The sequence below is a fragment of the Alosa sapidissima genome, chromosome 2 (assembly GCF_018492685.1).
Source record: "Alosa sapidissima isolate fAloSap1 chromosome 2, fAloSap1.pri, whole genome shotgun sequence".
NCBI classification, from domain to species: domain Eukaryota; kingdom Metazoa; phylum Chordata; class Actinopteri; order Clupeiformes; family Clupeidae; genus Alosa; species Alosa sapidissima.
In genome coordinates, this window is record NC_055958.1 from 39403651 (window position 1) to 39547829 (window position 144179).

A 144179-nucleotide genomic window follows, 5' to 3' on the forward strand; every position below is an offset into this window, starting at 1 on the left:
GCTCTTATGCATCAACAGGCATGTCAAAACTCCATGTCCAAAACTCCTCTAGACATGTGCATTGTCAGACGAGGGCAGTCTTGCACTATGACTCTCTCACTGCATAAAAAGTTGTCTCTGAATATTCCATAGATTTCATGCTTTTCTGTTGAAATGACTGAGCAGCTCTCAAGATTAATGCAATAGGGCCACCTGATCTTTATTTGCCGAGTAACTGTGTGTTCTGTTCCTTTACTCGGTTGGCCATTTCCTCTTGGCATCTTGCCACTGCTCTCTCATGTGCTCTCACAGCAACATTACTCCAGGGCGCCCCCTTCTGATCGCCACCGGTACTTACTTAGATGATCAATGTCATGATAACAGTCACATACAGTGGAGTCGCACAAGTATTTAACCCCTTGAAATCACCATTTTCACATTTAAAAAAGTAAGCACACAAGCGTAAACATATTTGCCCAATTAGTATCATTATTATGAACAATAATATTTGTTTACATACAGGACAAAAATATATATTTAATAACAGAAAAAAATTAAGACTAAAGAGACAGAGTGATTCAACGTATAGTGGCATTATTATATGGGACATCAAGCCTGATGGATAATGTATCAAGCCTGATGGATAATGTGGCATTATTATATGGGTCATCAAGCCTGATGGATAATGTGGCATTATTATATGGGACATCAAGCCTGATGGATAATGTGGCATTATTATATGGGACATCAAGCCTGATGGATAATGTGGCATTATTATATGGGACATCAAGCCTGATGGATAATGTGGCATTATTATATGGGTCATCAAGCCTGATGGATAATGTGGCATTATTATATGGGACATCAAGCCTGATGGATAATGTGGCATTATTATATGGGACATCAAGCCTGATGGATAATGTGGCATTATTATATGGGACATCAAGCCTGATGGATAATGTGGCATTATTATATGGGTCATCAAGCCTGATGGATAATGTGGCATTATTATATGGGACATCAAGCCTGATGGACAATGACTCCCTAAAAGGGAGCAATAGGCTAACTGGAACCCACCACCAAGAAATTCTGCTAAACTTGACTAACAGTGTCAGACTGGGTTATTGCACACACATGCAAGAGAAGACACTCTGCAGAGAACGGTATGTATCCTCTTATATAACACTTTTGGTAGCAAGTAACCTAATTTACCAAAGTATTTGCATGTTCCTTTAAGGTTTTGACAGCAGTTCACTGACACCATTCTCATCTTCACCTCTTAGTATATTGTCTGTATATACGTAATGTACATTTTTGTCATATGCATTTCATACACAGGGGAATTTCAATGTGATTTACATAAACAAAAGCAAAAGTAATGGAAAATAAATTGCTAAAATGGCAATAGTTTAAAATAGTTTATTAAACTATTTTTTTCATTCTCTCTATCTCTCTGTCCTTTATTTACTAAAGTACATACAATAGAATAATTTCAGAAAAAAACATAAAAGACTTGAGGCAGAATAATTAAAAGCCAGATTCAAAATGTGGAACTCAGTGGTAACAGGAAGTGCAATTGATCAGTTAACAGAAAGCCTCTAAGTCTAGATTTAAAATGTGGGCCTTTTAGGGCCTTTTTGTTGTCATCTGAAAGTTGGCTCTAGAGCTGAACCGTATACAGTAGCAACCAAAAGCTGCCTCACCATGTTTAGTTGTAACATGCACAGCTTAATCCAACTGGATTTATTATGACCGCCGCGCAGCGAAGCGGCAGTCATATAGGTTTAGTCAGATTTTTTTCTTTTTCTTTTTCGTATGGCCAATTTTCCGTCAAGGATTCCTGTGACACTGAAAGACCGGGGTACACAAAACTTGGTGGGCATGTAGCCCCACATGGATAGCATGGAACTATCGTTTTGATCTGTAGCCCCACCGCTGGACTGGACCCCCCGAAAGGAGGGTAGGGCAGACACAGTTTTCTGTGAATATCTCGAGAACCGTAGGGTTTAGGAGGACCACCTTTTTTCTGTATGTTGATCTCAAGGGGCCATGTCAACCCATTCCATAACCACTCATTTCATGTATAGCGCCACCTAGTTAAACACAAAAAAGTAAAAATGACGCGCACACACATACATTCACAGTAATCATACGTATGACACATACTCACACAGTAGACATATGTACGCATGCATGCACATGCACACACACAGGCACATACGCAGGCACACACACAAGCACGCACACACACACACACACCCACACACATAAACATAAACATGTACACGCACACATGCACACAATTCAAGAATTTCTCAGAATTATGAACAGGCAAGATGGTGGACAGGCATACAGACTGTGAATGTATGTGTGTGTGTGTGTATCTGTTTATGCACATGTGTGCATATGGAATGGGTTAACATGACCCCTGGAGGCAAACATACGCATACCCTTTCGGGGGGTCCAGTCCAGTGGGGGGACTACAGATCAAAACGAAAAACAATGGTTCCATGCTATCCATGTGGGGTTACATGCCCACCAAGTTTTGTGGACCCCGGTCTTTCAGTGTCCCGGGAATCCTTGACGGAAATTTGGCCATGTGAAAAAGAAAAGAAAAAATAAATAAATAAATAAATAAATCTGACTAAACCTATATGACCGCCGCTTTGCCGCGCGGCGGTCATAATAAAACACCAGCAATACATTGCACATGTATCTTAAAATATATGCTGAAACATCAATTCCAGTTATCCAATATTACAGCAAGAAATGAACAGACTATAATCCTATCTAACGTGGGATCCATCTATTTCACTAAAACAAAATGTAAAAAAAGGAAAATATGAATATCAAAAGAAACCTTGCCTTGCCTTACATATATACAGGCACAATACATACTGTACGTTATATGCAGACAGAGGTGCTGACACTGTCAAGGGAAAATAAACAAGCTTTCATCACTGCATGTCTGAAATATGTTATGATTTCAGTTTGAACAAAAGAATAATCTACCCATACAATTCTCTCATCTTCTGCTTTATCGTTCATTATTGTACATGTCTTTCAGCAGAGAGTGTGTGTGTCACTATTGTACATGTCTTCCAGCAGAGAGTGTGTGTGTCACTATTGTACATGTCCCTCCAGCAGAGAGTGTGTGTCACTATTGTACATGTCTTTCAGCAGAGTGTGTGTGTCACTATTGTACATGTCCCTCCAGCAGAGAGTGTGTGTCACTATTGTACATGTCCCTCCAGCAGAGAGTGTGTGTGTCACTATTGTACATGTCTTTCAGCAGAGTGTGTGTGTCACTATTGTACATGTCCCTCCAGCAGAGAGTGTGTGTCACTATTGTACATGTCTTTCAGCAGAGTGTGTGTGTCACTATTGTACATGTCCCTCCAGCAGAGAGTGTGTGTCACTATTGTACATGTCCCTCCAGCAGAGAGTGTGTGTGTCACTATTGTACATGTCTTTCAGCAGAGAGTGTGTGTGTCACTATTGTACATGTCCCTCCAGCAGAGAGTGTGTGTCACTATTGTACATGTCTTTCAGCAGAGTGTGTGTCACTATTGTACATGTCCCTCCAGCAGAGAGTGTGTGTCACTATTGTACATGTACTCCAGCAGAGAGTGTGTGTGTCACTATTGTACATGTACTCCAGCAGAGAGTGTATGTCATTGAAACTACTGACCGCTGCCCTCAACGCATCTGTCTCCCTGTTCATCTTCACTGTGACCTGTTTCAGATGGTCATGAAAGGAGGTCAAATCAACACACAAAGCACGCTCCTCACAAAGGAGGAGTTGCGTTGGCCGCTCACCTTTTCACGTGTATGAACAATGGACAAATAGGGTGAAGAGTTAATTGGTAATGTTATTACGAGAAAAAAACACGTTTTTAATCTGACTCCATTATTAGGGCCCGAGCACCGACGGTGCCGGCCTCGCGCACCGAGAGGTGCGAAGCCCTATTGTTTTTGAAAGGATTATTATTATTATTATTATTTGTTCACCTTTTTGCTACTTTTGAGGTGGTTAGCATGGATGAAAAGTCTTGGAATTTGGCACACACATCTGGTATCACAATGGCTACACAGGCATAAAGGCTTGGCCCCGGGCGTGGCCCAGGGATTCAGTAGCGCCCCCTTAGGTGATTGATCCAGTGGTTGGCACATACTTTCAGCTAGACACACCAAATTTGGTAGGTGTGTGTGTATCTCCCCAAGATGAACAACTTTCGTATTTACAATGCATTAGCCATGCCCAACAGGAAGTGAAGTATTTGGGATTTTGTGTGGACTAAAATGTGATGAATTGTGATGACAAAAGAGGTGCTTCCCATCGGTGAAAACGCATGAAATTTGGCATACAGGTCAAGAGGTACCGTGAATATACAGGGGAAAAGCCTTGGCACCGGGCGTTGCCCAGGAACTCCATAGCGCCCCCTTATGTCACTGTGACTTGTGGTTGGCATATAGTTTTAGATACACACACCAAATTTGGTGGGTGTATCTAAAACCCAAAAACAAACAACTTTTGTATTAACATGCCATTAGCCACGCCCACAGGAAGTGAGGTAATTGAGATTGTGTGTGTTGTGGACATGATCAATTTTAACGTACTCCTCCTAGACGGTTGATCCGATTCATGTCAAAGTTGGTATACATGACGCCGAGATGTTCCTGATTATAAATTGTGAAGCTTTTTTTTTATATGTTGTAATTTGACGAAATGGCGAAATTATTAATTTTAATACCCTTCCACATAAACAATAAATGTGTCATAATTCACCATGCATGGCTTGAAATGTTTTATATTTCACAGGTCATTGAAGACCATAATGCATAATGCATAATGAAGTTAATAATGATATTCACATGCCCATAATGCATGTTTGGCATAGCGCCACCAACTGGCAACAGAAAGAATGACAATTACACTGATGTCACATGATCAATTTTAACATACTGCTCCTAGACGGTTTGTCAGATTCATGTGAAATTTGGCAAACATTATGCCAAGATGTCGCTGATGTTAAATTGTGAAGGGATTTTTGATATGTTGTAATATGTCATGATTTTAATATCTCACCATATAAACAGGAAATGTGTCATAAACTCACAGTGCATTAAATGAATGGTCTGAAACTTCTCAGGTTAATAGATATTATGATTATGATGATATCCAGACACCCAATTGGCCTGCCTGGCATAGCGCCACCACCTGGCCAAGCAGGAAATGTGCCAGAAATGGACAATGCCTTAAGTGATTGATCTGAAACTTCATAAAATATTGGATATCATTATGGTGATGATATTCACACATATAATTCACATGCCTAGCATAGCGCCACCATCTGGCCAAACAGGAAACATGCCAGAAATGCTCTATGTTTTGAATGAATGGTCTGAAACTTCTCAGGTTAATAGATATTCTAATTATGATGATATCCAGACACCCTATGGGCCTGCCTGGCATAGCGCCACCACCTGGCCAAGCAGGAAAATGTGCCAGAAATTGGTAATGCCTATATTGGTTGATCTGAAACTTTGCAAAATATTGGATATCATTAGTGTGATCATGTTCACATGTGTAATTCAAATGCTTAATATACTGCCCCCATATGGCCAAAAAGTGTTTCAGAAATGTTCTTTGCTTTAAATGAATAATCTGAAATTTCTCAGGTTAATTTATATTATGATTATGATGACACACAATGGGCCTGCCTTGCATTGCGCCCCCACCTGGCCAAGCAAGTAAATGTGCCAGAAAATAACATGCAAAAACAAATAGCACACACATCAAATATGTACATTTTACAAATGCACCACGTCGGTGCTTTGTTGGATTCTGAAATGTCACGGGTTGCGGCCCGCAGGTGCTCGGGCCCGCCATTGCCGCTTGCGGCTATATTATTAACAACTTGTATATCGAATCAATTACCAAGTAAGTTTATCAGCTATGGCAGAACATGGCATGGCATACAAGGAGTTTGAGATGTACGACTGGTGGTTAAGTGAACAATTTATTTGGCATTGGGCCTTAACGGTACAGTAAGTGTAACCAATATCACTTCAATTCAATGTAAAAGTAACTCAGGTAGGTAAAACATAACAACAATGTCACAAAAAGAAGCTTAACCAATACCACAAACTTAAACTTAATGAATTAACAAGTTCTCAGATCTCAGATACACCAGATAAAACAGTATATCAAATCATAAGATTGACACAATCCCAAAATAAAGGATAGAAAGAGAGGGAAAGAGAGGGAGAGAGAAAACAGACAGAGAGAGAAAGAAGAGCCAGCGAGGCTGAGGGCCAGAGAAAGGAAAAGAGTCAAGAGAGCCCGAGCTGAGAAGCATCTCCTCTTTTATCATTCATCCAAGCAAACCCCGAATCAACAGGACCTTTGTTATCTGAGAGCTGTGGGTGTGGTGTAGGTGTGATACCTGCGAATCTCCCTCCCAAAGACTATAGTGTAGTTCTCAGTCCACAACTATGCACAGATACTGTACATTGCATTGTAATGAAACCATGATCAGACTATTACCCACATTACAAGTATTAATTTAAGACCAAACATGAATGTGTTATATTCACAACATACTGTACATTTTCAGAGGTGATCAGAGGAGATTTCAGAGGTGATCATCACTGTATGATAATTAGTTCGGCCTGGCACCCTGGGCAGTTAAGAATGCCCTTTGTTTGCAATGGGGGTAGCCATGTGGCAGGCTTCTGCCCAAATATTGGTCTTGCAGTCATTCTGTCAAGTAATTTTGCTCAAGTCTCTTCCTGTCTCTCTCTCTCATTCAGTATCTGTCTCATCCTCTCCATCTCTCTGTCTTTCTCATTCAGCATCTCTTTCATTCTCTCTATCTCTCTGTCCTTGTCTATTCGGTCTTGCAGGAGTATCGCTACCTCCATACGTTTGTCTCCATCACACTGCCTGAGTGTCAGTTCATCAATGGCCTTCCCTTTGTCTCTTAGTTCCTGAAGAATTATTCCAAACTCTCGACTCTTCTCCTCCATCTGTTGTTTTGTCTCCTCTAGCTCTCTCTTCTTCTCCGCAATCCCTCTATTCTTCTCCTCCATCTGTCTGTTGAGCTCTCCCTCCATCATCTCCTTGTTGAAGCTGATGTTTCTCTGTAGTTCAGAGAAGATGATCTTCATGAGCTTTCTCTCTGCTTCAGTCCTGGCCTCTCTCTCATAGCTCTCTCTTATCTCCTCCATCTCTCTCAACTCCTTCTCCTTTTTTTCCTTCATTTGATTCAGATTTGTCTCCATCTCCTCCTTCTGTGCAATCTCTTTCTGCAATTCACACTGCATCATTGCTCTTTGCTTCTCATCATTTGCTTCATTTATTTTTTTCTCTAGTTCAGTTGTTTTATCATGTACCGTTCTAATTTGTCTTTTATGCTTCTGAATCTCCCTGTCCATCTTCTTCAGATACTTCTGAACAATTTTATCAAGTTCAACTTTTCTCTCTCTCTCCTCTCTATCTTTCCTCTCCTCCACCTCTCGTTCTTTCTGCATCCTTCTCTCTATCTCTCTGAGCTGTCTCTCTGCCTCCTGGTAGGTCTCACTGCTGTAGAATCTCTCTCTGTTTCCTGACACCATCTCTTCTATCTTCTCGAGCAGCTGTGTGATCTTAGTATCATCAGGCCTGTCCTTAACGTTGAGAAGGTGACACCTGTTGCCACATTTCTCTACCAGCTGCTGGAGCTCCTGGCTCCCTGTCTGGAGCAACTCCTCCACACTCCTCTCTCTCAGCCCCTCAGCATGGGTGAAGAGGATCAGTGTGTGTCCCCAACAGCCCTCCCCAAAAATATCCTCCATTTTCTCCAGCATCCTCCTCTCCTCCCCTTCAGATGGCTTCATTGGCATCAGCAGGAGGAAGGCGTGAGGTCCTGGGGCAGACAGACGGACACAAAGCCCCACGTCCTTTCTCATGTCCTTCTCAGAGAGTCCACTACAGAACCAGTCCGGAGTTTCTACAGTGGTAACCCGTCTCCCAGCCACCTCCCCCTGTCTGCTCTTGCTGTGCTGGGTCTCCGTGAGTGTGTTTGTGCCCAGGATGGTGTTTCCTGCTGCCCTCTTCCCAGCTGTGCTCCCCCCCAGCAGCACCAGCCTCAGCTCAGACACAGCAGGAGACACTGGGGGGGCTGGACCAGGACTCTCTCCTCCCACTGCAAACATAAACAAAACTTACGGTCAGGCAATTAATGACTGGAAAAACAATGGGCCCTAAATTGAAAGACGGGCAATGCTTAGAGATATTAAGGTTGTCTTGAATGTGCTATTACATATTTATTTAATATTTATTTATATTTGCTATGGCACTCTCCCATTGACTTGCTTTGTATGTGATTCAGTGTTTCCAGGGGTGAAGTTAGCAGGTTTACATACTAGCCTACAGATTGTTAGTGAATATCTTTTCTCTGCAGGAGGAACACTGCGAACATATTCCACAACATCTAGAAAATGTTTTTGTCAGTAAAACAGGCAGCAATAAGCTTAGCTACTCAACAATAAGCTACAATAATGCTGTGTACAGACAGAGGCCGTAAAAACCTACGTATGCCACTTGCCACATAACTCAACCAGTTAGTCTATAAGTACCCATGCATGCACTGTGTGTGTGTGTGTGTGTGTGTGTGTGTGTGTGTGTGTGTGTGTGTGAGTGTGAGAGAGAGAGAGAGACTGGTTAACATGCCCTGTTCGTGTAACTCTTTTAAGATGCCATGTATGTGTGTAACTGTGTGTGTAACTGTATGTGTGTGTTTCCTGTGTGTGTAACTCTGTTAACGTGTCCTGTGTGTGACCTCACACTTACCATTCAGATGTTCTCTCCTCTCCCTCTGTTTGTGTCTCTCCACTTGATTATGTCTGTCTCCTCTCTCCTTGTCCTGCAGTTGGGTCCTCAGCTCCTGCACTTCGCTATTCCTCATCTGTAGTTCAGTTTCCAGAGAGAGCACCTGTCGTAAGAGGCTGGTTACGTTGTCCTGTCGATTCTCTCTCTGCGTCTCTCCCACTTCCTCCTGTTGTTTCGAGTTTGTCGATTTTCTCTCTGCCTCTCTCCGTCTTCCCTCCTCATAGTCACACCTCAGCATCTCTTTACTGTTCGGCTGTTTCCCCCTTCCCTCAGCTCTCTGGTATGCTTGAAAAGACAAACATCTCAGTATGCTTATTTTTGGTGTGTGTGTTTCTTTGAGAGCAGTATTTATCATTTTTAATCTGTGAGTGTCTCCTTGTGGTAAGTCATAGACATCACTGATTGTTTGGTCTTGTTTTATATGGTCATGTTTATGGTTATGGTATTTAGCAGACCCTTTTGTCCAAAGTCCAAAGTTAAAATTGTCCAAAGTTAAATTTAACAGTAAACAATTACTGTTGGTAACAATATATGGAGAATAGCAATAATAAACAACAATGTCAATTCATAGCCTAAAGTAAATAAATAAATACTATACTATACAAACCATAACGGATGAGAAACGCTTAATGACCTAAGTGCATGTTGAACATACTGTATATGCCTTTAGACCCCTCTTGAAAGACCCAAACTATCACAGGAACGGAGAGCACTGGGCAACTCATTCCACCAACATGGAACCACTGAGGAAAATACTCTTTTGACCTAGCCTTTATGGCTGGTCGCCGACACAACAGACGCTTATCAGAAGACTGCAGTGGGCGGTTGTGGATATATATCTTGATCATCGAATAGAGCAGATCCAGTCAGTGCTCTATAGGCCAAAGTGAGAGATTTACATATGTCCCCTTTGGCTGATTGAAGACCAGGCGTGCTGCAGCATTCTGAATCAGTTGTAACTACAAAAGCAGGTAGGCCAGCTAAGTGTGAATCACAATAGTCCAGCTTGAAGATAGCGATGGCCTGTAGGCTACAAGACGTTGTGTGGAATCTTGTGCCATATAAGGTGTGATCTTCCTAATGTTGTGGTAAAGCGACATGATTTTGCAATTGAGGCTTCATGCTCAGAGAAGTGAAGTCGGTCATCAATTATGATTTTCAAGCAGTATATTACTGTAACTGCAATGTCAGTGATGGGTCTATGCTGGTACCCTGCTCCAATACAACAAAAGGATGTGACCTTACTTACCAAGAGCTTTTGCCATCTTCTTGTTCAGCTTGGCCCCGTGGGCCAGTTTGTAAGCCTTCTGTGTCTCCTGGATCAACTGTGCTTCGTGCTTCTTCCTCTCCTCACGCAGTTGTCTACTCACTTCCTCTGCATGTACAATTGAAAAATTCCTTTTTTTTAAACTGACATACTCCATTTTAATGGATTTTCAAAAAAAATGGTTTTATTGTGAATTTCAAGCAATATGAAACTGTTGGATTGTTTTGTTAAGATTTGTCTCAAGTCATCACGTAAACAATAGAAAGACATGACAGAGTTCCTCATTAATAGTTTAGAATATTGTATGACAATGTGATTAAAAGACTGATCTAGTACTACATGTGTTCAACGTAATTGATTTACTGTTATTTTGAATAGCTGTCTATCTGCTCGGGTGAGACCTCCTATTGGTGCTCTGATCAGAATAGTACCAGCATTATCTTGTATTATTACACGGCTCTTCATAATGCTGCAGAATGCCTTCCCAACGTTCGGTGGTCTGATATTTCTCGATAACAGACCGTTGCTAAGTATAACAGACCGCTGGCAAGGACCGCAGACCGCTGTCACATCTTTCATATCACTCCGCAATTAATCCCGTCACTTCTTGCATACATGGAACTTCATTCAAAAGTGAAAGCAGACATTTGATCAGCTGTGTTCTAAAGAACGTTTGATTCAAAGTCAGCGTGTGTTGCTAACTATTTGTTTCTCAGCAAAAGCAACTATGAAACGGTAAGAAATAAATGCAAAGAGTCATATCATGTGGAGTAGGCTAGGTCTATATTTAGAAGCACTGACTGCGATAGCTTTGCACTGAGCAAATAGATGCCAAACACAAGCACTGACTGCGATAGCTTTGCACTGAGCAAATAGATGCCAAACACAGCCACTGACTGCGATAGCTTTGCACTGAGCAAATAGACGCCAAACACAAGCACTGACTGCGATATCTTTGCACTGAGCAAATAGACGCCAAACACAACACTGACTGTGATATCTTTGCACTGGACAAATAGACAAAGAAGAGCTGCGTGTGACTACCACCAGCACAGAATTATGTGAGAAACGACTTTTGTTTGGTAATGTACCTGAATGTGTTTGGGTATTTTGCAGTGTCCCTGAATGTGTTTGGGTATTTTGCAGTGTCCCTGAATGTGTTTGGGTGTTTGGTAGTGTCCCCCTGTGTCTAACCCCCTCCTCATTCCCCTCCACTCACCAATCGCTCGGACAGATTCCTCCATTTGCTTCTCGTGTCTATCAGTTATCTTCCGAAAGTCTGGAGAAACAGGAAGATACAACACACAAATAGTCATTTGGAAAACAAATAATTATTGGATGTGTGTGTGTGTGTGTGCAGTGTTGGGAAGGATACTTTTGAAAATGTATTCCCACTACAGATTACTGAATATATGCACTAAAATGTATTTTGTAACATATTCCAATAGATTACTCAAAGTGAGTTAAGTATTTTGAATACTTTGGATTACATCAGGATTGTATTATATTTTGTCAGCAGTGGATGAAACAGTTATGTGAGGTTATGTGAAGTTGTAAGACCCACAGTGTCAACAACAACCTGCTTTACAGTGGGGATGGATTGTATAAGCCTTAGCCCATGTGCTATGAAACGCTGTTAAAGTCATTGTGTCAAAGAACTCTGGTGGAAAAAAACTACCCATTCACTCCAAGACCAATTGGCACTCTGGAAAGCCTCTATCCAAGGAGACATACTAAACCAACAAACTTTTTCCGTCATTCCCCTCTTCGGAGGTGGGGAATTTTCAAGGCCCACCCCGACAAACACAGGACGTCCCCCGGACCTTATGCCGACATTCACGACGTCCCCGATTGGTCCTGAACGTCATGTTCTCTAGCGGACGTTCCGGTGACCTTATTGACGTCCGGAGCAAGTTATCGTCTGGTTATTGCGTGATGTCCGGTGCAGGACTTTCTGGGGACGTCAACGTCAGGTCCCTCGGATGACATTTGCATTTGGTCATTTCAAATACCTCCTAAGGACCCGACAATAACGTTATATCGGGGACATGGGGGGGACGTTTGTTTATTCACACATGGAATCGGAGCCACGTTAACCTATGGAGACTGACGGCCTGTGGGTCATGAAGGACACTTATTTGGATGTGTGGTGGCTTTAACCACGTAAAAACAGAGTGAAATAACATTTTGTACTATAGAAACATTATATAATTCGAAACATGCATTATTCTAGCTATATTAATGGCATAGTGCATGCTATTTCCATAACCGCGAGATAAGCGCTTTGCCATGACGTCAATGAGTTGTTAACAGACATGAACCAAGACATATAGCCCAGCAGCAATCTATCTAAAATAACACCTACTTGAAGTACTATTCATGATATGTTGTCAAATATTGAAATTGTGGGAAGTTTACATAATTTAAGCTGTATGTTTCATTCGTCCCTCACGCACGTTCGACTTCTCCTTAAATAACTCTTTAACGGTTTTGTTCAGAGCTGTAGATGCAACTGTATTTGACAGAGGATAGATGTAGGTTGCTAGAGACAAAATATTAACTTTCAGTGTTTTACGATGTCTTTGTAAATTACATTTAATTAAGAAGTGTTTCATTCGTCCCGGTTCTCCCCCATTTGTTTAGGGTTGTCTAGCAACAGAAGTGACTACTTAATTTGTAAAGCAAAACGATCTAGCTCTACATTGCAGAAGAATTAAGGATACTGCTTCTTCATGACTTGTTTAAATGTCATTGTAATTTATTTGACGCATGCTCGTGTTTAAGTGTCACGCATAGCTGTCCCCGATGTTACAGCAGCTCCTTGTGGAAACAGCAAAGAATGCACATATCCGATGAGATTTCTGATGAGGAGCAAGCTCTCTGCCTCACCAGAGCCTTACTGTTTATTAATAAAACAATGATATAGAATAGAAACATCTGGAATCTATTTATTTCATCTTAAAGTTGGCTACAAAGAGCATTCATAGCCTAGAGAAAACGACCCAGACAGCATTTACATCTGTGCCAGATCCGTTTTTGAATCAGCAGATTCGCGCAGCAGTCGCACTCACTATGCAGATCTGCACCAACTTTGCGCCAGACTTGTCTGTAGCTTCTGACTGTGACAGTCCATCCAGCGGGTGCGGCGCCTATCCGGGGCAGCTTCGCAGACCAGACGCGCCACAACTGAATTGAGTCCGCCCGGCCGGTGTGGGCCAGATCCGCAGGAGCTGTGCAGACCTGACGCGCCACAACTAACGGAACACTTTTCCCCCACATAAACCTGCAACTCTGCGTTATGTGATTATGCAGAGTGGAAGACTACAGGCTGCACCGTCTTTGTGATTATTGGCAAGTACATTATACAAGTATCATTTTAAATGTAAACTGGTGTTGATGTCATTTTAGTCTGCTAAATATTTAGGCCTGTATTAAACATGAAAGTTTACAAACTTAGTTTACTCTGAAATTCTGACAACCTGAAACGTGCCAGACAAGCTGGGTAGTAGCTACGGTTAGCTTGTAGTCTAGGTTCTTTTAAACATGCAGCCACAACCATGTGAACATGAGCTTTAAGGCTAAATTGGTGAGCTTTGCTTATTATTCACCAAAATCGCTTAATATCGTGTCCTTTGTGTGTTAGCTGCAAATTCGTAGCCATTAGCGCTAACGTTACCCACTTTGTCTGTAGCTAGCCTTGCTGCTAGTAGCACTGCAGGTATTGCATAGACGGCCAGCGTTTTTTAAGCCTGTTTAAAATGGATTTAGAGTGGAAAAACTTGGCTGTAAACACTAGGCTTTATATCGAAGATCCACAAGAATTGTCGCTGTCCTCCAGTTTATCCGGTTTGGGATGCAATGCGTTGTTGGCATACTATACTGTTATAAAATAAATAATCTTTGGATGTTGAATCTAATATTTACTCTTTGTTTCTTTGCTTTGTGTGCTTTTTGTACGTCTCACAGGAGCAGTGAGGAAGAATCGCAGGTTGATGCCTAACTTTAACGTTAGTCCATTGGGCTAGTTTTTGCCCTGGTCCTCTGACATCCATCCGTGAACGGCACTGCTATTCACCGTCTCCTCGAAAATATTTCTCAGGACAGCTACTAGCCTCTGTGAGAGATCTGCCGCTGCCGCGACCAAGGAACTGCTGCTGACCTGCGAGCTGCCGTGATAGCAGCCTGCCCTGCAGTCTGGATTGAGTAGCCTAGCTAACGTCGAAGAACTCTCACGAAACAACAAACTGTCGCTGTCAAAGTCCACCGACCTGCTGATCTGCAGGATCGCCCAACTGTTCTGTGCTTTCAGTGCTCCCCAGACTGCCAGTAATCTTCCTCCGACACAGCTGAGCGCCGTCGTCATCATCATCGGGACATCAGCCGGTTAGATGCAACGGACTATGTTAACATGACATTTTCTTTCAGTGCGTTTAGCGGAGTTTGTTTATCAAAATAAGCCTTATATTTTACATATTGGTTTGTGTTATGTTGTAGGCCTAGGCCTAAGCTTAGGCTAGCGGACACAGTGTTCTCTTTTGCCTTTTTAAAATAAAAAACTATTTTGAAAATTACAAATTGTGTGGGTCTTAATTCTCTGATAGCTTAAATATGAATCACAGACCAGGGCCAGATGAGCCCCAGATGTAGAATATGAGTCTGGGCCAGATCCGCACCAAATGCCATGGCAATATTAACTGTACTGGGCCAGATCTGTCTCTGATCCGTAATTCCAACCTGTTCCGGTATTGGCCCGTTGGAAGAAATGACCCCGGGGCAGGTCCGTTTAGTGGATCTGCGCCAAATGCTAATGCAGATCTGGACCAAATCTGGCCCAAATATATTTTGCTGTCTGGGGATATATTTTTCTTTATCTGCAATGTTCCAGGAAGATAGGCTTACATTTATAGGCTGTCCCTGTTTGATCACAGGTCCAAGAAAACGAGTGGATATAACGTCAATGCATTCTAGTTATGTTTCATGTAGCCTACTTTATTTCATGTTGAGTTTTGCTTCCCAGCATGCATTGCGATTCATTTAGTATTTTTGGCTATTATTAGTTTTTAATATTTTGAAACAATATGGTTTGAACAATTTATCTTATAGCCTAGGCCTACTCTGATAATGTTTTGAACAATATGCTACGGGATATGCCCATTAAAACGTCGTATTAGTTTATTAAGAAAATGACACCGTAGATGTGAAAGTAGCCCGGTATAAATTTCCATGTCTACTCTTCAGTAGTGTAATGCATTCGGTGGACGTGATTTCATACATGCGTGAAAATATGAGGTGAGTGAAGTTGATTGTGTAGGCTAGCTGTAGAACAAGTCATTAATGCGTGTTCATGTTCCGTCTACCTCTCTCCTAGCAACTGAGACTTACAGGATGTAATACCATACCATATCGCGCTTCATGATTTTTTTTTTCTTACCATATCGCGGAAATATAAACGTTGCGCGCATAACGTCGTGGTGACCATTACAGGACGTCCTCTCAAAGTCTCGTGGACGTCTTTTAGACCTCCCGAACAGAGGTCCGCGGGACGTAAAGGGAACCCTACACAATGTCGAGGAGGTGACGTTCGCCAGGGGACCTTTAGGGGACGTCGCCAGGACTTCATTTTGTTTAGTGGGACCTCATCACCCCAGCAAAATGGTAACTAAAACATTATTTTCACATGTTGGTTCCATGTTACATTTCTCGTCCCCTGATTCTGATGTTGTTGAAAGGTCCCATATAATACTTTGTGTGTGTGTGTGTGTGTGTGTGTGTGTGTGTGTGTGTATGTGTGTGTGTGTGTATGTGTGTGTGTGAGCTTCACTTTGTGTCAGTCATATTTACAAGATTTTTGGAACCGGCTAGATATAGCCTCCATGCAGCCGGCTGTCCCATTATTTCATTGACAAGTGATGGCGGGATGTCAAGGCCTCTGGCAAAGAAACAAATTTGAACACGGCAATCACCCGCAACCAGTATTGAGATGTGATTTATCGGTCGGTGTGAAATTAAATGTGTAAATAAATGTAAAGATTCCTTTTTAGTGACAATGGAACTAATAGGCCTGGGCGGGAGGAGTGCACATTTTCACCACCAGGAGGCAGCGCTGCCAAGCTGGCAGCCAAAGTCTGTTTTATCCAAGATTGTATTATGTTTACAAAGAAACAACCTGTGTCAATATGTGTCAACTTTGTGTCATTCGTGTTTACTTACTCCGAAACTTCCATCCGTCCTCATCATTTTAGGAGTTCTTTATTTGACATAATTATAAAACATGTATAGAAAATATGGACATGGTGTGCAATGGATGGCAGTTAGACTGCTGTTATTAACCTGTCACTTACCAGGGCATATGACTCCTGTCTCTCCTAAAAAGAAACCAGAAGCAGAGATGTAATCAGTAAAATATTAATTACAGAGGAACACACAGCTCTTTATACTATAGTAAATCATTGTGGCATTAGAAATACAATCACATGATCATTCACAATCATTCAACACATTTTAGGGACCGTTCGTTATTTATAAACGGGGTCACCGGAGGGATTTTGAGTGCTTCAATCAAAAGCTGCATGACCCTCCCCTGCCTGCAAGAACAATTTCAACGACCCTCCAGCAGTCTTTTCAAAAAGGACATGACCCTCCCCGGCCAGTCGTCAATACCTTCCGCCCACGCTATAGAGCGCTATGAAAACACATCGACTTTAGCAATAGTTCTAAACTCACCCTCTGCTTTCTGATCTTACACATCACACTTCACCAAGATGGTGGCCATTTCAGTAGATTTACTCACTAACATTGTTGTGGAAACACAATAAGCATGGAAACTAAATGCACACTTCCTGCAACTGCATTAGCCTACTTGAAATAATTTACTCCTCTAGTAAGTATTCACATGAAATAAAACAATAAAACATTGAGACCATTCAACAAAGCACACTGGGTAATAACAAATTCAACACATGAACTTGTTGCTATGGACTCGTCTCTAGGCTTCCTCAGTCATTGTAAAGCTGCCGAAGCTGAACATTATCCAAAACTCAATTTCTCAGACAAGTGTCAATTGTAGACCATAAACTGGCTATTTATATGACCAATGTATTTGTATTCTGTATTCTGCTTTATGAAGCAGAATTACGCACTGCTACTTGGAACGTAACACATTTTTGTTGGCAGGAGAGAGAATGACAGCGACAAATTGCACTTGTTGCTGGTTACCAATAAATAGGGCCTACTATATATTTTTTTGCAAACAACAAAAACAGAAAGGATGGAGACAGCAAAGCTAGAGATGGGCAGGAACAAGGTCAATTGGTAGAAATGCTTGTCAAAACGTTAGGAGCTGGATGTGTGGATGAATGAAGCACAAGTATGCTTTATAAGCATGCACACTGTTTAAAGTTAGGCTAGGCTACACCGTAAACTACAAGTAAACCAAAGTTAGCTTTTTTAGGGCTGGATAAAGTTGACCAAATGGATATAGGCTGTTAAGCGTGAATAAAGTAGGCTACTTTGTTGCTCCAACCCTTCCAACATTAATGGGGACGGATGTTTTCCGTATTTTGCATGAGAAATCTCCCTTATTTTCATTGTTCAATGTTGACAGAGCAATGGAACGAAAGAGAACATTATATGGCGACAGAAATCAACAATCAAACAAGCCACTTTGATTTTTTGCTGTTTTCATTAATACAAAAGATGGGTGACCCCCCCTCCTAGACAAAAAAAAATTAGGTGACCCTCCCCTCAACAAAGAATAAAAAGACATGACCCTCCCCTATTTTCCTCCGGTGACCCCGTTTATAAATAACGAACGGTCCCTTACTTCTTTATTTGTGTCCACAATTCAGAATAAATATTAGAACCAGAGACAAAGTTGACAGGTGCAATAATTGTTCTGACAAGATTCAGTCATGTGACCCTGTTGACAATGACAAAACTGCAGCACAACTAATGTTATGGATGCACACAACACCTTCTGCTTCAAATGTGTCAATGTCCAATACTGGATGAAATTGATGAGTAATAAGCAAGTTGTTTTGCTTCCACTTTTGTGATTCCAACTGTCATGAGACCCCTAATGACCAGCCTGTATGACGTATACATGTGAACCCCCCCCCCACACACACACATACACACACACATTTCAACCCATTATTTAACCCACATTACATAAAAGCTAATGCTACGTTGTAATAATTGGTCTGGCAGAGCATAACATTTTCAAACCTGAAAGTGAAGCAGTTGTTAACAAGGACAATGCGTAGTACTGTATGTTATATAACACTGACTAGCTGCTTGGCAACTTCGCCTCAACATCTAAATTCTAAATCAATCACTGGGATGTGACCAGTCTTTCAGTGTTCACTTTATCTGTTGGGACGTGTGAACTCACATTTCCATTAAAGTGACCAGAGGTACAACATAGTCCGGTGATTTGTGAAGTTAGTAGTTCTAGTGGGATTGTTGATTTGCAATATTCAGCGCCATGGTTAAAAGCAAGAGAAGTTAATAGTTCTAGTGGGATTGTTGATTTGCAATATTCAGCACCATCATTGAAAGCAAGAGAAGTAACACCTTGATCATCAAACTGCAGTGCTACAGTCTGTTCCTCCTTCTCTTCTCCATGGATGACCTGCAAGGCAAGGCTAGTTTATTTACTGTACATGGCACATTTCATACACAGCACTATTTAAATGTGCTTTAAATAAACAAAAGCAAAGAATAACAGCAAATAAAAGCAAAAAAAGGTCAATAGCTACAAAGTAGTTGAAAAGGTACGGTATATAAAATAGAGTAATTAAAAAATAAAATACAAAGATGTTTACTGGACCCGGAAGGAGCCTTCCCGACAGTTGGTGGCAGTGGTAGGATGGCCAACCGCAAAGCCCGAACAAAGGCCACTAACAAGGCCAAGAGAAGCCTCAGATCACAGACCGATCCAGAGCAAGAGAAAGCAATGGATACCACGGACGCAGATGAGGACAAGGGGAAAAGTAGAGAGGAAAGTAGTGAAAGAAAGACAGAAAGTAGAATAGTGAGTGTGTCTTATTTAGAGTGCAGGATGACCTGGCATGTGTACTGCCCCGCGTCTCCCCATGTGCTCTTCTTCATCGTCAGAGACACGTCTCCTTTCTTCAGCGTCTTGGTGGCCAGTCTGCCCTTGAAGCTCGTCTGCACGTGCACATATGGTTTCCTATACAGGTAGATGCAGTCTGTCCCCTTAAACCACCTGATCTCCATGGCAACAGCACTGGCCTCAGGAGAGAGGTGACAGGGCAGTGTGATGTCATCACCAGGGTGGATCTGCACCTCTCTGCTGATGGAGACCAATGTGAATTCTGTGGATGAGAAAGATTAGTTTTAATGGCTTAAACATCACTGGTACACATAGTCATATGTACACATGCACTCCCCCCCCACACACACACACACTCACATAAACTCTCTCTCTCTCTCACACACACGCACACGCACACGCGCGCACCCAGGCACACTCACATACTGTAGATGCACACATGTGATTCCTGAAGAGTTTCTTGATATGAAGTGCTTAACTACACTCCCTAAACATCACCAACATGGGTGATGGATGGTGCTATTAAGTGCACACCATCTTGTGGTGGAATTGAGGGAGTTAGGATTTTTCTGGGGCAGCCGTGGCCTACTGGTTAGGGCTTCGGACTTGTAACCGGAGGGTTGCCGGTTCGAACCCTGACCAGTAGGAACTGCTGAAGTGCCCTTGAGCAAGGCATCTAACCCCTCACTGCTCCCCGAGCGCCGCTGTAGCAGGCAGCTCACTGCGTCGGGATTAGTGTGTGCTTCACCTCACTGTGTGTTCACTGTGTGCTGAGTGTGTTTCACTAATTCACGGATTGGGATAAATGCAGAGAGCAAATTTTCCTCACGGGATCAAAAGAGTATATACTTATACTATACTTACTTATATTTCATAAAAAAGGTTGTTTTTTTTCTGCATGAAACATTGGTTTAAATATGTTCTATGTATTTACAGTTTTTAAGTATATATATATTTATACTTATACTCACTTATACTCTTACTCTTATGTTTTGATGCAGTTGCCATTGTTGTTCTCCAGAAACAGACTGAATGCAAATGTGTGTATCTGTGAACAGATGCAGACACGTTTGACCTTGTTATTTCAAGAAGGAAAACCAAATAACAACCCTTCAGCCTGCTGCACTGTGCCTTGGCACTGGGCCTGCACAGACCGGTTAGAGTAAGCATAGCATGCCAACCACCTAGGCTAACTGGTTAGACATGCCCAACAGCTGAGAGCTCCACTAGGCCTGAATCTGCTGGCACTGACCTCAGATACAGGCCTATCAGAGCTCTGAGAGTGGGCGGTGACCTCAGATACAGGCCTATCAGAGCTCTGAGAGTGGGCGGTGACCTCAGATATAGGCCTATCAGAGCTCTGAGAGTGGGCGGTGACCTCAGATATAGGCCTATCAGAGCTCTGAGAGTGGGTGGTGACTACAGGCCCATCAGAGCTCTGAGAGCGAGTGGTTAGTGAGTATGACGATGGGAAAGGACAGGAGACATTACATTACATTACATTTAGCAGACACTTTTTGACCAAAGTGACTTACATATGTCAGCTATATTACAAGGGATCACATTGTCCCCAGAGCAACTTGGGGTTAAGTGCCTTGCTCAAGGCGAGATAATGGAGACAATGTGGAGGTAGTGTGTTTCTCTGTCTATGGAATCTGAGTGATTATTAACAATTATTTAATGTTGTTTCTCTCAAAAGTAATTTGTGTAAAGGGTAAAACAAGGTCTTACCTGTTATTTGTTTCTACAGCTGAGTTGGTTTTAAGAGAAAGCAGTTCTCATTCCACTGTGTCTTATTGAGCCTCAGCGCCAAAACCACATGCTGGACATTGCCGTTGTAGACAGATTTTACACACACTGTGATGCCATGACAGCACAACAGGATCCAGCTTAAACAGGAGAACAGGATAAGGCCTGTAATGCCCAGTAAGTCTCTTAGAAGTGCAGGACAGCAGACAGGACACCTGTTGTTTAAGGTATTGGCTGTCCTAGGTTGTAAACAAACATTAAACAATTTATTCTGCATATTAAAGATAATTTATGCAGGTCACTTATTGGTCACTCAAAACCGAGGTAAATGAAGACAACACTGTTCTCTGTGCACATATCTTTTGATTGATTTGATTTCTCCAGAAAGAAACTGTAAATCTCACTGTCCATGTCACATGATGACTATCACTTGACAGCAGCTCTATTTGCAAACCATGCACAAAGGAGTTGTTTCACAGATCAAATGATAAAGGAAAGTCACAGCCTCACCTCCACCGCACCCACAAACAAACAACTTCACTTTGTGTCATTCACGTTTACAGACTCTGAAACTTCCATCCGTCATTACATTTTTTGAAGCATGTTAGAGGTTTACTAATGCAGAGTTCTTTATTTGAATTATAAAACATGCATAGAAAATATGGACATGGTGTGCAATGGATGGCAGTTAGACGGCTGTTATTAACATGTCACTTACCAGAGCACATGACTCCTGTCTCTCCTAAAAGAAACCAGAAGCAGAGATGTAATCAGCAAAGGATCAATTATAGAGAAACAAATAGCTCTTTATATTATAATAAACCATTATGGCATTACAATATATCTGTATACTGCCCACCTGTGGTGTAATTTTAGTGAGTCAAAAATGAAAAAACTTCAAGAGGCTTATAATGATGCACTGAGAATTGTGCTTCAAATCCCTAGGTGGAGTAGTGCCAGTGAAATGTTTGTGTCTAACAATGTGCCCACTTTTAACGCTGTTTTAAGAAATTTTATGTATAGATTCATGTGCAGACTGACAGGGTCTAAGAATATGATTATTGTGTCCATAGCTGATGTCTCTAAGAGTGACACAAGGTACACATCTTGCTTTTGGAAACATTGGACCCAAAGCCTGTATATGTTTTGTAAATGATGCCTCATCTGCATCATTCTTAAATGTTTTGTATTGTTTTATATTTATATATTTGTACTGTGTTGTCTCTATGGACCTTTGTGTCTTGAATAAAGTTGAAAATAAATAAATAACATAAAATAACAATCACATGATCATTCACAATCATTCAACACATTTTACTTATATCAATCTCATAAGCAAGATAAGACAGGATAGCCTACATACATTCTCGTTACTAACCAAAACATCATAGTAACTCAAGATTCTTTTATGGCTATAGTAACCTTTAGCATTTTAAACATTATACACTCCAGATTAGCCTAACATGCCAATAATACACTTAACAGACATATTTCTCTGTCTTTACATGTACTTACTGTATAACCAGACACCGCAGGTATTCACACAACCGGGCAATGTAGGCAACAAACTTGCTAACTAGTACTATTACCTGTAGCCTACGAACTTCACCCAAGTAACGTTACCACTATCAAAACAGAAACTTAACAGAGACAACAGATAAACGTCTGTCTGTGGAGTGCAAGCTGAGGACAAGGCAGGAAGTGGAACATGTCGGGGGGTGGAGTTTGTAGCAGGAGGCATGTGTTGTACCAGAGAATGACGAGCTCAGGGTGTATGTATCACTTTTGTCAAAAACAATGTACATTATATTTTAACCAAGAACACCTGCTGTTGTTTAAAGTACAGTATCTCCTTCCTTTGGCTGTCCTAGGTTGTAAACAAACATCACACAACAAGCAAGGTCACTGGCAATGCCCTGTTCTCAGAGCACAGCTCTATTTGCAAACCACAACGGAGTGTCACATTTCCGCCTGATGTGGTCTCTCTATCCCCACTGCAGCTCATCGCTAATGTTTCCCAATGTATTAAACTCAAGACAATGGGAGGGCAAACACACCTGCTCCCTGCTGGTAATTACAGTTTTTGTCAGTTTCTTTTATTTCTTCTATCAACTCTGACATTATGTGAGAGAAACACATAGCACATTCCTGTGCATGCTGGTGTCATGCAGTACGTTTGCTCTCCTTAAATGACTGAGTTTGAACTACACAAGCAAAAATTTGCTTTAGCCACCCCAAATGTACAACAATTTAGCGCTGAACTTGAGTCCTTTCTTGAAATTGTTAAAAGATTGGATAACAAAAAAGCTACAAAATTGCTTAAACATTACAATAATGTGCTTGTTAATTCCCCTTGTTAATTGTCTTTTTCCTTTTCCTGTTTTTCTTTTCTCTTTTATTTTTACTTATTAATTGTTGTCTTTGTTTTGTGCATCTTGTAATTTTATTTTGTATAATTGTAACCGTACTGTTTCACTTTTGTATTATCTTCAGTTGTATATTTGTATTATGTCTTTAATAAAATAAAAAAAAATAACAAAAAAAAAAAATGACAGTTTTAACACACACTCAGTAATATTCCTCATATGCCGAATCCAACACTGATCAGCTCAGGAGCTTTGCCACTAGGGGGCACCAGGAACATGAGATAAAACAAACAGAAATGGAGAAGCTGTCAGAAATACCCAATATATTGTTTGAAGCATGACACTGGCACAGGTTTAAGTTGGCAATTCCCAATAATGTTAGAGATGTAAAACATTCGAAAAAATATATAATGTCCGCAACACTGCTTTTGACTCCCATATATTTAATGCACAAAAGGCAACGTTTCGACCCTGCTGGGTCTTCTTCAGGCAAAAACATTTATGTAAATCTTTTATGTAAAACATTAACCATATTTTTTTGTAATTTAAAACAAATTATCTATAGATGACGACCCTTTTAACAAATAAAACAAGCAGACTGTGTGTATTTGTTTCCACCCAGAAGAACTTTCAGGCAATAAGAATTTGGCTGTACGCTCCAAATATAGTCTTTGAAATACAGTGCAAGTTAACCTGGGGGAGGATTTTGAGATCCTGGCCTAACCATTAGTTATTGATTGTTGATTTGTTGTTATTTTAATTTGTTTTAATATTACTCTTCTCCTTCACCACCTTGGAGCCGTTCCTCAGAGCTCTTTACACTGCGGAGAGATGTGTCCAGTCTCTGAGAGGCCTGATACATAATCTTACCCTGAGACTCTCGTCTTATCATCCGTCTCATTCTCTCCATCTCCATAGTCTTCTCCTCCATCTGTCTGTTGAACTCTGCCTCCATATTCACTTTAAAAACATTGATGTTTGTCATTAGATCTGTCTGGATGACCTTCATGAGGTTACTCACTTTTTTGTGTCTCACATTTCTCACATGTCTGGTCTCTCTCATAGCTCTGTCTCATCTCCTCCATCTCCTCCATGTGTCTCTCCTCCATCTCTCTCTTCTCTTTCTGAAACTCCTCTTGCAGTCTCTCCATCTCCACCTCTTTTCTTTTCTCCCTCTCTTCCTTCAACTGTCTCCAGCTCTCACCTGTTCTCTCCATTCTTTTCCTCCTCTAGTTCTTTCTGCAGCTCTGCTATTCTTCCCTCTAGATACAAAAATATATTCTTCTTTCTCTTGAATTTCTCCCTTCAATTTGTTCAAAAGGTTTTTCATTTCCTTCTCATGCTTACTCTTCATCTGTCTTCCTCTTGTCTTTCCTTTCTCTTCATTCATTCAATTCCTCCTTCATTCTTCTCTCTATCTTTGTTGTCTCAGCCTCTCAGGTCTCACTGCTGTAGATTCTGTCTCTGTTTCCTGACACCATCTCTTCTATCTTCTCTAGCAGCTGTGTGATGTTAGTGTCATCAGGCCTGTCCTTAACGTTGAGAAGGTGACACCTGTTGCCACATTTCTCTACCAGCTGCTGGAGCTCCTGGCTCCCTGTCTGGAGCAACTCCTCCACACTCCTCTCTCTCAGCCCCTCAACATGGGTGAAGAGGATCAGTGTGTGTCCCCAACAGCCCTCCCCAAAAATATCCTCCATTTTCTCCAGCATCCTCCTCTCCTCCCCTTCAGACGGCTCCACTGGAATCAGCAGGAGGAAGGCGTGAGGTCCTGGGGCAGACAGACGGACACAAAGCCCCACGTCCTGCCTCATGTCCTTCTCAGAGAGTCCACTGCAGAACCAGTCTGGAGTGTCCACCATGGTCACCCGTCTCCCAGCCACCTCCCCCTGTCTGCTCTCACTGTGCTGGGTCTCTGTGGATGTGTGTGTGAGTGTGTGTGTGCCCAGGATGGTGTTTCCTGCTGCCCTCTTCCCAGCTGTGCTCCCCCCCAGCAGCACCAGCCTCAGCTCAGACGCAGCAGGAGACACTGGGAGAAAAACATGTCAGAGACTGAGAAGGAGAAGGTCTGCAGACTGTATAGGCTCCAAAAATAGATTTTATTTATTGTTTTAATTAACAGCATTCACTGTAATCAACTATTTGGACCTAGTGCCTTGTATGTTTGCACTAATTGTGCTGTTCATCACTTATGTGTGTGACTGAAATGTTGCCTTTTCCCCTTCTCCCTTTTAACCAGATTGCTGCCACATCTACAAACTACTTTTCCTTCCATTGGCAGTAATATGGAATTAAATTGAATCATATGTTTTGTATGTGTGTATCACATTTTGAAACTGTAGAAATAATATGTAACTGTTAAAATGATTCATACAAGTAATTGTCAATATTACAAATATGCATTACACTTACAAATCTATTTTATGGGTATGGATTGGTTTTACAACTACAAATCATCCTACAGTTACATATTTTCTGCAGGTACACAGACTTTGGCACATCCTTGGGGATCAAAAGTGTCTCATATGTATCGTAAGTTGTGTGTGTCAGGACTTAATTGTAAAACTAGTTTGTGACTTTATAAAGAAAATGACACAAACAATTTTCAGTATTACCCAATTTATATACTGAATTGAATATATTCTACCGGTACAAACTGTTTCAATTTTCATCTTTTAATTTTGTGGATGGATTTGAGGGTACAAAAAGTTATTTGACAAAAAGGTACCACATATATCTATATAGACTTCTGTAGGGTAGACAGCTAAATCATGTGTAGGGTAGACAGCTAAACATGCTAATCATGGAACTCATTCACCCATCTGATGTTGTACTACTTCCAGCTGCTTGTCTCTCCTCCAGCTGTTTATCTCTCTTCTCCAGCTGCTCGTCTCTCCTCCAGCTGTTTATCTCTCTCCTCCAGCTGTTTATCTCTCTCCTCCAGCCGCTTGTTTCTCTCCTCCAGCCGCTTGTCTCTCTCTTCTAACCGTTTATCTCTCTCTTCCAGTTGTTTCTCTCTCTCCTCCAGCCGTCTGTCTCTCTGTTCCAACCGTTTGTTTCTTTCCTCCAGTTGTTTATCTCTCTCCTCCAGCTGTTTATCTCTCTCCTCCAGCTGTTTATTTATCTCCTCCAGCTGTTTATCTCTCTCCTCCAGCTGTTTATCTCTCTCCTCCAGCTGTTTATCTCTCTCCTCCAGCTGTTTATCTCTCTCCTCCTTCAGTTTCTCTCTCTCCTCCTCCAGCTGTTTGTTTTTCTCCTCTAGCTGTTTATCTCTCTCCTCCAGCTGTTTGTTTTTCTCCTCCAGCTGTTTATCTCTTTCCTCCAGCTGTTTATCTCTCTCCTCCAGCTGTTTATCTCTCTCCTCCAGCTGTTTATCTCTCTCCTCCTCCATCTGTTTGTTTTTCTCCTCTAGCTGTTTATCTCTCTCCTCCAGCTGTTTGTTTTTCTCCTCCAGCTGTTTCTCTCTCTCTAGTTTCATCTCTTTTTTCAGTGATGGGGTTGCCAGCTCCTGTGGTTTCTTTTCCAGTGACCCCCGTAGCTTTTCTTTCACCTTTACTGTCTTGTCTTTCTCTTTTGCCAATTCAGTGACTTGACGAGAACCAGTGTAGCCTAATGAAATGTTGAAATTCAGTAGTTCCCTCACCAATGTGCAAACGTAAAATAACAATTTGTGTAGAAGTAACATGGAAACAGCAATGGCATACAGTAGTAGTGATATGAAATGCAAACTGACAATCCATTGGTTTGCTTAACTTTTTGTATTTGATGTATAATTCCATTAAGTGTCATTTAAAGACACACACGCACACACACAGTATATAATAATGGCAATAAAAATGTAAAAATGATCTGCTATGACATTTATATTTTTGGTACATACATACAGCTACAGACACCAACGACCGGATCATATTCCTTATGATAGTAAGCAATAAAACGTTTAATTCTGATTCTAAGGACAGTAAGCTAATTGAAACCACAAGGATATACAGTCAGACCTTATAGTGCTTAAAGGCAAATATATTATAGACAGCTGCCAGTCATATAGAGCCAAACATAAAGGGATCCATACTGACCTAAAGTTTGAACAGAGTTTTTCATTGCATACCTCTCTTCACGAGTTTCCTCCCTGATAACTGTTATAGCAGAATAGAGACATGCAGGAGATTAACAGTTAACATGGAAACAAAACCCATTCAGTTGTCTGTGATTATGTTCTGATGCACATACAGTATGTAGTGTGTGTGGGTGAATGTGTAGACACAAATACACATACTTATATTAGCAATCAAAATAAAGGCTCCAGTGAAATCGGAAATGCTTTCCCAACTCTTAGCTGCCTTTCACAGTTTCTTCTGCTGAGAAAGTGAGGAGACTGTGAGAGTCAGATCAAGGGTCTGTGCCTTGTCTTTCTGTGCATATGTTGTGGAGCTGTAGTCTGGAAGCCAACCTAAATTCACTGTCAGGGAATTTAACCCCAACACATAGATACAAGAACCACAACACATAGTATGGCTTTGCCCACAAACTCTGGTACCAAGAGGAGAGCGTGCTAGTGTAAGGAAGGATTCCTTTCACCATCAGTCTCTGACTCTGCAGCCCAAAGCTGTGTCTTTTATTGTACAGATGCACACAGAAAATAGGCAGTGGTGGAATGTAACGAAGTACAAATACTTCGTTACTGTACTTTTAGTAAGTAAGTAAATTTTCCACGTATTTGTACTTTACTTAAGTAAAATGTATAGTGCATACTTTTGACTTTTACTTCGTTACATTTTACAGCAATTATCTGTACTTTTACTCCGCTACATTTCTACAACACCATCGTTCCTTTTTACGATACATTTTATGATCAGTTTTTTTTTCTCTCTGACAAACACGTTTGTTTTACCAGGCGGCGGGGTTGCTACCAAAGATTCTGGAGCGCTACGTGAATTCTTAGAAACATAAGCTTCTAGTCTAGACCAGGCAAAGCGTGAGCTTGTAGCCATCTGCATTCGGTAGGCTGCTTTCACCAGACCCATGGCTACACTGTACATGCAACTGTGTTCTGTGCCTTTCTCTGTCTGTTATCTGCAGCGTTAGGGCCTCCTCTCCGATGAGATTGCTAAGACACCTTTCTCAGCAACTTTTCTGTTCAATCAGCATAATTGGCATTACGATCCACCCGACGTTTCCCTTGTCTACCCCGTTAAACTTCAGGCTCTCGTGTTTTGCTGAATGATATTACTCAGCAGATTACCCTAGTAACCAGAATTACAGTCTTGTAGGTCAGAATGTAAACTGGGCCACAGGTGGCAAGCACAATTGCATTAGCTTAAAACTATCTAGTCGAGTATAACCTAAAACTAGCTTAATTAAAATGCCACAGCCCATACTGATTTTTCCTTTTAGAATATAGATATTAAGAGAATAAATCATTATGCAAATACTTTTACTTTTAATACTTAAAGTACATTTAAAAGCAGGTACTTTTTACTTTTACTTAAGTAGGGTTGTCATTGTGGTACTTTTACTTTTACTTTTACTAAAGTAAATATTTCTCTGTGTATTTGTACTTTTACTTAAGTACTGAGTTTCAGTACTTCCTCCACCACTGGCGATAAACGATAGTCACAAGTTTACTTCATTAGAGATTAAAAGAGTGTTTTTCATTTAAAGGTTTGACTTCATGCTTATTCAGTAGAGCATTTAGTGCTCTTCCCAATCCCAGACGTTCACATTGCATGTTTGTTTGTAATGGATGCAACCGCGAGATATGCTACGTGTTTGACGGCAATGAGTTGTTAACAGACATGAACCAAGACATATAGCCCAGCAGCAATCTAGGGACTGTTCGTTATTTATTGAAGGGGCCACCGGAGGAATTTTGAGTGCAAAAGTCAAAAGTTGCATGACCCTCCCTTGCCTGCTAGAAATTGTTCAATGACCCTCCGACAGAACGCTACCAGTCCTTCCTTTTCAAATGTGTTGCGCCTGTTTACACAATTTCACAAATAATCATTTACATTACATTACATTTAGCAGACACTTCTTGACCAAAGTGACTTACATATGTCAGCTATATTACAAGGCAGTGGTCCCCAAACTACGGGTGGCCCCCCAAAACATGTCCGCGGTATATAGCATCTGGCCCGCATGGGAGTACGACATCGTCAAACTATAACTTCCGTAATTTCCCCCATTCATTCTCTATGGCGAGTCTTAACAGTACACATGTAATACTCTTTTTGTCCACTGGTGGTTGTTTTGGCGCTGTTTTGCGTTTGCCATTGAAAACGGAATGAAACGTAGGCCTACCTGCAAACAATGCAAGAGGTTGCATTAGTGCTCAAAGTATTCTAGAAGTGTATCAATTGATTTTTAATAACTAACTAACTAACTTCTATTCAAGTCATATTTCTGGGACTTTCTGGGATAATTATTTCTATTTTTTATTCACTCATTCAAATGTTCACACAAATTCACAAGTTCTCATCAGGTGAGTGAAAGTGGTCATTTCAGATGTTTTTGCCTGCACTTCATAAAACTCTCATAGTTTGAGAACTTCAAATTATTTGTAGGATATTGCTTGTTCACAACTTGAGCTGTGTATGCAAATACACAGAGTTCAGAGTTCACACATTTTGGATAAAATACACTTTTGGGACTCCCTGCTAATACTTTTGGGAATGTTAAAGTCTTTTTATTAGTATTGTTTCATTTGAGCTACATTTTACACTGATATGTAAATGATGGCAATATAAACACAGCTAATAATGGTATTAAATTGCAGTAGCCTATGATTAAATGTAATGGAATATTCAACTAAGGTAGACTGCTGTTGTTCACAGCACTAAGCTATTTATGTTTACTAATATACTCCGAATCTCTGGCCCTCTCTTAGAGCCAGGCATAGTGAGCTGGCCCTCGGAAGAAAACATTTGGGGACCACTGTTACAAGGGATTACATTGTCCCCGGGGCAACTTGGGGTTAAGTGCCTTGCTCAACGGTGGAAGCCGGGATTTGAACTGACAACTTTCAGGCTACTGCACGCTAGCCCAGCTCCTTAACCACTACACTACCACCGCCCCTGTCATATGTGATTAATAATATGACAAATAATCCCTGTGCACAGGGACCGAAACAATGCATGCCAACTTTTTCAGTGTTTCTCACGTATTTTAACTTTCCCCTGCTGTCTTGCCGTTTTAATGTTTTCCCGTAGAATATCCCATATTTTAATACTCTCATAACAGCCCTGCCATCGGGCCTGTCTCTGTGTTGCCCTGTTGCTACCCCTTGCCCTTCCAACGAAACAGATGTCTTCAAATCACCGTTTTCCTTGCTTGAAGGCGAACTTAGAGTGATGTTAACCTATTTAAGTTTAACGGCATGATTGTCGTGAGAGCACGATTCATTGGCGCTTGCATGTTCGGCCTTATGTCTACGTGCGCACCTGAGGCTACTCAGCTACTAGAGAAAGAATTTCCCCTGTTTGTATGTTCACTCCAAGTTGGCCTACCAACTCTGCACTGTAGACCTTAACTGGCTATTTATATTTTTCTGTGAAATAAGCAAATGTATTTGTTCAACTTTATGAAGCAGAATTACGCAATAGGCTACGTGGAACATAACACATTTGACAAAGGACAGATGTATGTTATAGTGACAAAATATTAACTTTCAGTGTTTTACGATGTCTTTGTCATGGGGAAGTGTTTTCCCCCATGCATTTATTCTAGGCTACTGTCAGTGACTGCCGTGAGAGAAGCGGGTTCTGTGTTTCGTTCATGTCAGTGACTGACGCGAGAGAAGCGGGGTCTGTGTTGTGTTGCATTGCGTTCATTTATTTTCAATTTGGCATGCCGTGTCGTCCACAGCTTAGTTCTGACAAAGCCGAAATTACTCCTTTTGAAACAATGAGTGTGCGCGTTTGTATGGTTATATTGCTTGACAGGGGGGGATCCCAAGCAGCTTTCAGCCATAAGGCTACTTTGAGAACATTTCCTAATTCACCCGACACTAATATTCAAAATGTTGAAAACTATTTCGGCATAGCCTATAAAGCAGTTTAATTAAATGGAAACAAACGGGCTACTTGGTGAGGCTTGGCCTCACAGATGCGCTCGTGCCTTAGATGGCAGGAAAAATCTTCACGATAGGCCTATTAACTAACCACCCGATTCACATTGACTGGGGGGGCAGGGGGGGCCATCAGACATTTGTGCCCAGTTAATCCGGCCCTGTCCCCAACAAATCACACCTTCCCACCAGCTGTGACAGCTTAAAAGAAGTCGAGAGGACTCCTAACTCACAGACCTATTCACAAACCGGTTTTGTGGCATTTCGCCTGTTTTGAAATCCTATGCGGCTACAGGAGCTTCCAATCGTGAGGAAGCCATTTTGCATTGTAGGCATAACTAACATGCAATAACGCCACCAACAACAACCAAAACTAGGCTACTCATTGTCAACATGTAAATTAAATGTAACATTATTGTGAATCAAATTAAAATGTTCTCTTTTGCAAACGTAGGCATAGGCATAGTAACAGATTAATTAAATTATGTTACAAAGATACTACATCAATCCGTATGTTTCATTAGGCTACTAGGCTATTTGTTTTGCATTTAGGCTAGGCCTTTTTATTCAGTTATTCATCATCTTCCGTCCTTGTGTAGCGCACACATTCTCAGACCAGTCACCTGCCACTCATCGTAAGGGAGGTGTTTGGAATTATTCCCGCATTACAATCATCAGCCAATCAAGGTGGTCACTTCAGTCAAGCTCGTGCATGAGTAATAACTTCATCCATAGCAACGAAGACTCATTCACTCTTAGACTGTTAGTCAAAGATTCTAGAGCGCTCAGCTCCAGAATCTGTTCAGGAGTTGTCATTTTCCCTTACTAAGAGTAGGTCTGAAAGGCTTTGTGAATAACTTAATAAGAGAAACTCCTATAGCTAAAATATTTTACTGCTATTTAGGAGTACCCTACTCCTAGTGGTAAGATAAAAGACTTTGTGAATATGGCCCCTGGTGTCTAACCCAATGCATAGCCCATTTACACAAAATAATGGTCAAATATTAGGCTACTGATGATCATTGTTATTTAAGAACATGCAGGGCACCAAGAACATCTTGCTCGTAAAAAATCATCATACCGCACATTATGGTGGGTCTGTTATTTAACCTACTTACTGTAGGCTGCGCAAACCACAGGCCTTTATTTTGGGCAAGCCAGCATTCGAGGCAGGCCTTCTGTTGAAGAATTTTATATAAAGCCTGCGCTAACAGTAATCCTGCTGCCCCCGATACACAGCTGTGGATAGTGGGGAATGTTCAAGTAATAACACAATCCAATGTGTGTCTCAATTGTCCCCCGCTGCCCACCTCACACATTTCTAGATTTTGCAAGGACCTTACATGACACAATGCCATAAAATGCCAGTTTTTAGGACACAGAATAATGTTTGTAATGATACCAGTTAGGCCTACGTTCAACAGTAACATAAGTGTAATGAGCTATTCATTGTCGAAGGTGCATGGTGAAGTGAAATTCTTACTTTGGATAACAAACATTTGCCGATATCATTGGATAGGGAATAGGCCTACTTACTACTTTTTACGTAGCCTACAATGGCCAGTTCAGACAAAGCCGAAATTACTCATTTTGAAACATTTGTATGGTTATATTGCTTGACTTAAATCCCAGAGAGTAGGCTAGGCTACTGCACCCCACAGTGATGGGCCTAACGGTCTTACGCGTTCAGTATGGGGTTGAAGCTGATAATTTAGCGGTGTCACGTCTGCCTGTCACAGACGTGGGGAGCTGAAGCTTGTGTAACAGGGTGGTACATAGGAAGGGCCAAGGGGCCAATCACAGTAGCCTGACTACGCCACCCTGAGGCCTAGTGCATCAGGGAATCTAAGAGATTGTACCGCTTTCAGGTTCGTAACTACACAGTGGACATGAATTACAGGATTACAATTACAATTACAGGTGCTATGGGGGGAAAATAGCAGGCAGAGAAGGTCTACCTGCTACACTTGGGATACAGTTACTACAGTAACAGTATTTTATTTTACTTCTTATAGAATAAATTTTTTTCACTTTTATAAAGGCGTTGTTTGAATGCTGTTGGAACAAATAGTAGTTGATTATAAAGGCAACTTTCTGTTGCAATATTCTGTGTGTTCTGGACTGCAGGTAACTTGTGTAGCCCAGGGTTACTTCACAACCCTCTAGCTACTAGCTAACTGATTTTTCACAAAAGGCATTTTATAGTGGCATTACACTAGGCATTATTGTCTAACCTGCACGGTATAGCTAGTTATTCTCCCAAATGGACTGTTGTCATTTTGCTACTTTGTTTACTTTGTGGTTTGTGTGAGATGAACTGTAGTTTTCATGGTGGGGAAAACCTAGCTTGATAACAGAGACAAGGAATATCATAGGACCAGTTAAATGTCAGCTACCACTCTCCGCCTATCAGATTGCTCAGTGGGTGGGATCTGGTGGGGGGAGAGGGGTGGAACACACACACGCACACAGAAGAAGGAGAGGGAGAGAATGAGAAATGACGAGACGCAAGAAGTTTGGGTTCCGACTATATAAGTAACTACCAAAAATAGTAAGTTACAGTGAAAGTAGGTAGTTAACCCCGTCTCAAGAAGCGAGTGGGGTATATGCCGGCACAGGTGTCTACCTTTTAGTTACGACGTTAACGTTATTCATTTTCAGCCCCTCAGTTTGGGGAGATTAATCTAGCATATTGCTGCTAGTTTCTAGCTAAGAGTGACGTTAGGCTAGCAGTCAGTTGCTCTGAGGTAAACATAACGTGTAATAAGAAACGTCTCGCTGAGATTTCTTTAGTTTAACTGCTGCTCAGTTAGCGCCACAGGATTCCAGGCATGCCTGTGGTTCCACTGAGTAGCTGTCGAGGGAGCACTGCCACCCGGATAGCGCCACTGGTGACCAGGAGAAAGCCAGTGGTTCCTCCGGCTACGAGGGAGATAAGCTACCGAATCCACTTGTTGATCGCGCGGCCCTATTGTGTGGGAAACACAAGGAGAGCCACACTCTGCTGCACGGTTTGTGACTAAAGGGACCGTGAGTACAACACGTCACCTGTCAACACGAACTGAAACAGGCCTGCAACGGGGGTTTTATTTTATTTTGCCGGCTTTTATATGTAATGTCTATTTGTTTACTGTATGTTGAGTGACCGGTCATCTCAGGGTAACATTATTGCTATCCGTTTGCAAACGGAGAGTAGAGATTGTGAATCACTACTGTTTATTGTATAGTTTTACACGCACTTCCACACAGGGCTCTATCGTCAAATCTATTTACCTTTTGAATCATACTGTTTAGTGTATCGTTTTACACGTACTTCCACACCGGGCTTTATCGACTAATCTATATTTACCTTTTGAATCATACTGTTTAGTGCATGGTTTTATAGTACATGTACTTCCACACAGGGCTTTATTGACTAATCTATACTTACCGTGTTAATCGCTACTTTTTGGTGTACAGTTTTAAAAACTTCTATCCACACAGAGAATTATATATATATATATATTTGAATCGTTACTTTTGATATCCTGTTTAAATATTTTCCGCAGAGACTGACCCTTAAGGTGGTCCAGTCTATTTGACTTTGGCCTAGTAGCTGGGCATACATAGTTGGATATTTTGTACATATAGTCTTATTAATTTGCATTGTCATAGTGTGATTTTATTGTGTTTTATAATACATTCTTGTTTGTTATACTGACTCCGTCTCCACTCACTGGTTAAATAGAGCAAAGTATAACCTTTATACCGTAGGGGTGCTTAAGCTACTCTGGTTAAAGGTGAGAACCATACCCTAGGACCCAGGTTACACTAGCACACCCCTCTGAGGCAAAAGAGGGTTACACTTGTTAAGCCAGTGGTTCTCAAACTTTTTCTTTCATTCCCCACTTTGATCAAGGAGGCATTGACTGATGATAGTGGAGATAACGTGTTATCCCGAGGCCTTTGCAAGTCAGCATCTCCAACGGTAGTCTACCCTATTAAAAATATAAGTTTTCGATGTCCCAAACGGAGAGTCATACTTTATTGTTTTAATGATCTCTATGCTACTCACCAAAATGTAGGCATGGGAACATGATGAAGTATCCAACTGTCGTGTGTTAAATTATTGTGATTACGAGCCAGTGGTTTTCAAACATTATGCGTGCCTCGGACATCTATGCAACAGACTCATATCGTCCTCGCATTCGCAAAATGAGGACATACAGACTGCTCAGATAACAGGTGTACCTCCAGTTATGCACGGTTTTGGTCAAGTCATTTAAATGTGCTGGTGAAACAGTTGTGTACTCTTGTTATTTATCCCTATTCACCCACGCCGTCAATTCTGTGGCGCAGTGCGTTAAGGCCGGCTGATGACAGTCGCTGTTACTCAGCAGTTATCAGTCCCCTGTTCAAGAGTTTGAATCTGGGTTAAGCCCATATTTTGAGAAATGCTGAATAGACCACAACCAATTTCAATTCTTCAACACGGTCACCGTTAGACTAGAGGGGAGAAAGAAATGATCTGGGCACAGTTCGTCCAGAGCTTCGTGCCAAGTAATAAGCATTGAGTCGAGATGTTTGTGTGAATGAAACGAAGCGTATAGGCCATAGTGTGACATGCGTAAACCAATGGTGTAGAGATTTATTTAAGAGAGCCTACGTTTGTATGTAGGCAATTTATATTCACAATACTTAGGCCTACTAAAATAAATAGTATTTTATTTGTATTGATGGTTTAGAGTAAAAAAAAAAAAAAAATCGGTCGATCTTAACGCAAATTTACAACCGGCAAGTCGGTCGGACTAAAAGGGGAAAAAAAGAAATATTTGGGACGGTTCTAAATTGACAGGGTCGGTCGGGTTACGGCAAACGAAAATATTTTTAAGGATGGCCTGGCAGTGTTTTTTTGCGTGTCTGCAGAAGTCAGCTAAATATGAATGTAATTCTGCGGCATAAAGCAGATGTATTTGTTTATTGTACAGAAAAATAAAAATGACATGTCAAGCAGTCAATTGACTACATTGCAGTCAAGAAGTAGGGCAAATTAATTTACGAAACCAAAACGTGGGTCATAGTTGTCTAAGCCTCTATTGAGAACGTCGCCAGATAGTATTAAATTGGCAACAACATTGTTTTCTGCAGAAGCCTACCCAAGGCTACAGATTAATTCTGAACAGTTCTTTCTCTACTGGCTTAATTATCACACCACTGTTTTAATTTGTGTAGTTGCGTTACCCCCAACACTGACAATAATGTAGACAGCAAATTTCGATTTCGATTTTCGTTACCACCGTGTAGTCAAGCCTTAAGCCATACCCAAGTAGCCTAAATCGAGGTAATGTTTAATTATGCATGATTTATTTTGTTATTGAATTCGTAGGCTGGGATTACTCTTGGCAAGTCTCCTGCTTTTTCAGAAGGGGCGGCAGGCAGAGCGATGTACAGTGGCTGTCAGACACCAAACAGGACGAGGACCACAAAAGCGTCACGTTAAAGTTTATTTAAGGGTTGGGGGTTAAGGGGGTTTCAGGGGTTCCGGGGGGGGTACAGGAGTTCCAAGAGTCTGCGTGTGTGTGTTCCCCCAGTAGCCGAACAGCGATGGCAGGAGCTGGATGATCCGGGAAGTCCTGGGGGAAACACACACACAACAGCAATTGAAACGAAGCAGCAGTACAGTCAAGGACTAGGCGGTAATCGTAGAAGAGGGACGGAAGGCAGGTCAAGATTACCGGGGCTGGAGAACACAGAAGTAGTCGAGCGGGTCCGGAATCACAGGCAAAGAGTCAGAGGCGTTTTCAAAAACAGGCAGGTAACTGGTGCTGGTTGCAGACGATCTGACAAGTGTGGACTGAAAAGCAAGGCTTTATATAGAGGGCATGATGAGTGGTGAATGCCGTGCAGCTGGTAGGTAACGAGGGTGAGGCAGAGCAGAGCAGGAACAGGTGGAGGTCATCAGACTTCAATCAGCACGTGTTACCAGGCAGAGAGAGAGCTCATGACAGTGGCAGAGCGACGCACAGTGGCTGAAAGTGGTACTAAAGCTTCACGCAGCTTCACGCCTCGTAATGCGCGACTGAAGTGGTCATTTGAAAGCGATGCCCACTGTATCTGATTAAAAATGTATGACAAAATAACTGCGCATGTTAAGGTGACTCTTATTAAAATAACTATGCATGTTAAGGTGTACTCTTATTTCACCCACACACACACACACACACAGGGTGCAGCTCCCGTCTGTCTGGGTGCACACTTAACTTGAACTTCTCTGTTCTTAAAACTCAGCACAACAATATTTCTGCTTACACAAATGGTTATACAATGATAATAATAATGTCCTTACATTCACCCTGTCCACAAGTTTATATGCCCAGTCATGGTGCGTTTGGGCCAATCAAATCGTTTTGGGCGGACTTTATATAAGGACAGACATAATTAGCAACAGTGACATAAGCATCCACCACAACCTGAAGCTTAGTTGATTTGTTTTTAAGGCATTGTTTCCCTGTATCGGTTGAAACACCAGTGTTTCCCACAGAATTGAATTCTATTTGTGGTGGTAGGTTTGCAAAATTATGCAACAGTTTTTAACAAATTAGCGCAGCGTGGTTATGATGCTAACCAGATTTAAGTACAATTTAGTACAACCTGGAAAAATCATTGTGTGGTGGTCAATGTTGATATTGTGGTGGGTCGCCACAAATAAGTCAATGTATGGGAAACACTGAACACAATCAAATCAACTACTGTATCAAATCCAAAATCCAAGTTAAGACATCCAAGGCTACACCACATATATGATACTCACAGGGGTTGATGAACATCTCGGAAGAATTCCCTAGAGAAACCAGAGTCAGATATAAAAACTTGTGATACATTTGCGTAACAAAGAAAACTGTTTGAGGGGCAGATATTTGGACATTAAAGGTGCAATCAGGGATTTTAGACGATTTCAAGCCCATAACATTTGTTTGTTACATTTACCAACCACCTCCTCACGATCGCTAGCTGGCGGCTCCATGAGTACACTGTAGGCAGCCTAGGCTACAAAAACTGTAAAGTGCAGCCTGTCCCCCAAACAAGAACGAAACCCTGTGTGGATCTTCTCTGTGAATTCTGAAGGTAGGGGTGAGCTACCTCTGGTGTTCTTCATTTGGTCCTTCGTTAAAATACAATGCAAGTATTTTTTGCACAAAAGCGTCTCGTTATAAATTTAAATATAACATGAACATAAACACAACGTAATGTGACTTCATGTGTCATCCCTGTCTGCACCTTTAATAATACATAATGTAATTGATTGAATATGGTACATATTTTGCTCATACAGCAAACATGGAACTCTCCTCATTAAAATATCCTATGCAACCTAAATTAATTACAGCACAGAGACAGACACTTACGGTAAACCAACTGTACTCTTGCCGAGGCCTTGTGTTCTCCGCTGATGACCTGGCATGTGTATGGTCCCATATCAGTCTCTCGTGTCCTTTTCATCTTGAGAGACACGTCTCCTACCAGCAGCGCCTTGGTGTTCACGCTCACTTTGCCCTTATAGCCTGGCCCCTCTGTCTCCTGACCATTTCTGCTCAGGAAAATACATTGTGTCCCTTTAAACCACCTGATCTCCATGTGGAGAGCATTGGCCTTAGGAGAGAGGTGACAGGGCAGTGTGGCAACATCACCAGGAGACAAGGTGATAATTTCATCTGTGCTCTTTAGTTCAAAACCTGTGAGAGGAAAGACCATGGTCTTAATGTTTTGAACACACATTCACATGCACACACGCACACACACACATACACATTCATGCATGCACACACGTAGAGCACACACATACAGACTTGCATACAAACACACACACATGCAAAGAAACATATATGCAATTAAACACACACACACACACACACATAAACAATCATGCACGCACACACGTAGAGCACACACATATACACACACTTACATACACACACACGCACATAAACAATCATGCACGCACACGTAGAGCACACACATATACACACACTTACATACACACACACGCAAAGAAACATTATGCAATTAAACACCCACACACACACATAAACAATCATGCACGCACACACGTAGAGCACACACATATACACACACTTGCATACACACACACACACACACACACACACACACATAAAAACATACCATTGTTCACACCTTCATGTGTGTTCCCAGATGCCATTTTGCACTCTGAGCGAACAGAAACAGAGCACGCTATAGTGATCGTCAAGACAACCACAGATTTCCTCCACACACTTCCTCTCTCTTTTTTCTCTTCACTTCCTTTTGCTTGCTTGCAATTATATGCAACACCGTTTGGTAAATGTTGTCTATATATATGTGCAATGTAGTAGCAGTGACAATATATAGTAATAGTCGTGTATTAACAGAATATATTAAGAGAAAAACAGAATAAATATGGATATTCAGTATGAACCATATAGACAGATATGTGCAGTTTGTACAGCTATGTGCAGTGTGGTAACAGTGCCATTGTAGTGCAGATACACTAACATTATAAGAGTAGTAAGAATATGTATATTTGCAGGATGGATAGCAGTAGAAGCCCATAGCAGTGAAGAGCAGTAGAATATGGCTATATATAAGTGTAATTACTGTATGTACATTTCTTTTAAATATATATATTTATAATTTGTAAATAATTCCAAAACTGATAGTTCCAGTCCTTGATTGTGATTGGCTGAATCACGTTAGATGCCGTTGTCTCGACGTGGCTTGGCAACCATTCAGATAGAGGAAATATATTTCTTGGTGGAAGAATGACCATGAATGAATGACTATGAATAAATCTTTACATTTCTCGTTACTTTGCCTTTACTTTATGAAACTTTGCCAGGTATTTATAGCAGCAGTTTTAGAAAAGCAATAAGCCACTTGAAGCCTGTTGGTACGGATGCAGATAGACCTGTAATGAGTGGGGTGAACAGTCTGTGGATGGGGTGAGAACAGTCTTTGATGATGCCTTACGCAAGCATCACTTGCCCTGGATGGCCTCGATGGAGGGGAGTGAGAAAGCGGTGATGCGTTGGGCAGTTTTCACCACCCTCTGCAGTGCTTTTCGGTCATGTACCTCCTCCCTATAGGCCGTCTCATCATTGTTGCTAATGAGACCAATGGCCACAGTGTCGTTTGCAAACTTGACAATGGTGTTAGAGCCTCAGTCTAAGTAGCCCCTTAAATAAATAACGAACAGTCCCTTAGTTTAGGCTATACAATGGCCTATATGTGATGGCAAGTGACACAACTGGCATTTACAAGCATTGCTACTTACCCATATCCTCTTCATCACATTTTAAGATCAATAATGGTTGCCAGTAAAGAAAAAATATTATCAGGATTTTGTGTCAGGCAGGTAGTAGACTCTAGCATGACATACTGGAATGTAGTCATGTTTTTGGCCTCATCAGTGTAAAATAAACTACTGTATGATCCCTTATCCCATATGTTTTAATTGACTAACTTTGCTGGACTCCCTCTTATGAGGTCATCATTGTGTCTGGAATGTTTCCTGGAATGTTCATAAATGCAGCTATTAAAATAACTGTAAATTTGTCCTATTGTATTTAAAGTTGACATTTTCAAGATAAATCAGTACTCACTACTTTCTTGCTTCATTTCCCTTCATTTATCTGAAAAGTTGGTTAACCTGCAATTTACACTTTAACTCTCACAAAAAAACATTTTTAGTACATCAGGTGATGTTGGTCTATGAGCCAAATTCATGGAGGAAATAAATCTGTAGGTGTCCAGGCAACAGTGAATCTGCATGCGCCCTCTGCTGGTAACGGTAAATAATGACTGTTTTTGTTTTCACTGCATATAGGCTCTTAATAAGGTTACTGTAAATCAAGAGTGCTTTATTTACATGACATTAAACAACATTTTTTTTTTTGTCTAAATTCAAATCAATAACTAGATGTACCGCAGAGCGGTACAAAATATGACCGCCGCCCAGTCCAGCACATTTTTTCCACAAAAAGAAATCACGCTGAAAGGCCTATATGATTCTAACTGTCTCACTAAATTGCATTATCCACACTCAATTCTTACTGGTATCTGCTAGACAACAAGTACCAAAACATGATTAGTTCATAGATTTCACATGTAAAATTCATTTTATACAACCCCACCTCCATCTTGCCTGTTAATAATTCTGAGAAATGAACCCCTGGAGGCAAACATACGGAAAAAAATGGTCATCCTAGGCCCTACAGTTCTCAAGATATTCACAGAGAACTGTGTCTGCCCTACCCTCCTTTCGGGGGGTCCAGTCCAGCGGGGGGGCTACAGATCAAAACGAAAAATGACGGTTCCATGCTATCCATGTGGGGGTACATGCCCACCAAGTTTCGTGTACCCCGGTCTTTCAGTGTCCCGGGAATCCTTGTTGGTGTACATCACTAAATGTACACATAAATTATTTTATTGTAAGGCCCCCCATGAACGAAAGTACACAAAACTTGGCATGCATTCGGAGGGTGTCATAATGATCCTACACTTTTAATTTCGTGCAGTTTTGACCTTGTCAGCCAGAGATATTGTGATGAAAACACCACATTTTTTGCTTTTTAATTTTTAACTAGGTGGCGCTATACATGAAATAAGTGGTAATGGGATGGGTTGACATGCCCCCTTCAGACCATCATACATAAAAAAGATGGACCTCCTAGGCCCTACGGTTCTCGAGATATTCACAGAAAACTGTCTCCGGCCACCTACAGGCCAGTTGGTGTATAGTAACATAAATTAATTTATTGTGTGGCCCCCCATGAACGGAATTCCACAAAACTTGGCGTGCATACAGAGGGTGTCATAATGATCATACACTTCCAATTTTGTGCAGTTTTGACTATGTTAGGTCACAGATACCTTCAATTACAACACCTCATTTTTACTTTTTTGTGTTTAACTAGGTGGCGCTATACATGAAATGAGTGGTTATGGAATGGGTTGACATGGCCCCTTGAGATCAACATACAAAAAAAAATGGTCCTCCTAAACCCCACGGTTTTCGAGATATTCACAGAAAACTGTGTCTGCCCTACCCTCCTTTCGGGGGGTCCAGTCAAGCGGGGGGGTTACAGATCAAAACGAAAAACGATGGTTCCATGCTATCCATGTGGGGTTACATGCCCACCAAGTTTCGTGTACCCCGGTCTTTCAGTGTCCTGGGACTCATTGACGGAAATTTGGGCATGCGAAAAAGAAAAAAAAAATCTGACTAAACCTATATGACTGCCGCTTCGCTGCGCGGCGGTCATAATAATACATTGGACAAAAATATATAAATGGAAAGACATAATACAACAAATAATAATAATAAAACAATACGCTGAATAAGGTATTAAATAGGAAAATATCCGTATCCAGCCCGCAGGCCACAGTTAGGGGACCACTGCATTAGGCAATAAATTGATCATACATGTAGCGCCTCTCTAGCGTGTTTGGTTATAGTGAGAGGTGGCTATCCTGAATTCTTTAACTATACTATCAATCAAATAAGTGGGGTTTCACTAATAAACGTCATCAGTGTGCAATCGGTGTTTAACTTGTGTGTGTGTAATTACTAACTTATTATATGAATTACTCTTTCCCTTTAAATCACTATTTAAGCCTTAATATGTACACTTTAACATACAATTAAATGTCTTGGACTTACCTTTATCCTTTAAACACTTTCACTTTTTAACCAAAATTACTCTTTTTCTTAATTAACTTAAAATATCAAAATAGTCATTCACCACAACTGTTTTATAAAAAGTATAAAAGATTTACTTAGAAAAAGTAGGTAAGTATTTAAATGTGTCTTTTCAAAATCACTTTTCAAATCATAAATGCAAACACTTTCACATTGAAAACCTAAGGGCCCAAGAAAATAAAATAGCCGGCAATAACCTAGTCTAATTGTAAATACCCTTCAAATGTTCAAGTGATGCAGGCCTGAATGCAGCTCGGGTGCGTTGTAGCCTTAAACAAAATGGCTGCTTCACCACGAAGGCAAAAACAAAAGAAAAATGGTACCTTTACTCAATGGGAATGTAGCCTCACGCGCGCAGGATCAGCAGTAGCAGCAGGAGATATGACGAGAAGATTCACAATGAAGATGAGACAGTTGAAGAGAAGATTCATGCAGCTGACGACCTCGCAAAGTCCACCACTCGGCAACGCTATCCGGCTCCGTCGGGTCTTTGTCGTTTTTCTTGCAGTTTCACACAGGCTTTACTAGTCAAGGTCACTGGTTGCTAGCTTGTTAGCAAAGTCCATGCAAAGCACTAGCCACTAAGTCAGCAGCTAGCTTAAACTTCTTTCTGTCTGTGTGTGCTGAGTCGTCCACTCAACCGGACATAAACTATCACCATTTACGCTTTGTATAAGAGTTCTGGTTGAACACTTACTAAACTGGTGCATTACATAAACAGTTCTCTATCCACAAACATGCTTCTCGACTCGTACTCTCTCGTGCTTTCTCCCAACTCCATTTCACGTTGTCTTCACGTTTCTCTCCCGCACCACTCACTTCCTTGTCCTTTGAACTTGAATGTGATTGGCTCATTCACAAAACTTTCAGAAATAAAATAAATTCACAAAACATTTGTGTAACTCTCTTTCTATTCTTACAGGCATTTTTAAAGCATTTTAACATATTATTAAACAACAAATATGTAACATTTTAAATGCTATTTTCAGTAAACATGAACATTACCCAATATGCATTTCTCTTAATGAGCAAACTCATAACATCATTGCTGGTCAATGAATCTTAACTTTCCAACCTTACATACTATTTATTAACTATGAAATTATGTATTTAAATCTTATATTAATGTATACATTTTCAACAGGGTTACATACACATGCATGTATTAGCAAAGTTACACCCATGAATAGAACAGAGACTATTGTGTGGAGGCTCATCTCTACTATCCCAGGTAAAAAAAAAAACTATTAAAAGTATACTTTTTGAAAGTGTACTAAGTGCAGTTTGTACTTTTTTCGTAAAATCCAAGTTTAGTTAAGTGTATTGAATTATGTATTAAGTTCAACTTTACTACACTTTCAGTGTAATTAGTGTGCTAAAATGGAACAACTTTCTCACACTTCAAGGGCACTAAAGTACACTAATGAAAATCCAGATGCATGAGCAATTAAGCACACTTACAGTACAATGACATTGTATTACCATTCTAATAGAAATACACTTTTAAGGGCATTGTGGCACAACTTACAGTTGAGTTTAAGTGAACTATGCACATACTGTTATTATACTTTTAATGACTATAAACTATTTAACTTTAGTATGCTTCTTTTACATTTCAGGTAATCTAAAAATGCACTTCCTTACTGTATTTAGTGCTTTTAAAGTGTCACACTATGGCAATGATAATGCAATTAAAGTGAAGTTCAATTACAAGCTAAACATCATAGACACATACTTTTAGTGCACTGTTAGTATGTTATTCTCTATAAAATAAATGTGTTTGAAGTACATTTCATCTGTACTTTTATTCTCATTTTGTTCTACTTAGGCATACATGTTGCTATTATACTTGAAGTGTATTATATTACAATTAATTTCACGTGTATTACATCAACACATTACAAATTTCATTTCAGAAAGGGAACTTTATTACACAAACATGACAAAGATACATAATTCAAACAAAGGACGATGATAATCATGATCTCATGAATGATAATACAATACACAACAATAACAGACACATAATTACACACCACTCTGTGCTATAGATCACAAAATTGACAACTCACAAGAAAAATTAAGCCTGGCATTCAAATCATAAACCATCCTCTAAAGTGAAAGACAGATCGAGAGAGAAAGAAACAGAGAAAGAGAGAGAAAGACAGAAATAAAGAAAGACAGAGAGAGAGAGGATTTGCATGTGTCTAAACCATAGGCAATGTGAACCGAGTTTGTGGGAAGTGAAAGCAATTACTCCAGAGCTCGGGTTTCTGCTTCCACCTATACAAAAGCACCTCTAACTAAACAACATCTAACTCTGATTATTACAGGTGGATACGGCCTTGTGGCTTTCATTGCTACACTTCCTCTGTAGAAGGGCACGAATTTCAGGCACCTCTGTGTTGGGGAATCGCTCCCTCACTGCATCTGTGAAAACAGTAAAGAGACATGGGCATGAATTAATGAAATAATATGGAAATACAATCCTTGATAATAATGGAGTTGTCAATTAGTCATGACCAGTGTTAGGAGTAACGGCTTTTAAGTGTAACAGCGTTACTTTTTTCAGTAACGAGTAATCTAATTGATTACTCTTCCCATCTTAATAACGCCGTTACCGTTACTGGCAAAAAATGAGGCACGTTACTATTATTGAAACTATATATCTCTGAGTTAGGACTTTGAAGTTGCAGTTGGCAAGATTTGTTTCATCATATACCTGAAACAGACACTATACTCTGACAGAACATAAAACAGCCGGTTTAAAAAAAAAAAAATATTCTACCTCCACCTAGATATTTGTTATTTGTTTTGCAAAAATCCACAGCTCCCGGTTCTTCTGGTCCAATCAGAGCAGGGCTGTGTGAGATCTGACTGTCAATCACAGTCTGGTGCGCACTGACGAGCACAAACTTGATGAGAGGGTGCTCGTGGTAGTGGGGGAGGGGCATGAGAGTTGTAAACATTCAACATTTTGGCTAAGTCCCCTCAATCTGTCAGACTTGCCAACTGCAGCTTTAACTGTTATTCCTTGGTTCGTGGGCAGTAGTGTCTATGAGTGCACGAGACAAGTATATAAATGCTGACAATTGGCTGAGGTTGAGTAAAATGTCATGGTAAGCCAATCAGTGGTAGAGTTGGGCGGGTGTTCGAAAGCACGCATATTTGGACACACAACGAGCTAGGCTATGGCGAGCTCAAATAATCCAAAAGTAGACTTCTCTAAATTAAAGTCTAGCCATCAGCCTACTTTCCTCTCCAAGAAATGAAAAGGAACAAATGTAATCGTGAAATGCACATTATGCCCTAGGCAAAAGTACCTATCCATGTCGGTGTAAAGTAGCATAATTCAAACATACTCAAAAATCTTTCTACGTTGCATGAATCCACAAAATTAGTGGCCAAGACCACCGATGGAGGAGACAGTGCCACAAAACCTAAGCATCTGAAGCTTGATTTTAAGGCCCCACCACCCGTTTTGTCTCAGACCGAACTGAACAAACTAGTAGCCAGGTAGGCTATGTAGTGGAGGATATGCCATTAGGCTATCTGGTTGCGTCGGACTCAGGGCACTATTGCCAAAATACTGGCCAGAGGGAGAGAAGGTCAGAGGACAGAGGAAGGGTAGCCCTACCGTGTAGAAAGACGTTTTCGAACTAGACGCCCAATATACTTGAGGGGCAATAAATATTAAAAGTTCCAAAAAATGTATTGTGTTATAGTATCGATACACTATAAACATAATATCTACATACATGGAATTTGATTGAAGGCTATTTGTCCCACATTAACAGTTTTGTGTACATTGTTTCTGTCAATAATATATTGTATTAAGTGTCTTTTTCATTATAATATTCAGATTTATCATAAATACTTCAACATGCACAATGCACGTGTATTTTAAGTTCCGTTAAAGAGGGGTGGAGGTGGGGTCACATTTGAGCATGTAAAAATTTACTTGAAAGTAACGCAAACGTTACTTTCGGAAGTAACTAGTTACTTTTCTAATTTGTAACTGAGTATCTAATTTTGTTACTTTTTGGAAGAAGAAGTAGTAGTAGTAGTAGTAGTAGTAACTGTAGTAGTAGTAGTAGTAGAAGTAGTAACTGTAACTACCTTTTTAAAGTAACTTGCCCAACACTAATCATGACTATGGATTTGCATTCATAATTATGACATTACTGTACCTATAATTGCGTTGGTTTTTTCTGGGTCAAGCTGCTCCTTCAGCTCGCCCTTTTTCCCTTTGCCTGTGAGGGTTGCCTTAGCCAAAGTTTCCCTCCCAAACACCAATGTGGCCAGTTCCTGTGTGAAGAGGGACATCCTCCTCCCACTCAGCCTCTGATACAGACGTTTTGCCACTTGCACTGACGAGGTGCCCAATGATATCTGTGAAAACCCACAAGCAGATTAAGAAAAAAGGTACATTACAAACACTTATCTATAGGGCAAGTTGGCACCTGTCTTGGCTTCAAGTGTTTTAACACAATCAGTAATACCAGCATCTTGTATGATTTGTAGGTCATTGAACCCAATCATAAGAAAGAATTGGCAAATAAGTCAGAAATTCTACACAGCAGATAATAAAAAGCTAGTTGGTATTGTTTTCACTATAAACACACTTACGTCGTCCTTTTTCGTAATATCATTTTGACTTTTAAGAATTGTACTGATTTCTGCCAGCCAAATTTGCTTAGCACACTGGTAGGCAAATTTGCTTTTTTGCATAACGATAATCAAACTCCTATTGAAATAAGTCAAATGATTTTACAATAAAGCCCTCGGTTAGTCTTTTATACTGAAAACAATACCTAACTACATACATACATATTCAAGATACATAACTACATTGTTTTTACTTTTGAAAATGAATAACACTTGGTTAGATAAGCCGTTTCTGCAGTGTAAGATTTCACATTTATTTAATATTACAACCCTCAAATAATAGCTGCCAGGAGGCATAAAGGGCAGTAAGTAAGTAACAACCCGCAAATGCAGCAAAATCCCTGAATTTGCATGAATTGGTGAACATACAAGATCACCAAATCCTGGAGGGCCTGCACAATGCTGATGAGGGATCGGTTTAAGGACATACCATGTCGTCACTGCCAGTGTCACTGCTAGTGCGTGGTGAGTCACTTTGGCTGGAGGAAATAGATGAATCTGCCATTTTGTTTATGACTGCTTTCAGTGATGACACCAGTTCTGGCAGCTCTAAAACAAGGATGCAGTATAAAAAGGGTCAGTATCACATTATGACACAAAGAATAAGTATCACATTGTGTCGGAAAATAGCACATATATGAACGTCATTTCACAACAGCTAGATCTGATTTGACTTAATTTCTTTTCTGATTGGATGAGGACCATTACTCATCCTTTCCACCGCTAGCATGCATGTCTGACTTCAATGTTCCTCCAGGGTTCCCACTATAAGTCAAATGTGAAATTCCATTACTTTTCCATGACTTTACCTGACAGTAAAAAAATAATAATTCCATGATGTACAATATCATGAATGAAATGGTACAATATACTACCCTGGAAATCCACAGTTCACGCGAGAGCACAATGGAATTGTCTCTGCGAGACACTCTGACAATGATTGCTCATTGTCAGAGTGTCTCGCAGAGACAATTCCATTGTGCTCTCGCGTGAACTGTGGATTTCCATGATTTTGAAAATTTCCACACAAACCACCAGGCTTTGAAGGGGAAATCTGGCGAGATTTCAGAAAGATCCCCGTTTCTCGAAGTCACCAAGTACTGTTAGTTCGAAACACAACGAAAACAACTGTTTGTAAGCTGCTGGTTGTAATAACTTGAGCTAGGCAAAACAGGTTGTTTTCATTTTGTTTTGTACCAACAGTACTGGGTGACCTCGATAAACAGAGATCAGAAAACTTACGGAATTTTTAAAGAGCTTTAATAGTGCAGTTCTTTATATAGCGTCTACACCACACTTTCCAAGAATCCACCTCCATCCATCCATCCATCACTCTGATAGTATTTGTAACAGGAGACTGAATCTTGACTTAACATGCCTGGAATTACAAAAAAGCTAACTTGACTTGTTTCACTGTCTTCTAAGTAATATTTAGAATTTTACATTTATATTTGCTGGCTTAACCTGCTAAACATTTGTGCACCCAGCTTGGAAAATCTGTAAAAATTCACAATGTAACTCTCATTGGCAAACACATTATATGATGCCACAGCATTATTATCTGTGAACTAGATTCCCAATGCTCCATTACTGTTATAAATCAAGCTTACGGTCATTCCTTGCTTCATCACCCTCTTCTCCTGGCAAATCGTTTTGCTGGACTCACCAAAGGAAGACCATAAATCCTCTCCCTGGAGGAAAGCAATACGCTTCTCGACTAAGTCGTTGTAGTTTCCTGTGAAGACCAATTATTTACTTTTAATTACTTCATACACAGAGTTCATTGTAAATGCAAGAACATTCAATTACATTCAGAATTACAAACATTACGGTTCACAATTAACCTAACAGGAAACAAATAACATATAAATTCAGTGTGACCTTTTATTAATTTCAAGATAGGAATGTCACTGTTATTTACTTCATTTGTATTTTATTAATTTTATCAGTATTGGCCATTTAATGTCCACATTTCACAGTCATTTCTAAATAACACATTATGGCCTTAGGTATGAGCTACACCAGGCGCGTAACTGAAGCGTTCCGTTTCCAACGCGTAAAATCCATTTTAAAGACCGGTCTATTCATGGGTTCAGGTCCCTTTCCACAGGTTTATTAATGAAGCACCATGCAGTCTGCATTGATAATTAAGGTGCTTGATTCTATACATCTGTGGAAAGGGACCTGAAGAAACCCATGACTTTTTTTCCAACGTATGCGCCACTATCACGTCTGGTGTAGCTACTTACATTGATTAAAGTGGCAGCTAATTGTTGCAGCAGACGCTACGCGAACGGAACGCTTCAGTTACGACGTACCATATGGCAGGAGTCAATCCCTCTCTACATTGCACATTTCTCCTTTGACTTAACCAATTATCCGAATTTTCAATAAACGGACATGCTCCACAGCGAGGACAAATTCCACAATACCACTAAACTTTCACTAGAACTGATAGGCAAGGAGATAAGCCATCTCTAACAGTATGGGTCTGTAAAAGCTGATGTTGGAGTGTTCTCTACAGGAGGACTTGTTAATAATCACACTAAAGTACTTGAAGCCCAGCTTATCCTAATGTAACTGCCTCATATATCCTATCAATGCGTCAGATATCAGAACTGTATTTGAAGAGATCATTTTGCATCATGACAAGCCTAATGTTACATCAACTTCCACTATTTTCATAGTTAGCAATCTGGCATTAGCTAACGTTAACATTGCCGGCTAGCAACTTTCAACCCATACACTGAATGAACTTTATATACTGTCTATGTTTCAACCAGTTATGTTAATTTACATGACAGTAGCCGGTAAATTACTGTTACAACGACTGTTTCAGAATATTTCCAGAATATTTGTGTTTTAGAACTTACCTGACAAGAAGAGCAGTTTGGCTGCAACCGGCTTTGGATCTTGCCTGCGTCTAGCAGGCAAAATCACCTCTATCCAGCCATGCTTGGACTGGAGGTCCTCCTTGCGTTTGACTGTAATGTCTACATTTCTATATGCATCCTGAATAATAGATGTATTATCTACAATAACGGACCCGTCTACGAAATAAAACAACCCATACATTGTGCTAACTGAAGTTAACCTTAATCTGTTCCCGTCTGACTGATGAATTTCAAATATTAATCGTCAATGTATTTAGCTACATGGTGTGGCCGCCCAAACTTCTACAAACTGATTGGATGCAGCTGCGCACACTGATTGGTTGTGGGTCCTTGGGTCCGTGGGTCCATTCATATTAGTCTTGATCCTTGAATCTTGATCTGTGCACTGGTCAACAATATTTGCTCAAATATGCCACCTTTACGATCAAAGTACAAATCCTACTTATTGGATAAGGAGAAGAAAATACCAAGACAACAGCATACAGACACAAGAAGGTAAGCGGTATCATTTGTTTAAATTATTGATGTTTTTGTTAGCTTATTATTATTAATATTGATATTATTATTAGTAGTAGTAGTAGTAGTAGTATTACAGTGCATGCAAATGCACCGCATTGTTATTCCATTGGCTTCTTCCGACTTCGATCATTATATTTTGTTATTATTCTTCCAGGCCCTAATTTGGCTTGAACCGCTTAGTATAGAAACTTGGTTCAAACTGTGACATGTTGCTCTTGAACAAAATGTTCATATGTCTACAACTTTTACTTTTTGAGATATTGAATAAAAACCAAAGATTCTAGAACAGAGCCCGCTCAAGAATCTTTGATAAAAACTAAACTTAAAAATCTCCATAGACTTAACATTGGCCTTATTACATCATAATAGCCTATTAAGGAATTAGAATGTAATCGACTGCACCTGTGCTCTCTCACTGACTGCCTGCAGAAACTTCAATGGAACCTCTTTTCTGTGTCTCTCTCCATTCAACTGGATAGCTCACTTCTCATCCCAACTTTCTTTCCCTTCACTTTCTCTCTCTCTCTCTATTTCTCCCAATGTCAATAACGTTCAGCTACTTTCCCTATTTACACTTTTTATAGCATAGCAACCACTTTCATTACCCTAGGAACAGCCTAGCAACCATCTTAAGTACCATAGCAACAACCTAGCAACCACCTGAAGTACCCTAGCAACATTCTAGCAACCGCTTTCTATAGCATAATAACAACTATAATTACCCTAGCAACACCATAGCAACCACTGTTATAGCATAGTAATCACTATAGTTTCCCTAGCAACACCTTAGCAACCACCTCAACTGCCCTAGCTACAGCTTCCAAAATGTGAACTTACCAACCAACTTAGCAACCAGCATGATTACCCTAGCAACCAACCTAGCGACAACTTTGCATGCACTGTATTTCCTTCAGGGAAAGCTTTTCTAGTTATTATTATTATTACTATTATTATATAATCGATAACAATAACATGCCTATTATTATTATTATTATTAGTAGTAGTAGTAGTACTAGTAGTAGTAGTATCCTAGCCTAGTAGTTGTCCTACTACTTCTACCATAATAATAATAATAATAATAATAATAATACGAAGAAGAAGAAAAAGAAAAAGAAAAAAAAAAAGAACATTAGTAGTAGTAGTAGTAGTAATGATATTAATACAAAATAGTAGGCATGATATATAGGATAATAGCAAGTACCAGGCCAAGCAATGGAGAAAGCTACCAGAAATGCTTGATAACTAGTAGGCAAGTTAAGTGTGGGCTATCTGCGCCATCTTATAAGCTCTATCTATACTGAAATTGTCTTTTGTTTCAGGGAAAAGGCAGAAGAGGATACAAGCACTACCTTTACAGCACTGGTGTTGAAGTCCCTGACAGAAATTTAGAACATCATGACAGAGAAGTAAGCTAGCCTTTATGATGATAAGTATTTCTTTTTGTGCTTATGATATTGTTTATTGCATGGATCACAAGGTGGTCATGGTCATGGTGATGGTGGTGATGGACATTTCAGCCAAATTGATTTGACACACTACTTATAGAATAATAATAATAATAATAATAATATATATATATATATATATATATATATATATATATATAAATAGCAAAAATTTAGATAGTTCTACCGAACAACGCGTTTCGCATACAGCGTCCTCAGGATAGCACTAGATTCAGTGACTAACTTCTACACACTTTTTTACTAACTTCAGAATGGATCAGCTGCTGAGGACGATGTGGTTGATATAGGAGAGCACCAGACCATGCAAGGGCCAGGGGCTGAGAGACCCAACCCAAATCCATCCCAGGTAAGATAACAGTTACTTACAGGCCAGCGTGCATCTTTGTGAGATTAGCCTTCCCTTACAGAAGTGATTTGCTATGTTGACTTCATGCACACATTATCAAAAAAAATCATTCCTCTCCCATAGAATAGAGTAGAATAACATAGACTTTATTATCATGTCTGCCACTTCCATGTTGCCTAACAGGTTACGAGAAAACGGAATTGAGATCTCTGGGTGACATACTGTAAAGCCATGTCCAAAGAGTGCATCATGGTACAAGTTTCTCAGAAATCTTCATCATATACTGATAACTAAGCATTTTACTACATTTTACTATATTAACGAAGCATTTTACTATATGGTCTGATGTTTGAACCCAAAATCATTGAAATATTGTGTTGGATGCCCCAAAACTAACTGTACATACAAGGAATCCCTCAAATATCTCTAAATTAAAGTTCTGTGATTCAGTGATGACAATTTATCAAAACCCATCAGAGTACAGAGACTAATACTCAACCCAGGAAAGATCCAAAAATTGTTCCAAGGGCTCCCAAACTAATGCATAGAAGGGCTGTTCATATTGAATCATATAATATTCATATAATCATAATCATATTTAGCAAAAACATATTACAAATAATTCTTTAATCATGTCTTAGATTTTGCTCGGGTAGTAGAGCAAAAGTAATGCGTACTGTGTCATTCAGATAGGGCATTTGTAAATGATTTGAAACTTGACAAGATATGACAAAGTTCAATATGTACTGTTGAGAATCTTTTGTCCATTGTACTGAATGTTTTACTCATCTCAATGTGTCATTTTTGTAGGATGGAAATGGTGGAGATGACCTTTTGTACCCTGGAGCACCAATTACCAAAGGTCAAAGTTTGCTCCTTCTAATGGCCTACGTCCTGAGGCATAACCTGACCGGGATTGCTCTGGACCATCTTTTACAGATTTTCCATGAACTTTTCCCTGCACTGATACCAACAACCTCTTATCTCTTCTATAAATCCTATGGCCAATATGGCGAGTATGTGCCCCATTTCTACTGCCATCAGTGTTCAAATTATATTGGAACAAAAGAATGTGGTTTGACACAGTGTGTTCTGTGTGAGGCAGAATTTGACATGGCTGACGTAGTCTAGAAAAGGGTTCATATTTTTTGGTGATCAGTTTGTCTTTGCAAATTAAAGAGATTCTTGAAAATCCCAACATCAGATTCCAAAGACATACATCAACTCCAGGTTCAATTTGTGATGTGCAATGTGGAGGGGAGTATAGGAGGCTAAAAGACAGTGGAGAAATAGCTGATGATGATATCAGTCTCATCTGGAACAGTGATGGTATCCCTGTTTTTAAAAGCTCTAGATGCCAAATATGGCCTATTCAGTGTCAAATCATAGAGCTAAACCCTACAGACAGGAAGAACAACATATGCGTGCCTTGTCTTTGGTTTGGAGAGAGCAAGCCCAACATTCAGACTCTCTTAGTTCCATTTGTTAAACAGCTTCAGGAACTTGAAAGTGATGGGATCACCTGGGGAGATGGTTGCACTTCAAAAGTGCATGCACTTGTTTGTAGTGCAGATTCAGTTGCAAGGCCACTTCTTCAAAATAAGAAGCAATTTAATGGTATTTATGGATGTGACTTCTGTTACCATAGAGGTGGAGGCTCATATCCTTATCTAAGTCCTGAACCCCGTCTGCGCACAGAAGTTGAGCATTTAAAAAATGCTATGAATGCTACACCCCAACAGCCTATCATGGGAGTAAAAGGCCCAAGTCAGCTGATGAAATTAGACAAATTTCAAATGGTGCGAGGCTTTGTCCCAGAATATCAGCATAGTGTATGCCTTGGAGTCACAAGACAGCTGACTCTCTCAGTGGTTAGTGGTTAGGTTTCTCTGTGGTTATATTCCACAAACCACCAGCATGGTTGGTACATAGGCACCCAAACTGAGCAGATTGACGAAGTGCTCACAAAAATTTCACCACCAACTGAGATCACGAGAGTACCACGATCTTTGCGAGACAGAAAGTTCTGGAAGGCGTCTGAGTGTAGGTCATTTCTTTTGTTTTATGCTTTGCCTGTTTTAAATGGCATCCTCCCCAGAAAATACTGGAATCATCTTTTCCTTTTGGTTTTTGCAGTGTATCATCTCCTGCAAGAAAGGATCAGAGAGGCCGAGGTGGTGATAGCTGAGCAGGCATTGAAAAAATTCAGCAGGGAGTTTCAGGGGTTATATGGCACAGCTAATATGTCTTTTAATGTGCACCTCATGACACACTTGGCTGCAAGTGTGAGGAACTGGGGACCACTGTGGGCCACATCCACATTTTCCTTTGAATCTTTTAATGGCACCCTGTTGACATATTTCAATGGCACAACTCATGTCCCTGTCCAAATAATGAAAAGGTACCTTAGGGTGAAGAGTCTCACAGAGAAAGCAGGAACAGTAATGCAAAATGCTAATGAAGATGTGAAAGATCTTTTCTCTGAACTACAGGGCAGAAAGTGTTCTACTGACAAATCTATTGAAATCAGTGCTCATGTCAGAGTTTATGGAAAATCTGTACAGACAGATGTCTCGGTTTTACACATGCTTGCAATAGATGACCTACTCGGTGTCAGAGTGAAACAAGCCTCTTACTACAACCGTTTCATTGTGAATGGAATACTGTATCACTCTGAAACAAACAGCCGCCTTCAGAAAAGAATCAACTCTGTTGTAGAGTTGCAGAATGGGACATTAGTCACAATTGTGAGTTTGGTCGTTTCTGGTGCAACACACTGTGTTTTGGTCAAGGAGCTTGTTAAGTCTGCAAGGAAGCTGTGCAGAGACACAACACTTAATATTACATCAAGCTTTGTGTATGAAGTGTCTGAGTGCAATATAGTGTATGCCATCCATCCAGAGTCATTGGCACGCAAATGTGTCATGGTTGAATCCAAGGAGAAGGTATATGTTATCCCTCTACCAAATAACATTGAACGAGACTAATGTGGATGGGCATCAATGAAATTGAGTACTGCCAATAAGTCCCGAGATTCTGATACCTATTGACTTGACATACTGTAAATACAATGTCTGTACAAAGACGTACTGTTCTTTACCTGTTACATAAAGTGACCCTTCTGTCAATCAAGTGTTTGTGCATTAATACATGATGGTAATAGTATAGACGTGTATAGGCCTACTTGTTCGTAGGCTACACTACTTCCTGCGGAAAAAAGGCTGTCCGACTAGGTCCTTTGCCAAACAATTAACTAGCCATGATTGGAATCTTAATCAAAATAACAACAATTGCTGTATTGAAACAATGTGTCTATTTCAGTCAGGTGATGGAAATAATAAACTCCATCCTCAGCACAGACGATGAACTATCAGCAAGAAAAGAGAAAGAGCTCTTCTCAAATCTGTCAAATCACAAAATAATGGTCGAATATCACTGATGATATTTCATTGTTATTTAAGCACATGCAGTGCACGTAGGGCACCAAAAACATCTTGCTCGTAAAAAATCATCATAGGCTACTGCATATTGTGGCGGGTCTGTTATTAAGCCTAGCCTACTTACTGTAGGCTGCGCAAACCACAGGGCTTTATTTTGGGCAAGCCTGCATCGAGGCAGGCCTTTATTTCATAAGCCTTCTGTTGAAGAATTTTATATAAAGCCTGCACTATCAGTTGTCCTCCTGCCGCCGCTACCACAGCTATATGAGCACGTCCCTGGATAGTGTGGCATGCTCACGCGTTATGTCTCCTTCTTGCAAACTTCACTATAGCAAAACCATTAATGAAAGCAAAGCAACCAGTAACGTCTTCATACAATAACAACTTGCCAGATATGCCTTCATGGACAATAACGTAGCAAATTAAGATATTTTTTCGTTTTGTGCAGCGCCACCGGTATCAAAAGCAGATTCCGATTTTCGTTAACCACTGTGTAGCCAAGCCTTATTCCATACCCAAGTAGCCTCAATTGAGGTTGAGGATTTGTAATTATGCGTGAGTTATTTTGTTATTTAATTCATAGGCTGGGATTACTCTCGGCAACAATTCTGTGTAAAGGTAGCCTCCTGCTTTTTCAGAAAGGGAGGCAGGCTACTGACAGAGCGACGTACAGCGGCAGAGCGACGCACAGTGGCTGATATTGGTACTGAAGTTTCACGCTGCTTCACACGTGACGTAATGCGCGAATTAAGTGGCCATTTCAAAGTAATGAATCAGCCTAACAATGTTAACACACTTTCCATTAGTAGGCTACAGTAAATGAATACATTTCTACTAAGAGCATTTGCATTTCACCATGTTTTCTGAAAGTGCTTTCATATGCTAATACAAGTTCACTTATATTGTAGTGCACTTTGTTTACAGCGTACTAAGATCACACTACCAATTAGGTGAAATCAGTATACTGTACACTTTCAAAAATTATACTAACTCTGTATTGCAAATAAATGTACTTACTAAACCTACACTAAATGACCAATATATTTTTTTGTATTTTCACATTTTTTATGAAAGTGCTCTTATATACCCCTAAAAACATACTATTTTTAGAGTGTACTGTAAGAAGTGTACAGAAGTAACACTTCTAATAAAGTGAGATGATAGTACACTTTCAAAAAGTATATTAACAATTGATTTCCAAAAATGAGACTTTCCATAAGTACACTGCATTGCCACTCTAAGTATGTCAAATGTAATATACTTTAAAAAACAAGACTTCTATACAATTGAAAATAGACTCACAACAAAGTACACTTTCAAAAAGTACAATTGAAAAGCAATTAGATTATTATAAAATTAGTGTACTTACTTTTTGGACTCTGAAGTTTAACTTAATTACATATATTCTAAAGTGTACTTCATAAAGTACACATTAAGTAGACTTCAAATAAAGCACAAAAACCAATAAGCATACTTGTTCTATACTTCATGTACTTTCTGCATATTACTAATACACTTAAGTATACTACTTTTTCACCTGGGTAGATAGACAATGAATCAGTAACTACAGCAGTGTTTCTCAACCGGGTGCGGAGTTCCGTCTGGCATCCTCAGGGGTACCGCAGAAACGTGGCTGACACTAGGTTAACAAAATTAAATTGAAATAAATGTATGCATCATCTTGGAATCTTTCTTCTGGCTTTATCACACAGTTAAGTAAATGGAGGCCACACATCATAGAAAATAGTTCAGATGAAGCTGCAATCAGTGTTTTGTACGTAGCATGTATAACGTCTCCAAATAGCGTGCAATATTGGAGGAGTTGCCGAGAATGTCTATGTTGTCTCACGGTTAATTAGCCAGCAACATGGACACCCAGATAGCAAACATACACTGGGACGGAACTGGGCCACACCTACCACAACGCCCGGCACGGATCTGCATAATGGACCTGATCCGGCATCCAAACGCACATCGGTCCAAAATTGGTCTGGATCCGTTTGACGGATCTGGTGCCAATAAGGGCTAAGACTGTCCCAGTTCCGTATGATAGTCTGTGTTACTGACGTGTTCCAGATCTGCTTATCATATGCAATACGGGTCCGCTTATTGTGTGTGGTATGGACCCGTTTATCATATATCAGCCGGCTTTATTTGACATGTGAAATGTGATTGGTAATTAATTATCCTGAAAAAGCTGTTTGCTACACATTTGCTAACAGGCTCGTTATAGGTTCACCCAGGCTAAAGTTCGTAACATTTTCCCAACAGCTCAACTGATAAACATAAGCTAGGCTACAAACACAATAGGGGGGTAAAAAAACTTTACACATAAGTGCCTTATTATTTTTTTATTCAACAACCTGGCTGTAGAAGTGCAATCTCAGACAAAGTTTAAGTTGTGTTAATTCCACTGTTCACATCGATATTCAGGCTGATCTTCCTCAGTCATCTCCATGGTCAATCTGAAACAACACATAAAATAAACATTAGCCATTTATTTTGAAAATAGTGTGGTGATTTTATCTAGACATAATAACTTGTGTGTGTGCATACTGGTTTATTAGAAACATTCCATCTTATATAAGGATATTGTTTATGCAACTGTTATGCAACATTTACTGGAAGTCATGAGACTGAGCGGTCAGAGACTAAGAGTGAAACTGAGGAGGAATGGCAGTGAAAGTAAAACCACAAACAGGGCTGAGAAGAAGTGGAGGGGTTTACAAGAAAAGGAGGCAGAAGTGAAAGTAAAACCAAACAGGGCTGAGAAGAAGTGGAGGGGTTTACAAGAAAAGGAGGCAGAAGTGAAAGTAAAACCAAACAGGGCTGAGAAGAAGTGGAGGGGTTTACAAGAAAAGGAGGCAGAACCAAAAGTGAAAGTACACATAGAACCAAAACAAACGCATACTCTGCCTGGCAACAGATTACACATAGGACCTGGTCACATGCAGTGGTGGAGGAAGTACTGAAACTCAGTACTTAAGTAAAAGTACAAATACACAGAGAAATATTTACTTTAGTAAAAGTAAAAGTACCACAATGACAACCCTACTTAAGTAAAAGTAAAAAGTACCTGCTTTTAAATGTACTTTAAGTATTAAAAGTAAAAGTATTTGCATAATGATTTATTCTCTTAATATCTAGCCTATTCTAAAAGGAAAAATCAGTATGGGCTGTGGCATTTTAATTAAGCTAGTTTTAGGTTATACTCGACTAGATAGTTTTAAGTTAATGCAATTGTGCTTACCATCTGTGGCCCAGTTTACATTCTGACCTACAATTCTAGAGACTGTAATTCTGGTTATCTACTAGGGTGATCTGCTGAGTAATATCATTCAGCAAAACACGAGAGCCTGAAGTTTAACGGGGTAGACAAGGGAAACGTCGGGTGGATCGTAATGCCAATTATGCTGATTGAACAGAAAAGTTGCTGAGAAAGGTGTCTTTATGATTAAGTTCAGTTTCACTTGCGCAGACGCATAGACATTGAATGAGCGCTCACGTTACTACCCCCCAATTGTAGGCTATGCATTTTTATTTAATCACACACAATTAAGGAATATTTCCTAATCTGGAAAATGTTACGTTTTTTCCGGCCACCGGTTCATCATTCACCGGTTCGCAAATGATCAGACGTGTGACAGAAGCATGGGCAGCCTGTAACTTCGCTGATCCGCGGATAGCAATCTCATCGGAGAGGAGGCCCTAACGCTGCAGATAACAGACAGAGAAAGGAACAGCACACAGTTGCATGTACAGTGTAGCCATGGGTCTGGTGAATATAGCCTACCGAATGCAGATGGCTACAAGCTCACGCTTTGCCTGGTCTAGACTAGTAGCTTATGTTTCTAAGAATGCACGTAGCGCTCCAGAACCCCCGGTAAAACAAACGTGTTTGTCAGAGAGAGAGAAAAAAACTGATCATAAAATGTATCGTAAAAAGGAACGATGGTGTTGTAGAAATGTAGCGGAGTAAAAGTACAGATAATTGCTGTAAAATGTAACGAAGTAAAAGTCAAAAGTATGCACTATAAATTTTACTTAAGTAAAGTACAAATACGTGGAAAATTTACTTAAGTACAGTAACGAAGTATTTGTACTTCGTTACATTCCACCACTGGTCACATGTATTCTGCCTAGTAACACACATTTTTTAATGTTTAGATGAGAAGGGTTTTCCACCAATATCTCAAGTCCCAAAACGTTCTGATTGGCTAAAAAGGGCCTGGGGACGTTCCTGAGGATAGGAACGCCTCCCAGGCCCCTGAGAGCATAAAAGAAAGAGCTCAGGCACACTCAGATCAGATCTCATCGGGGTAGCAGCTGCCACTCATCACTCTATTGCCTGACGGTTCAGTCCTGACGCTGTTTGGATTGTATTATCACTGCAATACGGTGAATAAAGGATCAACAGTCTTCAGCTTCTCTCGTCTTGGTGTTCTCCTTCGGGTCTTTGACATCAGAGTCCTAGTTGGATTGGAGGTTCGGGAAAGTGGATAGTTTTTCCACGACAATAGGTTAAGTCACAATTACACTCGTTTTTTATAATCAGTGATCCTGTTAGCGCTATCACTGTTTTTTCCAAAATAGTTATTGTGATGGCTGTTTTGCTCAAGCTAAGCTAGTAGCCCATATTGCTGGAAAATAATAGTATAACCTTACAGTAAAGTTATCAATCGCTCGGCTGCTCTCTGAATAAACCAACAGAGATAAAAAGCAGATAGCCTACCTTGAAAAGTTGGGCTGTCCTAGTCCAACCCCAGGCTGGCAAATAATGTCAAAAGATTGATAGTGAGCAAACCAAAGATCCTTGATTAAAGTTACTGCTTGAACTTCTGCATGCGTGGCAAAAATATGGGGTTGTCTCATAGCACTTTTAGATCTGACACAAACAACAATTGACTACTTTTACCACTGCTAGGTAATAATGAAAATAATGAAACAAACATATGATCAATATTGAGCCAACTATATCTTCTTTTCCAGCCTTACTGTAGAAATGAAGTGGCCATGGGAACATAGTGCACCCCCATGGTTTCTAAATTTGTGCCATTCCAAAATACCTTTTTTTTCTTTAGCAGCCAGTTGACAATTAAGTAGGGAAAGGACAGTCAATTTAGCAGAATCAGCACCTTAATTAATATCATTACATACTGTACCACCTGGGTCTGCTGTGAAAAAATGGTCCTTCGGCTCATATCTCTATCACAGGTTTGGGCCAAATCAGTGTTTTGTATTTTAAACGCAACTCCTGACTTCCAGTTGAGTTGTGGAAATTGGACCTGGGACAAATCTGTAAACCGGTGATAAAACAGCATTGCTAGCAGAGCTGAAACCTGTATCAGGAGCAGACCTGGCCCACAGTCAGATACCGTATGTCCGCTACAGGCGGATCTAAAGGCTTTTATGCGGATCCGGCCTAAAGGAAATTGCTATCTGGGCATGGTTTTTGAAAAGAAAAGCTGTATGTATCTGATGATACATCTGAATCTGAGCTCTCAACATCATCATCTTCATCCTGTGGTCATTCAGTTCAGGTAGAGACCTCCAGCAAGATTAAGAAAAGACAGTATGATGACAAGTACCTCACGTTCGGATTCATCTTCACTGGCGAGCCGTCAGGCCCTCTCCCCCTGAGCCTGTAATGTGGTATGCAATTGTCCAGGCAATGGTACCCAGCAAGTTGAAAAGACATCTGACAACCAATGGTACCCAGCAAGTTGAAAAGACATCTGACAACCAATCACCCATCACATGCCAACCGGATCAGTCATAGTGCCAGCCTGTATGACTGTTAGGCCCACAAGCAGCTAAAGAGATCGCAAAGGTACCACTTTCGAACTCTGCGCGCGCGTGTGTGTGTGTGTGTGTGTGGGGGGGGGGGGGGTGCTCCTGTGTATGTGTGTATGTTCATTTGCTGTAGTTCTGTGAAATACAGGACAGAAATTATGCGTATTAATGACATGTCGGCAGACATAGAAGAAGTGGTCTTAGAGAATATCAGGCTATGTGGGACATTCTCTTTGCAATTTCACGAATCAACCGACGTGAGTGGCTACGCACAACTTTTGGGATTTGTGCGATTTATCGATGGAGGAGAAATTTGAGAGAATTTTTTATTTTGCCGCACAAAACATCGGAAGAGTACCGTGTAACAACAGAGTACCTTGAAAAGGGAGGTCTAAGTTGGAAAAGTGGTATCAGTGTCTGCACCGATGGCGCTGATGCGATGACCGGCAATGCCAAATGTTTCATCAGCAGGATCAGAGCGCAAAACCAAAATGTTCGCACAACGCATTGTTCCCTTCACAGAGAGGCACTAGTTGCCAAGACTTTGCCAAACGATCTTTCAGATGTACTGGACGTGGCTTTCCAACGAGACTACGCACTTGTCTGTATGATCAAGTATGAAAATTACAAAAAATTATGAAATTAAATCAAATTGCATCATATTTACAGTCTATACTTCTCTGCGTTCACCTGCGCACCCATTAGGCCTACTCTCGTTTGAATTACTCTCAAACCCATGATCGCATAGATATGGCAAGCATATCAGATGAAAGAGGCTGTCCATTGGTGCCAAGTATTTTGATCCTTCTGGTTTATAAAAACAGACGAAGTGACTGCAAAATAATAACGTCATGTACAAAAACCAACGCTGCACATCCATTACTCTTGTTACAAATATCGCCTAGATATCGGTAAATATTAAAATCAGATGAGAGCTGACTAAGAGTTTGTTGCTGTGAGTAGGCTAAATACAACTTTGAATATTTTTAATAGCCGACTACTGTATGGTTAACTTTGGCCTTAGTGCCCTAACATGTGGCCTTTGTGGCCCCACCAAATATGCCCAACTGAAGGCCATGTGGTGAATGGTGAAATTCCAATCGTGCGTGAACCTGATTTTTTTTCTCTCGCAGACACGTCGGTACACCGGAAATCCGGCGTGGCGCCGGAACGCTATCAGGCCTGCAGTCATTTACACATATTCCGTCCCTTCGGCCGCCAAAAGTTGACATGTGCATACATTGTGCCAATCATGTGGTATATCGTGAATACATCGTGCCAATCGTGTTGTGATCTCGCAGCTGGAGCGAGGTTGGTGTGTCGTGATTTGTGCATGAGCAGTTCTGCCCGAAATAGAAGCCCGATAAGTGCCAAAAAAGTGTTGCAATATGGCCACCGAGTGGAGGGACTTGCCTAAAAGGACTTTGAGGAGGTTGCCAGTGACAGCAAAAAAATTCACCATTTCGGTGAATAAAATGCAGTGGAACAGTATATATGTGGTTGTAAATTAAGGCAACCATGGACCCACATGTATGAAAGTTATCAAAAGAAGAATCCCTGCTGTACTCTGGCTTTCAAAAGCCAGCATGTTAAACGGGCTCACAGCAGGGGGGAAAACAGCCCATATTTAAAGGTAACAACAAGATGTACATTTCCCTCATGCCATGTGAGGTACGTATTTAAATGGAAAGAGGAGCCAGTAAAAGGCAGTGCAGTGAGGATAACAGTTCAACAGATTGAGTAAATAACACACAAAATAAGTGAAAGAAAATTCAGGACAGCTAGCAATACAAGAAGAGGGAAAATAGCAAGGGCTGTATACAGAAGTAAGCCAACTCTAATACAGAACACAGAAAAATCCCTTTGGCAGAAATGATGGCAGGATATATCACCAGGTGTCTCAACAGAAATGTCCTCAAAACGATCAAATCAGAGATAGGCAAAGGAAAGCGATTACATGATGGTATGTTTATGGAAATGTACCTCACACAAAACATCATGAAAGAAAGCGATGTCAGATTTCATAAGATGCCAGGATACATTCAACATTTCCAAGTGGGGGGACCAGAGTTAACATTCTTGTCCTGCACCTAAGAAGAAAGGCACCTCTGACATTACACCTTGATCCCCCAGGGAGTGTTTGTTGTAATGTACCAGGTCAGAATAAAAGAGTCCTCTACTATGTTCTGACTCTACCTGGTGGTGAAAATGCACCCCCACTGCCAGTGTGCAAAATGCTGCCAAATGAGCATTCTATTCCACCAGTAACCTTTTGCCTTTTGGTTGATGCAATTTGTTCGAAACGTGTCCAAATTGAGGGTGCACCAAATAGACAGAGTACACCTGGGCTCTTCTCCAGAGTGTTCTGATGGCCTTTAACAGAGAAAGTATTGTCAGCTACCTTGACAGTGTTTTCTCTATCTGCCGGAATCAGAAGACCTGGAGAGAAATTGGAAACACCACTGTTCTCCACATATGTGCTGCACAAATCCTGAAGGCTATCAGACAGCTAATTGGTAAAAAAAAAAAAATCTGACCAAGGGTTAAAGGATTTTGCAACTTATGCCTTTGCAAGGTTGCAAAACACAACCACAATGGCAACTGCACTGGGTTTCTTCTAGTTCTTCTGTATAATGCTGACTGGCAAATATAATTCCAGCCTGGTCAAGGAAAACCTGAAGGCCTTGCATGAGGAAGACAGGGCCAAAGAACCAAGGGATGCAGAGGACGACAGAAGAAATGGGAAAACAATTATTCAGAGATCTCCCTTCTCGGCCAAATTTCTTAAGGTGTTCGAGAACAACTGGCAGAAAACGATGCCGATTCCGAGACCTCAGAAGAGAATCCCTATCATTGCCCAGCAATAATGAGGCCAGGAATGATTGTTAGGAAAATGTATGCCTCTTTCCAGGGCCATTAGAGAGAGTATGTGCCATAACTTGTCTAATGAGGTACTATTTGAACCAATAAAAGAAGACATCTGCCTATAGTGGTTAGGAGTTATAGCAACCAACATCTCAAGCGCTGCCTCGTTTAGAACTACGGTAGCCGTCACACATCAAAACTGGCACTAGTTCCGGACTCCAAGGCGCGTCAAAACATAAACTTCTCTCTGAATAAGCAATAACAACATATTGATATAATTTTGTGTACTATTTTATTGCCATTGCTTGTGTGTGATGCCAATGAATAGGGTTGGGTATCGTTTGGGTTTTATCCGATACCGGTGCTAAATCGATACTTTTAAAACGGTTCCGGTGCCGAAACGGTGCCTGAACCGGTACTTTGTTTTTAAATTAAAATGGTCTAAAGCATGAATTGCTTTTTTGTATTGATAAGACAAATTTGAACATGAAATTGAACTGTTATATTCAATTTACTATCAATATCTCATTGCTCCTACGCATAATACATTTAAATGTTAAAACAGCTTGCCATGGATGCACACAATGGTAAGCTCTGCTTTGAAGTTTACCCAGTGTAGGCGGTTTGCCATAAGGTATGTTAAAACCGCTTGCCATAGAACTGACAGGTCATGGACAATGGCATTTGCAAGCAAGCTAATCTAACAAAGACTGCTTTCCAGTTAATTCATTTCAGTGTGTTCCCAAATGCTTAAAGAAATTTCATGTCTTCCCCCATAACACACAATAGTTTTGAACATGTAAGGCTACATTATGTCGGTGTTGAAGTGTTTAGATTCCCAGCGCTAGTAGGCCTAGGCATTTCAACAGCAACTATGGCTATGCGCTAACACCAGCTGAGTTAATTAGCGATAACATACGGAGAATCTCGGAGATGGTTCCAGTAGCCTCTTTGACAGCTCAGTGACATCAGGTATGTAACCTACATATTTATGTTTTTGCCAGCTAACTTTTAACATGATCTTCATATTCATTGTGATGCTATATGCACAAGAAAGATCAATATCATGCCATTATGTTGTTTAGAACACAATGTGAAAACTCCAACTATTTCACCTTACAACTTTGCCGAACATTTCAAATAAATGCCAGTTAGCGCATTAGCAAGGATATTGTGTAAGGTATACTGTTGATGTTGTTTCATAGCCTTTTGCTTGTGTGTAGTTAGGCCCAATATGCTAGATTTTGACAGAAGCTCGTGATATGGGCTCATGCAAGCTGTCAAATACTGTCCACTCGCCTATGTGATGCACCCCTCTGGTTTATACATCCAGTGTTTGTTAGCTAACTGTAGCCTATCTGGGTGTGTTGCTATCAGAGCAAGACGTTAGAGATGGCGCATGGCATGCAGTGGTGCCTCCTATAAAAAAATTAATTAAAAAAAACAACGCGATTTAAGCACCAAAATGGGGCACCGAAATCCACGTTGTTATTTGATGCAGTTACTACCGTTTGCGTCGGCACCGGTGCCATATTAGAACCGTGTTTCGGTGCCCAACCCTACCAATGAAACACTCGGACACAGAATAAATAGTTTTCCCTGTTAAGCTAGCTAGCAGCTAAGGACTCCCCAGTAAACAAAATAACGTCCCCCCCGAACATCCCCTCCTCGACAATGTGTAGGGTTCCCGTTACAACCCGCAAACATTTAAGACTTTGAGGGAACGTACTTCTAGTTGTCACCGTGACGTTATGCGCGGGACGTTTATATTCCAGCAAAAAAAAAAACATGAGATGTGACTACCCGTTTCACGTCCTCCTTTATAATATGAAGTTATGTAGTCATGGAACTTTATACCGGATTAGATGTGATACTTTCACATCTACAGTGTCTTTTTCATAATAAACTAATAAGATTTTTTTTAATGGCCATATTCCATAATTGTAGCCTAATGTAGTAAATGAATTGCAATACATGCTGGAAAATGAAATAAAGGGCCAATCTCAATTCTCTATTTTACCCCTTCCCCTTAGTTTTGCGCGTGCACGTGAGACGAAGGGCTATCTCAATTCTCATTTTGATCGAGACAACAAACAAACAAACAACAAACAAAAATACAAAGTATGTGATGTTCCATTAAAGAAAAAAACCTTACATCTTCAATGTAAATGCAAGGCAATGAATACATAATGTATTTGTTATTATTTACTTTTGTGTGTGCTGTGTCTCCTTCCAGGAGCTAAGAACTCCTAAAACAGTGGCAGGTACTGACAGGGGGGAAGTGACCGCTGCGACCTGGCAGTATTATGAGGAGATGCATGAGGTGTGACATATATATATATATATATATATATATATATATATATATATATATATAGCAACAGATTTGTGACAAGATATCTTGTTCCTTTAAGAGATTGAGCCCTCATCTGCTGCCAGCACCTCAGTCTCAACCCTCTACCTCTGCAGCCATGCCTCAAACCTCTACCTCTGCCATGGAAAGCCCCCCAAAAAGAGAAGATACAACCCTATCCTGGATTACCTCATTGAGGAGTTGCATAAAGAGTAGGGCTGTCACGATTCTCCAAATCCTCGATTCGATGTAATTTTCGATTTTAAAGTCACGTTTCGATTTTCAATCTTTTTTTTAAAAATATTACTATTAATGCATTCCTTATATGTTATTTACTATTTTTGGCCTTTTCCTTTTCTGTTTCGGGGGGCTTTTATTTTGAAACCGCTTATTATTTTGAAACCGTTCCAATCGCAAGGTTGTAATGTAAACAGAACTAACATTAGGCTAAAACAGAGACGTGAACATAGTGAAATGAAACAACACAGAATGATAATTTGATTGTTTCAGCACACTCCGAAGAGACCCAAGGTTAGTGTTCATGGAATATGTACATGTGCATTTTAAGCTTTAAAGTAACTTTGGACTGTAACTACAGTAGATCACCTTTTCACTTGCTAAGTTGAGTAGGCTAACTTAGTTTTAATTGACGTGAATGAATGAATACTTCCACACCAGTGATTTCAAAGTAGCAAGAGGGGCTTCGATTTCGGTAGGTTGATGTGTATTTTTTAACTGGCTGCAGCCTAAAATTAGAGGAGTGTTGATGCTGCAGTTCAGCACATGCGTGTTTGTGCGTTTTGGCATACATGCTGGACGTGACATTGAGGGTGGGACTGCATCGGCGATTCTACTTTTAAGTTCGAGATTGAGATGTAATTTCGATTGATTTCGATATAAAATCGAAATCGTGACACCCTTAATAAAGAGCAGAGGCGCCATGAGGAGAGTGAGGCCCAAACCAAGAGTTTCTAGAACCTCTTTGAGAAAATGGTCAATAAACTGTATTTTTTGTTTATGTTTGCTATTTGCACTTTCTCAGTTTTATACATTTCAGTGCCTTTTTTATATATGTGTTTTTTTTTGTAATGGTTCTGTGTTATAATATATTTTTTATATAATGTGTTTGTCCGTTATGTTTATTTTATTGGGCAATAAAGAGAAATGTTGGTTAACAAAGACATTGTTTCTGAACATCAATGAAATTCAAAATAGTAATAACTGAAAAAGATATACAAAACACCATGCAATGTGTATGAAAAATATAGTACGCAGATTAGAACATCTGCATTCATATCCACCACCACCACCATCAAAGAGAACATAAAACAACTACAACATATTTACATGCATATAAAACCTGTCATGTTCACGGGGCTTGCACATTGCCTGAAACTAGAGCAGCTAGTCTGTTTCTTGTGTTTTTCCAGAGGTTTCATTGTATGCAATTGGTTCACGGGGAGGGTGGGGGTCATACCTATCCCTTTAAATGTCTTCATCTGGAATCAGTGTCACCATTGTTCATACACACATTGTGCAAAAAGGCACAGGAAGCAATTACCTGTGGTGCAAATGTGGGCTTCACCTCCAAAGCTCTGAAAACCTGGTCCACCTGGTCTTCATCATGCCAAACGCCCTTTCAAATTATGCTGTACCCTTTGAGTGATGGTGGTTAAAGGACAAATTCGGTATTTTACACTTACACACACTTACACACTCGTTTACAAACACGTGAAACTCACCGAGTGGTCAGGGGTGTTCACTGATATGCTCACACAAAAATCACTGCAAAAGATGCTTTCCAACAGGTTTTATCGTAGTTTTTGTGCAACTCCATTGACTTGTATTGGATGTGCTGTGAGGTACGGTATTACTCCACCGCAGGAAACGGAAATGGGGTTGTTTGTAATCTTTCTGTAGTCTTATGCAGTCGCGGTATCGTATAGGCTATGCTATCCAAACATTTTTAAAAGATCAAAGTTAGCGCTACGATGTATGTACAAAGCATATGCTATTCTGGGCTAACACATCAGATCTGACTTCATATGACATAATAGAGTATGGCAATTCCTTAGTCACGTCCATGGCTAATGCTAAAATGTCTTGGAACTTACACGATGTGAATGATAGCAGAAGACAAATGTGTGTTGCATTTCAGACTTTTTAATTCCCGCGAGGGTCTAACAGGTGCGATAATTCAAAATCCCCATGTTATTTTCCCATTGGAAAAATCGCCAGATACCGGATGTCAAAGATGGCAGCTTTTTTGTAGGCGAACTTCAGAGGTCTATGCCAGTGGTTTGCTTGTAATTGGCAAGTGTACGCAAAGCTGCATTATCGCCACCAACTGGTCTGGAGTGTCTATTATTCAAGCTCTCAACGGAAGAATGTACGGTTGTGAGGCATTTAGAAAAATAGCTCCACAGTTTTACAACGAATGGTAAAACACCTGTTGGACAGCATCTTTTGCAGCGATTTTTGTGTGAGCATGTTAGTGAACACCCCTGACCACTCAGTGAGTTTCACGTCTTTGTAAACAATAGTTTAATGCATTTTAGGAAGGATTGTTCGGGCACTATGACAGAAACCGAACATTCTCAGACCAGGAGCATATGTCCAAATTTTAACCGCTCTATTGGGGTTCACCCGTTATTACGACAACCCTCTATTACGACATACCGTTATTACGACATGCCTCTATTTAGACATGCCCCTACTATTTTTTTTAGTACCGCTATTGCGACATGACCTATCCTCATTTTCAATTTATCTCTGCAGTTTCTGTATCCTATCAAATTCCAACATCCTAGATGCATGGATGAGCTGTAGTCATGTCATCTGCACCTGCAGCTACATCAACAATCCGCCCGATCCATCCGATGTTAATCCACTCCAAACAATGTTTTTCCTAATAATTGATATCGGCACACATTTCAGTCAAAACCTGGTGTGATTTTTAGGTGATTTTGAACTGGCCATGTGAATAAATGTTACACATGATGTAAAACACAGGTAGCTCTCCTCACTTTATTCTCTAAGCTCTCAGGGGAAAACGGTCGGAAACTCCATGCATCAAACAAACTCTATGCGTGCAGGCCAGTAGTCCTATATTAATTGATTAGGCTAATTAATGACCTTCAATCAATAGCCAATTGCATGCACGCATGCATCATCATGGCCCTATAATGGGGCAAAGACAGGCGGGATATCCGACGCTCCTTTTGCAGTAAACCACTTCACAACGAACGTTCAAATAACCCCCAGAGAGTCGCAGTAGTGGCCCGCTTGAAAATTAATGTTAATGCCGCCACTTCGACAATTAGATGCCAATGTCTAAGTAGCGGCATGTCGGAATAGCAGCATGTAACCGTTCTTTCATCAGAAACAAGAATGATGTAGCCCGTTGGAGGATACCGTCTCGCGGTATAAAAACTGCTGTTTTTCATAATGTCCAGAAACCTGCCATTCACATATTGCCTGCATGTTGACGGAGTAAAAACCTTTATAATTCAAATAATCTAATCTGTGAGGCTGTGGGGGTTTTATCCGTATGTGGCTGCCATCAATTGCTCCAACCACATTGTGGAATGCAGGGGTTTGTGAAATGTCTGCAAATCCCTGACCAACTGCAGGCAGGTCCACTGTTGCAGGGAAGCGGATTGCTCTACCCAGATTGTCCCATATGTTCTGGGCCACTTTGTGGATGAGGCGACGAACTGTAGGCTTTGGAACATTAGACACGGCACACCACCCTATAAGAGAGTCCATGTCCCAGCCAAAAGGTGTATATGAGCACTTCCATCTCATTACCCCAGCCATAGTCCTGTTCCCTTTGCAAAAGCCTGAGGCGGAAATGCTGTCCTTTTCCATGTAATCTCCAACGGTCCCCTATTTCTCAAAAAGTATAAACTTTTTAAAAAATCTGAATAATAGCTCTATTGCCCCACTCCAGACCTTCAGAACGGTTATTTCAACATGTCTGTACGTTAAGCGGTTAGAGTCGCATTCATTCTTGAAAAGGTAAAAAGAAAAGGTGGAAAAAGAAAGCCAGGGGCCTCATGTACAAAGACTTGCGTGGATTTCATACCAAAACATTGCGTACGCGTAAACCTGAAAAGTAGCGTACGCACAAAAAAATCCTGATGTATAAAACTGTGCGTACGCAGCACTCCACGCAGCTTTTCTTTGTACATCCCAATTAACGTGAAAGCGCACATGCACGAGCATTACACTCCACCCTCTCTCCTCCCTCAATCACACTCATTTTAATATGCTAACTAGGACATTCCAGAGCGCAGACCTCTGTGAAGACAAAATGGCCTATCCCGCAATATTAATAACAATGAAAACTCATCTGTGGATCCATTCATACTCAAACCTGTTGCAAAGTTTAATAATTGAAATCATCAAATGAATAAAAAAGTTTATTTCCAGCGAATGCGAGGTAGAAGTGCTTATCTGACGAAATGGCAAAAATCTTACGTCTTTATCATCTGTAATTAATAACAAAACAAAAACAGTAGTGGCAGAGCATGGCAGCGGTTAGGCTGAGACCGTGGCAGAATTATTGGTCAGTCTGCAAGTAGGTGACAGGGTTCGCATAACTGGGTTTGAATGCATTTGGACCATGACAACATAACTGCATTTATTAAAAAATCATTCAATCAATTGTGTCCAAGTACCACGCATCGTGCACCCGAATGGAATAAACTCAGTTGATCCAGGCCACCTCGCCACAACATTACGATTTCTGGATCATATCCCTATATTTGCACACAAGTGTGACAATAATGCGAATGCTTACTCGAGGAAAGTCAAAGTAGCCATGCAGTCAATCAGGGAAATATCTTATATTCGCACGTATTAGCCATCCTATCTATTCACATGCATGATCCTGTCCCATATGTATTTCTCAACCTGGTCTCATTAGGGAAACGTTCCCCTGGGACCGTTTTGGCAAACCCAGCCAAACGTTCCACCAGATACGTTTCTGAGGTGCAAACTAGCCAGCGGGGGTGCTAAAGAGAGACGTTTAGACGTTGTTTACTACACTTAGGTCTGGTCAAACTAAATTGTAGCTTACACAAGCTCAGCAGTATTCTTTGGTTACCAAACCAAAGTTTTGGATTAATAGTGCCTATATATACGTTTTACAAAATATAAGGGCACAAACCCCGAACTGCTGTCTATGCCACATCTTGGTGGGTTTTTTTCTTTGCGAGCAACCCGGGGGATTTTAGCTCAATTGTCAACACGCTCGACTTCCGCTCCAAGGTGCAGCTGTTCGCCGGTTCAAATCCGGCTGTGTGCAGGGCCGAGCTGTGCAATTCAAGCCAACGCACGAGAACTAGACTCAGCACACAGCCGGATTCAAACCTGCGAACAGCTGCACCTCGGAGCGGAAGTTGAGCAAAGTAACAAATCGATTGCTATGAGTGAGAAAACGATTGGAAACAATGTTTTGCAGTTATGTTCTATCTCCAGCACGTCAAGCCCATAGAAATCCATTTGTTTTCACTGACATCCTTTTTCATTAATTTTAGCAAACATTATAGCATTGCTGGTTAAAAGCATGCATTTCCTTTCCTTAGTAACCATTGTCATGGTACAAAAATCTGCTAGCGCGATATAGCTGAACTACCTGGTATTTGGTTGATTCCAACGTCCATTTAAAGGTACCATGTGTAATGTCCGCCAAAAAATCAATTCATACTCCACATTCCATAAAAGATGTGGGCAGTACACCTCCAGAAAGTGAGTTGGTCTACCCTAGAGTAACAACCGAGACACGTGTATTGCAGTTTGATATGAAAACTCTTGTGCAGCCAGGCTCATGACAAGTGAGCCTTTCCTTGTCAGCGGATTGTGCCCTTGCTGCATTGGTGATATTAGATGACAGTTCAGTAATGTCTGTAGACATTACAAACTTGTCGATGACCTCTGCCACGGTGTCATGGACACAGGATAGCTCTAATACATGTATGAGAAACAGGCCCAGTTGATCCCAAAGCAATTGTACATATCGTCTGATATTTACTCCTTTTGAAGCTGCTGGAGAACGTCCACTTAGTCACCAGTTTGATTCTCATTTTTGAAGAGAAGTCCCAGTGGGTGCTGTATTTGTAGAAATGAAATACATTAGCAAAAAAATCTAAGAAAAACGTGAAGCATATCACTACGAATTCCATGTCAAACTTGCATTATGATATTAAAAATCGTTTATTAACAGCAACTTACATGAGTTGAGGGCTGGGCAGAGTATTGGTGGGGGATGTGGTGAACAACCACACTTGAATGTTCGGTGCTGGAAGTGACTTCCCAAGATCATAATTGGACAAGCAATTTGCTGGTTTCAGCTTTTCAAGGAGTGATGGGATCCTGTCGATGACACACATGTGGTGGATCCAGTGTATTGATTTGTTTGTCAGGTTGGTAGACTGATGGTGTGTGCATAAAAAAGTCCAGGTTATCAAATATTATTGAATATGTGGGAGGTACAGATGAGTGTGTAAGGTTCGGAACAGACAATGGTGCAACACCCAAATCAACCATCTCCTCATCTGAGAGTGTGCTAAATGTGAAAACATCAAGGGCATCCACCGTCTTGCTTGGCTGTTCAGTGGGCTCTGTGGTGCTGGTATGTACTGTGCCACTTGTTATGGAACTGCTTGTTGTGATGTCTTAAAAGAAACAGAAACAGAAAAATGTAAAGGTAAAACCATTGTCTGAAAAAAAAGAGTAGACAAACAACACAGACATACTTACCCGATATGATTAGCTCCTCTAGACTTCTTTGTAGGTTCCTGTCCTGTTCGTCTATGCCGCCACTTGCATTAGTGACTTATGACTGGGAGCTGAAGAAAGACTCCAGGGGCCTGTACTATGAAGGGAACTTAACCTACCCAGATGTAACCCAGGGTTACTTTGTTAAACCGGGGTTGACAAAACCTGGTTATCATAAGTGGTGTTAATCGGTACTACGACGCTGATTAAGAAGTTGATTTGTTGAACCGGGGTTAACCTAATTGGAGTTTGTGCGCATTCACATAAAAGGGCCGGGTTGCAGCGCAAGTCACCACTCTCAATGATGACACAATCACCTTATTTTACGGACGAGGAATGCATAATTATTGTGACAAATTACGAGGAATTAACTCTACGACAAAAATCAAATACGTCTGCAGCAAACAAATCGCAAATAATAGTGGAAGGCCGATTATGGAGGGGGTTGAGGGAGGCATTCGGTCGGATTCTGGTGCTGTGGAAATGTGCAGCCTTTATGTGCAGGGTAACATGATATTCAATTCAACAAGATTATGTTAAAATGGTGATTTTAATTTATTAGGCCTACTGTATGTTCGGACATACAGTAGGCTTTTCTTGCTCAGATGTTCAGCATAGGCTACTGTAGGCCTATGTCCGATTTATTTTTGGACATACAGTTTTCTTGCTCAGATGTTCAGCATCACAGATGGAATATGAATTGTCCATGTATAAGGGCATTGCTACGACGGGTGACATTAGAGACTTCTGCCTAGATCAGCTGACAAAGATAACGAATTCCCTCAGCTGACAATCTATATCTTCATAGAGAATATCGTCCGGGTATATCAGCAGATTCGTGCGGTCTCTAAAAACCCTCGCCCTGCGAAGAGAACCCCTCACGATTTGCGTTCCAATGTCGTATGGATCATCAGGTACGCCGACATTGTCTCGGGAGAAATTGTTAGTGGAGGAGTGGTACTTATATAGGGTGTGGTTAAACGGAAACCTCGGGTTAACCAAGAACAAGAACCAAAGACAAAACTGGAAGCATAGTTTTGAGCCAGATTTTTTTGTTTGCCAAGTGCGTTCTGGTGAACTGTGGTTATGTCCAGTTTGGCCAGTCGCGTGAAAGCAGCCTTTTTCGCCCCACCATACAACAGCACAGTGTCAACATAGTATGTGAGTGCCGACAAACGGGGGTCTCTTCCCCTCAAAGCTACTGAAGCAGCAGTGCAGATGTGGGGTAGAGAGTCTTTGGCAGTCTTTGCAATTATGCTGAATAGAAAGGGGGACAGCCGCTTTAGATCCTTGTGCAATTTTGAAAATGAGAAGGCTTGGAGGTCATGAGCACATGAGATTTCCGGTGTGGTTTTGACCTAAAGTGTGTTGAAACATGATACCGAGTGTGAACGTATGTCTCATAGCTCATTTCGGCTTGTCCCCTGCACTCAGAAAACTGGCGCTAGTTAGCCGATGCTACCAACAGTTTTTCGATGGGGGTGCCATTCAGGTCTAAAAATGGACATTAAAAGTAACATTAAACCCTGTTTAGGAATTGCTGAATCTCCATCATGACTACCCATACCCACTTTTAGCCCTTAGAGCAAAAGTTTAAAAATGGGTCTGAACCATGCTAAAATGTGACATTGGAATAGCAGCAACTCATAGTAGGGATTTATAGAACATATTGAACACATGACCAGGAGGAAAAATGAATGTAAAACATAACAAGAAAAAAAAATTAAAACTAAACAAAAACGAAGTATGGTCCAAAACAGAACTACCACACTTCCAAAAAACATGATCACATCTAAGTTCTTGAGTTCTCAAAGCAGTATTTGATAGATAGATAGATATATAGATGGATAAATACTTTATTGATCCCCAGGGGAAATTCAAGAATTCATTCAATTTGGGTGTTTTTTTAAAAGAAATACTTTGAGTGTAGACATGGAAATTGCTTTGAATGGAAAAATAGACTGTTACTGCTGTAAGATCCAGAATTAGATATGAACAGAGGAAACCAGTAATCAGCTATTAATGAAAAACCTGAAGAGTTCTAGATAGCGGCCGTCTCCAAAGCCACTAGGGTGTCTAGAGTCAAAATATTTCATTATCCTCAGTCTTGGTTTGAGAACCTGTTAAAAGTTTTAGTTTATGGCATACAAGTTATTGCTCTCGTTGACCCGTTCTTTGGGGCTGATATCAACTAACATTTTAAATGCATGTTTAGTATGGCCAAAACCATTAATTTCATTGGTAGGTAGGGGTGCATGGTAAGCTTCAGCGCACAACCCAAAACAGGGGGCAAGGAGAGGTTGGAGTTGATCCAGAAAAGGGCAGGTTAGATTCTTTGACCTAAAATCATCATTACACATATTTAAAATGTTATGATGTAATGCATGAAATGCATAAAAACACCACATGGATGTGTGAATATGATTATCTAAACTGAGGTTTATTTCATATACTGTATTGAAATAAAAAAAAAGAATAGTCTACATTTCAGTCAAACACAGTAGCCAAATACAACATAAAAATAATTTTTTATAGACTTTATAGATCTTTCACAGATTTTATAGAGTTATATCTGATTGTTTTCATGGAGCTGTAGCCTTGTTGAGGTAAGACAATACCAAAATAAAAGTGCTTAAGAAACTCTTGGCTTTTTCTCATATAGCCTAGCCTACCCTACAAGAATAAAATAGGCCTACAAATCAATGAACTCTCTGGGCTTATTTTGTTCCAACAGTAGACCTAATGCAGAAACCTATAATGCCACAAGTCTGAGTGAATATGAACAAAATCATTGGCTAATAATTTGTGCATCATTTTAGCAGCAAGGGCCAAATTATTATTTAACATTAAATCCCTTCATCAAAGGTAAGGCTACTCTACAGACTATCGTTGCGGTTTAGGAATGCTATAAGTGTTTAATTTCGCGCTGGATTTCGAAAAACAAAAGCCGACCGATTGCAAGTTGTCACATGCTTAAATTGCAGTAGATGTATGGGTAATGAGGTCATTTGACAACTTTTGGCAATGAATGTAACCAAAAACGAACTGCATTACCCACAATTCCGTACCACGTATAGTTTCAAAACCGTAAGTGGGATGAACGCGCTGCTTGGAACGTAAATGAGGGTCTGAGCGAGCAGAAAATGTTGTTAACTGATTCATAACAAGTAAATCGATATAACGACCGGTTCATTTCAGTTTTTTTCCGATACGGGGCTTCACGTATCGATGTAGCCGTATCTTACATGTTAAAGGGAAACTTGGCAGGATTTCCCCCTCTGCTGGAGAAATTGTGCATTATGCTATTTCAAACTGTGGAAAAAGGTAATGATAAAGCACATGAATTTGTTTACAAGCTAGCAAAACGGTTAGCATAAGTTCGGTAGACAATGTGGATGTTACAAGGTAAGAAACACGATTTAAAACAAGTTTCTTGTTTCTCACTTCTCTTTCCGGGACGGTAGTCTCAGTGTTGCAAGGTTGGTTTTCCGTCTGGGGACGCTAGGAGCAGCGGGAAAAGTCACCATTTTCACCGGAACAGGTCATTTAACCATCCAAATGATTTCTAAACGGGTTTATTACGTTGAAATAGTTGCCAAGTTCCCCTTTAAAAACGGATACCGATACGTATCGGTTAATCTTTACACCCCTACAATTCAGCCGTGGAAGAAGCCTCATATGGAGGGATTCAGGTTACCACCTCATGCATCCACAGCCACAGTTGCAATACCCTTAATTTGAAAATAGATGCACTATTTGTGTAGGATTCCACAGATGATGTGACATGATTCCACAGATTATGTAAATTGTAATATATGTAACTTACATGTGCATTTGCAGTCTTGACAATAATGTTGAAACAACAATTTGCTACCTAAAAGGAAACAGTAATCAGACAATAAGCCCATACCATGAGGGAAAAGAGTTTTAAAACACACACGCACGCATGCAAGCTTACCCTTACGTCAAATTCTTGTTCTAAGCCCAGAGTGCAAAAGTCAGATCTTGTGATTGAAGAGTTGTGGACTTTGATTATTTCCTCCTCTGGGTCACCCTCAGTGTCCAATACATAGTCCAGCTATGTGAAAATAGCCAGAACATTATGAATGTATGAATATTTAAAATATCCAATTGAGAAAAAACAATCTTGAACTTACCAATTCAGAGAGTCTTGCATTTGGTTCTTGTTTCCAGAGACTAAATTGGGATTAATACAGTCAACAGCTGAGGAGAGCAGCTGTAAATTTGCACCTTATTTAAAACGAAGAGATGAGACAAAAATGTGTGGGAAATGTGTTAATGGACACATACACAATCACTTATACAATGCACAAGATACAGAAAATTATTAGCTTACATTTAGAAGGTGGTGAATGATCTGGGTCCGAGCTACACTCCATGGAGGCAACAACTGGGTCAGGGCAAAGCTCTGTTGGCTGAAAGACAGAATTCTGCTTGACCATACTGACTGAGACACATCGGAACATCAGGATTCACAAGTTTTCTCAATTCCTCCTTGATCTTCTTGTTTTTCCGCTGATTGTAATTGTGAATCACATTACACATCATGACAACATGAGCCGATGGTGAGAGCAAATTCATGTAGTAGTTGTTGTTCTTCATGGTTGTAAAGAGTTGTTCTGCAACCTGGCTGTTAATTCTCCCTGCCAGTTCAGGAACTATCTTTATCCTTCGGAGGACATCTTTTGGGTCTTTGGTGTTTCCTTCATGAAATGTGTCGTAGAGACAGTAATGCGCTGCCGACCCAGTCAGTGGATGGCCACCCTCGCCCAGCACAGCTTTTTTAGTGCTGAGCCATCATGCCGTGTGTGCACAGAAAAGTTTCTCCTCATTCAATGAGAGATGTCAGTAAGTTGATTATTGTTTGTTTTGACAACATTGACTGGGAAGTATTCCCATTTACCCTACATCACTAATATAGCTGTTGTTTTGTCAAAATTGTATCAGAATCTGATAGTAAAAGCAACAAGTGTGGTTCGGTAATCTCATGCTATCTTGTTCATATTTAACAGCTAGCCAGAAGAGCAACGTGTAAAACTGTTTGTAGTTAGATTAATATTGTTACGTGTTTTTTTGTAACAGAGTTTAGCTTCATCACGTGAGGATTCTTTGTATTTAAGGCAGCAGGTAGTAGATAGTGCTAGGAGGATAAGGAAAGAATACGTTGAGCTTTGCTAATGTTTTTCATAGAATAATCTATAGTTACATCTGTCAATTTTGCCAAGCAGCCATTGAGGAAAAGGAAGAAGAAATTACATCATACCCAGGGTCAATTGAGAAGCTCTTCGTGATTGGTCGATGCTGCCCAATGGGCGTTCTTGTTTAATGACTGACACGCCCATGCCGCAGACGGACCCTTCTCCCTGTATTGGAGAAGAAATGGCTAGCCAAATGGATGACACGTTGCCATATCAACCTGCACTCCCCCTCACCCACAGCATATACAGCAAACATGACTCCAGAGTCAGCATCTGTAGGTGATGTTGCAAATAGTTCTACAGCTTCATATGATGTGAACATTACCATAAAACTTCCTAGGGTCAATCTTCTGGAGGAGATGATAGGCCAAGGATTCAAGGATCCAGCACTTCTCAAACACCACCTGAGATACACTTACATAGATGATGATGAAATAGGAGCTGACATAGATGGTGTCTCAAGGGATGTGTCTGATGTGTATGGCCTTCTGGACAGAGCTTATGGACCACACAGCTGAAGGGGAGGACCTGAGGGTTCCATCTCTGTGTCCTAAGTGGCTAGAAGACGAGTGGAAATCCTTTGGACGAATTCTACTGAAAGGATTTCAAGACCATGGCTATTTTCCCTTTCGCCTTTCCCATGCTTACGCAGTGGCACTTATTTTTAATGAATATGAAGTGTCAGATTATGTGCTTTTTGACAGTCTTCTTTTGTATGTAAGTAACTCAGACAAGAATCTGATCACCATACATATCTGCAAACTAGTCACCTTTCGGCGAAATTCTAATCAAAATGTCATTCACGTGAATCGTGTAGATCCAAAGAGTTTTTTTTCGGGGGGGCGGGGTCAACTTCCCATAGTCTGGAGTGAGACTATCATCGATTTCATGCGAGATTGATAGGCAAGTGATAGGCCTCTGTGCTATTTTTGAAGACCTACCTATCAGTTGTTTCTGAGGGCAGGCTTTATTTCTCTCACTTTCTGTTACGCATAGTCTGCCTGCTATGGCCTGCAGCAACGATATGACCAAGGAAAAAAGAAAATGTTAGCTAACAAACACGGGCCACATGCTACACTCTCTCTGACTATAAACTCAAGGTAAAACATCATATTGTTAGGCTACTTTTCTCTTGCTCTTGGTGGGTTAAAGGAAAGACTTGCTGAGGTGAGGTTAACAAGTGTTTACTCGCAAATTCACGTTCCCGCAGCTGGCCGCTTTGAATTGCTTTGCAAAACAAAACGACTCTGCACTGAGTGCGATTGTGAATTTAGCTCGGCTTAATAGGTTTAATATTGTCTTGGAAAGTTACTGCTTGTTCACAGGTTATTTCATTTAGCATTATATTTTCCATGTGTCGATGATGGTTAGACATGACGTTCTCAGGGAGCGCAGACCTTTCCAAGGCCAAATGTAGTTATTTGCAACAAATCTGAAAGTGGACCTAGCAAAATAGTTTGACTTGATACAGTAGGTGATAGGTGTAATTTGCTTGTTTTCTGTGTAGCATTTGTAACGGATACCAGCTAGCTTAGCTGTGCTTGTGGAACGTTGGTAAACCTCACTCCCCGACGCCTCAAGAGTGCTGCTGGCATGCGAGCCAGTAACCTGGGCTATTGGCTCAATTGTTAGCGCGCTCGCCTCCCGATCCGAGGTGCTGCTGTTCGCGGGTTCGAGTCCAGGCGTGTGCAGGGCTGCAGGTTCAACACAACGCAGGTTACACATATAGATCATAATTCTTGATAATTAGCGTGCAAACAAGCGAGACCTAGGCTTCTAGAGTAGACTGACATAACGCACCTATTGCTGAGACCCGCCCCTTTAGTTGGAATTTGATCATTGCAGCCTCAGTAGACACGAGAGGAGCAGAAAGACACCAACATAACATGAGGGATAGATGTATACAAAAAAATATCAAATAATAATGGACTGAAAAGAGGTACTAATAAACCAGACATGCTAGAATAGAGACCAGAAAATGGATATCCACAGTCCCTTTCTATCAACACCAGTGATTTTTATATATAAGGATTAGGCTTTAAAACAGATTGTCATTTATGTTGTTTGGTCTGTTTTTGGCTGCATACATGAAGGCCAAGGAAGGCAATGTGTTTTCCCTGGTTTGAGGTAATACTGACATTTCTTCAAGGATGGCAGGTCTGAAAATATCTTCTCCATCATTAAGTTATTCAATTAGGCTAAACATGGCCTTAACTCAAAACAGCTGGTAGGCCTACTGTTAGGACTATGTCATTTTAATATGTGTCAAATGCAGCCATATTTAAATGCTTACTGCTTCTGCTGTTCTGCATGTTTATTATAATATGGTAATATTCAATATTCATTATTGCAGGTCTAACTATGTGCATGTAATGGAAATGTTGGTTATTCCCGATATCCCTTTATTTACGTGTTAAAAAAATGAAAAATCTTTTTCAAATCTTCTGTGGAGGGGGGGTCTTTCAGAAATATGTCACCTTTTTCAGCCCTTCTGAGTTTGCAGGTATGACCATAAAATAAGGTATTTTAGAGGAGGACAGGGAGGAGCTGATTGACCTTTTGGACTGTTTGGACATAATAGCATATCCAACACAAGATAATGTAAAAAGCCTCCTATTTACCATGAACAAACCATTTATAACTGTGAACAAATGCTTTACTGATGATAAATGATGTATGAACAATAAATTACTAATGATGAACAAACCATTAACTAATAAGTAACAAAGGCTTAAAAAATTATGAATCGTATGTAGTTATTATAAAGTGTTACTGCATCCTGCTAAAAGTTGCACACAAACAGATGATCCAGAAGCCAAGATATGCATTCGAAAAGATGTCCTTAATTGCTTGTTCCTCCCTAAAAGAAGCTTTCGCAAGCTCACAAGATGTTTTGCACATGTATGAGGACAAAAAGCCAACAACTAAACAGCTTTTGAAGTTACTCGATGCCTCTCCTTCAACTCAAGCAGAGAACCAGAGCTTTCATTTCCTGCAACTTTACATTAGAGGATTACAGGTCTCAGAAGGATGTTAAGATTTATCACAGGGTCAAATATCGTCTGTGTTAACAAGATTGAGATCATGATCACTGCAGTAGATGGACTGGCACAATGACCTGTAGAGCATACACGTGGTGCCGTTTTGGAACTGCCATGGGCATATGCTTCCTATCCTGAACTACGCACTGAATTTGACAGTATACTGATTGATAAGAGCACCTATACATTCACCATAGTTTATTGTGGTGTGTCTCATCTGAATGTAACAGAAGCAGAAGGCTAACTTCAATACAGATGGTTAAGTACAAGGCTGATATTTTTGGACATCTGAACAAAAATGAGGTGAAAATAATCAGTTAAATCAGCATTTATCTCTCTTTTGTTTTGGGGCATACTGTGGGATGTTTTACCTGCAATATCAGCACAATATTGCATATTGTGTATAATACTTTGGGTGACAACATATCCAGCTTGGATGCAGTTCAAATGGTGGATCTTGTACCCATGAAGCCTTCCGTGCCCCTCCAGTTGATCAATGAGTACCGGTACAGTCCCAGGTGTTTTAAAATCCTCGGAAGTGTGTGCATTCTTATAACAATGTCATGCACCGTGTTCAACTGGTGAATCTTACCATGTCTTAAACCGAGTTTAAAATAGAATGTGATTGACTAGTGTAAAGGAGCCATAGTACCAGCCTATTCTTGCCTCTGAATATGTGAATGATAGCCTATCTTGAAATAACATGATAATTTCATGTTATAACGTGAAAATATCATTATCTTGAAATAGCGTGATAATTTCATGTAATAATGTGATAAATATCTTGTAAAAACGTGAAAATATCATATCTTGAAATAACATGGTATTTTCATGTTATAACGGGATAATTTCATGTATTAACTTGATACATAGCTTGTTAAAACGTGAAAAAGAAACTTAACATAATTCACATAATACTGAGCCTTTTGTTTTAGTGTGGGAGCAATACGCTCACGCACACTTTGACAGAGTACTGTAACAAGGATTTTCTATTTTCTATTATCTTTTTTCTATATTAAGTGCAATAATATGTACGCATTCTTGATGGAATTAACAGAGTTGACAAACACAATGGAATGGATAATAATAATAATATATATATATATATATATATATAATATATATATATATATATATATATATATATATATATATATACTTTATTAATAGAATTTTACATAATGCTGAAAGCTTAAAAACAGATAGTTAAACTTAATCATTTCATGTTTGAATACATGTAATTGGTGAAAGTTTGTCAAAATATATAACATTCGGTTTAAGGTGACACTACAGGTGAATAGGGTAACATTTTTAACAAGCAGATGACGCACTATGCACTAAGAAGCACTATGAAACTTCCCCAGTTGATTACTTACATTAATATGAGAAAAAAATGGATTACAAGTTTTCTGTAATTTAATTTTTAGATATGCAAATTAGGCATTATCTAGTTAAATATGTGCTAATTTGCATACATTTTAAAACACAAAAGCTGAGCATTGGCTTCAGCCAGGTATGTTTTAATTGTGTTCAGATATTAGATGGGGGAAAAATTACAGAAGGATTTATGGATATCTACTTTTGTTATCCTGTACATCAGAATATGCTGTCAATAGCATTAAAAAATCGAGTTTTGCCATGTTTTTAGGCATAAAATGTCATGTAAGTCAGGCTAGGAATAATATATCAACAAACCCCTCTGTAAAAATCCTCTAAATATACTGGTAGTTAGGCATATGTCTAGAAAGTTTGGTGTATGTAAGTACTTCTGAAGTGGAGTTTTTGTGCTCAGAGTGGGAGAGGAAACTCATTTTGAGAAAACAGCCTTGAAAGACAGCCAATGAGATTCTGTTCTCAGCCTAGACTTGCTTTTGAACTTTTGTGATTGGTTGCTGATACAAAGGAAGTGTCCATATATGGATCACATAGCGTGATACAGGAAAGCTTTCCAATGGTACTACACATGATATGTTTTGGATCACGTTCGCGGGAGTGCATGCAAGGTTAGAATGCTAACTTTTGCTGAATTTAGGAGAAATATACAGGCGCGAGTAGACACAATATAATGAAATAAACACCTACATGCGTAAATCAGACTTTTTGGTTGTAGCAGTGTGATAGAATACATGTTTACCGTTTGCCGCCATCTTGAATTTAGTCACAATAAGTCGAGCGACGAGTACGAATGTAAAGGTATGATAAGGGATCAGATCCAAAAAATAATTCCGTAGAAATGCATGGATTCCAGTTGCTGCTACTGGAAGCAACTGGAATCCATGCATTTCCACAGAATTATTTTTGGAGATGAGCTATGAGACAAAAGTTCACACTCGGTATCATGTTTCAACACACTTTAGGTCAACATCACACAGAACTTCTCCTTTAATGTTTCATTTGAAATCATGTTGTGCTGATGCCTGATTCCTTCAGTTTCAGTCTCATCCTCTCGATCTCTCTGTCTTTCTCATACAGCATGTCCTCCATCCTCCCGTTCTCTCTCTCCAGCTCTCGTTGTTCTAGCAGGAGCTTCTCTAGCTCTGTACTTTTCTCTCCAACACCTCTACTCTGTTTCAGATCATTAATAATCTTCTCTTTCACTCTGATATCCTGACGTAGATTTTCAATTTCTCTGCCCTTCTGCCTGATGAAGTCCTTTTTTAAACTGTTAAATTCTTCCTGTACTTCAGGCAGAATGACCTTCATGAGGATTCTCTGTGCTTCATCCCTGGCTTCTCTCTCATACCTCTCTGTCATCTCCTCCATCTCCTCTCTGTGTTTCTTCTCTATCTCACTCTTCTGTCTCTCAAACTCATCTTTTAGTCTCTCTTTCTCCATCTCTGCCATTCTCATTTTCTCCCTCTCCTCCTCCAGCTGCCTCTCCAGCTCTTTCCTCTTCTCCTCCTTTTCCTTCCTCAGTTCTTTCTCCAGCTCTGTTATTCTTCCCTCTAGTTCACTGATCTTTAACTCTTTTTCTTGTATTTCTCCCTTCATCTTGTTTAAAGATCTTTCCATTTCCTTCTTATGTTCACTCTTCATCTCTTTCTCCTTTCTCTCCATCAGTACCCTCCATTCCTTCTCTATCCTTCTCTCTATGGCTGTGCGCTGTCTCTCTGCGTCCTCGTAGGTCTCACTACTGTAGAATTTCTTTCTGTTTCCGGACACCATCTTGTCTATCTTCTCTAGCAGCTGTGTGATCTCAGTGTCATCAGGCCTGTCCTTTATGTTGAGTAGGTGATACCTGTTCTCACATTTCTCTACCAGCTGTCGGAGCTCCTGGCTCCCTGTCTGGAGCAACTCCTCCACTCTCTTCTCGCTCAGTCTCCCAGTATGGGTGAAGAGGATCAGTGTGTGTCCCCAACAGCCCTCCCAAAAAATGTCCTCCATTTTCTTCCGCATCCTCTTCTCCTCCCCTTCAGATGGCTTCATTGGCATCACCAGGAGGAAGGCGTGAGGTCCTGGGGCGGACAGACGGACACAACGCCCCACGTCCTCTCTCATGTCCTTCTCAGAGAGTCCACTGCAGAACCAGTCAGGAGTGTCCACCACGGTCACCCGCCTCCCAGCCACCTCCTCCTGTCTCTTCTCACTGTGCTGGGTCTCTGTGGATGTGTCTGTGCCCAGGATGATGTCTCCTGCTGCCCTCTTCCCAGATGTGCTCCCTCCCAGCAGCACCAGCCTCAGCTCAGACACAGCAGCAGACACTGGAAGGGCTGGGCCAGGACTATCTCTTCTAACTGTAAACACATCACAGTAAGCCATCACATAGTTACATCATATAGTCACAGTTAAGTCATCGCAGACAGTGTGATCATAACCAGTGATGCCAGTAACGCATTACTCTTTTTTGACCACTTTTTTCGGTAACCAGTAATCTAATGCGCTACTATTTCCAAACCAGTAATCAGATTAAAGTTACTTCTACTACAGATTCAAGTCACTGTCCGTTACTATTTTTGTCATTTTCCTTAGTAACAAGATATATTCTTTGCTTTCTTCTTGTCTCTGGTATTAATGTCATGTATGCTCAAGTTTTCAGCATGAGGACAACTCACGTGTAAAACCACGCAGCAACACAAACGTAAACAACAATGGAGGGAGGAGAGAGATGCGCATTTTAGCTATACAGTCACTATTTTGAGTTTGTGTCCGCTAAACATGACAACATTAAGGTACGTTGTACACTCTGTGCTGGCGACAAAGTGCTGTCTAGCTAGACACCCCAAGTCTCCTGAAGTTCTGGGAGTCTCCCGCATATTGAGAGCGAGCAAGCCAGACCGAGACTTCAAATTGTGTGCATATGAGTTTAGCGCGCACACGATGGAGAGGGAGAGAGTGAGGGGTGGTGCGTGTGTGCCTGAAGCACATCCAAGACAGAAAGCACCCTGGCCTGTTTTGCTAAATCAACCAATCAGTTTTCAGTGTAGGTGGGATTGCATTTTCACATCTTTCTACAAAAGTGTACCCTTGTCTCATAAGAGTCAACAAGTTCAATTTAAAGAGATGGTGGTCCAACGGCGGACCACAAGTGGAACGCCACCGGCGGTCCACTATCTACCAATCTGATTTTGCTATCTGGGTAGTTGCCAAGGCTACATGAAAAGCCCAAAACTACAAAATCTACATATTTTAGTATCACAATTTCTATCTATAGGCCTTCCTTATTTGGTGTACTGACTAGACATTATTGAACAAAAAACCGAATTTCAGTATCTAAGTAGAATAGAGATACCCTGAAATTACTTTTTTCAGGTTGGGATGTCTGCTATACATTGTTGAGATTACTGTTAAAATGCACTTCCAATAAAGTGAGTATTGGCAAAATCGGTTGTCATTTTTATGTTGAGGCGACGGGGGTGTTGTCGGCAGCTGCTGAAAAGTGACTAATAAAGTAATTTGTAGTTACTCTTCTAATCAAGTAATCAGTAAAGTAACTAAGTTACTTTTTAGAGGAGTAATCAGATTACTTTTTCAAGGTAATTGGAAAAACTGATCATAACATTACACCACAGTTCCATCAAACTCAGATATAACATCATGACAACCACAGCCAGCGAACTTTAACCTACATGTAAGTCTGTCATTTGCTTCTGACCGGTATTTTAGCAACTGAATGAATGAGTCTGACTCCGTAGATAATGGCAGCATATCCTCCACTACAAAATTTGTTTTCGCCAGTGATCATGTGTTTTAGAATGTCCTGATCGGGCCCTATATGTGATATCTAACAATATGTGATATCTAACAATATGTTGACTGGGGCTGTTGCATTCTGGGAAAAATGTAATGTAATGTAGTTGTACCAACCTAAGTGTGCCTTATTGACAATTTTTAATTTGTGCTAGTTGTGCCTACTTAAGTTATCCTTACTTAATCCTTAGATTAGTTGGTAGTTGGCATTTGATGATTTAACTTGAATATTTGAGTTCTTCACTGTCAAGTTGTCAGTCAAATGAAATTCACAGTCAGTCAGTCAGTTGACTAGACCAATCTTATTATATACCAGTTTTATGTCAACGTCATGAGGAATGGCAAAAACAGTTGTAAATTCCTATTTATTTCTAGATAATAATTTTCATTTCATGTTTTAATATAGCAATGTGAACAATAACAACTGAATTGAGGAAAAGTGACTCGAGGAAAAACATATGAGAAAGTAGAGCAGAGACCACTGATGACTTACAGTCTAGAGGCTCCTGGGCACTCCATCTTCTCCTGATGCGAGGAAGATCTGGATCTGGGAGCCCAACACAGAAACACAGACAGAGTAAGCTGTTGAACTACAGCAGTACAGCTATCTAGATTCACAAACTGGATACACTACTTTACGTAACAAAACCCCTTAATTTCACCCCTTCTACATGCCTTACTTACCTAAAAACATTCTATAATTAAATATGTTTTAAGTAGAATTGTGCATAGATTAAGGTTGATTGAGGAGAAAAGGCTACTAAAGTTACCCCTTACTTTTTTGATTTCCCCCCTTAATCAGGGAATCTCTGAATTAACTAAAAGAAGTTGTCCGCACACTGCAATCTCCCAGAATAACTAAATTTATTGAGTTAAAAACATAACGCACCGTTTCGACCCACCAGGGTCTTCATCGGGCATGAGTCGTTATGTTTTTAACTCAATACATTTTGTTATTCTAGGAGATTGCAGTGTGCGGACAACTACTCTTCTTTTCCTTGATAAGCCTTTTTTGTCCTGCACCTGGATTGTATGCACCTGGGATGTGCATACAATCACTTTGAAAATAATGCTTGAATTAACACCTTGAAATAAAATTAGGATATACTTATATTGTCCTTAATTACCCCTTAATCACAACTAATGAAGGGTACCCCTGGCTTGGCACCTTAAATGTAAGATTAAGGGGGTTCACACTCACACTTTGAAGTGTCGTTTTAAGCTCAAATTAAGGGCCTGTTTTACAAAGGAAGGACCACTTAATATTATTGAAGTGGTTTTGGCATGTGTTCAGGGGTAATTTAAGGTACATTTAAGTACATACATTTTTGTAGTGATAATGGGACCATTTCATACTTTTCATATTGTGTTGACATCTTGGTCACTAGACATGGTAGCACACAGGAATAGTTGTCTTATCTAGTACTCACCATCTCCATATATTTCCTTCAGCTCCAGCTGTGTGTCGCTTTCCTCCAGATGTTTATCTCTCTCCTCCAGCTGTTTATCTCTCTCCTCCAGTTGTTTATCTCTCTCCTCCAGCTGTTTATCTCTCTCCTCCAGCTGTTTATTTATCTCCTCCAGCTGTTTATCTCTCTCCTCCAGCTGTTTATTTCTCTCCTCCAGCTGTTTATCTCTCTCCTCCAGCTGTTTATCTCTCTCCTCCAGCTGTTTATCTCTCTCCTCCAGCTCCCTCTCTTCTTCCTGCAGTTGAGTTGTCAGGTCTTCATCTTCCAGCTGTTCATCTTCCTCCTGAAGTGTATTCTTGCCCTCTTCTAGTTGTTTCTCCTCTATTGGCTTCTTGCTCTTCTCCAATTGTCTGTTTCTCTTCATTAGCTCTTCAGTTGCCTTCCACCATGCAGGGGGAGCTGGTAGAAACATGATGTAACATTTGTGTAATATTTTCAGTAGTATTGACGTGTTTATTTTGATAAGACACACACTATATATATATTATTGGCACCTTGGGTAAAGTTGACTAAAAACAGTTGACTAAAAACAGTTTTAGTTGACTAAAAAATAATCTTTTGATGATTCATTGTGCTCTCACAATGAAAACAATGAGGAAAAATCTAACCTTGAAGGGAAGAAAAATTATTCTGAGAAAAAGGAAAATCTCATAAAGAAATAAATATGTTTTTTAACGAAAACACGTTGCTCACAATTATTGGCACCCCTAGAAAAATTGGTTACACTTTACTTGACAGTTTACTTGACAGTGTCAACATTTTTGTCATAACAAGTTAGGGCTAGGATTGGGGTTAGGGTTAGGTTTAGAGTTAGGGTTAGGGTTGGGGTTATAGGATTAGGGTTAGAGGTTAGGATTAGGATAGTTAGAGTGTCATGTCACTCTTATGTCGATATGTGAATATGAATAGACCTCTGAAGTTCGCCTACAAAGAAGTTGCCATCTTTGAGATATGGGGCCTCATTTATAAAACTATGCATAGATTCCTCCCTGAGACATTGCGTACGCCCAAAACTCAGAATCTACATACGCACAAAGTTATTCTGATTTCTAAAACTGTGCGGCACACAACTTTACGCAGGTGGCTGCTTATAAATACCCACCTGCGTTGAATTGTGCGTGTGTGCACGAGCGCCATGCTCCTCCCACCATTGTCATCCCACAATATCCCATAACAAATCAATGCAAAACAAATTTCATGAATATTCATGAATATTCTAACAGTTACACCGATCATTTTATTGGCGTTGAAATGATGGCGACATCACATCAATCTGGAGAAGGAAGTCAAAGTTGGCAGACAGCGATATAAGTATGACATTTGGCAAGTGTACCTATGTGAAATAAGTAGGCCTACCGACTGACATAGTTCTGTATTAAAATAAGTTAATAACTGTATCATATGTTTTGCCATGTGTTTGGGATCATCATATACAGTGCACCATAAGGTGCGTAGTATTAATATTTGTACTGAAACAAATAATCAAATGGCTAATAATGCGTAGGGCATTATTTTATATCAGCTGGGTTTCTGGTTGTCTCAGAATACCTTGCAGTCTAGTAATCTGTGTCCCAAATGAGAGAAAAGACGTAAGGTGAGTGTAGCGATGTTCAACGGTGTGCGTTTTAATAGAATACATGTTCTAGGAGACTTAGGGAAAAGGTTTTATGGCTTTTTATTATAGGCCTATATTTTGTTCACGAAAGCATTATCTCCTTACACATCCGTGGGCGTCAATGTCAGCAGAAGTCAACATGAAATAATTTGCATTAATTTGAATGAATTTCGCATGAAGTTACAATGTAAACATGAACTCTATTAAGGCTAGTAGTCACCACAAATAGCCTAGTATATTGGTAGATTGATTTAGGCTATATTAATACGATTAAGTAACATCAATATCAACATCTTACTAAATGAATTTACTGAAAACGTTTGCAGATTAGTGTAGACTTATTTGGCTGCAGCCTTGGCTACAAACCTCATAGCCTGCGATATGAATGAATGAGAGTGATCACAAAGGAAGTAACGTAATGAAATGTTGAAGTGTTGATCTTTTTTTATGCCCTTTGAACTTAATTTTGTGATTTCCCCATTAGATGTTGCTGATTTACATGCCTGAAAAACTTTGCATAAAATTAACGGATGGTCGAAAGGATGCGTAGAAATGTGCATCTTTTCCTGGATAGATTTTTTTAATAAATCCCGACTCTGGCGGGGAAAGGTGTGTATGCACATTTCAGCCTCGTTCATGCAACTTTTATGTGCGTAGTAGCCTTTATAAATGAGGCCCCTGGTATCATGCAATTTTTTACTATATGGGAAAATAACATGGGTTTTTTGAATTATCACATTAAACTCTAAAGTAAGTGTGAAATGTAGACGTTTTGTTCAACACACACTTTTGCCCTCTGCCTTTGAGGGGCTCCTGTGATCTTCTTCTAGATTTTTGCTACCCCAGAGCTAACTTGCAATGCAACTTGCCATAGGTAGTTAGCTTCAATTAACACCCGGATCTTCTTACATGGGCAAAGATGGCAGCTTTGGTTCTTTTTTGTAGGCAAACTTCAGAGGTCTATTGAACGTCGACTTGTAACCGGAGGGTTGCCGGTTCGAACCCCGACCAGTAGGCATGGCTGCCCCAAATAATTGTATGTAAGGCACCCAACCCCTCACTGCTCCCCGAGCGCCGCTGTTGTTGCAGGCAGCTCACTGCGCCGGGATTAGTGTGTGCTTCACCTCACTGGTGTGTTCACTGTGTGCTGAGTGTGTTTCACTAATTCACGGATTGGGATAAATGCAGAGAACAAATTTCCCTCATGGGATCAAAAGAGTATACTTATACTTATGCAGTTTTCAATCCCCCCCATAGTAGATCTCAACCAATCATCTACAGTCCGCATGGCAGATCTCAATCGTCTCTATTTGTTGCTCATGACTCAGCAGAACTCCACCAAGCATATGTACTCCTCACTCAAAGGGCTAAGATGCACCAATCATATCCTCTCCACTATCTCACTCAGCAATCTTTTTTTTTATTATCTCATCTGTTCCACTCACCCACAGACCGGACAGATTCATTAATTTTCTCCAATTCGTCAACAGTTATCTCCCTCCGCACTGTAATACCAGAGTAGAAAATATGGTTAAAAGAGATGATCACAAACACAGAGTTATGAGCATATATCAACCATTCTTACAAACACACACAAAGTTATGAGCATATATATTAACCATTCTAACGAAGAAATCTATTCTTAAAATCCATCTTTTAGTGTGTGTGTGTGTGTGTGTCAAACACAAACTCCGGCCTGGTACTTACATGTACGCTCCATACGGTCCTTCTCTAAAGAAACCACAAGCAGAGATGAGAGTGTGAATGAGGCCCAATAGAAACACATTAACACTAGCATGACATTCTTTTACACATTAGGGCTGTGACACACAAACCTGATGGCTGACCGTCGGCAGAAAAGCTGTCGGACTGATCAGTCGGCTCCCATCTCCCCGAGTCGGTCAAAAAAGCGCCGCGGAACACACCGACGTGACCGAAGTTATGAAGTGACGCAGACGCCAAGCGTACGTTCTGTGTGTGCGCGAGACGTAATACACAGCAGCCAATGGACTGAAATGGCACTAGTTTCGGACTTCTCTAATTAAGCAATAAGAACATATAAATGTAAATATATAATGTGTACTATTTTATTGTCATTGCTTGTGTGTGATGCCAATGAAACACTCTTTCGGACACGGAATAAATAATTTATTTTTGCCCGTTAACTGAGCTAGCTAACATTAGCAGTAAAGGAAAAGTGGTAACACTTTACTTGACGGGTGAGTTCATAACACATTCATAGCACCTGTCATAAACTGCACATAAGGCATTCATGACTGTTTCATGAGAGATGACTCAACATTCATACCAAACCTTTCATGAATGTGGAAGACAGACCAAACAACTTGTCAAAATAAAAGTCCAACAATCGCAAAGCGGCATTGCCGTTTTTGTTCCAAACCTCTTACCTGATCACGTCCCATCTGAGTCAGTGGGCTACTCCAGTGCCAAAAAGACAGAACATGGTCAAGCAAATCATTTTTGTTTCATAAAAATGTATTTGTTTTATGATGTAACCTTTGCAGATGATTTCTCATCTTTTGCTACTGGATACACAAATACGGGTCAGCTAAATGTAGGCTAGTTTACCTCCCAGTGTTAAACTCAGTGATTACGAATACTCCCAACTTGTATAGTAAAGTGACATTCGATGTAGACTCCATAAGATATTCATGAAATATTTACAAAGGCTGGAGAGAAGAACGGCAATGCTGCTTTGCGATTGTTGGACTTTTATTTTGACAAGTTGTCGTCGTTCTGTCTTCCACATTCATGAAAGGTTTGGTATGAATTTTGAGTCATGTCTCATGAAACAGTCATGAATGCTTTATGTGCAGTTTATGACAGCTGTAATGAATGTGTTATGAACTCACACGTCAAGTAAAGTGTTACAGGAAAAGTGAATGGGAATGTTCGCTAGCTGGGTAGCAAATAAGGACTTTGGTTAAACTTGTATATTGTTGCAAACTAACCTGAAATAACATATGTTCAAGCAACTGTGTGGTAGTCCACTAGTTCTAGCAAAAATATGTTAGGATAGTTTATCAAAATGGGTTCATACTGTAACTTACTTCGCTAATGGTCATAGACCTACAAATCTGAGATAATGGGCTAGCTAGTCAAGAGGTCTAGCACTCCACCAATCAGACTGGTCATTGAGGCTGACTGCTTTTGGCCGATAAGACATGTCAAATCAGCCAAAATGAACACTGACGCCGACTGACGACAGCACGGGACACACCGAACCGACTCGAGTCACCGACCTCGCCCGACTGTCCGACGACGTCCAACGGCCGATAATCGGGTTGGTGTGTCCGGGCCCTTACACCAACAGACAGGACCATAAGTGTCCATATCCAGTGTGTAGGTGGGTGTGTGCGTACATGTGTGTGTGTGAGATAGAGATGAGATCAGTAACAGACATGAGCACATCTGGAACACACACAGAGTATTGTGCATAGCATATTGTGTGTGTGTGTGTGTGTGTGTGTGCAGGGACACTGTTAAGGGGCTGAAGCTAGGCTACTTTGCACTTCTAAAGCACACTAGAATTTAATCAGGTGTGTGTGTGTGTGTGTGTTTATATTATCAAATAATGTAGTCAAAATTATATGTAAACTCTATGTTTGTTTAAATTGTAAATGAAACATGTCATTTTTGTAACGTGTGTCTGTCTGTCTATGTGTGTGTGTGTGTGTGAGAGAGAGAGAGAGAGATTGTGTGCACGTGTGTCTGCACACTGTGGAGGTGTGGTTCATGTATCTTCAGCTGGAAAGGGAATTTCAGTATGTGCATGAAAAATAGATATGTTTGTGTGTGTGTGTGTGTGTGTTTGTCTGCCAGTTTATCAGTTTCCGTATGCACTGTATGTGTTTTGTATCATGATGAATGTGTGAGTCCACTGCAGACTGTCAGTAACACATCATCTTACCAGGCCTGATGACCATGATGACCCCCTCCCTCCTAAAGAAACCCAAACACTCAAACTCCTCTCTGGTACTTACCAAATGGATCTAAAGAAACCAGAAGCAGAGATGAGATCATTAATGAGGTCCAATAGAAACACACTAACATGATATGAATTCACACCAACAGACATGACATGACAATATGGAGAACCCCTCCTTATCCAATATGTACATATGTGTTAGGGTGACCAGATGATGGGTGAAATTTGGGACGGGACCGTATAAGATAGGCTACATGAATTTCAGAACTCTACACCAAATTTAATTTTTCTTCAGATATTGAAATGTCTGCCATTAGGTAAACCAAGTAATACTAACATAAATCATTAAAATCATGAACTCAAATGTCATTATGAAAAACAAACACAATGACTGCTTATACTGTAACAGTGTGTGTTAGTCAGGCGTTTCCATAACACTTGCAACACTAATAGGCCTACATTATGCCAAAAAGATGTTTTAGTTATAAACGTAACTGTCGGTCATTTAAAAAACACAATGATTGTGTTGTTGTAGCTTTATGCCAAAAAGATGTTGTAGTTATAAACTCAACTGTCGGTCATTACAAACATATGACACTGTCTGGTCACCCTAATGTGTGTACGAGTGTGTGTCAGTGTATGTGTGTGACTCCATCCAATGCAAACTGTCAGTAACACATCATCTTACCAGGTCTGATGACCACCCTCCCTCCTAAAGAAACCCAAACACTCCAACTCCTCTCTGGTACTTACCATGCCAATCTAAAGAAACCAGAAGCAGAGATGAGATCATTAATGAGGCCCAATGGACACACACATCACATTACATGAGGACATACAGTGAGAATACTCATAATACAGTATGTATTTGTGTGTGTGTGTGTCATGATTTATGTGTGACACTGCAGACTGTGTATGTAACACATCATCTTACCAGGCCTGATGACCATGATGACCCCCCTCCCTCCTAAAGAAACCCAAACAGTCCTCTCTGGTACTTACCTCTTTTAGGCCCTAAAGACAGCAGAAGCAGAGATGAGATCATTAATGCGGCCCAATGGACACAGGCATTACATCACATGACATACAGTAAGAATGCCAATGATATAGTGTGTGTGTGTGTGTGTGTGTGAGTGTGTGTGGGGTGTGTGTGTGTGTTTGTGTTTGTTCATGCTTTCATCATGTTGCAACTGTGTGTGTGTGTGTGTGTTTGTGTGGCTTGATGGTCACACCGTCGACTTCAAGGCAACGCTGCCACTGTCTACTTCAAGGCACTTAATCTTAACCCAGACCCAGACCCTGACCAAGACCCTGACCCTGACCCAGACCCTTGGCTAACCCTAGTGCCCTCTAGGCAGCACTGCCTTGGAGTCAACAGTGGACTCGGCTGTATCACGAGTGATGATGAGTCTGCTTACAGAGCAGAGGTGGCAACCCTGACATCCTGGTGCCAGGACAACAACCTGCTGCTCAACGTCAGCAAAGCCAAGGAGTTGATTGTGGACTACAGGAGACCCACACACACACACACATACACACACAAAATACACCTTCTTAATTACTGCTTTTAATTGTACTCTTTTAAGTTGAACTGGCTCTTGAGCTTAAGAATTTCATTACTTATAATTAATTTTATAAGTACATGACAATAAAACTACTTGTACTTGAACTTGACTACAATATAACATGTGCTCTCCCTGGAGTGAAGGTGTTCAGTATGCAGTGAGTGTAATCAGGTTTAGTACACTACACTGCACTGCATGTGTGTGTGTGTGTGTGTGTGGTGTTCAGTATGCAGTGAGTGTAATCAGGTTTAGTGACATGAATGGCAGCACTGAACTCTTTACAGCAGTGAAACAGAAGACTTACGTCTGATCTCCAACCCGACTCTTGTCTCCTCCTGCTGTCCTTCACAGATGACCTGGCATGTGTACACTCCTTTATCATGTCCCCATGTGCAGCCCTTCAGTCTGAGAGACACATCTCCTCTCTGCAGCCCCTGGGGGTCCACACTCACTCTGCCCTCGTAGCCCCTCCCCTCTATCACATCACCATTCTTATACAGGTAAACAACGTCTGTCCACCTAAACCACCTGATCTCCATGGCAACAACACTGGTTTCAGGAGAGAGGTGACAGGGCAGTGTGACATCATCACCCTCATTACACTTCACAGGACGACCGGAGATGACCAGTTTAAAACCTGCAGGGGGAAACAGAGCGGTGTTCATTTTTTTTGCTTTTCACATTGTTGTTTAACGGACAATTATTAGACAGGAAGTAAAAAAATACTAGATATCAGTATTGCTCTCCAGGATTTACAGTGTAAAAAACAAGGAGCACAGAAAAACGGTACCTTTAAGGGGGCCGACGAAAAGGAAGGACAAGATAATAACAACATTCTACTGCACCAAGCCTGCCCCACCCCACCCCACCCCACCCCACCTCCCAAAAAGGCTGTCTGCTAGCACGCCAATGGAAAGGTCGTAAAGAGGTTAAAGGCATCCTACATTTACTTGAGTTATATTCAGAGGTGTACAAATCTGGATTACACTTTTGTTCCAACCATTCACTTAATTAGCTGATTCTAATTAGCTCAACTTTTAAGCCAGGTGGATCAGCTCATTAGTGAAATCACCTGTACTGTTTCTACTTTATACTTTGACACCTCTGCTTACTTTCACTTTCCTACTTGCTAGATGTGACTATAAATTCTGTCATATAGCGTGTTTCCATCCAACTTGCTAAATGTGACTATTACATCTGTCACAGCCTATACGTGCACAAGGCTGCCCTTTAGTCTTCATTTTCATTTTGCTTGTTGATATCGTTTTTATTATTTCATGACCACTAAACGTTTGATTCTTTTTAATGTTGTCATCAGTTAACTTCATTCAAATGCACTTGTGATTGAAGTATGAGTTCAGTTGTGAACGTTTGCAAATTGTGATAGGGGGTGGAGAAAGGCGCTGATTACCCAATGAGCTACAGTATGATAAATAGCACTTGTTTGCTTTCTGCGGTTTGGCCATGGCGCTCATAACGCGGCGTTCGCAAGTGGCCCTCTGTGGCCCTCTGTGCCCTTTGCAGTCTTTATAGCGTCTTGTTAGCACTTACATTTTGGACTGGTACTCTTACACAAGAACTCTTACACAAGAAGCACCACTATAGTGGACAGACGGACAGAAAGAAACACACAGACAGGTACACACACACACACATGCACGCGCACGTACACACACACACACACACACATACACACACACACACAGCCAAACCACAAGCTATTGCTTACCGTTGTCTGTGCCCCCAGTTGCCATTTTGCCTGTAATGAAAATATGAATGAATATCACTGTGTCATGTTCTCCAACATCATTATCAGTCTCCAGTAGCCAGTCATCACCGTCACCATCATCACCATCATCATCATGATCACCATCACCATCATCAATGCCACTTCTCTCTCTCTCTCTCTCTGTTTGTCCAGAGACTTTCTAATGAGGAGACACATCACTCAAAAAATCCTCCATAGAAATGCATGCCGTTGTCTACAAAAAACGCCGACATGTGAATACATTGAGCCAATCATGTGGTGTGATGTAAATACATTGAGCCAATCATATGATGTGTTGTGAAGACATCTTGCCAATCATGTGTTGTGAACTCGCTGCGTGAGCAAGATTGTTGTCGTGTAGCCTTGTGCACGTGCATTTCTGCTGAATAGGATGCCCGATGAGTGCCCAAAAAGCGTTGCTATATGGCCGCCGAGTGGAGGGATGTCACTATCTGTCATTAGCTGTCTTCCTTTGTTTACTTTTATGCCTGCCCTCTTGTGGCCCCTTTGTGTACTGCTTCTCCCATGTGCTTTTGTTTTTTCCCCCCATGAGTGTGTAATTGTTTGCCACCTGCCCCTGATGGGTCTGGCCTAACTGTTTGCTCGCTTCCCCTACTTACTCTGTGCTCTGTGTCAGATTGTCTGTCCAAGTCCTGTTCAGTAAGTTACTGCCAAGCTCCTCGTTTTGCCTTTTGGAATTTTTGTGAAGTTCTCTGTTTTTGGCCCTTTGAACTGCCTTTACTGCTGTGGACATTTGCTTATGCAGTCTTTTGAGTTTGTTTTTTTTCTGTTGACTTCTGAGCTTTTTCCCTTTGTTGGATTTTTGTCGTCCACGTGCGAAATAATAAAAGCACTGAAAGGAACTGCTATTGGGTCTCCCTGTCTGTACTATAACAAGGGACTTGCCTAAAAGGACTTTGGTTTGTCTCTCTCTACTCCCCCCTATAACCAGTACATGTTGGTCTCTAAATAATGAAGAGCAAACTGATTCTACCATAGAAATCATATATTTCCTGAAAGCTTACACCCTCAGGATGTGATGTGATATGACATGAGGTATGTCCCACCTTCTCATTACTGTGCAACCCATAATAATTAATTGGCTGTTGGAAAAAATGGGGTTTGGCTGACAACATGTAGCCCAGCAGCATAGGTGGAACAGATAAGACCTCATAAACCGTATATTATCTGAAAGCTTATACCCTCAGGATTCAAACTAAAAACATTTTAACATGTCCCACCCCACTCTTGCTTTATTTATTTTAAAGCCCATGTACAGTATATTATGTTGGAAAACAAATTCTAAAACATAAGTTGGGACAGCTCACCCTCCTGTGGTCACAGGCCCAAAGGTAATGGCTGCACTGCACATCCTTATTGATAATACCCAGTGCAATATACAGTTGTTACGGCATGCCGCTCTGGGTGTTTATGAGCCTTATTAACTCCTCCCACTGTCGTGCCAGGGTGCATGTTTCCCTATCTGTTGCCCAGGTGTGCCTGATTGGGAGCGATACTGAAGGCCTGCTCAGTCTGCCCAGGTGTGCCTGATTGGGAGGGACACTTCACTCCTCCTCCCAGATTGGCTTTGATTTGGTTTCTTTACTGTTTCCCCCGAGACTGACTGAGTTGCACTACACTTTTTATATTTATTCCCTAAACCTTAGTCTCTGTTAACTTCTTTATTTAATAAATTCATTTATTATTATTTCAAATCTGCGTTTGGTCTCCTCGTCAATGTACGTACGTGAGCCAGTATGTTACACAGTACATTGGTAGCAAAGTGATGGGCAGTGTGGGACATGTCTTAACTTATTTCATGATATCCTGAGGTAATATGCTTTCAGAAACGGTATGGTTTAGGGGACGGAGAGGATACTTTTTCCTTTGTGGCACAGGCCTGTGTGTAATTGTTGAGAATTTATTTCCTAGAAAGAGAATTAATTTAGAACAGATGAGTTAAAAGAACAGTTAAAAGCAACATTAATAAGTTAGTAAATTCATAAGTTAGTGTTAAGATTAACAGTTCATGTGTCAGATATATGATTAGATTAAAAGAGACTGTAGGTCAGTTAATTTGGGAATATACATAGGAAACGGACTTGAAATGGACTTCATTACCCATGGGACATTGTGCGTGTTACGTGATACACGCTGTGATTCTTAAGGTCGTGCGGCAGCCATGTTTAAGGTTTTGTTAAGGATGCAGGCAACAGGCCAAGGCCAGGCTGTTCAAGCCAACCACTCGCTGTAAATATGTTAAGTTTTTCAAGTTATTAAACGTTTGAAACGGAATGACGTCTCACTTCATTATTTTAGTCGCCAGCAAGATTAGTTAGAACATTTTGGTGCCGAAACCAAATGTAGAACGAGATGTCTGACGACAATACTGAAGAGAGACCACTCGCAGTGGAGCTTGGAGAAAGGGCGAGAAAGAAACGCCGGACGATTCGGAGCTCCGCTACGCGACTGATAAACCAAATCGACATTGAATTGCGAAAGGAAGCTGAACAGAGGGATGTCAACCGTGTGCGGGACATATTAGCAGTATTGTCTGTAAAGGAGGAAAGCTTGCGCGAGCTTGACAAGACAGTGGAGGAACACACTCCACTGGAAGATGTGGAGGCGGAGACCGAACTCGCAGAAGATTACAGAGACCGCCTCATTGAGGTAAAGACGCGTGCTCACCGAGTGATCAGCGAGCGTGTAAGTAATCCCTCTCCCACTCGTCAAAGTGATGCTAGTAATGCAAACAAACAGACAATGAGACTGCCAAAGTTACAAATTGACAAATTCAACGGAGATGTAAGCACATGGCAGGAATTTTGGAGCCAGTATGAGACTGCTATTCATAACAACAGTGCACTCTGCAAGAAAGAAAAGTTTACCTACCTGAAAACTTATCTTACTGGAACAGCTGCAAAGTCAGTAGCAGGGCTCACACTGTCAGACAGTAATTATGATGCTGCAATCGATTTACTCCAAAAAAGATTTGGAAGGAAAGATCTCATTGTAAATGCTCACATGTCAAAGCTACTGAATCTCACTCCTGTAAAGAAATCCTCTGACGTCACTGCCTTAAGACAGTTGTATGATGAATGTGAAGTTCAAACCAGAAGCTTAGAATCATTAGGAGTGGTATCAGACACCTATGGTGGAATGTTATGCCCAATATTGCTCCAGATAATGCCAGATGACATGGCTCTTGAATACAGCCGTCAAAGAGGTGACAATGATGAGTGGAAAGTGGCAAATGTGCTTAAATTCCTTCAGACGGAGGTTCAGACACGAGAGAGAACTGTACAAATGATGAAGTCATTTAATCATAGAGAAAATCAGTTCACGAACAAACTAAGCAGCAAATCATACTCAGCTATTGACATGAAAGTAAAGAAACCAAACATGACATCTGCAGCTGCGCTACACGTTACTGAACAGAAAGTAAACAATTGCTTGTTCTGTGATGGTGCTGAACACAAATCAGAGAAATGTCCAGACCATGATGTGCCAGCACGCAAAGAAAAGCTGAAGAAACTAGGCAGGTGCTTTGTGTGTCTAGGGTCTAAACACATTGCCAAGTTCTGCAAGACGAAGGGCGTGTCATGTGCCACATGTGGTGGCAGGCATCATGCAGCCGTTTGTGAGAAAATTCTGGCACCCCCACCTGATGTGTCGACCAACACAGACACACTCATAACCTCAGTAATTCCCCAAGCAGAGAACACAGTGTTGCTACAAACCGCCAAGGCATGGGCCATAGGGCCCACAAGCAGGAAGATGGTCCGCTGCTTGCTAGATGGAGGCAGTCAGGGGAGTTTCGTGCATGAGAATGTAGTGAAGGAACTACAGCTACCTGTTACCAGACAAGGAACGATTACACTTCACACATTCGGCTCCTCTACTCCAACGACGGTGAGTCGCAACATAGTGAAGCTCAGCTTGGAGAATGTATGGGATAAGCAGCAGTAAATTAAAATAGAAGCTGTTGTGACCCCACAAGTGTGCACAGCACTGATGAAGGTTTCAGGTGAACACATACATAAAGAGATGAAAAGAAGGGGTCTTCAATTAGCTGACTGTGATGGAGATCACAGACCTGAACTTTCTGTGCTAATTGGCTCCGATTATTACTGGCAGATAGTGTCAGGCCGAGTTGAAAGACTGACCAAGAGCCTAGTGGCACTAGAGAGCACATTTGGATGGGCAGTGCAAGGCCCAATGGCAGTGTCCAGCATGACTGAGTCAACATGCATGAACATACTGCTCAGCAACGATGCACAGATGGACAAACAACTGCATGCGTTCTGGGAGCTCGAGTCCCTGGGCATCATAAGTGAGAAGCCTGAGAGCCCAGAGGATCTGGAAGCATTGCAGCGGTTTGAAGAAACCTCCATTCTCAAGGACGGGCGTTACCAAGTGGAGTTGCCATGGCGACAAGATCATCCTCCACTTCAAGACAACTACCGCATAGCTAAAAGGAGACTGGAGAGTTTGAAAAAGAAACTAAGCAAAGATGTCACACTGTACAGCAGATACAATGAAGTCGTGGAAGACTACTTAAAGCAAGGAATGGCTGAGGATGTGCCAAAGGAGCATCACTGCAAGACAGTCAGACATACTACTTACCCCATCATGCTGTACTGAGGGAAGACAAGGCGACAACAAAACTGCGTGTCGTATTTGATGCTTCATCTCACGAAGATGGAAGTCCCTCACTGAACGACTGTCTCTTAACCGGTCCCAATCTGAATCCAGATCTGATGAGTGTCTTGATCAAGTTTAGACTGCATGAAGTTGCTTATATGGCAGACATCAAGAAAGCATTTCTGCAGATTTCACTCACAGAAAGAGATCGGGACGCCGTGAGATTCCTGTGGTTCACAGGTCCACCCACACAGGAGAAGGAGATGAAGCTGCGCATGCTCAGAATGACGAGGGTGGTGTTTGGAGCTTCGTCAAGCCCATTCCTACTCGCAGCTACCATTAGGAAGCATCTGAGACAGTACGAATCAGAACACCCAAAGGTGGTAGAAATCATCAGTAGCTCACTGTATGTCGATGACTTCATTTCAAGTTCAAGTGAGGTGACAGAGGCCTATACAGTGGCAAAAAAGGCCAAGAACATAATGTCTGAAGCAGGCATGGAGCTATGTAAATGGATGACAAACTCTTCTGAGCTCAAGGAAAAATGGCAGGAGAGCTCGATGCATCGCGCTGCTCAACTAGAACCACATGGGTCCATTCTGAAAGTGCTGGGCTTGGTGTGGAGACCGGCCACTGATGACTTCGTGTTCGACCTCAGAGGGCTGCTAAATATCCTGAAGGAGAGAGAAAACACAAAACGCAGTGTTCTGCAGTCTTCTGCCCGAATCTTTGACCCATTAGGATTTTTGACACCATTTACAATCAGGATCAAGTGCACGAGGAGCTGCCATCCGATCTGACAAAGAAGTGGCAACAGTGGTGTTCGGAGCTCCCTCAACTGCACGAGGTGTCAATCCCACGATGGTACAAAACGCATAGCGCACAGCAGAACATCCCAGAGCTAAAGTTGCATGTATTCTGTGATTCGAGCGAGAAAGCTTACAGTGCAGTCGCTTACATCGAAGGAGAAACAAGGGAAGGAGAAGTGACCATAAGCCTGGTCGCATCCAAGTTCAGAGTGGCGCCTCTTAAAAGAATGACCCTGCCACGCCTGGAGCTGATGGGTGCTGTGATAGCAGCCAGGTTGGGGAACACACTCATGAAAGTGCTGCAGCTAGACAAGACACAACTCAGACTGTGGACAGATTCAATGATCGTTCTGCAGCCCAGCAAACACAAATACACAGAGATGGTGGTGCAGAATCAACATGAGCAAATATGCCATGCAGGTGTACAAGACACTTTAGTGCAGACCAGAGAGAAATATTGGATTCTTAAAGCACGGCAGGTAGTGAAGAAGGTTGTGTCTGGATGTGTACTTTGCAGGAAATTCAAAGCAAAGCCTGGACAACAGACCGTTGCACCGTTGCCAAGGGACAGAATAACAGAATCACCACCGTTCGAAGTTACTGGCGTGGATTTCGCTGGGCCACTCTATGTGAAGATCCAGAGCTCAATGACAAAGGCGTACATAGCACTGTTCACGTGTGCTGTAACCAGAGCAGTCCACTTAGAGTTTGTCTCAGACATGTCCACGGAGCACTTCTTACTAGCCCTAAAACGATTCATCTCCAGAAGAGGGTTATGTAAGGTGATCTATTCAGATAATGCCAAGACGTTCAAAAGAGCAGATCAAGATCTGAAGGAGCTCTGGCAACGAATCAAAGATCCACAACTACGAGAGTTCTTCTCAGAGAAGGGCATCACCTGGCGGTTCATCGCTAAAAGAGCAGCCTGGTGGGGCGGATTCTGGACTCTCTCAAAATCGTTTCAGTGGTTTATCAACTCGTAACAGGGTGAACGGCACTTCTGCATTCGCTTTGCGGCCCTCTATTGGCTATACAGTAACTTGTTACGTTGGCTATAACTTGTAACATATCACATAATATGTAAGTTTGCCAGATCAGGTAGATCTGTAGTTCGAGGGATTGAGACATAACTACAAATTTGACTTGCATCTGATGTCGCAATACATCATACTTTCATAAAATCATGCAACTTTATACCTTCTCTGTGGACATTGTTATTTGCAAAGCTGGTGGTGGATAAACAAATAGCAGAGGAAAAGTTGCTTTAAGAGTTTATGTGCCATTTATATGGTGATATGCCTTGTAAATGATCCATTCCTATTTAATAAACAATCTCTGCTCATCACAAAGTAGGTCTTACCTCACGGTCTAGTGCTTCAGTTGTGAGAGTGAAGTTACGTTTCCTCTGCTACTTAGAGTCTCAAACACACCACATACACATGGGCTGTTTCATCTGCAGACTGGACACTGCTTCGTTAGACAGGCTTCACACACACTGTGACTCCATGACAAGAGAACAGGAATCCTGAGTGCTGAGTCTCTGGATTAGTCCTGTTCTCTCAGTAGTGCTGGAATCCTGAGAGCTGAGTCCCTGGATTAGTCCTGTTCTCTCAGTAGTGCTGGAATCCTGAGTGCTGAGTCTCTGGATTAGTCCTGTTCTTTCAGTCCTCAACGGTTCTTACCACCAGAATCAGTGTAGTACAGGTACATAACCTAAAGAACTGTTCTAACGGAAATTGTATGCACCAGAATCAAATATAACTCTGATCTGATCTGAACAAGAAGCATATGACCACAGAGGAAAGTCCAATTGAGCTCTGATTCATGTTTATGGTGTTATTGCTTTTAAACATTAACTACATCTGGGATGGGCCATATCTTGGCTTTTGAATGAGTGTGTGAAGTACTGTCGCAGAGGTACAGAGGCTAGAATATAGTTTTTTTCTTTCTACCGGGTTACAAACATCTAACCCATTTCAGCCCTCTACTTGAGAAACACAACTCAGCCCTAGCACAAGGTCTTGTGAAGCTGTGTGTAAAAGTAGATCAATGTAGAAGAAAAGATGAGTGGTTTACACAATTATTTGTAAAGGGATTTGCATTTTGCAAAATTGGACTTTTGATTACCCAAAATCCATACTGACAATGAAATACTTACTGTATATTAACCCCTTGGTATAGAAGCATAATCATGGTTTCAAATGAAAGGTACTGTAACATTCTGACGGTTTTGTTGGTATTTGGATTGTATGTCAATGGTTCTGATATAGAATGATTACACGAAATATGGAATAATAACACAAAAGTGTCTATTTTTTGCATTTCTGTTGTTGGTTCAATGGGTGTGTATAAGATGGACTATACATCTGCATAACTAATATTGGATAAAACAACATGAATATTCTATTTCTATGGATTCTTGTGGATATTTGAAGAACTGATATCCTGCAAGGATATACACTATGGCTAGAAGGTAGGGAAGCACAAAAGGTGGAGGTGGGGGTTGGGGCATGTCTTATTAAATTTAACAGCACTATACAGATTGTACATGAAAAAGGTTGTCATGTATGGATCCCCAAATGTCTAAGCTTTCAAATTATGGATAATATTACTATGCTACATAGCAATGTGGTGCATACAATTGATTTAGAATGTTGGGGGGAGGTGGGGGAGGGGGTAAGCATGCTGTGGATGGCACACTGTCTCAACAGCCTGGCTTGTAAACTGCAGAATACATTTATGTAATTCCTCTATCCAACAGCAGAGGGCAGCAGGGGATTCAGAGGGATTTGTGGAAAGCCCGGTCATTGTTGTGGTGTCTAAACTGGGATATGTTTTTGTCAAGATACCATCAGTGTGGTAGTGTTGAATATACCATTTTATTTTCAATGTACAGTTAAAAAAAAGCCCTAACCAGTAGGCCACGACTGCCCAGAGGGAAAAGGGTAGTTGACAGTATGACAGTCACTGACATGCAATCTAGATACAAACAAGAAACACCAGAGGGTTAGCTTTTTATGTGACACCAAGATTATGCACTTTGGGTAAAAAAGTCAGTAGTTCTGCAAACAGCTCCCAGATAACAGGCTGGACCAGAAGAACAGAAAGCATGTTATGTCAAGAAAGCAATATGTTTTGATATACTGTACCACCAAACAGTAAGCAATAGTTCAGAGTTTCAGCTAAGGAAACAGGATTTGTATACAGTGATTTATGATGACTAGTTAGCTCTTCAAAACAGTATTTTATTTGTTTATTTGTATGGCACCTGTGCTCTTCAATTGTGTTGAGTTGTGTTTGAACACTTGGCGGCATGTGTTAGTTTAGAGACAGGCTAATGCCTTGGTCCTGAGACCAACCTCAAGTCAGAGGTGTTGATCATTTTAATATCTTGTCAGCCTCCTGTGAAAGGTCTTCTGGGGTCTGGTGCATGTATATGGTTTTGTGGACACGTTCTTTGGGGCTAAACAGCAGGTTCAATTCTGCAACATTATGTTATCAGCATTTTTATGTGCTCAAACTAATTTGATTCACGTTGTTTTGTACCATCTGCCTAGCTTGGAAAATCCAGACCCTGATAATCTAGAAATATTAAGGGTCTGGCAAAGAGCAATGTAATGGCCCAACTCGAGGGGCGGCAACAAGCAATCATTTAAAAATCTCACTGCACGCAATTGGATAACACTAGACCATGTTTACTCTGAATGATTTCGGACTTTGACGCAATCGGATAACATTACGACCTATGTGTACTGTCCTCCAACGTTGCAGCGCTGTCTTCAGCAGTTTAGCTGGTTCCCCGGAATGTTGGCGTAAAAGTAACGTGCATCATTGCTCTTTGCCAGAGTGTCAAAATTCCACTAAATAAGGATACAAGGAAGTTTATTGTCACATGCATATAGTTACTGGATGTAAGAAATGCAGTGAAATTATGTCTGGTGTCAGCCTATTTGTGCATTTATGGGGGGGGGATGCAGTAGAAGAGGGGTTTAGTAGATTAAGTGGCAAGGGCTGCATAAGAAAGGTGGGGGAGGATTGGGATTGGGGGAGGGGGGCACCAACAAGGAGCACCCAAGAGCAACAGGGGCAAGGAAAAACTCCCTTACCAAGGAAGAAATCTTGGGCAGATCCACGGCTCAAGGGGCTAGAAAGGCTAGGAAATCAAGGACATGGGTAGATAGATGGAGGAGAAATCAAAAATAATAAATAAAAAGTTCTATGGAGATGTGCAAAAGTTGGAGAACGTCAGAGATGTGTGTGTGTGTGTGTGTTTTTTTTTTTGACGTGTGATGAATAAGAAAATAAATAAAAGGTCTGTAGCATAGGGAGAGGGATGTAAAGTGCTAAAAGTCATTGTAGGTGTGTGTGTGTGGGGGGGGGGGTCATGAGTGCTGAGGAGTGAATGAGTGCAAAGTCAGTATAGTGTGAGTTCAGAGTTCGGATGGCCTGGGGATAAAAACTTCTCCTGAGTCTCTCAGTTCTGGCTTTGTGACTACATAGGCGTCTTCTTGATTTCAGCGGTAGGAATAATCCATTGTTAGGATGAGAAGAGTCCTTCAGAATCTTTTGGGCTCTTAGGAGTACTCTTCTGGAATAGATATCTTGTAGAGCAGGGAGTTGAGTTCTTATAGTACATTCAGCTGAGCGCACTACTCTCTGCAGAGTACTACGATCTCTAACTGTGGAGTTCCCATACCAGGTGATGATGCTACCAGTTAGAACACTCTCAACCGCTGAAGTGTAGAAGGCCTTCATGATGGATGTAGAAACTTTGAATTTCCTTAGCTGACGAAGGAAGTAGAGTCGTTGTCTGGACTTCTTCAGAACATATTGAGTGTTAACAGTCCATGTTAAGTCTTCAGTAATGTGGACACCAAGGTATTTAAAACTTGACTCTCTCTACAGGTTGCCCGCTGATCATTAGTGGGGTGTAACTGTAGTTCTGCTGCTGCCTTCTGTAATCCACTACCATTTCATTGGTTTTATTGACATTCAGTGTCAAGCTGTTAGATTGACACCACTGTGCCACCTCATCAACCTGATCCAAGTAGAGCTGTTCATTGTTGTTACTAATCAGGCCCAAGATCACTGTGTCATCTGCAAACTTGATGATGGAGGTATGACTACTGTTGGCTTTGCAGTCATGTGTGTAGATGTTGTACAGCAGTGGACTCAAAACACAGCCTTGGGGAGCACCAGTGCTGATGGTTAATGTGTCAGATGTCAGACCCCCCACTCTAACCACTTTTGAACGGTTGGTGAGAAAGTCAAATATCCAGTGACACAGGGTGGTGTTCAGTCCTAAGGCCTTCATCTTTGTGACCAAGGTGAGAGGTACTATCGTGTTGAATGCTGAACTAAAGTCAATGAACAGCATCCTCACATAATTCCCATTCCCCTCCTCCAGGTGAGTTAAGGTGGTGTGCATGAGGTTTGAGATGGCATCCTCTGTAGACCTGTTGGCTCTGTAAGCAAATTGGAGGGGGTCGAAGGAGGCAGGGAGGGATGAGCAGATGATGTTTTTTCACAAGCTTCTCAAAACACTTCATCACTGTAGACGTCTCATTGTGCTCTCGCGAGAACTCTGGATTTCCAGGGTACCATCTGCCTGCCTCCGCAAGTCACGATTTTTCAATAAAAAAAACGATGTAATCACACAGAAATTACATTTATGATATAAATTAGTGAGGAGAAATTGATTGTGTGGAAATATATTATTTGACATTTTTTTTTTCTTATTTTCATGGGAGCACCTGCCTCCCCTGCCCACATGTCACTGGCCTGAATGGAGTGAGGGCTTCATGTCATCATGTCATATTAACGTAAATCACTTCAGTTTATCTTGGCCCACTGCTAAAGGAGTATCAAACATAATAGGGTCATTCCATGTCAATTCAACCAGGGCCCACGCACTTAGGTCTCAAAAAAATCTGACCTATGTTACCCAGGAGACACACTGTAAAATTACTCTTATGTAAGATCAATACTTTCCAAGATACAGCCAGTTTTACGGGGGGAGGGGGGTGTCGATTTTGTTTAGCTTTTTTTTTTGTCAAAGTTCACAAGCCCATAGCGCATGAACTAAACCATGTAGGAGGCTCAAATTTTGCATGCCGGTACATAAATAGGAATAGTATGTAGCAACATTTTCACATTTGGTCTGGATGATCCTGCATGGTCATAGCTGTCCCTCAAAATTGATTAAAATTAAATATTGGAGTTTTTGGCTGGGCTCTGTTCAGGCCTTCAGAAGACATTTTTGTACTCAACATAGGCACAACCGTGGCTGAACACGCTCCTATACATGTTTCCACCACTCAGTCTGATATATCCAACTCTCCAGAGTAAGAGAAAACAGACTTTCTTCTCCTAGTGGCCCCAAATTGGCCAGGGAGACTGGTTAGTGGAGATCAATTAGATGTTAGTCTGGCCTTTCCCTCTATGTGGAGACCTACTGTCTCAAGCCCGCGGGCAAATACTGCACCCGAACACCTTGCGCGCTGGGTCCAGCTCGGGAAAGGGTAAACCTGAACTCCTACTCAAGATCAAGGTGCTAGAGCCCCAGTGGTGTAGTCTACTTTTATGAGGTGGGCATACTGTATATTTTGGCCAGTAATGGGCTCAGTGGTTACCAAACTAGGGGTCGGGACTCGACCCCTCGGGACCAATATTAAGGGACAAAAATGTTTGTGGGGGTCGCAGATTTGCACTTACCTGCCCCTTGCATGCGTGAGGGACAGCATAAATTCACTTTCAAAACCAATAGTAAATAATCATCAAATACCCTCTCCAGCTCTTGAAGTTCCTGCTTGCTCCTGCTGGTCCACCATCTCAGTGTCAAGGTCCCCTCCAGCTCCCCTTGCACCTTGTTGCTGACTGCCACTGCGATCTAGAGAAAACAATGAACAACTCTGTTTCATATGAGTTCAGATGCAAAGCCCTCTAAAAGCTATGACAAAAATAGGCCAATTTTAAGTTTCATTTTTAAGCATTTTCATCTATGACAATCAAAAATGTTACTATCAAGTAGGCCTACAACAAGTCAAGCCCAAACAAAATTAGATTAGCTGATTTTTAAATGTCGGTCAATAGAAATATAGCCTGTTTTGTAAACTCATCACATGCACTAAAGGTTTTTGCATCTGGCATTATATCGCAGTAACAGTGTGGTAGATAATGTTATTACCCATAAGTACAGATAATATATCTCCCCATCCATGCATACCATGGAGATAGCATGGTTCTGGCTAGTAAATAAAGTTCATGATAGATACTTAATCCAGACAGCCACAGTACACATCATGTAGACCGTTTACAGACAGACATGGCGATTAGGAGTTATTCCCAAAGAAGAATCCCAGATAAACAAACGTCCAGAAATTAAAACTAAGTAGGGTAACGTGGATCAGAGTACGTTAGCTTGCTAGTATTGAGAGAAGAACGAAAGCTAGACTACAGCATGACTAGCCTGTGTTATTACCGTGTTATGTCCACAAATTAAACAACCTAGAAGGGTAACTTGGTAGCCATACAAGTCTCACAAAAAGCGTGAATGATGTTTTTGACTCTTAACTTACCTTCGGAAATGTCAGGTCGGGCAACCTTATTAAAAAAGTTCCGAAGGTCTTGCTGTCCTTTGCGCCTGGCCATCCTCGTCGTCCCCAACTAAAAACCTGGAACGCTGCTGTGTTGCTGCTTTAACCTGGCAGCTCGGGGTCGGGGGGAAGGCTGATTGATGCTGACAATATGTGATACCGGTTAAACATGGCGGTGATCTGACATTCAGCCATTCGTCCCCATAGAAAGCAGTGCCAGTGGTCAATGCTGGAAAACAACTGACGGAGAATGCATGGGAGATTGACTGCCGCAATCTCCGAATGAATATTGTAAAGTGTAATATCGTTGTGTTGTTAAATTACAAGGCTTCCATGAGAAGTGGCCGTTGATGAAACGTGGCTGTGCTACTCTAAATATTGAAAAATGAATTTTAAGTGGGTATGCTGAACATTATAGGTGGGTATACTGAAATAACCAAAATTTTGAGGTGGGTATACGGCGTATACCTGCATTCTTTGTAGACTACACCCCTGTAGAGCCCTATCTGCATTCACACTTAAAGGGAAACTTGGCAGGATTTCCCCCTCTGCTGGAGAAATTGTGCATTATGCTATTTCAAACTGTGGAAAAAGGTAATGATAAAGCACATGGATTTGTTTACAAGCTAGCAAAACGGTTAGCATAAGTTCGGTAGACAATGTGGATGTTACAAGGTAAGAAACACGATTTAAAACAAGTTTCTTGTTTCTCACTTCTCTTTCCGGGACGGTAGTCTCAATGTTGCAAGGTTGGTTTTCCGCCTGGGGACGCTAGGGGCAGCGGGAAAAGTCACCATTTTCACCGGAACAGGTCATTTAACCATCCAAATGATTTCTAAACGGGTTTATTACGTTGAAATAGTTGCCAAGTTCCCCTTTAACGATGGGTTTGCAGCACAATCACAAGGCACTCTGTCACAGAGACACCGACATCAAACATAATCACACCAGTCATACTCGTGCACAGTGACGGACTGGGGTCAAAAAGCGGCCCTGGGATTTGCACCACACACGGCGCTAACCTGCTCTGTAGCATGCAGATAGGATTTGCAACACACACAGCGTTAACCTGCTCTGTAGCACGCAGATAGAATTTGCACCACACACAGCGCTAACCTACTACCATGCCGACAGAAGGCCACTGTCACCAGTATTCTGAGTGGCCCATTTGACGAGCGGCATTTCTGGCATGTGCCCAAGATCCAGACGGCCAGTACATCACTGCTCATGCATACCAGAGGACATTCTTCCCACCCACACATACCCACACCATGCACTTTGGGCATGACAGGTCAGCTGGAAAATGTGCTTATTTTAACTGATTTAAGGCATTTATATCTTAAAGGCCTTTACACCCAGGTAAAAAAGTAGTATACTTTAGTGTGTTAGAAATATGATTAAAGTACATGAAGTATAAAGCAAGTATGCTTACACTTTTTGTACTTTATGTAAAGTATGTTTAATGTGTACTTTTAGAAAGTATACTTCAAAGTAGATGTTATTAAGTTCAACTTCAGTGTACTAAAATTAAATATACTTATTGTGCAATATTCAAAGTGTTTTTGTAATGTACTTTTTAAAAGTGTACTTTGTTGTTAGTGTATTTTAAATGGTAAAGAAGTTTATTTAGTTTAAGTGTATTAAATTGCTAATACTTAGAGTTGTAATATAGTGTACTTATGGAAAGTATATTTTTTGGTAGGCCTAATACATTGTTTGTATAGTTTCATAGTCATAGTATTAAGTTCAACTTCAGTGTACTAAAATTATATATACTTATTGTGCAATATTCAAAGTGTTTTTGTAATGTACTTTTTAAAAGTGTACTTTGTTGTTAGTGTATTTTAAATGGTAAAGAAGTTTATTTAGTTTAAGTGTATTAAATTGCTAATACTTAGAGTAATATAGTCTACTTATGGAAAGTATATTTTTTTGGTAGGCCTAATACATTGTTTGCATAGTTTCATAGTCATCTCACCTTTAATAAAATACTAATGTGTGTAGCTTTTAGGCCTGATATGTCAGCCGCATGGATGGCAATGTGCAATAATCTAGCCTAGACACACTGATCTATCAGTTTTGGTCATCAAATAATATTTTTTCTTTTGTTGATTTTGTGTCTTAGCAAGGTAGTAGCCTATACGTTTGTGATGTAGTAGAGGTTGTGAGAGGATGAATGTGGCATTTTGTTAAATTTATAGGCAACACAGTTAAATGTTGGCAGTCCAGTTGACCAATAACATGGTTGTTTGAATTTGAAATGGAGTGGGCGGATATGTGCAGCTTTCGATCAAAACGTGGTGTGAGCAAACATTAACGTTATTTTATACAGTCTATGCTTGTAACTTTATTTGCAAGACAGATGGACTGTAGAGACCAGAAAATGCATACGTTTACGGTCCGTATAAGGTTACAGGTTTGTCCAAATTAAAGATACCATAAATTCTAGTCATGCCAGAGACGTTGGTCCTACAGAGCCAGAAGGACTCGTCATATGAGATAACAAGGGCTGAAGCCAGTTGGATCTAAAGTGCCAAGTTATTCGTTATCAGGTGAGTCCCAAAGCATATTGTTAAATGATTCTGATGTATCGGAACTCCCCCTATTACCGTCGGTCCCGTATTTCCACCGTCTTGCATGTATGTGTCACTTAATATCAATTTCTATACAAACCAAGACAGCAGACTCCTAAAGAAACGCAACCACCCACACCATAGGTGTATCTAAATTAGCTATGTACCAAAAATTACATTTTACCGTGACTCAAAGAGCTGTAGACAGTGTTGTAAGGCTGCGTGTACACAACCGCTTGGAGCTCCAGTGGAATTTTAATTTCACGACGAGAATTCTCGGTCTAACCGTTCATGTGCCGTTGAAACGGTGTAAATAGGCGACCCATCAGGCCAGCACTATAACTCCGAGCGTGGTAAACAAAATCGGATATTTCAGGCAGTAAATGCTCCCGTTAACAAACAAACCAGATTTTGTTCAAATCTACACACCTATGGCTACTGAAAAATGTCAGGTTAATTTAGCAAATGTTATTTTGAAGTGTTAAAAAACATCGTTGTTTTAGAATTTCTGAACAAAAGTGGTGATAATTGGGGTTGTTACGATAGCTTACTCTTTATGACCTTCGGTAGTCTTTGGAGAAGTTAAATTGATGGCTTAGCAATCTTTCAAGAGTTTGTTTTTATCCTTGCTAGTACAAGCTAGCAATGCCAGATCACGTTAGCTAATTTAGCTAACGTTAACGTCATAAACATCGACCAGATCCCTATCAAGAAGAAAACTAACGTTACATTAGCCTGCTTTGTGTTTGTGGGATTATTGACAAGCGTTGGCTAGCACTAACGTTAGACAAACTATGATGGAAGAAAGTGTGTTCTTTATTAAGCAACGTTTGCCTAAAGTTCACCAATGTTCTTTAATATTATAGTGTAGGCTAAGTTAACTCGCAGAAAGGAGGATGGTGCTAGGCTAGTCACACTTCACATTCATTAGGCATGCTAATGTCATTGTAGCTGTTTTTTTTCTTTAATCGTGGAGACATCTTTTAAAATGAGTCTACAGGACAAATTACATGCATTTTATGAAGTAGAACGTTTTTTTCCACAATTGATATTAGAGGGGGAATTAAACCTGGTGTTCTACTAAGTTAGTGCTATGAAGCTTAGGCTACATGATTGATATTATGCCTTGGTTTATGCGATAGATTTAGATTTTTTTTAATTATTTGTGTTTGACAGAGCATTCAAGTTCATTTCATGGTAGTGATTGTAATTTACCTAGTTTTAATCTGTAGCCTATCTATGTTTTTACAGGTGTTCCTGGACAGTTTTGAAACCGAGATGGCTGAACGCCTCAAATCAGCAGTAAAGGTAAATATTCTTCATCCAGGACCTTGTCTCATTACTCTTAAAGCATAACTCAAGCCAAAATGCAACCTAGGGTCTTTTTGTGAATGTACCTGAGTCAAACTTTCGTTTGAAAGCATAATTAAGTCAGAAGCGCCACCATTAAGCTTGACTGTATTGTCGTTTCTGGGTCAAATGCCATTTTGAATGGGAGTCGTAGGGGCAGAACTATTTTGATACATGATGATTTTGATTCATGCATCAAAATAATAGGCTAGTGCCCCTATGACTCCCATTTAAAATGCCATTTGACCCGAAAACGATAATACGGTTGTATTGGAAACAAAGTAATCTAAGGTAATCAAATGCAGAAAACAGGGTGGTTGCACTCATATCGGTGCCAAAGTGCACAACGCTTTAAGGAAAGACTACCTGGCCAGGTCTACCCATACCAGGATGGCAAACAGATGGTGTCAATACCAATTTGACCCATAAAAAGTAAATGGCAAATAGGTACAGATAATCTGTATTAATCTCATCATTGCCAATGGATTTCTGTGTAAAATATTGTTTATCTTGTAAAATGTTGTCCATCTTCTTTCTGTTCACAGACAACAGAGACAAATTCTCTAATACCAAGGTCAATGCATTTGACTGCTGTCCAGCCCCGGGTTGCCACCGAAAACTTTATGCATCTTGGACTGGAAGATGGTGTGCTAGTAAGGAAGCTAGCTACCACAGCCTTTGCCACCACATCTCAGTGTTGGGAGGGAAGTTCACTCACTGCGCAACTATACCAGCTGTACCTTTCCTCCTCAGCCATGATCCGTAACCACCATGGTTTTCTTTCTGGGCCAGAAGACTTTGCAAACAAATAAGCAATAAATGATCATGCATTACAAATTTAGCCATGTTAGACTGTTAAGTTGTTGGCTTGTAGGCTGGGTCTCCAGTAAACAATTTCAAGCTTAGAGGGCAAATTCCCTCACCTAGGAGGGTAAACAACTTTTGTTTTTCATGAAATATGCATTTTGAATTGATGGTTCAAAAAACGTTTTGTATCCATGATGGCCTTGAAGTCTTGAGTTTGTGAATTTGCTTAAATAAGCTTATTATGTGCTGTTAACCAGCAACCATAGACAGTAAAAGAAAGCAGCAAGTAGCCTTGGCTACAATTTCTGTAGTTGCTGCGTCCATTCATTGTTATTCTCTCTCCTGCTCAAACAAAAGTTGCGCGTGCATTAAGTTGATGATAACGTGTTTACAAACTCTACTTTACATAAAATATTGTAAATAGCCTATTGTCATGCAGTTAATGGGATACTGTGCAGAGTTGGAAAGTTAGGTCAACTTGGAAACTGTTTCTGTTGCCTGATGGTAAGGTACAGCCGTAGCTTTACACCTGCAGGAGCGCTTGCTTGGGCGCCTGTGTTGCGCAATGCACTTTGCTCCTCTCATCTATACGACACAGTTCCCATGGTTCTCCAAACCATACATAATTACGAGGACAAATATTGCTACACGAGGGAAATCAATGTGGTGTCCGATGTGAAAAAATAGGTATAAATCTAGCGAACACATTTCCACGAATCACGGATGTGTGGATGACATAAATTAGGAAATATTAGAGGACTTAATGAGACGTGATGTTGAACTGCATGCCAATGCCATTTAACCCAAATGCCCCAGCAGCAGCACGGGAGAGGAGAGCTTATCTGACAGATCTGCATTGTCTATACTCTATAGTGAGGTAGATTACATTGCAAAAATATCACCATGCATTCATAACCTCGTGATTCAGTGAGAGTGATCCCAAAACATCGGAAAGTGACATTTCTGTATTACATTTTGTCAAGAGGAAAAATCAATAGCAAACTGTTCCCAACTGACTATAGCCAAAGTCCTTTTAGGCAAGTCCCTCCACTCGGTGGCCATATTGCAACGCTTTTTGGGCACTCATCGGGCATCCTATTCGGCAGAAATGCGTGTGCGCAATGCTTCACGACACCAATCTTGCTCCAGCGGCACGTTCACAACACATGATTGGCACGATGTCTTCACAACACACCATATGATTGGCTCAATGTATTCACATCACACCACATGATTGGCTCAATGTATTCACATGTCAACGTTTTGCCGAGGAAAGGGTGGGATACAGTATATGTAGACAACGGCGTTACAAACTAGCCCCATGCATTTCTATGGATGATTTTTTGAGTGCTGTGTCTCCTCATTAGAAAGTCTCTGCTATAGCACTATGAACCGTTCCTGGCTGCGCCTGGCAATTCCGCCATCATAATAGCAATCCGCTATGGAACAAGCGTGCCTGTTGTTAAAGGGAATGTGAGATGACGCTCTGATTGGTTTATTGCACCTTACGCCCAAACCACACCCATGATTAATGTAGCTACTTCAGACCACCCCATTTTAGATTTGCGTCGGGCGCAACAGTCATTAACCCGCCGGTAAAATAGAAACAGTGCCCAAGATCCGCCCACAAAGTGATTTGCGCGAAGTCAATTGAGTTAAAGTGCACGATAGAGCCCAAAGTATGTGTTTATAAAAATATTCTTATAACACAGTGAGCAGACACATCCTTTTTCCCTTTATAGATGACAATCTGAGTTAAATTTGGTGCCACCTGTGTCATGCCACACCCACACTTGCCTATATGTAGTCAGAGAAATGCCCTTAATTAATACTAATTTGGACACAGCAAAGTGGAATACAATTTTTCAAGTCAACTCCAAAAAATTGTGTAGAAAGTGGCGTATGCCTTCTTTTGTGCATATACAGCATTTATGAATGAAGCCCCTGGACTCTACATTTGCTGTTCTGGTACAGTTATCCCTTACTTACAATACATCAGGGAACCTCATCACTATATAAGTGTCAATCACAAGCAAATGTGAAGATTATTACATGTCCAATATCAAATGGTTTGTAATCATTCCCATCACGGTGACGCTCACTACTTGTCAGAGTTGAGGATTGTGCTGCTGGGATCCGGAAGATCTGGGAAGAGGTCATCAGGAAACACCATCCTGGGCAGAGAGGAGTTTGATACTGTAGGGAGAACAGCTCAGTGTGTGAAGAGACAGGAAAAAGTAGCAGGGAGGCAGGTCACTGTGGTGGAGGCTCCAGGATGGTGGAGTAATCTTCAGTTAGAGGACACTCCTGAACTGACTAGAGAGCAGATTGAGCTCAGTGTGTCTCTGTGTCCTCCTGGACCCCATGCTCTACTGCTGGTCATACCTGTGGACACTCAGTTCACAGAGTCAGAGAGAAGATCAGTGCAGGAACACCTGGAGCTTCTCAGTGAGAGAGTGTGGAGTCACACTATAGTGCTGTTCACCTGTGGAGACTGGCTGGGAGACACACCCATTGAGCAGCACATTGAGAGTGAAGGAGAGAGTCTGCACTGGCTGGTAGAGAAATGTGGGAACAGATATCATGTCCTCAACAACCAGACCAGAGATGATCACATGCAGGTTACACAGCTGATGGAGAAGATAGAAGAGATGGTGGCAGGAAACAGAGAACAACATTATGAGATTGGTGAATAACAACTAACCATTATCAGTAAAAATGCTAACATACCTGCTACCCCATTGTGAGAGAAAATTAACTCTTACTTTGCTGGAGAGTTTTATATCTTTATATGAAGTTATGGTAATGGGATTTGGCAGACACTTTTGTCCAAACAGACTTACAAATACAAAACACAACAAAAAAACAATACAATAGGTCAAATGAACAGTTTTAAAATGTTGGAAAGACTACACGTTGAATCATATATTCGTTTTCATTTGTATACAAATCTATTTCTTAATTTATTCATTATATTAATTTACTGTAATTGATATTATGTATCTAGATAGATAGATAGATAGATAGATACTTTATTGATCCCCAAGGGAAATTCAAGAATTAATCTATCTATTAATATGTGTTTATTCATTTTAATTTCTGATTATGTTTTTATCTTTGATAGTGAGTGGAGACTCCCTCTCTGACCGTTGGTCTCTCAGTAGTTCTGCATACAGCTCCTTCAGATCACAAGCTGGACCAGAGGAACAGCATACACGCCCTGTCAAGAAAGCAAGCAGCTTTGACATTATACCACCAGACAGTAAGCAAATAGTTCAGACAATTTGGATTATTTGGTTATGCTGCAACTATGTCAAATATTTATCAGGAATGTATTTCATTTGTTATATGGTGGATAACATATATTGATTTACATTGTGTATGAAAATATGTATGCATTTCTTACTTTATTTAGAGACAATGTTGATTCCTTAGCTGAACAAAAACCTTGTTTAGCTAAGGGTGTGTGTAGAGGGATTTATACTGATATTTCTCTTTACAGTAAAAACACATAATATGGCTGGACTACATAGAATGGCACCTGTGCACATGAATTCTGTCTTGAGTTGTGTTATGTGTGAACATTTGTGTGCATTATTTAGTTATTTAGAGCCTAATACCTCAAGCATACCAACCTCAGTATGTCTACATGTCAGAGGTGCTGAGAATTTCAATATCTTGTCAGCTTTTTTGGAAAACTCTTCTTGCCTGTGGTATGTGGCAGGCAGAGATCTGCAGATGATCAGATACAGAGCACAGAGGACACTCAAGGTGTTTACATGCCCTGGACTCAGAACACTGTGTTCTGCTATTTACTGTTACGGTTCATTATGATCCATCTTCTTCACTGACATTTCTGTCTTCTTTTGTAGTGAGTGGAGAATCCAGTGGAGATTCTGACCGCTGGTCTTTCACCAGCTCTGCATACAGCTCCCTCAGATCACAGACAGGATATGACATCAGTTCTCTCCGTGGTTCCATGAGGTCTACAGCTTCTTCACAGAGTTCGGGAGTTGGATCTATGAGTTCTAGAGCTGGATCTGTTAGGAGTTCAGACTCCAGAGGATTCAAGTTCCCAAACCTGTTTAAAGTGAAGAAGGCCCTTGGAGATCTTCCTGAAGCCCAGGAGGCATCAGACTCCACACACACCAAGAAGGAGAAGAAGAAGTCAGCAGAGAAGCAGGAGAAATTAATTAATCAGGATACACAAACTCCAGTATAAAGAGTGTCTAATGACACAGACAATTATGACTTTCAGTGGACATTTTGTTAATACATATTTCATTGTTGTCATAGTGTTCTGGAAAGTGAAGAATGAATTGCTGTGCAATTCCACATATTGACCACAGATGGCAGCAAAGCCAATTTCACAATAATCATTTTAGCCATTCTGGCTGCCCCCAAAAATATGCCCCCCTCATCTTCTTAATAGCATGGACATCAGCAGTCACAGGAACATCAAGCTGCTTGGAGATGGTCCGATAGCCTTTACCTTTAACATGTGTGTCTGTAATGTTCCTTCTGATCTCCTCAGACAACTCAATCCTTTGCTTTCTCTGTAAACATAATGATACCAAACTGCAGACTGAATACTTCACTCCATTTAAATAGGCTGAATGACAGAATTAACATTGAATACATCTGTAATACTAATTAAGATGAAACAGTTTGAAGCATGGCTATAATCCTATAATTTATTATGTTTTTTAAGCGGTAATAACACATTTGCTTAGGACATTTTAGAATGTCATTGTAAAATAAACAACTATTTATCTTTTCAAGCGTTCTTTGCTTTATCCTATTTCATACTAAAGGCTCGTTGCTATACATGTCATTGCTTTTTCTATTCTATCACCATTTCTATCAGTGAGCTGGAAGGGAACCAACAAATTTGGCATTTGTTTGTATGTGTTGTTCAAAACTGAAATTGTTTAACACATAGAGCCTAGCTTTATCTAGTTTGAAGATAAATATATTATGTGTGAGAGAGAACAGAGAGAGAGAGAGAGGCAGTTAAGTTATATCATTTGTTTGGACTACCTTATTATTTGAACTCTTTAGCAAATCTTCTGTGCTTTGGACCTTTTGCCGGATTTCTGTTAACTTTGTGTCTCCTGTGTGTTTGCTAAGCCTTGGGCCTGCAACTTCCTTGTTTAACGTGGTGATCATTAAATCTGAAAACCTGGATCTGAATTCTCTGTCTGAGTCAGTGTGTCCTGACACATACATTCACAGTAATCATACGTATGACACATACACACACAGTAGACATATGTACGCATGCATGCACATGCACACACACAAGCACATGCACGCGCGCACACACACACACACACACACACACACATAAACATAAACACGTGCATGCACACAATTCAAGAATTTCTCAGAATTATGAACAGGCAAGATGGGGGTGGGGTTTATAAAATGTATTTTACATGTTAAATCTATGAACTAATCATGTTTTGCTTCTTGTTGTCTAGCAGATACCAGTGAGAATTGAGTGTGGCTAATGCAATTCAGTAAGACAGTTAGAATCATATAGGCCTTTCAGCTTGACTTATTTTTGTGGAAAAAATGTGCTGGACTGGGCGGCGGTAGTTGGTTAGACAAACATCTGTTAATATGACTGAAATGTGTGCCATGTGGTGCAAGAGTTTGATTTTGATAATGCTATATGTGGTTTTGGCCACAGTGCTTCATTTTGCAGGATATATAAAGTATTTTGCAGTTTGGGTGTGTGGTTTTGTGAATTGTGTTAAAACCAGCCTATAGTCAGGGGGCCTATGTGGTTTATGTGGGATTGAAATGTTAATTTTTGGAGTGGTTGGACTGTCTTTAGAGGTCATTGAACATGGAGAAAAATGATGTCTCCATTTTTTTTTACCTGTTTTAACCCTATTTTTGTGAAATTGTATATTTCACTATAATTAACACCATAAATATTGCCTAAATCACTGGCTATGTTGAATAAAGTTCACAAAACAGTTATTTTATTATTTTCAACAGTATGATTGTATGTCAGTATTATGATTGTATGTCAAACAATTAGAGATAAGATCAATAACCAATCAGTTTCACCAAATACACATACTCCATTGCTGAAAGATAGCAAAATCACTGAATCACAGATGAGACCTCAAACAACATTTAATTCATTTACATATACACAACATATTAGATCTCACCATCACAATGTCCTCATCAAAATCTACAACTAGTCTACTAAACCCTATTTGTACTCACCTTCTTAAGACTGGTCTCCCCTTCCTGGATAATGTTTTGCTCTAGATTATAAATAATTCTGTCAGGGCATGTACCACAGTCATTTAAGACATCTGTTATTAAGCTCTCCCTCAAAAAACCTAGCCTTGTATCTATACTGGTCCTCCTGGACCTCAGCGCTGCCTTTGACAGCATAGACCATGACATACTACTTAGGCTTGAAAATTTGATAGGCATCAAAGACTCAGCACTCGCTTGGTTTAGATCATACCTTCCTAACCGTCAACAATTTGTACAGGTCCATAATAAACCATCTACCCAGATTATGGAGTACTGGGGCCCCTGTTGTTTAGCAGATGATACATAACTATACCTCTCCATAACACCTGATGAATTAACCCCGTTAGCCAAACTTGACACATGTATAAGAGCTATAAAGACATGGATGACAAATAATTTCCTGCTTGTGAACTCAGATAAAACAGAAGTCATGGTTTTAGGTTCAAAAAGATGAGGGATATCCTATCCACATCACAGGCTACAGTACATATAGTGATCTTCCACTGACCTCATCCACAAGTGTTAAAAACCTGGGATTTATAATTGACCAGGACCTAGCACTAAGTAATCACATAAAACAGATCACCAAAACTTTTTTTTTCCATTTAAGGAACATTTCAAAGATAAGGAAGTCCTTCTCCTTACCAGATGCCAAGAAATTAATGTTTTGTCATCTCAAGGATAGACGATTGCAATGCTATTATGCTGGCTGTAATAATACCTGTCTAAAGAGCTAACCGTTTATTCAAAATGCAGCTGCTCACACACACAAAAAATATGAACATATTTTCCCCATCCTAGCATCTTTACACTGGCTACCTGTTAAAAGTCATTGACTTCAAAATATTACTTATAGTTCTTGGTTGGTTGCCTGCATTGAAAGAGGATACCTCATGAAGAAGCTCTTTTGTCTGCTTCTGACAGAAGAAGCACTTATCTATGCTGGCAGCAGCTGCTGCTGAACAAGTGTACAAAGTCCCTCTAGATGGACTTGATGCAGTTGCAGGTGTTGCTGCAGGTTCAGAAGATGGTCTACCACGTCTTTTCTGAAGACACTGAGTCCTGCCTGCTTCACATGATTTCTAGTAGCGAATCTTAGCATGCTGCAGATGCTCACTGTTACAGGTGGATTTGTAGCAGTTCCTGTGCCAAACTGCTTTGTTCTCTTGTAAGATAACTGCACTGTAACAATGTAATCGTTGGCTGATCTGTGATCCCCATCTCTCTCATGGACAAAAACAAGAAATTTGGCATATGTCTCTAGTGATGGTTCATTCTCCAGTCCACACATATCTGCCACTGGATACATAGCCCAAAATCTGTTTCTTTTAGAATATGTGTGCCATCACCTGAACCAACAGAAAGACACACCTCAGAATATAACCTAACTAGACTGTGCCACCATGGACTATGAAAATGTGCTAGAAGCTAGAAGGTCACTAATATCACCAACCATGAAGAACAGAGCAGTATGTGCTTCAGGTTATTCGATATTCTAAATTCTATCACTGCCAGCTATCATCAGCCAACTGTCAATGGTAGTCAGGGATGGATTACTGCATGGGCCTACCGGGCCCAAGCCCAGGGGAGACAAGGAGTCAGGGGGCCCAAGCCATTGCATGGAATCATTGCCTCAATATCAACACATCATATCAACATATAGGCTATGAATCTGATTAAATTAAAGTATTGGCCATCCCCAAAATGCACCAGAATATAGGAAATCACATCAAATAAATGTTTAAATATGTCCCACGCAATAATTAGTGGGTGGCCTTTAATACATCTGGGCCCAGGGGCCTGAAAGTTCATAATCCATCCATGCTGGTAGTGTCTCACTTTCTCTTTCTCTCTCTTACACACACACACACACACACACCTGTCTGTTTGTCTATCCGATCCTTTACCCTTTCTTTTCATCACACTTACATAAGCTACGGAAGGCCTTACCCAGATAGCAAACATACACTGGGACAGAACTGGGCCACACCTACCACAACGTCCGGCACGGATCTGCATAATGGACCTGATCCGGCGTCCAAACGCACATCGGTCCAAAATTGGTCTGGATCCATTTGACGGATCTGGTACCAATAAGGGCTAAGACTGGCCCAGTTCCGTATGGTAGTCTGTGTTACTGACGTGTTCCAGATCTGTTTATCATATGCAATACGGGTCCGCTTATTGTGTGTGGTACGGACCCGTTTATCAGACATCAGCCGGCTTTATTTGACATGTGAAATGTGATTGGTAATTAGGGCTAATTATCCTGAAAAATCTGTTTGCTACACATTTGCTAACAGGTTCGTTATAGGTTCACCCAGGCTAAAGTTCGTAACGTTTTCCCAACAGCTCAACTGATAAATATAAGCTAGGCTACAAACACAAGGGGGGTAAAAAAAACTTTACACATAAGTGTCTTATTATTTTTTTTTATTCAACAACCTGGCTGTAGAAGTGCAATCCCAGACAAAGTTTAAGTCGTGTTAATTCTACATTTATTCCTTTTTGCAAATAGGCTAAGTCACAATTACACTCGTTTTTTATCATCAGTGATCCTGTTAGGGTTATCACTGTTTTTTCCAAAATAGTTATTGTGATAGCTGTTTTGCTTAAGTTAAGCTAGTTGTTGCTGGAAAATAATAGTAAAGTTATCAATCGCTCGGTTGCTTGTTGTTGTCTCTGAATAAACCAACAGAGATAAAAAGCAGATACTACCTTGAAAAGTTGGGCTGTCCTAGTCCAACCCCAGGCTGGCAAATCATGTCAAAAGATTGATAGTGAGCAAACCAAAGATCCTTGATTAACATTAGGCTACTGCTTGGACTTCTGCATGCGTGGCAAGAATATGGGGTTGTTTCATAGCACTGTTAGATCTGACACAAACAACAATTGACTACTTTTACCACTGCTAGGTAATAATAAAAATAATGAAATGAACATATGATCAATATTGAGCCAACTATATCTTCTTTTCCAGCCTTACTGTAGAAATGAAGTGGCCATGAGAACATAGTGCACCCCTATGGTTTCTAAATTTGTGCCATTCCAAAATACCTTTTTTTTCCCTTTAGCAGCCAGTTGACAATTAAGTAGGGAAAGGACAGTCAATTTAGCAGAATCAGCACCTTAATTAATATCATTACCACCTGGGTCTGCTGTGAAAAATTGGTCCTTCGGCTCATATCCGTATTACAGGTTTGGGCCAAATCAGTGTTTTGTATTTTAAACGCATCTCCTGACTTCCAGTTGAGTTGCGGAAATTGGACCTGGGACAAATCTGTAAACCGGTGATAAAACAGCATTGCTAGCAGAGCTGAAACCTGTATCGGGAGTAGACCTGGCCCACAGTCAGATACCGTATGTCCGCTACAGGCGGATCTAAAGGCTTTTATGCGGATCCGGCCCAAAGGAAATTGCTATCTGGGTTAGCACAGACCTTTAGAGAGAGAGATGTGACCCTGTAATTACAGCTTCCATTTCACCCAACAGATGTAAAGGAGCCTACATGTCTGACAGCACAGCTAACATGAACAGCTAATGGTAAAACAAAATCTTTATTGCATATTATTTATGCATGAGTTATTGCACAAGTTATGTTTTCCGGATTCTTGTCATTTATTGTACATGCTACCTTATATTTTCCAGCTGTCAGCGCAGCAACATTGGTTTTGCATTAAGCTAGAAGCTAGCTGTGAACCCCCATTTGGCTGCTACGTTAGTAATCGCTAGCTAGTCTCTTAACGTGAATAACGTTATTTGCAAGCCTCCAAGCACAGCCGTCAAACTTTAATTCCTACCTGTTGCCTTTCACCATCCACTTGTTTAACTGCTGTCGCATCCCTTGACATGCCATCTCCTTTTCCCTCTTTCTTTTTCTATTTTTCGCCCCCGACAGCTTTCTTGATTTATCCATTTTCCATAGACATCTGAACTCACTATTCGTAGGCTATTCTATCTGCTCGCTCAGCGCTCACGGCGCCCCCGCTCCCTCTTGTGTCAAAATTCTACGGTGGAATCTTAAACGTCCCACATACTCGACGCACCCGACCAGTAGCGCGACAATGTGACGTCACAGAAGCGCCGTAACCATTTATACTCGCGCGTGGTGGTCGCAACACTAGTTGCAATATTCTCCTGAACAGAGGTGTCGCTGTTGTGAAAAGACTAACATTAACTACTTACACAGCAGAAGAAGCTGCAGTAAGAAACACCAGTAGCTAGCCTCTGTGATGGTACTTCAGACTTTGGTTGCTACTATTCACAACTACCATCATCATTATCATGTAGTTTCCAAGGTGTGTGCACAGGTAGATAGATAGATAGATAGATAGATAGATAGATGGATATATAGATAGGTACTTAGGGAAATTTTAATAATTTAAACAGTTTAGTTAGCTAGCTAGCTAGCTAGCAGCTGGCTGAGTTTGTGTAATTTCCTGAAGTGGAAAGAGATTTTGTTCAGGCCTTAATAGATATCCTTTGTTTGAAAATAAATCGTTTCTATTCTTTCCTCTTAATTCCATGTGTTGCAACTCTCACTGGTAACTTTGTTAACTTATCCAGCAAACTATTAAACATTCACGACTGTAACAAAACACTGCAACTCGCTTGCCCTCGAACTAGTCCATCTTCCTGTTTCCGCCTTGTCGCGCTCGTCTGAAAAAAAATGAGTGGTGCGCTACCTCGCGCTACACGGCCAAAACCCTGGCGCGCCAGAGAGATCTACGTCATTTTGACGTCACATTGTCGCTCTACCGGTCGGGTGCGTCAGGTATGTAGAAGCCTTTATGAGATAGGGCGTCTACTCTAGCCTGTTTTGTTCTAAAATGTTATTTAAAACATTGAGGAAATTCAGAAATGATTAAGAAAAGCACAATAGCAGCTACATATAGAAAATACCAAAACTTCTTTTTTTTTTTTTTTTACCATCACTTTGGCGCCCCCATGGTGCTGCGCCCCTATGCGCTGCATATAGTGCACTTTTTGCGCCACTGATAACAGATCGCACAGGGATGGATAATGAGCGGTTGTTTAAGATTAAATTACAATGCCAGACACCTTCAGATATGAGAGACCCCCTCAGGTTTTTGACTTTGTTGCTTTCATGGGAGCCAGTCGTCACTCTATGGGAGCTCGGCTCCCTCTGGCTCCAACGTAATTCGAGCCCTGGCAGGACAAATAAAGGCAGGTTCCCATATTTGCCTATACCATACCAGCAATTGCCATCAGTCCACCAGCACTAGAAGACATTGCTTCGATTTAAGTCAATGAAATAACACCTCTTCTTAATATTTTATTATATTGTTGGTTGGATTAATAAAGTCGTTTTCCTACCATGGGTCTCCAACACACGCAGCTCATTGTCTTGCCGCCCCTTTCGAGCTAATTGCCAGAGGCTGAAGCCTACTACATTTAATTGTTGCGTGACTCAAGGCATTCCAGCCTACGAATTTAATAACAAGTAGCCTACTAAATCATGCATAATTAAACAATAACTCAATTTAGGCTACTTGGCTACGCAAAAAGGTTTCTATTACAGCACAACCCCTATTCAATGAATGGCTGCCTTGTCTCGCAATAAACAGTGGTGGAAATCCCGACACTTTTTCAACTGCATGAAACATAACAGTGAACCATCAAATATCTCCCAGAGTTCAGTGCCCATCAGTCCCAACATTTAGCAATATAATCAAACAGTCCAAAAGTAAATTAGATCCCAAACCAAACCGAAAATGTTATGCTTTTGATGGCCTACCAGTATGCCGCTCCAAACGAAAAGCATCTCTAATGATGGTTGTTAGTAGACAAACTGGCTTCAGATATCCAACAGAGTGAATATGAGATTGTGCAGTCTTACAGTACTGTAGATGGCTGTGGTTAGTGATGTGATGCTGTTAATGGGGAGTTTTACATAGTTAGCGCAAACCCTATAGGTTATTATTTATTTAGCTTATATAAGGCTTTTTTTCCTTATCAAAAGTGAGGGGGACGACGGCTGTCTCTTCAGCACTGCGTGGGACACATCCCCCACGTCCCCCGTGCCTCCTGCGCCCCTGACCAGTCCCTCGTGTGGAATGGCTGCTCTACTGACTTCACTTCCTCAGTAGTGCTGGATCCGGAGAACTGAGTCTCTCGATTTGGCTTGTTCTATCTGTTCTATCTTACAGCCAGAACCAGTGTAGCACAGGTGCACAACCTAAAGAATTGTTCTATCTGTTGGTACCAGGAAAGCACAGGTACAGCACAGGTAGATAGATAGATAGATACTTTATTGATCCCCAGGGGAAATTCAAGGTAAATAAAGGTGGTCCCAGCGACATTTGTATCCACCAGAAACAAATATAAACTCTGAAACAAATGACCACAGAGGAAAGTCCAATCGAGCTCAAATTCAACTTTATGGTGTTTTATTGCTTTTAAATATTAACAGTCAGGCTTGTAGACTGAGGGATGCAGTTATTCTCTCCAACAGCAGAGGGCAGAAGGGGACTTAGAGGAATATTTCTAAACTGGGATGTGTGTTTTTGTCATGATACCATCAGTGTGGTAGTGTTGAATATCTGTATCTGAAATAGTGTCATTAAAAGAACAGACTGGTACAATATTTCAATAGGAGACATATGAACAACAGACTAGATGGTACAATATTCCAATAGGATACATTTGAATTATGTCACACGTTTAGAATTCCTGCTTTCTTCTCAACTGCCATGAGCACTCTTGTCCTGCAGGTGGCACTGGAGTAGAGGGGGAGGTCTGTGGGCTGAGATCAGGAGGAAGTCCACATATCTACCGGACACACCCATGGGCATTTTTTAAATCACTTCTAAATGATCAGGGGGAAGTCCACATAACAACCGGACACACACATGGGCATTTTTTAAATCACTTCTAAATGCACAGATCTTAATGTCTGCTGAGTATATGACACTGGTCAAATATATCTGGATTTGCAATGTGCAAATATCAACTCCCCAACCAGTCCAACCTGCCTGGTCATGCTTTCCACTTCCACAAATACAGCATACCTGGCTGAGACCATTTGAGCTCTTTTATTTTTTAGTATAATTGAAAGTGTGAATTAGTTCAGATTATTTACAGTAAATGGCAGACTAAACATTGCCATGGACTCAGATGACTCCTATAATAAGGATGGCAAATGGCAGCTTTTTTTCTCTCTTCCTGATTCTCCCAGGTAACGGTTAAAAGTCAGTAATCATTAATCAGTAAAAGGGGCGTACATGCAAGCCTCTTCCAGTCCTCTCTGAACTAGAGATAATAACCCTTGTGTTCTTTTCACCTGCAGCAGCAGCGCGACAGAAGCAGGTAGGAGGGGAAAGACACAAACTCATTCAAGATCGGCTAAGAACACAAACCACACACAAGAACCCTGGGAAACTTCTGGAAACACTTACCCATACGGTGATATCACATAACTATCTTATTTCATGTCTTAGTTTTCAGAAAACTGTATTCTTCTGGATTGTTTTGTTGAGAATTTGGTTGTCTGCAGATTCATTCTCCTCCCAGTTTGTCACTTAATACCATCAACTTGTTGATCATTCTGTTGGAGAAGAGAGACATTGTTATTAACACTGAATAGCACTCATCTCGCAGACAGGAAGTATCCCATAATAACCTGAGACATAGATAAGACAACGAGACATCACATGGACTGACTGTCTTCAGTGTGCTTCACTTCAAGGAGGCAAAATGTCTGACAACGGTGAGAAATATGATCTTAATGTGATTTCTTATTACTTGACAATGTGTTCTGTTCTAGTCTATGATTAGATTTTCTTTCATTCTGCATGTCTGTTTCTCTCCTCACTGAAAAAAGGGAAATAGGGATCGTCAGAGTTTCTGAAATTGCACAAGCTAGTCTCTCTTCAGAGCAAAATGTTATTATGTAGAGTCTACAAATCTCTTCACATCAACCAATATATCCAACTGCATCATGAGAGTGAAGTCCACAACTGGGAATGCACATGATATGGGAATGAACCCTACTGTCAATTCTTTAAGTGTGTTCCCATAAACATTTGTGAAATGGTCAAGCTGCCAAAATCTTAACAAGCGTTAGATAATTTCAAATTTTGGACATGGTCTATGTTATGCTTTGAAATGAGCCATGCTTTATTCATACTGTGTCTGGTGTTATGATGCCAGTGGTACCTGTCTTCTGCTGCCAGATTAAATTAATACATCTTAGGATCTGAGCTCTACTTATTCAGAATGTTTTATCTCATGAAGAAGTATGTCTTCAATATGTCAATATTTAGCCTAGAAATCTAGACGCACCCTAGCGGCAGCAAATGTAATTCGCAGCCAGGGTAGTCTAGCAACTCTCCGTTGGCTTGAGAGCTGGAATTAAACTTCGGTCAGGCCAATCACATCATGTATTGAGTCGGTGGGAGGGCTTAACATAATGATGGCAGAATTGCAACGGTTCCGCATGAATTCCCTGCTACTTGAAAACAAAGAAGATGGATGCTGCTGCTGGCTAACAGCGTGACACAAGTTAAACTTCATTGAAATTGGCAAAAGTTTGATCAACTAGCCAACTAGCTCCGCTGGTGGGAAAACGCATGGGACTCATGAGTTGTAATCCTATCCTATTGTGTGCAGAGGGAATTTGAAAGACAACCGATTATCCTGCCCTTCGGTTTTGAGCACTGCAAATGGTGCAGACCCTACAGTACATCTTGATGTGGGTCTGGCTCGTCAGGCTAGTCAATATTAGCATTGGAACTGCAATATTTTCATGGCAAACAATATGCCCTTTCGGTATAGGCCTACTTGATTATCAAAATTTGTAACAGTAAAACCATAAAGTTGAAGTTACATATTCAGTTGTTGGTTTTACATCAGGGCATACAATCAACGTTATAACCTGAAAGAGAAAAGCAGTATTGTTCTAACATATTCACACGTTCTAACACATTCTTCAGTGCATCATCTGCCAGAGTTGAAGATTGTGCTGCTGGGATACAGAGCTGCTGGGAAGAGTTCATCAGGAAACACCATCCTGGGAAGAGAGGAGTTTGATACTGTAGGGAGAACAGCTCAGTGTGTGAAGAGACAGAGAGAAGTAGCAGGGAGGCAGGTCACTGTGGTGGAGGCTCCAGGATGGTGGATTAATCTTCAGTTAGAGAACACTGAACTGACTAGAGAGGAGATTGAGCTCAGTGTGTCTCTGTGTCCTCCTGGACCCCACGCTATACTGCTGGTCATAAGTGGGGACAGTTCATTCCCTGAGACATATAGAAGGTCAGTGCAGGAACACCTGGAGCTTCTCAGTGAGAGAGTGTGGAGTCACACTATAGTGCTGTTCACCTGTGGAGACTGGCTGGGAGACACACCCATTGAGCAGCACATTGAGAGTGGAGGAGAGAGTCTGCACTGGCTGGTAGAGAAATGTGGGAACAGATATCATGTCCTCAACAACCAGAACAGAGATGATCACATGCAGGTTACACAGCTGATGGAGAAGATAGAAGAGATGGTGGCAGGAAGCAGTGGGCAGCATGATGAGATTGGTGAATAACAACTACACTGTAAAAAATATAGCTTGCCTTTTGTTCTGCCAAATAAGGTTTGTAAAGTAAATATAACTCAAATAATCAGAAAGAAGTGGTAAACTAGAAAATATTACACTTATCTCAATCATTGGTCCGAAGTTCGGTGGTGATATCTCCAATCACATGCACCTGGTTTCAAAGAACTTGCATGTGATTCGATCAAATTCACTTCACCAAGGAGGTCTCACCCATTTCAGAGTCTCCGCCTTGACATATAATTCCGGTGTCAACCTTCATCATTTCATTGTAATTATCATCATATACTCATGGCATGGAGATATCACTGCCAAACTTGGGGCCATCAAGTCTTTCCTTAAGTTACTTCAACTTAACTTCAAAATAACTAATGTAATTTCAACTAAGTTTCATGAGTCAACACACTGTAAAAAAAAAATCGTATTTTTTAAAAAGTCAACATATTTAACTTTTTTTGTCTGTTTGTTTTGAATAATTTTCATTATCTCAGTAAAAGTCTACACTTATTTGCTACCTTATAGTGAGAGAAAATGAACTCTCTCTATGGAGAGTTTTATATCCTTATATGAAGTTTTTTTCATTTGTGTCCACATCTATTTATGAATGTAATACATCTCTATTATTTAATCTTTGATAGTGAGTGGAGACTCCCTCGCTGACTCCAGATCTCTCAGTAGTTCTGCATACAGCTCCTTCAGATCTCAGGATGGGCGAGAGGAACAACATACGCGTCCTGTCAAGAAAGCAAGAAGCTTTGACATTATACCACCAAGAAGTGAGCAAATAGTTCAAAGAAATGTGTAACGTTTTCAGCTAAGGAAACATGATTTGTATACAGTGATTTATGCTGACAGATTATCTCAAAACAGTATTTTGTTGGTTATAATATGGCTGAGTGGATTACATGGTATAGCACCTGTGCTCTTCAGTTGTGTCTTGAGCTGGTGTTGTGTTTGAACATTTTTGTGCATATTTTAGTTATTTAGAGACAATTAGTACGTTGGTCATGAGACCAACCTCAAGTTAGAGCTGCTGATATCTTGTCAGCCTGCTGTGATGAGGTTTTGTGGATGTGTTCTCTGGGGCTAAGCAGGAGGTTCAATGTGGTTTGAATGTGAAGTGAGGGCTTCATGTCAGATTAATACAATCATATCTGTTTCTATTGGCCGATTGCTAAAGTAGGTGGGAGTAACAGACACAATATGCTTGTTTAATTGGCAGCATCTGCAGATATGCATTTTCATGACACAGAACAAGTTTATCATTTACAAAATTATGTTGTGGACCTTCAATCTATGGGACACCCAGGAGTCCTGGACCACACTTTGGGAACCACTGTGCTAAAGGACCAGATAGAAAATCATGGACAATGGCAGATATAGACATACATTAAGGAGCAGGCAGAGATCTGCAGATGATCAGATACAGAGCACAGAGGACACTCAAGGTGTTTTCATGCCCTGTACTCAGAACACTGTGTTCTGCTATTTACTGTTACGGTTCATTATGATCTTCTTCACTTCACTCTGTCTTCTTTCCTAGTGGGTGGAGAATCCAGTGGAAATTCTGACCACTGGTCTTTCACCAGCTCTGCATACAGCTCCCTCAGATCACAGACAGGATATGACATCAGCTCTCTCCGTGGTTCCATGAGGTCTACAGCTTCTTCACAGAGTTCTGGAGTTGGATCTATGAGTTCTAGAGCTGGTTCTACTAGGAGTTCAGACTCCAGAGGATTCAAGTTCCCAAACCTGTTTAAAGCGAAGAAGGCTCTTGGAGATCTTCCTGAGGCCCAGGAGGCATCAGACTCCACACACATCAGGAAGGAGAAGGAGTCAGCAGAGAAGCAGGAGAAATTAATTAATCAGGATACACAAACTCCAGTATAAAGAGTGTCTAATGACACAGACAATTATGACTTTCAGTGGACATTTTGTTAATACATATTTCATTGTTGTCATAGTGTTCTGGAAAGTGAAGAATGAATTGCTGTGCAATTCCACATATTGACCACAGATGGCAGCAAAGCCATTTTCACAATAATCATTTTAGCCATTCTGGCTGCCCCCAAAAATATGCCCCCCTCATCTTCTTAATAGCATGGACATCAGCAGTCACAGGAACATCAAGCTGCTTGGAGATGGTCCGATAGCCTTTACCTTTAACATGTGTGTCTGTAATGTTCTTTCTGATCTCCTCAGACAACTCAATCCTTTGCTTTCTCTGTAAACATGATACCAAACTGCAGACTGAATACTTCACTTTATTTAAATAGGCTGAATGACTGAATCAACATTAAATACATCTCTAATACTAATTAAGATGAAACAGTTTGAAGCATGACTATGATTCTATAATTTCTTATGTTTTAGCAGTACTAACACATTTTAGAATGTCATTGTAAAATAAACAACTCATTTTCTCTTTTCAAACGTTCTTTGCTTTACTCTATTTTATACCAAAGGCATGACGCTGTACATGAGAACTTTGAGAATGTCATCACTGTTCTATTCTATCACCATTTCTATCAGTGAGCTGGAAGGGAACCATTTGTTTGGTTAGCATTTGTTTGTATGTGTTGTTATTCCAAAACTGAAATTCTGCAATTGTTTTATACATACTTTATGTATTGTTTGAAGATAAGAGAATGTTAATAATCACAATCACACATAGGGGATGCAGTTTCAGTTCAGGTTGATTGGCAGCTCATGGCACATCACATGGACAGCAATATACAGTATAACTGAACAGCACTTTTAACCTCCTGACTACCAAGAAAAAAATATCTCCAAATTCTTTTTTTTCTTAACTTCCCCAATAGTTTGGAAGACAATGAGCATACTGAAAACTTTTTTTTTTGAAAAAAATGTTTTTATTTAAGAAATATAAAGTGTCCATTTCAGTGGACTTCATAACACTGTACACATAAAACTGAATCATATAATGTAAGTATAAGTAAAATAGTTTTTTAACACTCTCCTATGATGGTAAAACATTGTTACATTACTTCAGAAATATATTTTAAGTGTTTTTAAGAGATTCATAGAAAAAACAACAACAACATTTTAAATGTTAAATGCTCAACTAACTTGATTAAGCACTTACTTTTCTTCTTTCCATTAAATGTCCTTGTGGTGATGGCCGCCATTTTCTTTGAAGAGGAAGAGGAAGTTCCCAAAACCCCACCCCCATACATGTGATACCATTCAAAAGCCCTAAATGTCCTCTTTAGAGAACCAAAGGAATTAGCTCAGTAGAATGTATGGTGTGGGAGATATTCCGGTTTATAAAGGTCCTCTAGAGAGGACAAAATTGAACTGCTGGTAGTCAGGAGGATATAACTGCTTTCATCACATGGACAGCAATATATAACTGCTACGGGCATCACATGGACATCAATATATAACTGCTCTCATCACATGGACAGCAATATATAACTGCTCTCATCACATGGACAGCAATATATAACTGCTCTGGGCATCACATGGACAGCACTATAGATAGATAGATAGATAGATAGATAGATAGATACTTTATTGATCCTCAGGGCAAATTCAAGGGTCTCAGTAGCATACAGACATAACACACAACATGCACTTACAACAGAAATGGTAAACATTAGTATAAGTATAAACATATAACTAAACTCCACTGTACAATAAAGACAGTATAAGATAAGACAGATAAGAAACTAACAAAACTAAATACTAAATACACTATATAAGTTAAATTAAGAAAGTCCAATGTGCTTGAGGGTGATCAAGCATAAGACGCTTGTAGTGACAGGGCCAGGACTGGTGAGGTGCTAAAGGGAGTGAGTGTCATGGTGAAGGTGCAAACAGTAGTCCAACCATAGTCCTTAGTTGTGTGTGCCTGGCAAGGTGCTCAAGAGAGTGGGTGTCATGGTGAAGGTGCAAAAGGTAGTCCAACATTAGTCCAACAGTGCAACAGTAAGGTCTAGAGACCAGCATAAATAATATAGACAAATAGGAGAGTAAAGTGTAATGTAGACAAGGTAAAATAAAAAAAACTATTTCAGTGCAAGGGCAGGTTGAGGTAACAGTGTAGCAGTAAAACAGTGAAAACATTAGGCTGTGTACAATAGTAAAACAGTAGTAAAACAGTAGTCATCAGAGGCCAGACAGCTAAGGAAGGCATAACAGATACTGTATAGCCTACAGTGTATCTACAGTCTACAGCTCAGAGATATGCAGAGACTCTCCACCCATCAGCCATAACATAACTACAGTCTATAGCACAGAGACTAGAGCCCACTCATCAGCCATAACATAACTACAGCCTATAGCACAGAGACTAGAGGCCACCCATCAGCCATAACATAACTAAAGCCTATAGCACAGAGACTAAAGGCCATTCATCAGTCATACTTACAACCTGTAGCACATAGTGTGTGTGTCAGGAATGTGAGACTGCGTGTCGTTTGGAGCAGTGTATCAGTAGACTATATTTATAGTTTCTATATTTATATTTATATTTTCAGTTTGCTTCGGGATTTAGGCCTAATTCACTTTTGGATTGTTTGATTATATATATAGTGCTAAATGTTGGGACTGTCGCAGGAGACGTACTGTAGGCCTATCAGCCATCGAAATGAAAGCTCATCGGGGGTAATATTGTGGAAACAACTGAAAAAACGCTGGGTAAATATATGGTCCATACTGTAGCATAGGCCTACTGGCGCGCCTAGACTCAAAGCGGCAAAAGCAGACATACCTAACCCTGCACACTAGCGCCACCTGGTGGTTGTTTGGGTCATTGCAGCTTCACTGGGGAAATGTAAATAAAAAACGCGTGATTCACGCGTCAGGTCCAGTGAGAATCACACGTGAAGCCAGACAATTCAAAGTTGTACCCACTGTATATATGTATGTATGTATGTATCTATCTAGGTAGTTCTCTGGCGATGTGCAGTATCTCTTCAGTAGGTTAGTTCAAGGTGCGTCTTTGCCAACTCTAGTGATAACTGTGACGACACTGTGCAAATAGAAATAAGAAGCATGTTAAGGGTTAACAAAAGAGACAGAGTGTACAAGTCGACTTCCCTCAAACCCCGGATGTGGTTCGGCTTGAAGATATAGTGGTCAAAATGTACTATTTTATAAATGTATTACCATATTCAGCATGCCATAACTTGGCAAATATTAATCTCCGGGCCTAGAGACTAGAGGCCACCCATCAGCCATACAGTAACATAACTAAAGCCTATAGCACAGAGACTAGAGGCCACTGATCAGCCATAACACAACTATATATATATAGAGAGAGAGAATACTTTATTGTCTGTTACACAGAGGTTACAGATAATTGTCTTTGACAAGGCTCCAGTCACAAAGAAACATTCACACAGACATACAGTATACAAACAGGGCATGGGGTGTTGAAGTATCAACTGACTGTGGTGTTCATTTTGTGCTGTTCAGTATGGCTATTGCAGAGGGGATGAAATATTTCTTGTAGATGTTTTTATGGGCCAGTGGTACATTAAAACTCCTGCCTGATGGTAGTAGCTGCAAGGAGTGATGGAGGGGTGAGAGGGCTCCTCTGTGATCAGGTTGGCTTTCCTGATCACAGAGCGGCTGTACAGCTCAGATAGGGGGAGCTGGGGGAAGCCAGTTATTTTGGCAGCATAATTCACTATACGTGACAGTCTTGCTTTGTGTTTGATGGTGAGTTGGTTGTACCAGGAAGAGATATTGAAAGTGAGAACTGATTCAATGAGGGAGCGGTAAACCGAGTTTAGCACATCCCTGCTGACCTGAAAAGTTCTGAGTTTCCTGAGCAGGTGGAGACGTTGTTGTGCTTTTTTGTATGTTGTGTCTGTGTGTTGTGAGAAGGACAGGGAAGTGTCTATTTCTGTGCCCAGGTACCTGAATACTTGCACTTGTTCCACTGGCTGACCCTGGATGCTAAGTGGCTGAAACAGAGGCGATGCCTTGTCTCTGCCCCCACAGCATAGTTCTTTTGTTTTTGCCATGTTGAGCTCCAAGGAGAGCTCAGCAAAAGTTTGGGACAGGTTATTTACTACCTGCTGCTAGCGACTTAGGGCATCGATGTTGGACATGTGTGCAACTAAAGCAATGTCATCCGCATATTTAAAAAGTGCCATACCTTCACTGTTACACATGATGTTGTTGGTGTACACAGAGAAGAGGATTGGGGATAAAATACAACCTTGGGGGAGTCCAGTGCTTAAAATAAGCTTTGCAGATTTAACCCCATTAAAAGACACCACAGAGACTAGAGGCCACCCATCAGCCATAACACACCTACAGCCTATAGCACAGAGACTCTCCACCCATCAGCCATAACACACCTACAGCCTATAGCACAGAGACTCTCCACCTAACAGCCATAACACAACTACAGCCTATAGCACAGAGACTCTCCACCCATCAGCCATAACACACCTACAGCCTATAGCACAGAGACTCTCCACCTAACAGCCATAACACAACTACAGCCTATAGCACAGAGACTAGAGGCCACCCATCAGCCATAACATAACTACAGCCTATAGCACAGAGACTAGAGTCAAGTCAAGTCAAGTTTATTTATATAGCGCATTTCATACACAGAGGTCATTCAATGTGTTTTACATAAACAAAACCAAACAATAATAACAAATAAAAGCATAGAAAGGCAATATAGTCAAAGAATAGTTAAAAGGTAAAGATCATAATAAAAAGAAAACATAAAACACAAGGTAAAATAATTTAAAAATAAAGAATAATTAGTAAGCAAAAACAAAGGCAAAAGTAGTAAAAAAGTAATAAAAGACAAGGTAGAATAATTATCAAGGCAGATTCAGAATGTGTAACTCGGCACATTTAGCAGAAAGCATCTGAGAACAGTTTGGTCTTAAGTCTAGATTTAAAACTGGCTACAGTTGGGGCCTTTTTGATGTCATCCGAAAGTTGGTTCCACAGCTAAGCCGCATAGCAGCTAAAAGCTGCTTCACCATGTTTAGTTCTAACAGTAGGTTTTACTAGCAGGTTTTTCACCTGGGACCTGAGAGGACGAGAAGGTGTGCACTGCTGAAGCATGTCTGACAGGTATTTAGATCCTGCTCCATTTACTGATTTATAAACAAGCAATAGTGCTTTAAAGTAAATTCTGTGACTTACTGGAAGCCAGTGCAAGGACTTAAGAATTGGAGTAATGTGGTCAGTTCTTTTAGTTTTTGTTAAAATCCTAGCTGCTGCATTTTGTATCACCTGAAGCTGTTTAATAGTCTTTTTAGGAAGGCCTGTGAACAGTCCATTGCAGTAATCAACCCTGCTGGAGATAAATGCATGAATGAGTTTTTCTAAGTCATATTTTGACATCAGCCCTCTGAGTTTGGCAATATTTTTGAGGTGGTAAAAAGCTGATTTAGTTATCGCTTTCATGTGGCTGTTGAAATTTAGATCACTGTCAATTAATACACCAAGATTTTTAACTGTATCCTTTGCCTTCAACCCTTTTGTGTCAAGGAGAGTGGCAACCCTAAGTCTTTCTTCCTTGTTACCAAATATAATTACTTCAGTTTTTTCTTTGTTCAGCTGAAGAAAATTTTGAGACATCCAGGTGTTGATTTGTTCTATACACTGACACATAGATTCAAGAGGACCATAGTCGTTTGGTGACAGAGCTAATAAATTTGTGTGTCATCTGCATAGCTATGATATGAAATCAAATTATTTTGGATGATTTGTCCAAGTGGGAGCATATTGAGGAGGTTGAATAATAGTGGCCCCAAGATCGACCCCTGGGGAACACCACAGGTCAAGGACGTTGGTGTTGAGGTACAGTTTCCGATGGCAACAAAGAAGCTCCTTTCTTGTAGATATGATTTTAGCCAGCTGATAACTATGCCTGTAAATCCAACCCAGTGTTCTAGTCAGTGTAGTAAAATATTGTGAGCAACAGTGTCAAATGCTGCACTAAGGTACAGTAGCACTAGGACTGATGTTTTACCTGAATCTGTGTTGAGGTGTATGTCATTGGAAACTTTAAGGAGAGCTGTTTCAGTGCTGTGATTTGCTCGAAAACCAGACTGAAAGTAATCAAAATACCCATTTGATGTTAGGAAGGTGGTTAATTGATTAAAGACTACTTTTTCAATAATTTTGCCAATAAAAGGTAGATTGGATATGGGCCTGTAATTGAATCCAGGTTATTCTTTGAGAAGTGGCTTTACAACAGCTGTTTTCAGTGAAAAGTGCCAGACAGCAGTGATACATTTACAATTTGAAGGACATCCGCCGCTATGAGGTGAAAAACAGTTTTGAAGAAATTGGTAGGCAGAGTGTCTAAGACACATGTGGAAGAGCTGAGATTCTGTACCGTTTTTTCAAGTGTTTCGTAGTCTATCAAGCTGAACTCTGACATCAAGTTTAGTTTCCCTCTGTTTGTTGCTGGAAGTTCAGGTTGTTGAATTTGTAATTGAGCAGATATGTTGAGTCTGATTTTGTCAATTTTACCTTTAAAAAAAGATGAAAACTCATTGCATTTATTAGTTGAGAGAAGTTCAGGCGCTAATTGTGAGGGGGGATTAGTTAACTTATCAACAGTTGAAAATAGAATACGAGTGTTATTTGAACTTCTATTGATAATGTTAGAAAAAAATGACTGTCTTGCTTTGCATATTTCAGAGTTATATGTGCGGAGCATCTCTTTATGGATTTCATAGTGGATCTGAAGTTTGTATTTACGCCATTTTCTTTCAGTCTTCCTACACTCTCTTTTTAGAAGTTTAACTGCTGGATTTTGCCTCCATGGTACTTCCTGTTTGTCCTTAACTTTCTTGAATTGTAATGGAGCAATGTCATCCATAATGTTTGCCATTTTTGCATTAAAGTGATCAAATAAGTCTTCTACAGAGTCTGACAGTTGACTTGACTTGCTCAAAGAGAGCACTTGTCTGATCATTTATGATTCTCCTTTTTACAATCATAGCTGTGTTTTGAGTGTGTGGGGTCTGTATTTGGTCTGAAGTATTCCCTACGATTCCAAAAAAGGTTAAAATTGTCAATAAAATTCATCCCAACTGAAAAGCATGTTTTTGCGAGCCAGGTGTTTAAACTGAATAGTCTGGAAAATACAAAGCTTTCCTTCTGCTGGGAGTGGGCCACTGATGAAAATTTGTATTCCAAGCTCATATAGTGCTGAGAAAAGTTCCTTGAAATCGTCTTTGACATACAGCTGTTCTCTGTAGATGTCATTTGCTCCAACATGCACAATGATGTGCTTGATAGTTGCATATTTTGACACCAGTTGAAGCTTGTTTTATGTGTCCGACACTGAAGCATTTGGAAAACAACATACAATCATCCTTTCCCCCATTTATATGTCTCACAGCAGAGTCGCCTAGAACGAGGGTTGTGGGATGAATAGGTGTCGAGTGCTGCTTCTTGTCTGTGCCCATCTTTCTATTGTTGTGGTTTGATCGCTGCCTGCTTTGGGTCTGTTCCCTGGAAAATTCCTCTCTCACGTCCCGGAGGCATTCAAATCTGTTCCATAGTGTTAGGGGCTGTGGGCTTCCCTTAGAACCACAAGCCCTGTAGTAGTTTGCTGATCTGTCTGTATTTCTGATACGAGGCCTGAAGTTAACATCTGAATTTACTGGTGTTGAGGTAATTACAGTTCTTGTATTACGTTTTTTGTTTTTTAGTCTGGCACCTTGCCTGTGCCAAGGCTCTGTACTCACATTCCCTTTGTGAGGTCGATGCTCTATTAGCAGTGATATTAGACTGCTGGGTTACATTCTCTGCATTTCCAGTAGTTGCTGTACTCACTTCATGAGATGCCTCTCGTAGTTCATCTGTCGTTGATGGAAGGGCATGCATCTTTGATTCCAAAGTAGAAATCCTCTGTTCTAGCTCAGTACATTTCCGGCATGATCTCCTGGGTCTCTGGTCGGAGGAGCGCATTTTGTTTTAATCCAACTTCAAGGTGAATTGCCGTTCAGTTTTTGCTCGTTGACTTGGCTGGCTCATTTAAAGTAAAAAACTAACCACTAAAGTTTCAGATCTAAATGTACTGGTTTCACTGTTTTTGCTAAACTAGCTTGTAAATGAAATAAAAGAATGAAAAAGAGTGGAAATTGCTAAAAGGATAGGTGAAGCAGGAGCAGTGTGAAATGCGTCCTACTCGCTTGAGCAGGAGGAGAAAAAGGAGAGGCCATTCATCAGCCATAACATAACTACAGTCTATAGCACAGAGACTAGAGCCCACTGATCAACCATATCATAACTACAGCCTATAGCACAGAGACTAGAGGCCACCCATCAGCCACCACACATATAATCTACAGTCTACAGCACAGAGACATCCAGAGTGGAACATCAATTAGTATGCATACTTGGTTAAGAGTCATATATGGACTAAGGGCCTTAACATTTCACAGTCTATAAAGTTATCTCGCTATTAGGAACAAATTCAACCAATACCAATACATTTTTTACGACTGTTAAACCAGTACTGTGGGCAGGTGTAGTCCGGGTACATTTTATGCTGTAAGCCTAAAACATCATGCAGGCCTGCGTATCACACCAGCCTATTAATGAAGCCCACAGGCCGAATTAAGTATTTATATCCCTATTATGACCATTATTAATATAACTTATCCTAAAGTTGACGTTGCAAAGTTGTGCTACGAGGTGCCAGCATAGTTTTACAAAGCTGTGTAGCCTACTCTGCCTATCTACATGTAGGGCCTTCTCACACCATTAGTACGTTGGCCTACACGGCTGGGTTTGAACCACAAATGTCCGGTTTGTTTGGGCAGTGTAATCACTCCGTACCGTCCCCGGGCACGGTTGTTGGGGCCCGGGTCCGCCTGAGTAGGTGGACTCGGGCCCGATACGTTTGGGCATGATCGTGCGTCATGATCAAAGATTCTAGAGCACAGCAGCTCAACAATACAAGAATGGCAGAGAACCGTAGGCCTACTCCGGCAAGGTAAAAGTGAACCGTGTCCATGATCAAGTCTCACAATGAACAATGTTGAAATTTGAGGTATAGGTTGTCATGTTGTACACCTAGAATGGGCAGTTAGGCCTATAGCAAACACAGAAAGCCAAGTGACGCCTGTGCGGTGGTTTGCCAAGAGTTGCCTCTTTTCAAACGACGGATCAAAATTGCAAGACATCTCAGAACTTACAAAATCATAAAATGTCGTGCAACATTGGCCTATGCTGCTATTGATGTAAAAAAGCCTTGGTCCAAAAACGTTTGACAAAGTGTCTGTAACCACATTAATTTCAATCAGATGAAATTGTATTATTAATCTGCAGTTGCTTGAAAGACAAGAATGTATTTGTAATGAACTATTAATAGACTACAAAGCAAGTGTTAAATGTGACGTTGAAATAATGCAAATGATGTGTTTCAGCATGGAAGACGAAGGAAGACCACGTGTGTGAGTATTTTTCATTCATTATTTAAGCATCTATGTGTTACTCTAGCATGGAATACATCATATGTTTTTGATCGACATTTGTTAAGATTTCATTGTGCCATGGTTGTACAGTATGGCCACCGAATTGCAAGCTGATCTCTGAAAATGTTCAGGCTAGTAACCATGTTTTTACATTACAAAGTAACACTGTGTTAACAACTTTCAGCATGTGGCCTCCATTCAGCAACTGTGTAGGCCTATAACAATTTAGCAGGCCTCCCACTGGTAATGTAAACGCCACCATATTCATACATGTTGTCGATGCCTTACAAATCCGATAGCCTACAGCATGTCGAATAAGGCCTACATATTACAGAAGAAATGGGCTATTTTACGCCTATCCCTTAGGCTACTGTAGGTCCACCACCATACCCGCCTTGTAGTCAACGCTATGTGGTCCAAATTGTAACCTAATTTTATTCTGTCGTTTCAGACGTCATGACGAGGAGCCACAACGGACGTGAGTACCCTATTTTAATTAATGTGTTAATGTGTTTATGTGTAACTTCACTCAATTTCTGGGTACACCAGCTCCCGGCTTCACGATAATGCTAGATAGGCTGTGGTTGAGTTGGCTACACGTGAACTTGGTAGACTCGTGAACGCGCGTGCACTGCTCTTAAGGGGAGCTGTCCACGTCAATAGTTCTGAAATATCCTCTAGATCAGGGCCCACTTCCCCGATAACGACGGAGACACGCTCTTAAGAGGGTTTTCTACGATTCATCTTACGATCGTTCGTTTGGTTTTTCCGACTGTTTCCCGAAACATGCTCGTAGCGTGAACGCGCATGCACTGCTCTTAAGGGGAGCTGTCCATGTTAATAGTTCTGAAATATCCTCTGATTTGACGGTGATGTCAGGTGACTGCACGTCACAGCTATAGGCCTACCATTTAAACTTCGGATCTACACATTAATTCACATCAATACGAAAATAGAAACACTTTGACATCTGCATGTAAGCATCCCAAGTAGGTTATATACCACACAGAGACATAAATAATTGTAATTATTTTAAGATTAGATTGTTGCACCATGCAATAA

The 144179-nt window shown here is 40.7% G+C and overlaps 4 protein-coding genes and 5 long non-coding RNA genes across 21 annotated transcripts; 5 read left to right on the forward strand and 4 right to left on the reverse strand.

Moving 5' to 3' along the window:
- The first annotated feature begins 3564 nt into the window (after positions 1–3564).
- LOC121691823 lies at positions 3565–6437 on the forward strand. Its single transcript, XR_006025201.1, has 3 exons — positions 3565–3648; positions 4183–4190; positions 6366–6437. It is a non-coding gene; the product is annotated as an uncharacterized LOC121691823 (long non-coding RNA).
- On the reverse strand, positions 5984–39810 carry LOC121690142 (histone-lysine N-methyltransferase, H3 lysine-79 specific-like). 13 transcript variants are annotated; one of them, XM_042070606.1, is made up of 11 exons: positions 22536–22754; positions 21665–21688; positions 20929–21161; positions 20169–20245; positions 19188–19459; positions 18696–18753; positions 16463–16486; positions 11341–11400; positions 10104–10229; positions 8816–9139; positions 5984–8168 (listed from the first exon to the last, which is right to left on the reverse strand). In XM_042070606.1, the coding sequence occupies exons 4-11, from the start codon at positions 20203–20205 to the stop codon at positions 6763–6765; spliced, it is 2307 nt and encodes a 768-aa protein (XP_041926540.1). In that variant the 5' UTR covers positions 20206–20245; positions 20929–21161; positions 21665–21688; positions 22536–22754; the 3' UTR covers positions 5984–6762. The 13 variants fall into 13 exon arrangements, with proteins under 13 accessions (XP_041926540.1, XP_041926530.1, XP_041926536.1 ...); XM_042070596.1 differs by having other exon boundaries at positions 20929–21185; XM_042070602.1 differs by having other exon boundaries at positions 20929–21111; positions 22462–22754.
- LOC121691981 lies at positions 13718–14692 on the forward strand. The gene is made up of 2 exons (XR_006025217.1): positions 13718–13839; positions 14088–14692. It is a non-coding gene; the product is annotated as an uncharacterized LOC121691981 (long non-coding RNA).
- An 8917-nt stretch (positions 39811–48727) lies between the features above and the next one.
- LOC121692156 lies at positions 48728–50780 on the reverse strand. The gene is made up of 3 exons (XR_006025235.1): positions 50653–50780; positions 49390–49514; positions 48728–49157 (listed from the first exon to the last, which is right to left on the reverse strand). It is a non-coding gene; the product is annotated as an uncharacterized LOC121692156 (long non-coding RNA).
- A 172-nt stretch (positions 50781–50952) lies between these two features.
- On the forward strand, positions 50953–54114 carry LOC121692382. The gene is made up of 4 exons (XR_006025256.1): positions 50953–51168; positions 52512–52598; positions 52909–53004; positions 53815–54114. It is a non-coding gene; the product is annotated as an uncharacterized LOC121692382 (long non-coding RNA).
- A 23722-nt stretch (positions 54115–77836) lies between these two features.
- Positions 77837–79000, reverse strand: LOC121692245. The gene is made up of 4 exons (XR_006025243.1): positions 78596–79000; positions 78396–78489; positions 78197–78316; positions 77837–78112 (listed from the first exon to the last, which is right to left on the reverse strand). It is a non-coding gene; the product is annotated as an uncharacterized LOC121692245 (long non-coding RNA).
- Positions 79001–84898: 5898 nt separating this feature from the next.
- On the reverse strand, positions 84899–105287 carry LOC121697491 (trichohyalin-like). Its single transcript, XM_042079033.1, has 13 exons — positions 104865–105287; positions 98013–98042; positions 96588–96920; positions 95721–95732; positions 95472–95480; positions 94774–94782; positions 92477–92500; positions 92215–92274; positions 89333–89553; positions 89116–89164; positions 88179–88232; positions 85371–86232; positions 84899–85268 (listed from the first exon to the last, which is right to left on the reverse strand). The coding sequence occupies exons 2-13, from the start codon at positions 98035–98037 to the stop codon at positions 84899–84901; spliced, it is 2028 nt and encodes a 675-aa protein (XP_041934967.1). The 5' UTR covers positions 98038–98042; positions 104865–105287.
- Positions 105288–117895: 12608 nt separating this feature from the next.
- Positions 117896–120335, forward strand: LOC121691435 (GTPase IMAP family member 9-like). Its single transcript, XM_042071177.1, has 3 exons — positions 117896–118517; positions 118954–119091; positions 119702–120335. The coding sequence occupies exons 1-3, from the start codon at positions 117896–117898 to the stop codon at positions 120049–120051; spliced, it is 1110 nt and encodes a 369-aa protein (XP_041927111.1). The 3' UTR covers positions 120052–120335.
- Positions 120336–129209: 8874 nt separating this feature from the next.
- On the forward strand, positions 129210–134073 carry LOC121690704 (GTPase IMAP family member 9-like). The gene is made up of 7 exons (XM_042071119.1): positions 129210–129312; positions 129424–129539; positions 129735–129843; positions 131069–131656; positions 132312–132449; positions 133217–133629; positions 133874–134073. The coding sequence occupies exons 3-6, from the start codon at positions 129831–129833 to the stop codon at positions 133561–133563; spliced, it is 1086 nt and encodes a 361-aa protein (XP_041927053.1). The 5' UTR covers positions 129210–129312; positions 129424–129539; positions 129735–129830; the 3' UTR covers positions 133564–133629; positions 133874–134073.
- The last annotated feature ends 10106 nt before the right edge of the window (positions 134074–144179 follow it).

Coding starts and splice junctions, on each gene's coding strand:
- LOC121697491 (XM_042079033.1), bottom strand. CDS start 98,037: ATGGCAACTGGGGGCACAGACAACG. Junction 96,921..98,012: donor AACTGGGGGCACAGACAACG/GTAAGCAATAGC, acceptor TTCCCCCTGCAG/GTTTTAAACTGGTCATCTCC. Junction 89,554..92,214: donor TGAATCTGTCCGGTCTGTGG/GTGAGTGGAACA, acceptor TGTTTCTACCAG/CTCCCCCTGCATGGTGGAAG.
- LOC121691435 (XM_042071177.1), top strand. CDS start 117,896: ATGGTTTGTAATCATTCCCATCACGGTGACGCTCACTACTTGTCAGAG. Junction 118,518..118,953: donor AGAACAACATTATGAGATTG/GTGAATAACAAC, acceptor TATCTTTGATAG/TGAGTGGAGACTCCCTCTCT. Junction 119,092..119,701: donor TGACATTATACCACCAGACA/GTAAGCAAATAG, acceptor CTTCTTTTGTAG/TGAGTGGAGAATCCAGTGGA.
- LOC121690142 (XM_042070555.1), bottom strand. CDS start 39,574: ATGGCATCTGGGAACACACATGAAGGTGTGAACAATG. Junction 27,449..38,167: donor CGAGATGTTCATCAACCCCT/GTGAGTATCATA, acceptor CTGCTATAACAG/TTATCAGGGAGGAAACTCGT. Junction 11,401..21,664: donor GACAGGAGTCATGTGCTCTG/GTAAGTGACATG, acceptor CTGTTTCTCCAG/ACTTTCGGAAGATAACTGAT.
- LOC121690704 (XM_042071119.1), top strand. Junction 131,657..132,311: donor TGGGCAGCATGATGAGATTG/GTGAATAACAAC, acceptor AATCTTTGATAG/TGAGTGGAGACTCCCTCGCT. Junction 132,450..133,216: donor TGACATTATACCACCAAGAA/GTGAGCAAATAG, acceptor CTTCTTTCCTAG/TGGGTGGAGAATCCAGTGGA.